Source organism: Manis javanica, chromosome 2 (genome assembly GCF_040802235.1).
Source record: "Manis javanica isolate MJ-LG chromosome 2, MJ_LKY, whole genome shotgun sequence".
Classification (NCBI taxonomy): domain Eukaryota; kingdom Metazoa; phylum Chordata; class Mammalia; order Pholidota; family Manidae; genus Manis; species Manis javanica.
The window spans coordinates 11,838,058-11,963,755 of NC_133157.1; the positions used below are offsets into that span (position 1 = coordinate 11,838,058).

The 125,698-nt window shown below is 41.9% G+C and overlaps 4 protein-coding genes and 3 pseudogenes across 4 annotated transcripts; all 7 read right to left on the reverse strand.

The window, feature by feature from the left end:
- Positions 1 to 422: 422 nt before the first annotated feature.
- Positions 423 to 2,237, reverse strand: LOC140846864 (olfactory receptor 1J4-like; annotated as a pseudogene).
- A 9,203-nt stretch (positions 2,238 to 11,440) lies between these two features.
- Positions 11,441 to 12,385, reverse strand: LOC140848083 (olfactory receptor 1J4-like). The gene has a single exon (XM_073230368.1). It carries the CDS (start codon positions 12,383 to 12,385, stop codon positions 11,441 to 11,443), a length of 945 nt encoding a protein of 314 aa, XP_073086469.1.
- A 24,532-nt stretch (positions 12,386 to 36,917) lies between these two features.
- On the reverse strand, positions 36,918 to 37,757 carry LOC140848084 (olfactory receptor 1N1-like; annotated as a pseudogene).
- A 7,246-nt stretch (positions 37,758 to 45,003) lies between these two features.
- LOC140844946 (olfactory receptor 1L6-like) lies at positions 45,004 to 51,391 on the reverse strand. Its single transcript, XM_073218112.1, has 2 exons — positions 50,481 to 51,391; positions 45,004 to 45,037 (listed from the first exon to the last, which is right to left on the reverse strand). Exons 1-2 carry the CDS (start codon positions 51,389 to 51,391, stop codon positions 45,004 to 45,006), a joined length of 945 nt encoding a protein of 314 aa, XP_073074213.1.
- Positions 51,392 to 74,366: 22,975 nt separating this feature from the next.
- LOC108384018 (olfactory receptor 1L3-like) lies at positions 74,367 to 75,225 on the reverse strand (the record flags this gene model as incomplete). Its single annotated transcript, XM_037022629.2, is given in 2 exon segments — positions 74,367 to 74,960; positions 74,962 to 75,225. Coding segments are annotated over 2 exon segments (858 nt in total), but the record flags the coding sequence as incomplete, so codon positions are not given.
- A 9,019-nt stretch (positions 75,226 to 84,244) lies between these two features.
- Positions 84,245 to 87,919, reverse strand: LOC108384017 (olfactory receptor 1L1-like; annotated as a pseudogene).
- A 22,241-nt stretch (positions 87,920 to 110,160) lies between these two features.
- LOC140846869 (olfactory receptor 1B1-like) lies at positions 110,161 to 115,247 on the reverse strand. Its single transcript, XM_073225009.1, has one exon. The coding sequence runs from the start codon at positions 111,791 to 111,793 to the stop codon at positions 110,786 to 110,788; it is 1,008 nt and encodes a 335-aa protein (XP_073081110.1). The 5' UTR covers positions 111,794 to 115,247; the 3' UTR covers positions 110,161 to 110,785.
- Positions 115,248 to 125,698: the final 10,451 nt, after the last annotated feature.

Consider the following 125,698-nt stretch of genomic DNA (forward strand, 5'->3'; position numbering starts at 1 on the left):
GTGTGGGGGGGACTTGGTGAAGGGGGGAGGCTAGTAAACATAATGTTCTTGAAGTAATTGTAGATTAATGATAAGAAAATTAAAAAAATACAGTAATACTAGATTTATATTTACCTGTGTAGCAGTGTTTGCCCTTGATCTTCATGATGTCATCTGACTTAGTGTTACCAAATAGTGTCTTTTCATTTCAGCCTGTGGACTCCCTGGATGAATATTTGATTGCATATACACACTTTTGAGAACAATAGACACTGAGAATGGGTTAGCTATCATAATAATCTTAAAAGGGGGAACAGAAAAGATTACTTGTCGCATGCTTTGTGTAAGGATCAAGGACACCGACAGTGGTCAGTGGGGTTGGAGACCATGTAATGACAAGAAAGTAATCTGATTAACATGTTTTCCTATTGTCTCATAGATCTGAGATCCAGTCTTACAAAGCCTACTTACTTCATTTCTCTTGGCTTTCATTTGCTGTGCTGCAAATTTGGAAAATATTATCACCTTACAATTAACTAATCATGATGATGAAACAAAATATGCATTTTAGTGATTAGTTAAAACCAGTCGTGATTGACACCACTCCACAGATGAAAGAGTTTCATAACTTCCTGTGAAATCATCACATAAGAAATAAGTGAAGCTTGGTTGTATTAAGAAAATCCTTGTAAGCTTGTGCTGCTGAAAGAACTATGCACAGAACATCATGGTAGAAAAAGATGGAGATAAGAACACTTCTTAATACCAGAAACATGGGCAGACAGACTTCCAAGCTGCAGTGAACATCACAGGAGGACTTGGAATTTCACTGTAGTAACACTAAAACACAGGATTCAGAGAGCAGGTAGGGAAAAACACAATCAGGTGAAGAAAAAGACTCGAGAAAACAGAAAATGAGACTGGGAGAAGATTGGTATCAGTGATGAGATATCCAAATTAGAACTTTTAAGGACACCTATTTTATAGTCCCCGTGAATGCCTATTACAATGGGATTGAATTAATGGCAACAAGGGCTGCCCTTGGCTCTGAATGTTTTCTGAAGAGCACGTTTCACATCATTGTTCCTCAGGCTGTAGATGAAGGGGTTCAGCATGGGGGTGACAACCGTGTACATCACAGAGGCAATGATGTCCTTACCCATTGAGTTAGCTGATGAGGGGAAGTAGTAAACACCTGCAATTGTCCCATAGTATAAAAGCACTACAGAGAGGTGGGAGCCACAGGTAGACAAGGCTTTGGAGATTCTTTTGAGGGAGGGGACCTTCAGGATGATGACTGCCATGCGGGTATATGAGCCCAGGATCATACTTAATGGCAGGATGAAGACCAATCCTCCTACAATGAGTATGAGCAGCTCATTGAGGGAGGTGTCTGAGCAGGAGGACTTGAGCACAACAGCAAGATCACAAAAGAAGTGGGGAATGGTCGTCCCTGCACAGAAGGACAGCTGGTTCACATGAAGAGTGTGCAACAAAGCCAGGGCACAGGAGGAGAGCCAGCACCCAACCACAAGGAGGATACACACCTCGTCCCTCATGATGCTGGTTTAGTGAAGAGGGTGACAGATGGCCACATGCCTGTCATACGCCATCACTGCAAGGAGAAAGCTGTCAAGGGAACCAAACAATACAAAGAAATACACCTGAGAAATGCATCCAGAATATGTGATAGATCGGCACTGACTCTGCATGTTTGTCAGCATCTTTGGGATAGTGATGGATGCAAAGGAGACGTCAGAGAGGGCCAGGTGGCTGAGGAAGAAGTACATGGGAGTGTGGAGGCGCGAGTCCAGCCTGACGAGCAGGACGATGAGCAGGTTCCCCAGCACCGTGGTCAGGTACATGCCCAGGAACAGGGCGAAGAACATGCCCTGCTGCTCTGGGGGGACAGGGAGCCCCAGGAGGAGGAACTCGGACATGCTGCTCTGGTTCTCAGGCCTCATGCTGGGCTGTTACCTGCTGGGGATAAGGGACGGAGAGGAATAAGAGAAAAAACAATGGAGATACATTCCAAGTTACAACTTTTGTGAAATCAACAACTTTTAAACTACATTCCTCTTAATTTTCCCTGCCTGTGGTTGGTGCCTCATCATGTATCCCAGTCCCTCCAGGAGTCTATGTATACATGGGAATATTAAATATGCCAAATATATGGAGCACACATGTGTGATATGTTATATGTATGTATATATCCCCATATATATACATAAATATTGAAATTTGACTACAGTGCTAAATAAAATATCTGTTTGTGTCTATGTCACTCTCTCCATGCAATTTTCTGTAAGTTAAAAGTGACCAAATATTGGTTATTTCATATAGTTTCATCTAATTTATTGAACAATTAATATTTATCTGGTAAATTACTATGACAAAGGAGTCAAGAATACACACTGGGAAAAAGGCAGTCTCTTCATAAGTGGTGTTGGGAAAACTGTACAGCTATGTACAAAAGAATAAAACTGGACCAGTTCCTTACATTATACACACGAAAATAAACTGGAAATGGTTAAAGACTTTGTACAAGATGTAAAACCAGAAAACTCTTAGCAGAAAACACAAGCAGTAAACTCTTGGGTATGTGCCACCTGGATACGTCTCCTAGAGAAGGGAAGCGAAAGGATAAACAAGTGGGACTTCATCTAACTAGCAAACTTCTGCACAGCACGAAGCCTAACTTTCTTTGCCTGGGATGGTAAGTGCACATGAAGGGTCAGGAAATCGAGGGCCTCAATCACACGCAGGTGTGTGACAGTGACAAGAGCTCCTCTTCAGGACAGATTGCTGGGGCACCGGTTGTCTCAGCTGGTGGTGCCCCACAGGGAGGGCGGATAGGACATACGGGAGATCATGGTTGCAAGTTAGAAGCGTCCAACCATGCATGCACACACACACATTGGTGACTTGAGGATCCATTCACCTGTGTCCAATGTGTCCAATTCCCTTCTAAGGGGAGGAACGTCAGTATGTGTCTCATTCGTAAACACTCACATGCATACAAGTCATAAATTACACACAAGCTAACACATGCACAATATGGAATAATGTGTCACCCACAAAAACACTCACTGCACCACTAACACACAAGCACCACACATCAGCTAAAACCCAACTCACACACCACAAATACCTAATTTATCACTATACATGCACGTCAGGGAAAACACACAAGGCCACACACAATAGAAAACACTCACAAGAAACCCAGTCCAACTCTCATGCACACCCACCACACACTCACTACAACAAGTGGCGCACACACTCCCCTCACTGAGAGGCGAGCTGTGGCCACTTATGACCCATGCCCTTCCCAGGGAGGCCATCAGTGTGGGACAGTTAAGCCTCTTCGGTCATAGTCACCATCATTAAACTACTGCCAGCATCCATGTACATGGTAACACACTCATGGTGCAGACACACAGAGGGCAGCACACAGGACATGTCCTGCTCTCACACCCGGAATCATCCCCACACAGTTGCACAGCAGTAGCACGCACTGCGAGCAGAGGGGTGAGCCCTCTGACCCTGTTCCTCAGCAGGTCAGGAGGCTTCTTCCCCCACAGCAGAGACAACAGTCTTACCCCCACTGCTGGGCCCTGACTCAGCTGTGACTTGCCCAGTGGGGAAATGTGCCAGTCCTGACAACAGGAGGCAAATATTGAAGATCACAGGTCTGAAGCAGGAGTCAATAGTCGCATGCTGGGAGGCAGATCACTTGGTGTGCATGTGCTAAAGAGAGCCCAGATTGAATCTAACTCGGGAAAAGAATCAGCCTGTAGTCAAATAGTAAACACACAGAAACACCCAGACATACATGCGTGCACATGCTACTGTTCAAACATACACAGTAATGCATGCACACACTCACACTCATACACACAGATATTCATACGCACACCCTCAAGCACAAACCCAGATCCACCGTGAAGCGTACATTTCCAGCACCTGTGACCTGTTCCACTCATCTTTGTGTGTAGATACCTCTTCCAAAAGTGACGCAAATCCTCATTTTCTCATCATGGTAAAGCAGGAGCCATCATGGGTTAATTGGCCAATTTCTTACCTCCAGTTTGGATAAGCTTGTCCAGGGAGAACTGAAGTCACAGGAGACAGTGTCCCTAATAGGGATGTTTTGAATCCATATTTCCTGGGCACGGTTCCAAGCTCAAACTTTTCTTGGCTTGTGGTCCTGCTGTGACTCATATTTATATCTAATTTTTAAATGACTTCATGCTTAGAAAAGCTGTAAAGATGATAGTAGGAATTTCTGAACCGCCCTCACTGACACTCCATGAAGGGTAGTATTTTACTAATTTATGTTTTGTGTATATGGCAGGGGGTCAGGGTTTGAGATTCAGGCTGTAGACCTTTGGTAGGCATGCCCCAGTGTGTTATCAAAAGACACATTTCTTTCAGTTGTGAGAAGCTCTCCACTCTTCACTCAGGAAGAGAATTTAAGAGAAAGTTTGTTATTCATACACAGAACTCCTGGGGAGAGCTGAGTGGGTGCAGGAGATCGAGTAGGTTTGGTGAAGCAGAGGGAATGGTATTGGGAGTTTGTAGTGATTAAGGGAGGTGCTGGGGATATTTTGCTGGAGAAACACATCATGTACTGCGGTAACCGAGCATATTGCCTGTGCTCCTTATACACATATAGGATAAAACACACAAAGGAGACAAATGCCCCTTGACTGGTCAGCAGAACACCTGAGGCCAGGGGTTATCAGCAACCACACCTGCCACAGAACCCTGCCTTTCACTCCGGGCTTTCAGGGCGGTGGCTGCTTGGGTCACATGTTTGGATAATATTTTGCACATTTCCTGACTGGCATCAGTGATTTAATTTTCTTGTGTCATGTTGTGGCCTCCATGGTGGCACCAGGACCCCCAGTCAGTCAGCACAATAAGGGCGATGGAGCTTGAGTTGAATGCGGGCTGGCTGGTGAGCATAAGGCTGATGAGCTTTAAGAAGCTACGTGAGTGCTGGTCACTATCACCACTGCCTAGAACTCCAGAAGGGATGAGGCGTGTTTTGTGAGGCCCCGTGTTGTACCTTGGGCAGTGTCAGGAATGGTGGGGTGGGCACGATGCCAGTGGAGTCACCTGCCAAGGTCAAGGCATTCCTCAGAGGAATGTCAGTTTGGCCTCAATGACCCAGAAACTTTGTCCACATCACTACGGAATCCCCATGATGCCACCCCAGTGATCACACAGCCAGTGCTGTGCCCTCACACACGGGGGCTCAGGCTTGTTCCCGCAGGACCATGGCGGAGGAGAGGGAATGCTGTCTACATGGAGCCCGAGGCCAAAGGATGGAGGCTCCTCCATGACCTGATGTTTCACACGCCTACGGAGCCAAAAGGAACGAAATGGAATATGGACTGTAAGCTTAGGAAGTTTGCGACTGGTGTCTATAACTATATGTTTATGTTAATCGCTTTAAGCATAGATTGGACCTTAGTAGTCTGAATCATTGTGTGGACAGATACATGTGTGATCTTAATCTGTATCTCTGGTATTTGAGAGGAAAGGAATTCTCAGAGTTCTTTAAGAAGAAAAGTAAATCATGAATCAGAAATCTTTGTCATCATTGGTAAGACCTCTTGGTTGCACAGCTGGCAATGGCCAACAGCTAAAGATGTGTAATGGGGCCAGTTTTTTCCAAGGGCATCCTCTAATGTCAAGAGCTTGTCAGAAGATCCCTGGGATTTGGCTAATTGCACTGAGCCTTGGGAATATCGTAGTTGAGGGATGAAAACGAGCATCCCTCCATCAGCCTCCGTCTGTGGGTTGGTGGCACTCTGTTCAGAAAATATCTGAACTCACTTTGAAGTTCATTTCGTTGAACCCAAAGGCTCCCAGGAATCCCAGGGATCAAGGAGAGGGGTGGCCTCCTGCAGCACTGTGACATCAGAAGTGATTTTTGGCCAGGGAGGCGGCCTCCTACAGGGGGAATATGTCCAAGGCTCAGGTTTGCTCTGTCCTGTGGTTGCTGTGTCCATCTAACTGGGCGCACCCCACGTCTGTGCTGAGCTTGCCAGGTGCTGCCTCCATGACCAGGTTTCAGTGGCCAAAGGTGTGCAGAGCATCACATGTTCAGGACTGGTGAGAATCTCAGTCTCAGTGAGGGTCCCATTTGCAGCCAGCAATGGTTGCTCTGATAGTGTGCGGAATGGGGCTGTAGGAGACAATCTTCTAGATGAGAACTCCCAGGCAACTCTTAGCCATTATGGGTCATCTTTAGACACTAAAGAATATACTAGGTCATGTCCTGAGCTTTAATTGTAAAGGGGTCTCCAGGAGGCACTATGGGAAGTGTCTATATCATGACCATCTTTCATAACCCCAGTGCCTTCTATTGTAATGGGCCCCATTCCAAGCGGGCTGATTGCTGGTGTTCATGTATATAGGTCTCAGTAGTGTTTGTAAATGGGAAATATGCCACCTGCCGAAGCCAAGTGATCTAACAGGTGTCGGCCTGCTTGAGAGCTGAGACAGGCGTAGGCTTTAAACTCAATGAGGTATGCAGTGTCCCTCAGTGGATCAGATGGTGCTTAAGAATTTAACTGAAGTGGCAGGTCCTTGAAGCTTAGGTGGGGAGTATGCCAGTCCCTTTAGGAAATGCCATGGCAAGTGTTTGAGTAGCTTGTATGTGTCTAGTCAATCTCCTCCTAAGAGGATGTGATCCATGTATTGACACCCCTGGGTGCCTGGGGACAGCTAGATCTCCTCAAAGCCTTGCTAGCAGGAGGCATGTGTCATGACTGGAGTGTGGAGGCTCCCCACAGGCACCCAAGGAAAGGTGTATGGTGTCCCTTCAAGAGTGAATGTAATTGAAGCTGAGAAGCTGTTAAAGTTGGCTCTTTATTTATATGGCCGTATAAGAGGTGCACCTATAACTGCCCAGGACTTGTCAATGAGGACGGAATGGCCTTGGTTATTTCAACCCTGCTAGGTAGAGGAGACTTAGTGAATGCGACCCCAGCATGAAGGTTATTGTATCCACCACAAGTAACCATTCATTCATCTCGGTTTCAGAACAGCCAAATCAGCCTGTAAAATAAAAAATAAAATAAAAACAAACAGTAGGAATAATTACACCTTCCCTTCCAAGATCTTAGCTAATTGTCCAAAATAATTGAGAGTCTTCTTTCAGTTGACACTGAGGAATATTAACAACTTGAAGAGTTGTGGTCAGTGCACGGGATAACATTTGTAGAAGTCAGAAGTTTTGTCCAGTTTTACTTCATTGCAGTGGCCACATAGCCATCAAGAACATCCGTCCTAGTGGCAGAAATCCAAGGCAGCTGGAAATTATGACCACTGAAAAATTAGACAAGGTTATTCTGCCAGTGGTCAGGGTAAGGCAGTCTTGTTTGCGTTCTGTCTGTTTGTAATAACACCTGGAGAACATAGAGAGTTCCTTCCTAAAATTCATTGGGCTCCTAAGATTTCTGTGGTAGATAACCGGGATCAGTCCAGTCCATAAAAGGTTTCTTAGTGTTTGGTGATGAATGGGCCACCTGGGTGGTGTAAGGGTGATGATCCCTATGTGTACCGAGGACCACGGGCATGCCATGTCCCTAATGAGGCTGTGTTAGATCAGGGAATGCACAGTGGGTTCTGCACCAGGGACCTGGGTTCAGGGGAGGAAGAGATTGGATGCACTGTGTAGCTTGTCAGAAGAGCCTGAAGCTCCTTGGTCTTCCTACTGGGAATCATAACTAGGAAGCTGGCACATGAGTCACCAGAGGCAGGTCTTTTGATGAGGGTCCTGCAGTGGGTGAAGCTGGGCCTGGAAATTCAGGGATGGGGGTCTGAGTCCATAGTAGGCTCTGTGACTGTGGTTAAGTGTTGGCCTGGGGATCAGGTGCTCCTCAGAGCAGCCAATAATCTTAGGCCATCAAGTGATTCTTTGATAGTAGTCACTTGACTAATTAAAGGGGGCAGGGAAGCCTTAGAATTTGCTGGTGTTCCCTGAGGAATAGCTACTGGCTGTAAGCATCAGCGGTCATCTCCTCAGGACTGGATAGAACTTCCTGTCCATTGGAGCGCTCAGCAGAGGGATACACCCCGTGACCATATCAACGTTCCTTAATACTCGGTGTCCCTCTTCTGAAGTTGCCATTTGGTGAGGACATGTGCTTTACTGAGTACGGGAGGAGGGTGGGCTGTTTTCCATGCCATGGATCCCAGTGCAGCAGAGGAAAGTCTGCAGATGGGCGCGGGTGTTGGAGCGGGAGGTGCTCCCATTTCCAGAAGCCTATTGGATCCTGCTGTTCCTTGAGAATCTGATGGGATCCCGTATTAAGTGTGGAAGATGAGATATGCCCACCCATTGTCACACCTTGTCAGAAGGTAATGATGATATGAGCCAGCACGGTGTAAGCACAAGAGCCATTTAGCATCTTTTCCATATGCTAATTGCATAAAATAATTAATAAATTTTCATTTCCAATTGAGTGATATCTTAGGACCCTGCTTTGGTTTCTTCCTCTTAGTGTTGTTTTGAGTGGTTATAGGATATACTTTAATGGGTCTTCTCTACCCAGAACCTCGTGGTAGGCTTCCTCCTGCAGGCAGGCCCAATCATTATCATCACACTTAGGGAACCCCCTCTGTTGCTACCTCACTGGCTTTTTATAATTGTCTGTGGCCCAGGACAGCTCAGGACCAGTGTCTTTGCTACAACTGTGTCACAGAAAGGAGCAGTAGCTGTGGATTTTCAGGACCTGGAGAGGCTTCCTTTTGGCTCTTGGGAGTGTGGACCTCAGAGGCCATGGAGTGCCTGCTGTTCCCCTCTGTCTCTCTCCTCTTTGTGTTTATTAAATGACAGTTAATTCATGAGTGTCCATTAGATGGGCTTGCTTTTTGATTACTTTTCTTCCTTATTCTCCCTTTCAGTCTAATTATATCACTTGAAATTTTTAAAATATACTTTGTTTTCATTCTACTTTTTTCATTCCTTCCCTTTTTATTTGAAATATTGAGGGATAACATGATCAAACTATACAAACAGGTGTGCTCATCACCTCAAACTGTCCACCCCATTCCCACCCACCCTCACAGTGACCAAACTCAGCACCTCATTGTTAAATAAACTTGTAATTGTGGTTACTATAACATTCATTGAAAACTTACAAAAATAGTTCAGAGACTTGCTATACCTTCACCAGGTTTCCCTTGTTAACATCTTACCTAATAAGGTACTTTCAGCACCAATGAGGCATACATATTTTCAGGGTTCATCCATGTTATAGCACCTATCAATATTCATTCCTTTATATGGCTGAACACTATTCCACAGTACATATATACCGCCTTTTGTTTGCATTTCTGTGTTCACAGACATTGGGATTGTATCTACCTATGACCACCGTGAAGAGAGCTGCTACAGTCATGTGCCAGGGTTTGCTCTATTACCTCTTTTCACTTCTGTTGCTATCTAGCCAGGAGTGGAGCTGCTGGATCATACGTTATTCTGTTTAACTATTGGAGGCCGAGACAAACGACTTTCAAAGTGTCTGCATCAGTTGCATTCACACCATCAATGTATGGGGGCTTTAAGTTCTACACATCCCTGCAAACTATGATTTCCCACTGAAAAAGAAGTGTGGCCATCCTCATGGGTGTGGAATGGCAGTTCTGACTTACATTTTCCTAATGACTAATTACGTAGGCCGCCTTTTCATGTATTAGCTGACCTTCTGACTATCTGTTTTGGAAAATGTCTATTTAACTCTTTTGCCCATTTTTTACTAGGGAGTTTGTCTTGTATTTTTATTAGATGTGTCTGTATATAATTGTCACTTCTTCTTCTTCACAAATTGAAACTTTAGTCAATATAAAATATTCTTCTTGGACTCTTGTTTATAGTTTTTGGATGTAAAGTCCATTTTGGCTGGTAGTAGTATAGCTCCACTAGTTCTTTTCTTGGTTACCATTTATATGGAGTGTATCTTTGCATCCTTTCATTTTCAGCTGTTTGTGCCACTGCATTTAAAATGTGTTTTGAATAAACACTATATACATAGATCAAACTTTTTAAAAACTCCTTTCTGCTAATATCTGAATTAAAACTCATTATAATCTAGTTTCCCTTAAGGTAATTACTAGTAAGGAAGTTCTCACCTCTGCCATTTGGCAATGGTATTTCCACATGCTTTATAAATTCTTATTGCCTAAATTTTCCAACACTGCTTTTTTGTATTGACTTTTCAGTGTACCCTTTTGATTGTCATTTAATTTCCTTTTCAGCATGTATTTTCATTTCTCTAAGTGTTTACCTCAGAGATTATGATTATCATCTTATACTTAAAACAACCTATTTGTAATAAGTACCACTTAAGATTCAACAGCGTGCAAAAACTCTGATCCTATACGTCTCCATGCCCGCACCCCCATATTGTTGTCATATGGGACATCTTTATACATCGTGCACCTGTTGGCATAGTTTTCAAGTTACTGTTTATGAATTTGTTTTTTAATCATATTGGAAACAGAAGGAGAACTTACAAACAAAAATACAGTAATACTGGATTTATATCTACCTGTGCAGCAGTGTTTGCCCTTTATCTTCATGATGTCATCTGGCTTAGTGTTAAAATAGTGTCTTTTCATTCAGCCTGAGGACTCCCTGGAAGTCCTTCTTGAAATGGAAGAATATTGAACACATATACACACATTTTAAAACAATAAACACTGAGAATGGGTTAGCTATTATGACAGTCTTAAAAGGGGGAACACAAAAGAGTACTTGTATGCTTTATGTAAGGATCAAGAACACCGACACTGGTCAGTTGGAGACCATGTAATGACAATAATGTAATCTGATTAACACTTGGTCCTAATGTCTCACAGATCTGAGATCCAGTCTTACAAAGCCTACTTACTTCATTTCTCTGGGCTTTCATTTCCTGTGCTGCAAATTTGGAAAATTTTATCACCTTACAATCGACTTATCCTGACAATTAAACCAAATAAGCATTTCAGTGATTAGTTGTAGCCACTCATGATTGGCACCACTACACAGATGAAAGAGTTTGATAATGTCATGCAAATTCTTCACATAAGAAATAAATGAAGCCTGGTTGTATTAAGAAAATATTTGTGAGTATCTGCTGCTAAGAGAACCACACACAGAACATCATGGTAGAAAAACATGAAGATAAGAACACTTCTTAACGACAGGGACATGGCCAGACAGGCTCACAAGCTGCAGTGAACATCACAGGAGGACTTGGAATTTCACTGTAGCAACACTAATACACAGAATTCAGAGAGCAGGTAGGGAAAAACAAAATCAGGCATAGAAAAAGACTCGAGGAAACAGAAAAGGAGACTGGGAGAAGATTGGTATCAGTGATGAGATATCCAAATTAGAACTTTTAAGGACACCTATTTTACAGATCCCGTGAATGCCCATTACAATGGGATTGAATTAATGGCACCAAGGGCTGCCCCTGGCTCTGAATATTTTCTGAAGAGCACATTTCACATCATTGTTCCTCAGGCTGTAGATGAAGGGGTTCAGCATGGGGGTGACAACCGTGTACATCACAGAGGCAATGATGTCCTTGCCCATTGAGTCAGCTGATGAGGGGAAGTAGTAAACACCTGCAATTGTCCCATAGTATAAAAGCACTACAGAGAGGTGGGAGCCACAGGTAGACAAGGCTTTAGAAATTCTTTTGAGGGAGGGGACCTTCAGGATGATGATTGCCATGCGGATATATGAGCCTAGGATCCCACTCAATGGCAGTGGGAAGACCAGTCCTCCTGCAATGAGGATGAGCAGCTCATTGAGGGAGGTGTCGGAGCAGGAGGACTTGAGCACAACAGCAAGATCACAAAAGAAGTGGGGAATGATCGTCCCTGCACAGAAGGACAGCTGGTTCACAAGGAGGGTGTGCAGGAGAGCCTGGGCACAGGAGGAGAGCCAGCACCCAACCACAAGGAGGATACACACCTCGTCCCTCATGATGCTGGTGTAGTGGAGAGGGTGACAGATGGCCACATGCCTGTCATACGCCATCACAGCGAGGAGAAAGCTGTCAAGGCAACCAAACAATACAATGAAATACACCTGAGAAATGCACCCGGAATATGTGATAGATCGGCACTGACTCTGCATATTCATCAGCATCTTTGGGACAGTGATGGATGCAAAGGAGACGTCAGAGAGGGCCAGGTGGCTGAGGAAGAAGTACATGGGGGTGTGGAGGCGCGAGTCCAGCCTGACGAGCAGGACGATGAGCAGGTTCCCCAGCACCGTGGTCAGGTACATGCCCAGGAACAGGGCGAAGAACATGCCCTGCTGCTCCGGGGGGACGGGGAGCCCCAGGAGGAGGAACTCGGACACGCTGCTCTGGTTGCCAGGCCTCATGCTGGGCTGTTACCTGCTGGGGATAAGGGAGGAGAGGAATATCAGGTAAAACAATGGAGATACATTCCAAGTTACAACTTTTGTGAAATCAACAACTTTTAAACTACATTCCTCTTAATTTGTCCTGCCTGTGGGTGGTGCCTCATCATGTATCCCAGGCTGGCTCCAGGAATATATGTATACATGGGAATATTACATATGCCATATATATGGAACACACATATGTGTGATATGTTATATGTATACATATATATCACACGTATATATACAAATTGAACTACAGTGATAGATACATGTGTGTTTTGTCTATGTGACTCTCTATGTGCCGTTTTCTGTAAGTAAATATGATCAAATATTGGTTATTTCATGTAGCTCAACCTAATATATTAAACAATTAATATTTATCTCATAAATTACTGTGACAAAGGAGGCAACAATACACACTGGAAAAAACGCAGTCTCTTCATAAATGGTGTTGGAAAAACTGTACAACTATGTGCAAAAGAATAAAACTGGACCAGTACCATACACCATACACACAAAAATAAAGTGGAAATGTTTCAAGACTTTATGTAACATGTGAAACTAGAAAACTCTTAGTAGAAAACATAGACAGTAAACTCTTGGATATTGGCCATCTGGATATGTCTCCCAGACAAGGGAAACGAAAGAATAAACAAGTGGGACTTCATCTAACTAGCAAACTTCTGCACAGCATGGGGACTTTCTTTGCTTGCAATGGTAAGTGCACATGAAGGGTCAGGAACCTGAGGGCCTCAGTCACACGTAGGTGTGTGACAGTGACAGGAACTCCTCTTCAGGACAGAGTGCTGGGGCACTGGTTATCTTAGCTGGTGGGGGCCCACGGGAAGGGCACGTAGGACATACTGGAGATCATGGTTGCAAGACAGAATCCTTCAACCATGTGTGTGCATGCACACACACCACACACACACACACACATACACACACACATACGTTGCTGAGTTGAGGTTCCATTCACTTGTGTCCAGTTCCCTTCTAAGGTGAGAAACGCCAGTATGTGCCTCATTCCTGAACACTCATATGCATACACGTCATAAATGACACATGTACAATATGCAATAATGTGTCACCCACAAATACACTCGTAATGCACCAGTGACAGACAAGCACCACACATCAGCTAAGGCACACAACTCACACACCACAAATATATAATTCACCACTATACAGGCATGTCACCAAAAACACACAAGGCCACACACAATAGAAAAATCTCACAAGAAATCTGCTCCAACAACACCCATGCACATCCACTACACACTCACTACAAGCGGCGCACACACTCCCATCAATGACAGTCGATCTTTGGCCTCTTATGACCCACACTGTTCCAGGGGAGGCCATCAGTGGGGGGCAGTTAAGCCTCTTTGGTCGCAGGCACCATCATTAAACCATGGCCAGCATCCATATACATCGTGACAGACTCATGGTACAGACACACAGAGGCCAGCACACAGGACATGTCCTACCCTCACCCCCGATTTGTCCCCACACAGTCACACAGCACTAGCACCCGCTGCGAGCAGAGGTGTGAGCCCTCTGACCCTGTTCCTCAGCAGGTCGGAAGGCTTCTTCTGTCACAGAAGAGACAACAGTCTTACCCCCACTGCCGCTCAGCTGTGACCCATCCAGTGAGGAAATGTGCCTTTCCTGACAACAGGAAGCAAATATTGAGGCTCACAGGCATGAAGCAGTAGTCAATAGTCACATGCTGGGAGGCTGATCACTTGGTGTGCATGTGCTAAAGAGAGCTCAGATTGAATCTAACTCAGGAAAAGAATCACCTTGTAGTCAAATAGTAAACACACAGAAACACCCAGACATACATGCGTGCACATGCTACTGTTCAAACATACACAGTAATGCATGCACACACCCACACTCATACACACAGATATTCATATGCACACCCTCAAGCACAAACCCAGATCCACAGCGAAGTGTACACTTCCAGCGCCTCTGACCTGTTCCACTCATTTTTGCGTTTAGACACCTCTTCCAGACTGTCGCCCAAATCCTCATTTTCTCTTCACAGGAAAGCAGAAGCCATCGTGGGTTAATTGGCCAATTTCTAACCTCCAGTCTGGATGAGCGTATCCAGGGAGAACTGAAGTCACAAGAGATGGTGTCCTAATAGGGATGTTCCGAATCCATATTTCCTGGGCACAGTTCCAAACTCAAACTTTTCTTGGCTAGGGTCCTGCTGAGATTTGTATTTACATTTAATTTCTAAATGATTTCATGCTTAGAAAAGCTGTAAAGATGATAGTAGGAATTTCTGTACCACCCTCACTGACACTGCATGAAGGGTGACATTTTACTAATTTATATTTTGTATATATGGTAGAGGGTCGGGGTTAGAGATTGAGGCTGTAGACCTTTGGTAGGCATACCCCAGTGTGTATTATCAAAAGGCACATTTGGTTCAGTTGTCAGAAGCTCTCTCTTCACTCAGGAAGAGAATTTAAGAGAAAGTTTGTTATTAATACACAGAACTCCTGGGGAGAGCTGAGTGGGTGCAGGAGGTCGAGTAGGTTTGGTGAAGCAGAGGGAATGGTATTGGGAGTTTGTAGTGGTTAAGGGAGGTGCTGGGGAAATTTTGCTGGAGAAACACATCATGTACAGCGGCAACCGAGCATATTGCCTGTGTTCCTTATCCACATATAGGATAAAACACACAAAGGAGACAAATGCCCCTTGACTGGCCAGCAGAACACCTGAGGCCATGGGTTATCAGCAACAACACCTGCCACAGAGCCCTGCCTCTCACTCCAGGCTTTCAGGGCAGTGGCTGCTTGGATCACATGTTTGCATAATATTTTGCACGTTTCCTGACTGGCATCAGTGATTTCATTTTCTTGTGTCATGTTGTGGCCTCTGTGGTGGCACCGGGACCCCCAGTCAGTCAGCACAATAAGGGTGATGGAGCTTGAATTGAATGCAGGCTGGCTGGTGAGCATAAGGCTGATGAGCTTTAAGAAGCAACGTGAGTGCTGGTCACTATCACCACTGCCTAGAACTCCAGAAGGGATGAGGCGTGTTTTGTGAGGCGTGTTTTGTGAGGCCCCGTGTTGTACCTTGGGCAGTGTCAGGAATGGTGGGGTGGGCATGATGCCAGTGTAGACACCTGCCAAGTTCAAGGCATTCCTCAGAGGTATTTCAGTTTGGCCTCAATGACCCAGAAACTGTCCACATCACTACGGAATCCCCATGATGCCACCCCAGTGATCACACACCCAGTGCTGTGCCCTCGCACATGGGGGCTCAGTCTTGTTGCCAGGAGGACCATGGCGGGGGAGAGTGAGTGCTGTCTGCACACAGTCTGGGGCCGAAGGGCAGAGGCTCCTCCAGGACCTGATGTTTCACAAGCCTATTGAGGCAAAAGGAATGAAATGGAATATGGAGTGTGATCTTAGGAAGTTTGGGACTCGTGTATACAACATATGTATGTATTTATGACTTTAAGCATAGATTTTGTCTTAGTAGTCCGAATCATTGTGTACACAGAGACATGTGCTCTAAATCTTTATCTCTGGTATTTGAGAAGCAAGGACTTTTCAGAGTTCTTTACCAAGAAAAGTAAATCATGAATGAGAAATCATTGTGACCATTGGTAAGGACACATGGCTACACCACTGGCAATGGCCAACAGCTGAACACGTGAAATGGGGTCAGTTGTTGGCGAGGGCATCTTCTGATGTCAGCATATTTGCCTGGGTTTGGGCAACTGCACTGAGCCTTGGAAGTATCCTAGTTGAGGGATGAAAACGAGCTTCGTCCACCAGCCTCCATCAGGTTGCTGGTGGCACTCTGTTCAGAAAATATCTGAACTCATTTTGAAGTTCATTTCATTGAACCCAAAGGCTCCCAGGAATCCCAGGGATCAAGGAGAGGGGTGGCCTCCTGTGGCACTGTAACATTAGAAGTGATTTTTGGCCAAGGAGGTGGCCTCCTGCAGGGGGGATATGCCCGAGGCTCAGGTTTGCTCCTTCCTGTGGTTGCCGTCTCCATCTAACTGGGTGCACCCCACGTCTGTGCTGAGCTTGCCAGGTACTGTCTCCATGACCAGGACACAGAGGTCAAAGGTGTGCAGAGCATCGCTGGTTTAGATCTTTTGAGAAGCTCAGTTTCAATGAGATCCCAGTTTACAGCCAGCAATGGTTGCTCTAACGGTGTGTGGCATGGGGACGAAGTGGGAAATATTCTAAACGTGAACTCCACAGTTAACTCTTAGCCATTATAGGTCATCTTTAGACACTAAAGAACATACTAGGTCATGTCCTGAGCTTTAATTGTAAAGGGGTCTCCGGAGGCACTAAGGGAAGTGTCTGTATCATGACCATCTTTCATAACCCCAGTGCCTTCTACTATAATGGGCCCCATTCCAAGCTGGCTGATTGCTGGTGGTCATGTAAATAGGTCTCAGTACTAATTGTAAATGGAAAATATGCCACCTGCCAAAGCCTAAGTGATCTAACAGGTGTCAGCCTGCTTGAGAGCTGACAAAGATGAGAGTAGACTTTAAACTCTATCAGATATGCAGTGTCCCTCAGTGGATCAGATGGTGCTTAAGAATTTAACTGGAGTGGCAGGTCCTTGAGCCTTAGGTGGGGAGTAGGCCAGTCCCTTTGGGAAAGGCCATAGCAGGTGTTTGAGTAGCTTGTATGTGTCTAGTCAATCTCCTCCTAAGAGGATGTGATCCATGTATTGACACCCCTGGGTGCCTGGACACAGCTAGATCTGCTCAAGCCTTGCCAGCAGGAGGCGTGTTGTGGTGACTGGAGTGCAGAGGCTTCCCACAGGCACCCAAGTACAGGTGTATCATGTCTCTTCAAAAATGAATGTAATTGAAGCTGAGAGGCTGTTAAAGTTGGCTCTTAATATGTGTGGCCGTGTAAGAGGTGCAACTTTAACTGCCCAGGAATTGTCAGTGAGGACGGAATGGCCTTGGTCATTTCAACCCTGTTACGTAGAGGAGACTTAGTGGATGGGACCCCAGCATGAAGGTTATTGTATCCAACACAAGTGACCATTCGTACATCCAGGTTTCAGAACAGGGTAATTTGGGCTGTTAAGTCAAAAAACAACAGAAATAATTATCCCTTCTCTTAAAAGATCTTGGCTAATTTCTCTCAAGCCTGGAGAGTTTTGTTTCAGTTTATACGGAGCCATACTAACAACTTGAAGAGTTGCGGCAGGAAAATGGCATCCCATTTGGTGAAGGAAGCAGTTTTGGTCTATTTTTACTTAATTGCAGGGTGCACGTAGCCATCTAGAACATGCATCCCAGCGATGGAAATCAGAGAACGATGGGAACTATGACATCTGAAAAATTAGACAAGGTTATTCGGCCAGTGGTCAGGGTAAGGCAGGCTTGTTTTCCTTCCATCTGTGTGTAATAGCACCTGGAGACCATGGAGAGCTCCTTCCTGAAATTCAGTGGGCTCCTGAGATTGCTGTGGTTGATACTGGGATCAGTCAAGTCCATAAAATGTTGGTTACTGTGAGGTAATGAACGGGCCACTTGGGTGGCATAAGGGTGATGGTCCCTAGGTGGCACCCAGGACCAGGAGCATGCCATGTCCCTAATGAGGCTGTTAGATCAGGGAATGCACAGTGGGTTCTGCACCAGGAACGTGGTTTTAGAGGAGGAAGAGATTGGATGCACTGCATAGCTTGTCAGAAGCGCCTGAAGCTCCTTGGGTTTCCTACTGGGAATCATAACTAGGAAGCCAACACCAGCGTCACCAGAGGCAGGTCTTTTGATGAGGGTCCTGCAGTGGGTGAAGCTGGGCCTGGAAATTCAGGGATGGGGGTCTGAGTCCATAGTAGGCTCTGTGACTGTGGTTAGTTTGACCTGGGTGTCAGGTGCTCCTCAGAGCAGCGAATAATCTTAGGCCATCAAGTGACTCTCTAAGATTAGTCATGTAACTAATTAAAGGGGGCAGGGAAGCCTTAGAATTTGCTTGTGTTCCCTGAGGAATAGCTGCTGGCTGTAAGCATCAGCGGTCATCTCCTCAGGACTGGATAGAACTTCCTGTCCATTGGAGCGCTCAGCAGAGGGATGCACCCCGTGACCATATCAACGTTCCTTAATACTCGGTGTCCCTCTTCTGAAGTTGCCATTTGGTGAGGACATGTGCTTTAATGAGTGTGGCAAGTGGGTGGGCTGTTTTCCATGCCATGGACCCCAGTGCAGTGGAGGAAAGTCTGCGGATGGGCACGGGTGTGGGAGTGGGAGGTGCTCCCATTTCCAGAAGTCTATTGTTTCCTGCTGTTCCTTGAGAATCTGATGGGATCCCATATTGATTGTGGAAGGCCAGATATGCCCGCCAATTGTCACACCTTGTCAGGAGTTAATGATAACATGAGCCAGCACTGTGTATGCACAAAAGCCATTGAGCATCTTTTCCATATGCTAATTGCATGAAATAATTAATAAATTTATATTTCCAGTTGAGTGGTATCTTAGGCATCTGCTTTGGTTTCTTCCCCTTATTGTTGTGTGAGTGGTTAGAGGATATACATTCATGGGTCTTCTCTACCCAGAACCTGGTTGTTAGCTTCCTCCTCCAGGCAGGCCCCATCAGTACCGTCACACTTAGGGAACCACCACAGTAGGTACTTCATTGGCTTTAGGGGAACCCTTTTAATAATTGTCTGTGGCCCAGGACAGCTCAGGACCACGGTCCTTGTTGCAACAGAGGCACAGAAAGCAGGAGCAGCCGTGGCTTTTCAGGACCTGGTGAGCCTTCCTCTTGGCTCACAAGTCACACAGACGTTGCTGTTTCTCTCTTGCTCTGTCTTTCTCTCTCTCTCTCTCCCTTTCCCCTTCTTTCCCCTTTTGTCTCTCTTTTTCACAAACACTGGCTCATTCATGAACGTTTATCCAAAGGGCATGTAAGTAGATTTACTAGGGTTACTTTTTCCCCTTTCAAGAATCAAGTTATCTGAAATGCCGGGAGGGTTAATAAGTTTGTTTCCATTCTACTCTTCTTGGTTCATTTCTTCTTTGTTTGAAAAGTTGAAAGATAACATCATCCAAATTATCCAGACAGGTGTGCTCGTCTCCCAACTTTTCTACCCCATTTGTACCCACACTTGTAATAATCAAAGTCAGTGGTTTATTTTTAAATAAACTTTTTGTTTTCTATAATTTTTGTTTCAGAGAAAGATTATAAAAATAGTACAGAGACTTCCTATACCCTTCACAAGGTTTCTGCTATTGTTAATATCTTACATAACCTGGTCACTCAGCACAATCAAGACATTAGCACTGGTAGATTACCACTAAGTAAACTACAATCTTTCTTTGGATTTTTACTACTTTTCCCATTCATGTCCTTTTTGTGTTCTAGGATCCATTTCAGGAAAGACATTGCATTTAGACCCACTTTTATGTAGTCTTTTAATTTGAGGAGCTACGCATGTCAGTAAGAATCAGCTGATAGATAAGGTAGGATACAGCAGACCCAGGGAAGCTGTTTCTAAAGCCTTCTTTTCAAGAAATGAGGTAGCCTTCTCGAATGAATTGGCTGTGGAATCCATTTCAGATTCATTATTTTCTGGTACATTATTCTTGTTACCTTTACTCAAGTGAACAGGTACTAAGTGTATTATTTCCTCTGTATTTTATTTTATTTTATTGCAGTAATGTGTATATTACATGAAATTGATCATTTTAGCCATTTATAGTTCATTCATTTAGCCATCTAATTCAGTGGCATGATGTACATTCACCATGTTGTGCAACCACCACCAATATTCAGTTCCAGAATTTTGCATTCCTTCAAACAAAAACCACGTGCTCTTTAAGAAGTCATTCCCCATTCCTTCCTCCCCACAGTCCATGCCAACCAGTAGTCTTCTTTCTGCCTCTATGGATTTGCCTGTTCTGGCAAATTATTTCCTTTAGGCTTTAATTATTGCTTCCTCAGGTGGGGAAAGGCTTGTCTACAACGAATGAAAGTGGAAGCAGTCTGGCGTGTAGTAAGAGCAGGGGCTCCAGCGTCAGGTAACTCAGGGTCTGGATCCCAGCGGGGGTATTTAATCCTCATATTGTTGCCGGCTTGTCACTTAAATGCCTTGTGTGCCTGAGGCTATACAATAGGGCACAATATACTTTCCTTTCAATATTGTTGCATGGGTTAAATAAAAATACAAAGGACCAGCAAAATGATTGATTTAGCACAATGCTTAATCAATAATTAATTAATTACAATATCAGAATTAAATTAAGTTCCCTATACTCACCTAATGCTCTTAAACATTACTGTCAACTGACAGTACCAGCAACAGGAGCCCAACTGGAAATACAAAATGTCAGTCTGCCAACCAACCTGTCTATGGTTCTGATGGGAAGACCTATGGTAACCACTGCCTCTTTAATGAAGCAAAAACTTAAGAGGACGTTATGTTTCATTGTATCAGTAAGTGCTATTCTTATCCAGAGGGAGTAATAGAGCATAATTCTCTGTGTCTCTAGTTTTCTTTCAAATGTGCCTTTGGTGTTTGTCCAAAGGAAACATAACAGGATATTTAGCACTTGAATAGTAAACTCATTTTCTGAGAAAATGTGATACATTCAGCTTTTAAGTAGGAATAAATGTATTATTGAGTAATTCATCTGCCAGCATTTATTAAACACCCACTATGTGCCAGGAATTGCTCTAAACACAAGAGGTAAGGTAGTGAGCAGAGTGTATCGAATCTCCTGCCTGCTGCTTCCACTGAGCTGTCATTTTGCAGAAGACAGCCAACAACCAAAATATATCAAAGAATGAAGAGCATTATGAATCCCATGGATTACTTAGTGTTGACCACTAAAATATATTTTAAACTTGAATAACAATATTAAAGGTTGGATCTGATGAGCCATTCAAACAACTCTATATATAAATAATAAGATGATCAGAAGGCTTTTAAAAATTAGATCACATGGCAAAAAAAGAGATATCTCAGCTTTCAAAATTAATAAATGTCTATCTATGAAGATAGGAATAAAGTAAAAATTATACCTTTCTCATTTTTAATAGTTCCAAAAGTTATTGAGTGCTTGGTGCATCATTACTGCAGAAATAAATGTTAAGGTAAGTGTCCCCTATAGTCTAAAAGTTAGACTTGGAAGGGACACTGGACACCCATTCTCTCATTTTATAGATAAGGTGCAAGGGCAAGAAAGGTCTGTGTAATGTGCACGAATTCTCAGAGTAGTCAGGGTGACCCCGGTGTGCCAGAGCTGAGGCCTGCCTTTTCTCATGTGATTGTTAAATAATCACATTGTCTCTCTATGGTGGTGATACAGTTACTTGACCCTTGACTTTTCTTATTATCTTCTTTTCAGATTGAGTAATGGAAAACTGAATCTGAACCATAAAGGGAAATGCTAAGTATTTAGAGGAACCAAATTACTTGGAACCTCAAAATCTACTTTCAAGTCTTTTTATTTATTTATTTATTTATTTATTTATTTATTTATTTATTTATTTATTTATTAATAATTTTTACACAGTTATTTTTTTTTTGAGAGGGCATCTCTCATATTTATTGATCAAGTGGTTGTTAACAACAATAAAATTCTGTATAGGGGAGTCAATGCTCAATGCACAATCATCAATCCACCCCAAGTCTAATTCTCATCAGTCGCGGATCTTCTGAAGCACCACATACAAGTTCTTACATGGTGAACAAATTCTTACATAATGAATAAGTTCTTACATGGTGAACAGTGCAAGGGCAGTCATCACAGAAACTTTCGGTTTTGATCATGCATTATGAACTATAAACAATCAGGTCAAATATGAATATTCGTTTGATTTTTATACTTGATTTATATGTGAATCCCACATTTCTCCCTTATTATTATTATTGTTATTATTATTATTTTTAATAAAATTCTGAAGTGGTAGGTAGATGCAAGATAAAGGTAGAAAACATAGTTTAGTGCTGTAAGAGGGCAAATGTAGATGATCAGGTGTGTGCCTATGGACTAAGTATTAATCCAAGCTAGACAAGGGCAACAAAACATCCACTGATGCAGAAGATTTCTCTCAAAACAGGGTGGGTGAGGTTTTAAGCCTCACCTCTGTTGATCCCCAATTTCTCACCTGATGGCCCCCCTGCAACTGTGCCTGTCTTAGGTTGTTCCTCCCTTGAGGAATCTTACCCATCTCTGGCTAACCAGTCATCTTCCGGGGCCATACAGGGAAATGTAAAGTTGGTAAGTGAGAGAGAAGCAATATTGTTTGAAAAGGTTAGCTTTTTACTTCTTTTCAGATTTATGCCCTGTGGCTTCTATGCCTAGCATTTGTCTTGAGGTATCTTTACCACTTGGAAGAATTATGATACTTGGTAATTTCGATATGAGGCACGAATTCTACTTAAGGGTTGTAATTAGGAAGGAAGAAGAAAAGCTATAGAGGTAGCAGACGCAAGAAAACATGGGAAGATTGATTATTTCTTTGACATAACTTCTTGTAGAGTAACATAAGCATGTATAGGTTTTAAACTACTAATTAACTTACTTTCAAGTCTTTTTAACAATGGATTTCCCTGGGAGTTTCACCGAGGTCAGCATGAGTTCTGTAGATATGATGGACCCTGCATTATTTTCAAGTTTGTTCCACTGCTGATAAAATCAGTTCTAGACTTGCTTCTGATTTCTGGGAGATTTATTTTCTACATTTTTCCAAACCTTGTGTCTGTGATCCACCTGTGCCCAACATGCCAACATGGTTACTACTTCAGGACCTACAACAGCAATTTGTAAACCCTAATAGATGTATGAGTGTCAGGATTGCTTATCAAACATAAAGATTTCCCACTTTAGAAACATTTAAATTGTAGGTTTCTGATAGAGTTAAAGAAACTGCAGTTTAAACCACATTTCAGGTGTCTCTAATGAAGGTGGTCTCTGGACATTTGACATAAAACTGATTTATGATTTCTTAAGGATGTATTGATGGGCTTCAGAGGATCCGTGTGTTAAGCAGAAAGACAGGGATGAAAAGGATAGAGGGCCCCCCAAAGATGACTCAGGGCGTTGATCAAATAGAACCAGAAAGCCAGAAATGACTCAGAGTTAATCAGATGAAGCCACAGGGTCCAAGAATGACTCAGGAAATGTCCAGGGTCCCCCCAGATAAGAACCATGAGAGGCACAGGCAGAGCACAGCCCCTGTCCCCATTTCACCAATCAGAACAAGCCTAGAGAGCTGACAGCTGTCCATCAAGGACCTGCCAAAACTGCCTAAAAGAAGCCTCAGAATGAGCATCCATGCCTTCCTGTCTTATCTTAGGCAGACCTGCTCTGCTGCTCTGTGCTGAGTGCATTAAAACTGACGCTGCTTTCTTGACTTTGGTCTCTCGTCTCACTGTATCTGACTTCCGTGCAGCACCAAGCAGTCCTTTCCCTTCTAACACAGGGAACCAAATGCAAAATGAATTCTCCATGTACTTTTTTCTTAAGAGTGTCCAAAATTCTCATTAGATTCTTGAAGGGATACATAACCCTATATGAGCACAGATAGATTTAAAAACAACTAATGTACAAGATACTGAAATGTGGAAATTTAATGTATTTATCTGAGTTGTATTTTAAGTCTGTGTGGGTAGAATTGCAATATTTCCAGAATCTCCATGTGCAATATTTCCACATTCTCTCGCCTGCCCTTAGTGCATCTCCAAAACAATAGGTGTTTCCAAGGTGTGGAGAGAAGTAGTCCATCTCCACATCAATAAGTGATTACAAGGGGGAGCAAAGGCAGATCTGGACCGGAGAGGTTTGGTGGGGCCCCTTTGGCAGCCGGGTTGCAAGAGAGAGACATGGGCAAGCAGAAGTATATAACTGCTTGTAAGCAATAAATGGGTTTCTCCCACTTTATTTTTCCCATTGGCTGATTTTGGCTTTAAAGGTTATTTGCCCCAGGCTGGGAACATATTTTCCCATTGTAGATACAGTCTGGCAAAGTGTAAAACTCAGGTGGTTAGAAGGATTTCACCAGGACATTATCATATTGGTTAGCAACATGGGGCTCAGGAAAGCGAACAAGGCCCAACATGATGACAGGAGCAGAGCCCGTGAAAAGAATGGTTTAATGAAAATGACTTCAGAGAGGTGGAGCAAGAGCTGGAGGTCAGTGACAAATGCAAGTTCTTTTATATCCAAGGGAGCTCTATTTAGCAGTAGGCAAGTCAGACAGCAACTTACACTTGGACTGTATGGATCCAACACAACAAATGTAGCAGAAAAGCAGACCATGGAACAGGACACATGGTCCAGATAAAGTGCAGAGGCTGTAGGATCAGACAGGATAAGTGGTTACATCTAAGGAAAAGGAAACATAACAGCAGCCCCAAGTGTTATGGAGAGCTATGGTCTAGAAAAGCGAGAAGAAAAGATGCCGAATGCTATAGCTGAAGAAAACGTAGGTAGGTCCTTAAAAATGTGCATTGTGAAGGGCATTCAATCCTACATCTAACTAGCAATGAATGAAACTCAGAGATCAAATGTGGAATCCCTTCATACGTTTGGCTTGGAGAAGATGAAGATATGAAGATTCAGCTGGAAATTCAATCCCAAATTCAGTCAATAGACACTAGATAAACTATGCTCTGTGTTGGTCTAGTCCCAGTACCCCAACATGTTTCCTTATGATATGATTTAGTGGAAGATTAAACAGAGTTTAAATGAGCTCTGAGCAAAACGCCTCATATAGTAGGAAGTAAATAAGTATTTTGAAATTAATATATGTTCATAGGAAGAAAAGAATTTAATGCTGCAAAATACCTCACAACTTAATTAATTTCATTCAACGTATTAGCAAGCAAAACAATTTAGACTAAACATAGACCTCAGCCTTCAGAGGTCACAGATTCCACTGCAGAGACAGAATTTGTAACTTTTCCTTAAATACATGAGGATAAAAGATGAAGTTCTATGTTTAACCCAGAGGGGTTTTTTTGCATACACACAACAAAAATAGCTATTTCTGTATGTTTCGCACGGAAGGGCCTGCCGTACGGGGGCGTGGCCACGCAGCGGCCGTCCAGCTGGCGCGGTTCACGAGCCGGCGGCGCCGTCGGTAACAGCGGCTCCTGGACTCGTCGTGGCCGGCCGGGGACTCCAAGCCTCAGCAGCGAGGTAAGTGCCGCGGTCCGGCGGCCTTTTCGGGCCTCGGAACGGCCGCTCTGCGTCCCTCGGGCGGGCGCGCGGTCCGTCGCGGAGCGAGGCGGGGAGCGCGGCTGCGGGCGGGTGTCCCGGGGCGCGCAGGGCGGCGGCTGGAACGCCCCCCTCGGGCCACAGGCGGCCGCAGCGAGGGGCGTGGGTCTGGCCCCGCGGCCCCGTGGGTTTCTGTGTGTGGGGGGCTTTGGGGAGATGATTCAGTCTCCGTATCCGGTGCCCGTGTCTGTACCCGAAGCTCGTGGTGCTCTCCTCCCAAGGTCGTGAGAGCTGTGCTGCCTGGGGTCCGTGCAGCGCGCGGTGCGAACAGTTACTCAGCTGCCACCTCGCGTTACCTGCCTTTCCTGGCCGCCGGAGGGGAGGGCGGGATCGAGACCGTGGGGTATTGCCGACACACGGCTGCTCCTGCCCGGGACCGTATCATTTAGAACTGTGTGTGTTCGTTGCCGCATGTCCTCTCTCCATTCACACCGAAATTTTAAGAGAAAGCTGTTGATGCGTGCTGTATCCAGTTCTCTTTCTCTGGTAAACCCAGCCCTAAATCAGGCATTTGCTCTCATCACCTCCGCCCTAACGGGTCAGTATCGGTAGGCTACCCTTTCTGCGCCTGTCATCTTTCCAGTTTGCGCTTCACTTCAAGGGAGTCATAAGTCATCTGAAGACCTAAAGGAATCTGGGAGAGCAAGGGTCCAATCAGGATCTCCTAGCTACAGCAAAGGAAGTTTTTTGTTATCTTTATTCAGTGGGTATGAAGGTGTCTGCCCGTGAGAAAGTCACTGTTCATACGTTATGTAGTTGTGCCTGACACGCTTTCAGTAGTCAGGCAAGCCACACTCAGACAGGAAAGGAGAAGAAACACCCACCTATGATACAGGATAATGCTCAGAGGAAAATGAAGTGAGTGATATTTGTTCTTGTTTTTTAAGGATCTTACACAGGAATCGCAGTTGGTGATTAGGGAAGGGGAAGAGGGCATTCCGGGAAGAGGGCATTCCAGGCAGAGGGACTGGAATAAGCAGAGAGAAGAGGTGGCAGTAGGAAGCCTCTTGGAAGGTACAGGGATAGATAACTCTCCATTGATGGGAACTTGTGGGGTGAAGTAGGAAATACAACTGAAATGTTATTGCCTTGCTGCTAGGTTTTAAGCCTAGATTTCATTTTAAATATATTGAAAAGGAAAACTGTGAGGGCATTTAGTATATATTCATAAGCATACATTAAGCTTGTGCTGGTTCCAGAAAACATTTGGTGGGCTTTTACTGTTAGATTACCTCTGAGGTAGTCTGAGACCTTACCTGGAATGATATCCCTGGGAATTCATGGAAAATACTGGTGAGCTTCCCTTTCAATTCTGAAATTACTCCGAGAGTAGGAGTGATAGTCATTTACCGGTCTTCATTGAAGGCTCTTTCTTCTTGCACTTAGTTTCCAGGCCCCTTCAGAACAGTTAAAATTTTACCTTCAGGGAGTCTTGACTAATTCTCCTCAGTCTGGGCGAGGTGTCTGCTTTGTGTGCAGCCAGAGTGCTTTCTGCTTTGGAAGCACTTGTACCTGTTTCTCTGTTTTGTGTATATGTCTCTCCCCTACAACGTAGGTGCTCTATAAATGTTTCCTGGATGTCTGAATGAATTGTACACATCCTACATTAAAGTAAATTTTTTATGTTCTAGACTGTTTTATTGCAGAACTTAAACACAACATTTGGTACCAACAATTATCTTAATTGTAGGGTCATTTTGCATGTATATTTGACTAGTACATTTTGGTATTCTAAGTTTTAAGATAGATAAGAAAGCAAGATAATTCTCCAAAAATATTTTATTTGAGTTAGATTATCAAAGTTCTTGCCATGTTTTCCTTTTGAAGAGATGATTAAGTGTTTTATAGGACAAAATTACCACAGTTAATCTGAGTGGAAGTTGTAGGACATGGTTTTTCTTCGGTGTGAGGTGTGTTTTTTGTGAGGTGTTTTCATTTGCTTTATTTTGCCAATACTGCCAAATTCATGGAATCCATTTGATGCATCATTCTCAAAGCTCCAACCCCCTTCTTATCCAGTCATTCAGTAACAATACCCTATCTTTGACCTCTGATGATTATGTCAATTTGGGTTACACATTATTTAGGCTTTTTCGTATACTGTGTTTTTCCCTATGAAATTCCTATAGAAATAAAGGCCTCAGAGACCTTTGTTCTGAGGACGACACTGAGACAGGAATCACGATTCATCCTTTTACCTCTTACACTTTCTCTTAGCCGAGGCCCTCACTAAATTACATTCCTTTACCTAGATTTTTCCATATAATTTCTTCTGGATAGTTTATAGTCATAGTCCTAAGTTATCCAGAGGCTTTGAACTACCATACAGTTGCTGATTTTATTTTATCATGGAAGGATGCTTTATATACAATAAGGCTGTGTGCAGTGTGTGAAGAGTTTGAGAACAGAAGATTCATTACTCTTTAGAATACTTTCCTTCTGTAACTCTCAGTAGTTGCTTTAATTTAATTAATTAAAAAAGGAAATCCTATTTGATCTATATGTGGAAGTTGTTTTTTCTTATCCTTAAATTTCATCAGCAGTAAGAAATCAGGCTCAGTCATAGAGTTCATAGTTTTATAAGACCTTTATGGAAAGGTTTTTGTGTTGTTGCCTCATAGAAAGCTAAAATTCATAGCCTGTATGTTCCTTGATTTCATAAAATTAGTAGTGTATATATTTTTTGAATTCGTGGTAGTGGTTAGGGTAGTCTAGATGGGTTGCTGTGACTTCAACACTTTTTGTAATATTATTTGAAAATTGCAGTAAGTTTAAATGTAGAAACCAGAATAAAAAGAATATGAGGAAAACTGTTTCCTCTCGTTACGTGTCAGATTTCATTTCCTATTCATGGTTCTTTTACAGAGTTGGTCTTCCTTTCTAAGAGAGGCAAATAGAGCATTTTTAAAAATTGAAAGTTCATTTGTAATTTCTTAAGGAAGTGTTTATCATGTACATGGGAATATCAAAGAAGTGGTCACAGGACAGAAAACTCACAGTTTCAATGAAATTTGGAGAAAAACCTCCACTTACCTGTTTTACCCAGATGGATTTTTTTCCTTGGCTCATATACCACTATGTTTTGTTTTATTAAGGTAAAAACAATGTGGTTACTACTTTACCCATTTTATCAAGTCCCCACCCGTACCCCAATGCAGTCACTGTCCATCAGTGTAGATGCCACAGATTCACTGTTTGCCTTCTCCATTGGTCTATGGGTCTGTTCTTGTGCCAGTACCAAATTATCTTGATTACTATGGCATTGTAGTAGAGCTTGAAGTTGGGGAGCATAATCTCCGCAGCTTTATTCTTCCTTCTCCAGATTGCTTTGGCTATTCGGGGTCTTTTGTGGTTCCATATGAATTTTAGAATGATTTTCTCTAGTTGGTTGAAGAATGCTTTGGTATTTTGATAGGAATTGCATTGAATCTGTCGATTGCTTTAGGCAGGATGGTCATTTTGACAGTATTCTTCCTATCCATGAGAACGGGATGTGTTTCCATTTATTGGTGTCTTCTTTAATTTCTCTCTTGAGTGTCTTGTAGTTTTCAGAGTATAGGTCTTTCACTTCCTTGGTTAGGTTTATTCCTAGGTATTTTATTCTTTTTGATGCAACTGTGAATGGAATTGTTTTCCCGATTTTGCATTTGCTTAGTAATTAGCAGTTGTACTTTCTTTACTGTGGTTTTATTACCTCTGGTGACAGGTATTAAACCTTAGGTACACTTCCATCTTTAGCAGTCCCTCCAAAATACACTCTAGAGATGGTTTGTGGGAGGTAAATTCTCTCAGGTTTTGCTTATCTGGAAATTGTTTAATCCCTCCTTCAAATTTAAATGATAATCCTGCCAGATAAATTAATCTTGGTTCAAGGCCCTTCTGCTTCATTGCATTAAATAGATCATGCCACTCCCTTCTGGCCTCTAAGGCTTCTGCTGAGAAGTCTGATGATAGCCTGATGGGCTTTCCTTTGTATGTGGTCTTATTTCTCTCTCAGGCTGCTCTTAATAGTCTGTCCTTATCCTTGATCTTTGCCATTTTAATGACTATGTGTCTTGGTGCTGTCTTCCTTGGGTCCCTTGTGTTTGGAGATCTGTGCACCTCCATGGCCTGAGAGACTATAGCCTTCCCCAGATTGGGGAAGTTTTCAGCAATTACCTCCTCAAAAACACTTTCTCTCCCTTTCGCTCTCTCTTCTTCTTCTGGTACCCCTTCAATGCGAATATTGTTCCATTTGGATTGGTCACACAGTTCTCTCAATATTCTATCATTCTTAGAGATCCTTTTTTCTCTCTGTGCCTCAGCTTCTTTGTATTTCTCTTCTCTAATTTCTATTCCATTTATCATCTCTTTGACCATATCTAATCTGCTTTTAATGCCCTCCATTGTGCTGTTCAATGATTGGATCTCTGACTGTAATTCATTCCTGAGTTCTTGAATATATTTCAGTACCTCCATGAGCATGTTAATGATTTTTATTTTAAACTCCCTTTCAGAAAGATTCATAATGTCAGTGTCCTTTAAGTCTTTCTCAGGAATTGTATTCATAATTCTACTCTGAACCAGGTTCCTTTGGCATTTCATATTTGTATATGGCACTCTCTAGTGTCCAGAAGCTGTACTCTCTGGAGCTGCTCAGCACTGAAGTAATGTCAGGGGTCACAGGGGAATGGTGTTGGTGCCTGGAGGGAGGAAAGAGGTGTTTCTTGCTTCCCGGCCACTATGCCTGTCTCCACTGCCTGAACCAGTGGGCCGACCACACAGGTATAAACCTCTATGCTCTGCATTTGTAGTTGCTGTAGACAGATCTTCCCTCTGGCTGGCCTAACACCAGGGTAGGGTTTGCCAGTTTGCGAACCAGGTGGGTCTGGCTGGGAGAAGGGTGCAGTAGGCTGTGTATCATAGAGGGGGTCCTTGCAGCTGTGTAGGCAGCCAGGGAGCTGGAGCCCCTGAAGATCGTGAAAGCTCCCAACTTTCTGGGCAGAGTGCACCTGGACAATTTTGTCTACCCATGCTCTCTCCTGAGCAGTAAGCTCTGTGCAATAATTGCCCCTTTAGCAGCCCTCTTGCTAAGGGCTTCCTTGTTAGGACGTCTCTCAGCCTGCCCGCCTTGCTTTTGTTCCAGAGCAGCCAGATATGGGTCCCTGCTTTCCACAAGTGGCTGGAATCTCAGTCCCTCCAGGAATTCTGCCTGTCTTAGCTTTCCAATCCCCTAATGACGAGAGTGTCATGAAAGCACCATGCACTGTAGGTTTGTGCTCCCAGAGGGAGTTAGGTATTCAGCAGTCCCAGGCCTCCCTCCCTCCCTGCTCCATTTGTCTTCCTCCCTCCAGTGAGCTGGGGTGCGGAAAGGACTTGGGTCCCATCGGGCCATGGCTCTGGTATGTTACCCTGTTCCGTGAGGTCTGATGCCGTCCAGGTGTGTGCAGTCTGATGCCATCCTCTTTTCTGTTGCTCTCTCAGAATTAGTTGTATCAATGATATATTCGTATTATATGCAGTTTTAGGAGGGAGCCTCTGTCTCACCTCTCATGTGGCCACCTTTAATCTCCTCCACTTCCACTTTTCTGGGGCCTGAAAAAGTCTGCATACTCGCAGGAGGATGTCTTCCTGCCACAGTGTTTTTTGGTCTAGTGTTTAGTCTCTTCTTGATCCACCTCCAGCTCCAGCTCCAGCTCCACCTTGCCTCCTCCCCCAGATCTGCTGCCTCCTCCTCCTCGTCCTCTTGCTCCTCCTCCTCCACATCCGCGTCCTCCTCCACATTGTCCTCTTCCTCTTCTTCCACGTCCTCCTCCTCCTCCTCCACGTCCTCTTCTTCCTCTTCTTGCTCCTCCACATTCTCCTCCTGCACATCTGCCTCCTGTTTCTCTTCTTGCTCCTCCATATCCGCCTCCTCCTGGGAGCTGAAGCCCCTGTCCATGCTCACCACCTTCTCAGGCGTCTCGGCCCTGGAGCCCTCCTCCCGGGCGGGGGGCTCCCCGGCACTACCAGCCTGCTCCATCCCCTGCGGGGCTTTGCTCTCCAGGCTGGACTCACTGTCAGGCAGGCGATCCTGTGCACACAAGGGGCTGGATGTTTTAGGGGCCTCTTCAGGCAAAGCAAATTCTTCTCCTCTGGTCTTCTTTGAGGTGGGCTCCAAGACTTCCACCCTATCCCATGAGACAGCCACACCTCTTTTCATCTTTTCACGCTGGTCGACACATGCTGTTCCCAGGTGTGGTGGAAAGGAGTCTTGGGTAGAGAGGGAGGAAGCTTCCCATTCCTCCAAGACCTGAGGTTTCGTCATCTTATGAGGCCCAATACTAACAGTATCCAGAGGTAACTGAGGGATTCCTGGGAAAAGAAATTTCAGACATGAGAAAACTAGAATAAGTGTGTGATGTCTGTAGGAATTGAGATGATCATGAGACTATTCCTATGTGGGCACATGTCCTGGAAGTACATACATATGTGAAATCACAGAATGCCACGAGACGAACATTTTATCTGAGGTATGTGTGTGGTGTGATTATGTGGGATTGAGGGTGTAGAGGTCTGTGTATGTTCTGGGACCCACCTGGTGAGAGTTTCTGACATTGGTATGGGGGTGGTGAATGATGGTGTACATGTGTGTGTGGTACGACAATACACATGAACAGGGTTGGTACATGTTCTTATTGTGAAACAGTTAAAGATGGAGCATGTTGCGGGAAGTGTGCTTGAGCTTCCCAGAAGCGCAGCTCCCTGAAGGACTTAAGGCTTTCGGCTGAAAGTTTTGTGGGTGAAATGGTAAGTGGAACAGAAAGACTGTATATGAAAGTGCATTCATTTCAGGGCATCTGAGTTTTTGAGTGCTTAGGCTACCTCTAATGAGGGAGGTAAAACAAGTTACCTGTGTGAACGGGTGTATATTATTTATGGGTTAGTGTGTAGACAGCTGAGTCTGAGAATGATTGCGTGAGGAGGGAAGGTGGAAGTGTGTATCTGTGTAACGCTCGTAGAGAATGGGAAGGATGCGTCTGGAATGAAGGCATGTGTATATAAGAGAAAAAGTGAAAGGAAGGAATAATGGGGCTGCATCTGGTATGAAGGAGTATAGGGTGTGTGTGTATGTGTGTGTGTGTGAGTGAGTTTGTGCTGATCTGAGGAAAGAGGTTGTAATTGAATTCCCACACTATTATCAGCACAGCCCACTACCTCACTCAGTCCCAGTGTTCACATGGGGAACCCTCCTATCCTTGAAAGCACACCCCCTATTTGTCCCTCTGCAGAGGCTTCAGTCTTAGTTCCTCTGCCCTGAAGCCCTTTCCTGATTTTGAAGGGAAAGTGAAATAAGTAGGGATTGGGCTGAGCAGCCCAGCTATTCATCCTGCCTACCCTTTGTGATCTGATCTCCCTTACCATCCTTAGCAGCAGCGCGAAGCTTTCCTGGAGAGGACACGCAGGAGAAACACGCAGAGGCCGAGGACTCTTCTCCTGGCGTCTGATTGCTGTCTCTGACCACCACATGTGCCTCAGGCTCAGGAGAGTCCTCTGGGGTCTTCTCGAATTCAGAGGAATTAATACAAAAAAATAGATGTGGCATTTTCTGGGATCTGTATCCATTTAAAAAAAGACATGTTGAGTGGACAGTCATGTTAGGCATTGAACCCCCCCTCCCGTGAAATTAAGCATTTGAAAATTCACTTGCTCCAAAATGTAAGGAAACAACAATTATGAAAATTGTGTGTAGTAGATGTCAGTGATATTGGATATCTTGTATGTGGTATTTCTAAAGATGTATACAGAATATCAAAAACTAGTGACTAAAATTAGATATTAGCTCCTTTTACCTCATGAGAAATTATATAATTATAGGACATGGGGGTACAAGGTTTAAAAGAATTCTGCATGTCTACCTGCCTGCCTATATATATTAGTATCTATATTGATGTAGATACATAGAAAGATAGAGATATCTATATAAATATAGAGAGGTGTAGAGATACAGCATTTTCGCAGCAAATTCCTGGGCAGTAGCCATGGTGCTGGAGATGTTCAAAGGAAGACTTTACAGACCTGCCCCGGACTCCTCTTCTGGGAATGTATTTCTGTATTTCTCCAAGACTCAACCTCCCTATTCAGATCTTTTGAAAACCTCTTTCAAAGGAGGCAGAGACACCCACATGATACATTTCTGCCCATGGACTGGAAACAGATACCCTGGGCGCATGCATGAGCCGCTAGTGACTGTAAGGAAGAAAAGCCTTTCTCCCAACCTGCGCTTTTCCTGGGCTTATCTTCATTTCACTGGTTCCAGAGAGGGACTTGGCCCTGGGCCTGGAATGCCCTTCCTCCAGGAGCTACAGTAGTTCTGACTGTGTGACTAAGTTTTCTGCAGTGGGAAATGAGTGACGAGGACACGTGCCCCAAGCAGGCATAGGCATGAAGTCCTCCTCTGTGCCCTGCCGTGTTATTCCCTTTTCTAGCTAACTGGGATGTTGATAGCCTGGGGTCTGTTTGAAAGCTGAGTGTTAATGATACAAAGTTTCTATCAGCAGGGAGACTTGCCCTATTCCTTCACATACACTAATTGTTATATAAGAGATACATTCCTTCGTGTATTAGTTACTAAGGCCTAATCTACTCCAACTAATGAATCTACTCTGTTAGTGATATAATGAGTTTTGGGAAGCAAATAATTGGACCTGTTACATATTAAGCAAGCCATTAACTTAGAAACTACTGTGTGTCTTCCCTTGGCTTATTTATGCTATATAAGCCAAGGGAAGACAGAGAGTCACCTCACAGTCAGCACAACTATTTCAGTTTCCCGTTTTTCCAGAAAGAACCAAACTTTCTTGATTCAACTATCGTGCTTAAATGGTATTGGGGTGTGTGTGTGTGTGTGTGTATCGTGTTGGTGTTTTTATTTCATAAAGGAGCCTCACATTTACATGTCTATACTCTTGAGATAGTGAAAGAAAGGTCTCAATGTCTAAGACAGTCTAAGAAATCAATTCATTTTCTGTATGACTTTACACTCTCATCCCTGCACCTGCAATTTTAGGTAGTCAAACTTTTTTCCTAATTTTTCATTTACCTCTTTGAGTCACACTTTCTTCATTAACTGGAAAAAGTATTATTGGAAAACTTGTAACATTGTAAAAAAGGAAATAAAGGGAAATACATTCTATAAGAAATTTTATACCAATCAGTCACTCCATCTGTGGTGCAGGAACCCAGAGCGGCATGATGTGGGGAGCACAGGTCCTGAGCCACAGAGACAAGGACCTGGTCATGGGAACCTCCTCTTGGCCCTCAGGTGATCTGGTCCCTGAGAATGAGCGGCGCACCCACACCTTCTCCTCCCTCCCACCTTCCTGCCCTTTCTCTCCCATAAGTAGGAATCCTCGCTCCTTTTTTCTATAGAAGACGATTTCTAGCTCCCCAGTGCTCAGAGAATATGGCTGACACAAACCTCCTGACATCCTGGCTGCTTTGGGGGCACATGTGGTTTCAAGGTGTTTTCTTTTTTGTTTGCGCTTCATGGCTCAGCACCTCAGAGACTGACCGAAATGAGGTGCCTTCCTCCCTGGAACTCTGCTGCCAGAGGTTCAAGTGGTGACAGCCAAGAATCAAGTCAGTATGTCCAAGAACAACAAGCGACTGGAGAGGCTCTCTCCTCACTCAGTCACTCACTGGCTTGGCCGGTGCTTAAGCACACCAGTAGGGCCATTATGATCTAAGTGAGACAGGGTTCTGTAGCATTCTGACACGTGCATCAGAGCAGACCACTGATGGGGGGGGGCCCTTTTACCCAACAAACTCTACCATCAACTTGAATTTTTATCTTGCTCTTCATATGAAAACTTGAGAACCAATGATGTGGATTAAACAAAAGACAATTACTGTATGTATCTAAGGGAACCACATTACTATGTCTCCCCAAGGGTGTGGATAAGGCACCACCTGAGAGAAACAGGCCTTGACCCATGCCTCACATTATTTATAATATAGCATCGGCTTCTGCTATAACACTGATTTTGAAAATGTTTATGAAGATTTAATAGTAATAGCATGGAAAATATCATATTATATGATTATGTGAAAATCAGCATCTTAACAATATAAAATAAATATATAGAGAAAAGGACCATAAAAATTTGTGTATTCAGAGTAGTTTCTTTTTTAAAAAGGGTTTAAATTTTTTCTTTATAGTTTAGACATTTATTGTAATGACATGAGTGGTTTTTCGGTTGGAGGAGAAATAACCCAGGGTTTAAAAAGTGAAGAATAAAATGGTCACAAGTAGCAAATAAAAAAAAAAACAAATAATCTTCCAGAGTCAAGATCTAATTCCAGATGTTTCATGCTGCACAAATATCTTACTCTTTCTGAGCCTAGGTTTCTTTTCTAGAATATTTTCTCCTTTTCAGGCCACACACACATTCTGTCATGTCATATTCTTGTTGCAGAAAATACTGAAAAAAAAAAAAGCCTGGACTGGATCACCGATGGAAAAAACCAAGCGGCACTCGGAGGTCTTGTAGTGTTGAGGCTTTATTTCACACTGGCGGGCTCAGAGGGGAGTAATCTCCCAAAAGTCTGAGCCCCAAACAAAGGAAAAGGGAGCAATTTATACCTTTCTGCTTCCTTATCTGTAACATTCCTTCGTGCACAGCAAGCGAGCAGGCAAGAGGGAGGGAGTTTAGGGAGTGAACCTTGGGACCCGGTGCTGGGCACCACGGGGAAACCAAGAGAGTGATTTTTTTTTGGGGGGTTGAGGAGGGGGACGAGGCAGAGGGGAGCCACATGCTAGTTTGCTGTTCTTGTAAATTTTCCCTATCATTCTCAATGTTGAGGCCAATGGCTACAATTAAGTTTCTTCCAAGGCCTGGTCAGAATTGATGCCTGAAGCCCAGTGATTGACTTAGATCCGCACCTGCCTAGTCTTGCCAGCATTTCTGCTGTTGGGGAGACTTGAGTCCTACCTGTGCTCCTACTGAGCTTCCTCCTGGAATCCAAGGAGGATGTTTTTGCTGATGTTTCTGGTGTTCCCAGCTCTGGACTGCATGTGCTTGGATTTATTACTCAGTCCTCAAGTCACCGTTTAGGGTCTACTGATGACACACCCTTTCCAGGCTGTCCTATACCTGCCCTGTAAAATCAGAATCTTCATTTTGTGCATCTGCTTGTAAGGCTAAGCATCCATCCTGTCTTGAATGTGAGTCATTCAAATTTATAATAGACAAGTCCAGGGAGGAGGCATGTTGAAAAGCCTGGTCGTCTACTCTGGGGAAGGTCTCCTTACTGGGCAGACCATCTTCCCCAGCCGAGGAGTCTCCTCAAAGCCCCCTTCATGTCCCTGTTCCTGAGGCTGTAGATAAAGGGGTTCAGCAGGGGGTGACCATCGTGTATGCCACAGATGCCACCATTCCGGTGTCTGCTGAGTAGGAGGAGGAGGGCTGGAAATACACTAGAAGGAGTGTCCCATAAAAGAGAGTGACCACTGTCAGGTGGGAGCCACAGGTAGAGAAGACTCTGTGCTTCCCCCCAGCAGAGGGGATCCTGAGGATGGTGCGCATGATGTGCACATAGGAGACCAGGATGCAGCTGAGGGCACCACGCCCAACGGGGCCGCTTCAGCAAGCATCATGATCTGAAAGATGTGAGTGTCTGAGCAGGTCAGTGTGAGGGGCGGGAGGAGGTCACAGAAGAAGTGTGGGATGGAATGGGAGGCACAGAAGGAGACTGAGACATCAGGAGAGTGAGTGGGAAGGCCAGGAGGTGGGAGCAGAGCCAGCACACAGTGACCAGCAGCAGGCAGCGCTCGGGGCTCACGATCGTGGTGTAGTGGAGGGAAAGGCCAATGGCCACGTAGCGGTCATATGCCATCACCGCCAGTAGGAAGTCATCCAGCAGGGCCAGCGCCATGAAGAAGTACATCTGCAGGAGGCACCCGGTGCGGGAGATGGTGTGGTGCTGGGTCTGGATGTTCACCAGCACCTTGGGGACGATGGTGCAGGAGAAGCAGGTGTCGATGAAGGACAGGTTGGCCAGGAAGAAGTACATAGGGGTGTGGAGGTGAGGGTCAGAGTCAATGGCCAGGATGGTGAGCAGGTTCCCCAACACAGTGACCAGGTACATTCCCAGGAAGATCCCAAACAGGAGAGGAAGCTGTTCTGGATGCTCAGAGAGGCCCAGGAGCAGGAGGTCAGGGATGCCGGTTTGGTTTCTGATTTTCATTTAAAGTAGAACAATTGGAGGAAAATCTTACCTAAATATACATAGACTCCACAAAGTTATGGTATTCAAAGCCTTTTTTTCTCCATGTTCCTTTTAAATGTCAAAGAAATATACTGTAAACATGTACAGAGGTAAGAACTATGGACAGTGATGGGAGATTTTTTGGGGGGTGAACTTTGCATATTCGTACATTGTCCTGTAGACCTCCTGGATGAGGCTGAACTGGAGATTACCTGGGAAGAAACTTCCTAATTCATAGTTCACCCCAACCACCCATTATGGGAAAGCTATCAATTTCATTGTCACGAGAGGTTTGAATAAGACATTGTGGGGAATATGTATTTACTAAGAAATTATTAAGAAGAGTTCTCTTTCTGTCTCTGTCTCTCAATTGACGGGTAGAGAAGCCTTAATCAGCATTCCTGTCAGCAGCATCAGGTCCTTAGGAGTTTGGCCTGGGGTCCTATAGACCAGGTGGGAAACCTTTCTCTGCCCTTTCTGAATGTGTTATTCTTTGCAACTTATACACCCTCTTTGAGACTCAGTTTCCTAGACTGTTAATTTGACTGTTAATGCAGACTTTGTAAACTTATGGATAAGGAATGAGATGACATATTCAAAATGCTAGCACAGAGTAGACCTTCAATAAATTGTGATAACAGTTATTAATATTGCTAATAATTGTAGATAAAATGGAACCTCGGGTTCCTGATGCACCAGAAAAATGTTCATGGACATGCCTCTCATCTCTAAATCCCCACTGCTTTTTATATTTTGGGTGAATTATTTACATCCCCTGAGCCTCATTTTTCCTTCATCTGTAGAATGTGGACGTAAGCCTACCATATAGGACTGTTGAAAGCATCAACATGCCAGAATCCATTAAAGGGGTTTTCAGGACCTGTGATATAAAAACCCAAATGAGAGATTCTGTCTTATGCATTTGGCTGGTGTGGAAGGATGAACACACCAACAGGCAACACCAGTGTGTGCTAATATCATGCTCTTTGATGTGGGCCTGCAACCCAGTCCCTCTGGGTTTGACAAGCTTTCCTTGGCCACTGGCTCTTTTGTGCGCTAAAATGTTGAGTAAGTTTGCTTCATCTTTCTGGCCTCAGTTTCTGCATCTGCTTGAAGCAGATAACTGTAAGGTTGGAGGCATCGGAGGGAGGGCTGAGCACTTCCGACACTGATGATGTGCCAAAGTCCCCAACTGCTGCCCCCTATCAACCTGAAAAATGTGCCTTAGGCTAGCCAATCCTCATGCCCCTGTAAATCTAAGCTCTGCCTTCCCCTACATTCTTTAAAAACTTGCTGCCTGCCCTGCTGAGCGTGACTTGCCCGGCCTATGACTAGCCAGACCAGGGAATATTGCCAAGGAATTGCACTCAAATAAACTGCCAGGCCCTTTGTTGCCTCTCGTCGCCTGCTTATTTCAGCTAGAATTTATCTTACAATAATTGCCTAATGCATAGCATTATCATGAGGATTAAATTAGTAAAGGATTGTGCAGAACTAGAATGATGATGGGCTTATATCAAATGCTCTTTATGTTTGCTTTTCCTGATATCATTGTCTTCTCTTGAAGGAGTTTCTGGAGTGACCAACTAGTCGTCTGTGTTTGCCCAACACTTTTCTGCTTTCACAACTGGACATCCTACTTCCCCCAGTCCTGGCACACAGGGAGTTTTCTTGGTCACCGTCTTTGGAAAGTTGGGCTCTGAAAACTGTAGTTTCATATGTACAGTTGTAAGCGCCATTGTCATCAGTACCATCATCATGACCCTCGGTGGCAATGGCTCTGACCTAGTAGTACTATGACAAAGCGTCCACTTGGACAGGTCATGCGTGTAGACCCAGGTTCGAATCCCAGCAGTACGTCTTGTAAATCATTTAGTGTTTCAGAGCCTCAGTTGTAAAATGAGCCTAAATAAACCTATCTCACATAATTCTGAGACGCTAGGTAGAAAAATGAAGTAGATCTTGCTAAACTGCCAGTTGTGGAGATTGTTACTCTCCTAGGCTGATTGTGAGAGCCACTCACGATTGAGTGGACTGACAGTGAATTCTATGCATCCAGGGGTCCTGAGCACTGTTGATGTCCACTTACAGTGTCTCAGCCACTGCCAAGGGCCTGGAGCCTGCTGATCTGGATTGACTTTGGGCTACACTCTCAGGGAGTTCATGAGTATTAAATCAAGATCCTTGTCATGGTGTTAAGAAAGCCAAGTTGTATTCAGCTGAGAGTGAGGAAGGGCCAGGAAAGAAGTAATAGGGGAGGAGGCAGGTGTGTGGGGTGGGGAGGGGGTATGTGGCAAGTGTCTCCCATCACTGGGCCCCAGGCCTTACCTGGCAATTCCGACCATCCCCACATCCTGTCACCAGCACCAGGTGCGGGGTCTGTCTCACCTGTTTGGTTGGCCTTCCCTTCTTCTCCTCGAGAGGGCTTGCTAGAACCACCCTTTCCTTCCTTTCCTGTAACAGCAACACAGACAAAAGGCTCATGGCTGTAGCAACCTGTCCTCAGGAACAGAAACCAGGAGGAGTTGTGGGCTTTTCACACAGAGGGTCTCCTGGGACCTGCTTCCAGATCTCCTAGTTAGAAACGAGATGGGGCAACTGTCTCACCTCCTAGTTGCCCCTTCTGGGCCCTGGGTTTTTGAGTCTCAGCACGGTCAGGAATACCTTTTTTAGGAGTGAACGGATCTGTGGCCCTGGAGAGCCCTGCTCCTCGTCCCCCTCCCTGGGCACGTCTGTTGGGGGGTCCCCTTTCCTCCTGCCCTACCCTGCCATGGAGTCTCTGCACACAGATGCCTATCCTTGTAAAGAGAAACTATCATTTCTCAGAAAATAAATAATAAATACATCAAATAGATCTGGGGTAGGGTGGGCCGCACAGCTGTTGTTTTCACATTCCTATAGTTCTGCACACAGACTTCTTCCCTGGCTTTTCATCAGAAGAACTCTAACACAGCACTGGTCGTGTATGTGACACCCATGAGCCAGAGACTGCAAAGGAGAAAGAAGGAAGCAGTGTAAATACAGTAAACTATCAGTATCTATGTCTCATTTATTACCAAAATGTACAACTGCAGTTGTCTCACACCCACTCACTGCACTGTAATTAATTTTGAATACAGGAGCTGTGACTGATATATCTTTGCAATATTTTCATTGCGGGCTGTAGTTCCTGGTGCGTAGCAGGAACTGGGTCCGTGTTGAGTGAACGAATGCTGAGAAGTATGCTATTCTGCCTTCCTAATCAGCTTTTTCAAGGCCCGATTCATGTCCTTGTTCCTAAGGCTCCAGATAAAAGGCTTCAGCATGGGGGTAGCTGTCTGCATGAGGCACTGTGAAAGGGGATCTTCTTGCTCTTGCTCAGCATGTTTGCCAGCATCCTTGGCACAATGACATGTGTAAAGCAGATGTCCACAAAAGACAGGTCAGAGAGGAAGAAGCACATGGGGGTGTGGAGGCGGGCATCCCCCTTGGATGGCTGTGATGATCAACGAGTTGCCAGCCACATTGACCAGATACGTGGCCAGGAAGCTGGCAGAGCTGCACCTGCTATTTGGGGTCACTGCTCAGTCCCAGAAGGAGGAAGTCATTGATGTGACTGGTTTCCCCTTGACGTTGCTGTCCGGCAAATAGAACATCGGAAGGGATGTTGGGTGTGTGTCCTGGCTGGGGTCTCCAGTTGTTGTAACTTCCTGTACGTGGATGGCATAGTTGACAGGAGTAAGCACTTTAGTGTCACACAGGTCTGGCTTTGTCACTGATTTACACTGAGCATGAAGTAATTTCCTTCCTGAACTTTCACTTCCTTCATCTATAGAGACAGAAGTTATTAAATTTACCTCCTCAGACCATTTTGTTTGGCTGGGATTTCTTTCTTACTGGCTTCCCCAAAGTAGTTATCAGAAAATCTTAACGTTTCCCTGAAGAAAACACATATACTGTAGAGATGGTATTCCTAGCTCCAACCTCTTTGAGAAGAGCTTGTGGAATGGGTTTGGGAGTTTGAATAACAATCTGATCAGGAGTACCATGAAACTAGAGTCTATGATCCCTCAGGAGGTGAAACTATTATGGGGGGGCAGCACCACTTTCTGGAACTCTGTGGCAAAGAAGGCAGATCACTTCCTGGCAGCAGAAGGGCATCCGTCTGGTTTGGCTAAACTTTTTATTTCATGCAAGTGGGTGGCATTAAGAAAGCCATAACGAAAGTAATAGTTGCATGTCTTAACAGTAGATTAGAGTTTAATTGAGTCATGGGTGGTCGTCTGAGCATGAGAACCTCATACAAGGTGCAGACGTGCTGGCCAATAACACCGAGGGGATTGGATAGCAGAGTTCTGGGCTTCAGGAGCTGGATACCTATCCTTGAGATGGGCAAGAGGAGCAAGATCCAGACAACAAAGCAAGATTCCAGTTTGGGAGGAATTGTGGCTCTGCCCAGCAATTGAAAAAGGCAGAGAGTCAGCTGCCATGCACATGATCAGAAATCAATTACCTGACCTCATGCTCAAGATCAGATCCTGGCTGTCAGGCAGATTGACATGATTCTGGGTCACTCAATGTGTTCCTTGACTTGAGCTCCTAATGTCCACCTTGCTTAGGGTCAGGGTTAGTTCTAGAGGAGAACACAGGGAACAATCTGCAGATGTCTGCCAGTGACCCTGTCAGATAAAGGGAGAAAGGGGATATAAAGTGAATGAGAAAAAGTCAACCCAAGGACACTGAGTACCAATGATTTTTTTTTTGGTGTTCAAAATACTCAAGTGAAATCCTTTGCATTGCTGGAAAGATTCCATACTGCCTTGATCTCTCAGTCACTTGCCTAAGATGCAGCAGCACATGTTCATGAAGCTTATTTCTTCTCCCCAAAGTGCTTGGAACTTTGGACTGAAGTGGTTTCTCCTACAAGGAGAGGCACAATGAGACACGATTGACACGGAGAGGCCCAGGACATCACATCTGCCAGGGCAGGAACCGGTCTGGCTGTTCAACACTGCTTCCCCAGTTCAGCATTGTGTACTTGTAGCAGGTGACCAATAAAAATGCTAAACACCTTGTGAGTATATACCATGTCCTAGGCAGTGTATGATGATTTAATCCACATAAGAACTCTGGCAGCATACAGATGAGGAAATTGAATTGCAAACTTATTATAGAGTGTTCACTAACTTTCTCAAGATTATATTACTAGGAAGTGAATGTAATTCCAACCCAAGTAGTTTGGCTTCAAAGTACACTTCTTAGCCATATACCACATACCTCTCTGCCTTTTAAATATTTGTTAGTAGGATAAACTCAGATCGGACAAGTTTAAAGCACCTTCAATAACTGGGGTATGTTACATGAGACCAGAGTCGGATTCTTTGGATCAGGAGAATTAGTGGAAATAGTCCAGGATTTGGATTTTAGTCCTAATTTAGTTACTTACCAGTTATTCCACTTGGAAAACCTTTCTGTCTCATTTATTTTTCTCAAAGAAAAATGAGAGACGTATAATACCATTTCCATCAATACCATTTCATTTTGGGCATTAAATGAATGAAACTGTCTGAAAAGTGCTTTGCAAATGAGTAGGTGCTGGATAAGTATTAGGTGTATATGTCATATATAACATGAGTGGTATACAATAAAATAATCCTTATTTAATATATACTTCCTGGCTTAGCTGGTTAGGAGAAGAAAGTGAGGAAGAGAGACAGAGATAAAGTGTGTGTGTGTGTGTGTGTGAGAGAGAGAGAGAGAGAGAGAGAGAGAGAGAGAGAGAGAGAGAGAAGTAGTTCAATAGTCACTGAAAGGAGAGCAAGGTCAAAGCTGGAGAGGTGCAGAACCAGAGGGAGTAGAATTCCCTGGTCAGAGAAGGGGAGGGAACAGAGATTCCAGTGAGCTTCCTGCAGTAGTGATGGGTAAATTAAGGGGCCCCATATGCTGACAGCCTGCCCACAACCGGGTCACGAAGAATGGTATCAGATAGGCCAGCAAAGCCCGATGACCTTCCTTCACCCAGTGTTTTTCACTTTCTCTAAAGTCTGTTCATGTGGGACAATAGCTCCCCAGTTCCTGTCATTACTTCTGTGCATCCTCTTTGGTTGTGAGGCAGGCTGTTTGTGAGCTGAGACAGTGGGAGAAATGGAGAAGAGCACAGGCGAGGCAAGAGGGCAGGAGGAGTGTGTGTGTGTGTCGGTGTGGGGGGTTCAGGTAGTCCAGAGGGTTTTGCGCAAGAAGTTTTAAGCTAAGAAGCAAATGATGGAGTTTCTACTCAATAGTAAAAAAGCCCAATTAGAAAATGGGGTAAGGTCTTGGGTAGACATTTCTCCAAGAAAGATATACAAATGGCCAACAGGTATATGAAAAGATCCTCCAAATCACTAATCATCAAGGAAATGCAAAGCCACAATGAGACGTCCCCTCACACCTGTTGGGATGGCTGCTATCAAAGAACCAAAGGACAAGAGTTGCACACTGCCGGTGGGAATGTAAATTGGTGCAGCCATTATGGAAAACAGAATGGAGGTTCATCCAGAAATCAAAAACAGAATTACCGTATGATCCAGCAATTCCATTTCTGGGAATATAGCTGAAGGAAATGAATTCACTATCTTGAAGAGGTATTCGCACCTTTCTGTTCAGTGCAGCTTTATTCATAACAGCTAAGATGTGGAAACACTTAATGTTCACTGACAGATGAGTGGTTAAAGAAAATGTGGCATATATCTGCAGTGGAATATGATTCAACTTCAGAATAGAAGAAAATACTGCTGTGGACCATGTGGATATACCTTAATGACATTATACTAAGTGAAATAAACCAGCCACAATAGGACAAATACTTGATGATTCCACTTATATGAGATAACTAAGACAGTCAGATTCATAGGACGAAAGAGTGGAATGGTGGTTGCCAGAGTCTGAGGGGAGGGGGAAATGAGGGGTTACTTCCCAGTGGGTATAAAGTTTCGGTTAAGCAAGACGAGTAAACTCTATAGAGTTCTGTTGTTCAACCTGTGCCTAGAATCAACAGAGATGGGCTGTGTGCTGAAAGATGCAAAATGGTGACAGCACAGAGGAGGCTGAGGACAGTATTAAAGGACTTCAGGCTTGGATGGGGCGTGACTGGGTGGAGCTCAGTTTCCTACTCTTTGGAGTGCAGCCTCATTGCTAGGACTGAGGGCCCTGAGTCCCTAGTCCTGGGTTCAAGTCTCAGCCTCACCAAGTTTGGGCACACTAGCTTGAGTGAGCTGCTTAACCTATAAACGTTAGTTTTTTCATCTTTACAAATAAATTATAATAGGATCTGCCTCCAGGAACTTACAGGCATTCTCACAATATGCATGTAAATCAGTAATTTAGCTAGACAGACTCCTGATAAGCATCAGCTGTAATTATCTCTGCTCTTTAACAACATTTAAAGGATTGGTGTATATAAGACTTAGGAAACTGGCACATCATAGATGTTCAAGAAGTGCCTGAAGAAATACATACAGACCTAAGTAATCTCAGAGCCAGAAAAAACTCAGAGACCATCCCTTTCACCCCACCACCCAGAGCAGGAAACCTCTAGTAGCCCTGACAGTGGTCATCCAGCTTGAATACATCTAGTGACAGGGAACTCACTGCCTTTTAATTTTTACCACAAAATAAGCCACATCTACATTTTTGGCATTAAAGTCAAGAGCCAAGAATTTAAAGCCCACAATAGTGATAGCTGAAGTCAGTTAGGACAGTATCCTAACTTCTAATACCCTGTCTTAAGTGACTTCAGTTATCACCAGTGGCCACATGGCTCTTCTCTCACTTGTGGAATTGTTGATTTGTTAGGTTTCCACAAGCCCTTCCTGGGTGCCAGCAGTCATGCCAGTTCTGGGGACACAGAGCTGAGGATATACCAAGTTACCCTGCAGATATTTGCTGACAGTGACCATGTCTCCCTGAGTGTGTGCATTTCCAGCTACCTCCTGCCTTCTGTGGCCCTCCCCCAGGACGCAGCTGCAAACCCTGTCACATCTTTCAGATTTCCAGCCACCCTCTTCTTCTGTCCCACGACTGCCACTCCTGCAGGACAGACATGTCACGAGTGAGATGGAGTGCGACTAGGGAGACTCGGGAGCACCAGGAGTTTTCTTCTTCACCCAGAAAAATCTGCTTTCATGTGTTCTAAGGATTGAAAAAAAGGATAGTTTTGGAGATAAGCTTCGAGTGTGAAAAAAGTTTCAAAACCTCAATTGTAATCTATGCCATCAGTTTGCAGAGAGGCGTAAGTGGGCAGTTGGTCATGGAATATCGCACCATGAGTTAATAGCAGAACTGCTCTGGCAGACCAGGCCTTAGGGCTTTTCTCCTCCCTCACCTTTCTCATGTTTCTGCCTTCCCCACCCAAGCTGCTCTGAAGCTGGGCAAGGCTGTGGACATGGATTCTCTTCAGTGCGAGAGGTTCTTCTAGAGCCTCAGACAATTAGTCACTTGTTATTCTAGTCATTTCTGAAGAAAGCCTAGGACTTCGTTCTCCCAAGACGTGGGGGAGAATGTATAGAGTCAAGGGAAGGGTTCAGGTCTTCTTTGTTGATTAGTCGGTCCTGATACACCAGTCAAGTTGCCACATCATTTTGAGTCCAGTTGTTCAGAGTTTAAAGAAAAAGAAGTAAATATTTCAAATATGGACATTAGTCAAAATTTGTGTTATATGTATTTCACTACAATAAGAAAGCCAAAAATAGTTTTTACCAGTCCTTCAGACTGGAAATGAGAGAAGAAAGCCATTAAGGCATCTTCCAGGCTAATCATACTGCAGTATATATATATATATGTATATTGTAGAACAAGAAACCAGAGAATACTTACTTCATACTAATTTTCCATGCAAGTATAAGAAAATTACCATATTTCAACATAACAATTCATTAGATGATGATGAGGTTACAGAGATTATAGTGGGTATAAACAAAGTTAATACAATCACAGTAGAAGTACAGAAAACAAACTGAGTTAATCTCTGTAAATGTACATATTTATGTCTTAAGACCACTATTTTGACATCTCCATATTACTATTTTGAGGTCATGAATTCCCTGCTCTGGTCTTCTGGGTTGCTCAGGGGTCTGTAGGCCACAGTTGGAGAACCTCTGATGTAGAGAAAGGCTCTCCTCTTCGACTGATGCATTATTGATGTGCTCAGCCTGAAATGACCTCTTATCTGAATTCATTTGGGTTTGAATTGTCCATATTCACATGGTACCTCTCCATATGCACTGGGATGCAAGGTAGGTAAAGATGGGACAGGTCACCTTTTAGAGAGAGATACTGGGGCTTAGGGAAGCAGTTATAATAAGATTCCTTTCTGAATTATCTGTAAAAGTCCCTGGATTATTTGCAAAATCAATTGTATGAGTAGTGTTTCAAACATGCTGTTTTACTATATACTGATGCATAGTACTGTGAGGGTCAGTATATCCTGTCACCCCTATTAGGGTGTAACTTTCAGAAAGCTGAGCCTGTCTCCCTTCTGTCTCCTTATCCTCTATTGTTTCTATAAGAGTTTATCTCTGCGTATATTGACTAATCTGTTATCAGCTCCTTCCTAGGCTAAGTGGAAAATAAAATAAAATGAAAAATGTGCTTCCCAGGTTTCTAGTAGGTGTACAGTGTTCAGACAGGTTTAGTACCATAATATTCCAGGGTTGTTCCTATGTTATCTGTGCCTATATAATATAAAACAATATTGCATGGTGGTCACAAATCAAACACCTCTGGGCCTGCATGTGAGATATTCCACTGGTGTTTTGGGAGAGATTCTCTGACACTCAGTCGCATCTGTGGAGCAATGTGCTTGTGTGTCAGTGGGTTTAAAATATCTTGAAATAGTAGAATCACATGGGTAGGATTCTACAAAAACTATTCTTGTATGGTGAAGTGAATTAGAACCCACCCAAAGGGGCCAGAGGGGAAAACTGTATCCATAGTCCTTGGAAGAGACCTTGACAGTCTCTCTCCTGCCATATAGATAGCTGGGACACTGGTTGAATATAATACTCCTTAGTTTTTAATTAACTAAAAGGTATCAGCAAGCTTATTCTATTTCTCATTATCTTCTCCCTTTTTTTCCCACAGCTTATTGTTGTGGTGTCTACATTATCAGAACATTTACCAAAGCATAGCACACTCTTTCCCTTATAATCATGGGTTAGGGTGAGTTCATTTTTCCTCAGCTTTATTGAGGTACAATAGACATGTAACATTGTAAGTTTAAGGTGAACGATGTAATGATTTGATACACCACTGATTGTATCTAATTTCTGAAAGGCCTTATTTTATTGTTACCGATGCTTTCCAGCAATTTCCAAGTTAGCTTCTGGGCTCCCTTGTTTGGATAGCAGAAATTTTGTTGAAGTCTCCAGATCCTGCTTGCCTACATCAACTCACTCCTTCTGGAAGGTGAAAATTGCCTCATATTGCGGCAAAGGCAACAGTCTAGACTGAGAAGGCTTGAGCTGCCTGAGGGCCTGACGAATAACTCTTTCAGGGCAACATGTGACCTCACGGTCCTTTGTTATCTAGAATTCCCTTTGGTGTGAATTTGTTGGCATATCTGTGGGGTTATAGATAAAAGATATTGATTTCTAAATGACTAATGTTGCAAAAAAAGTTTGAGACTGAGGGAAGAGTGAGATCAGAACTAAGAACGTATATTAGATTTCCTGGGACCGAAGGACTTAATTAGCTTTATAAGTTACTGGAGGGCATAATAAATAACCTCATTTATTTATATATGTCAGGCATTCATTGCAGTCTAGAGTGGTTTATTGTACTTGGTTAAACATGAGGAAACTATGGCATGTAAACAGGAATTGCAAAGTGCATAGACCTTCTAGGCCAGTGTCCCCAAAGCTGAGTGATTGGTGGGGGACGGTGCCCAAAGTCAGGTGTGCCAGTACAAATAACGAAGGCTACTGGAAATTGAGTTCGTTTCCTGAATTGCTGGTTGTTTCCTGATAACTGAAAAAGAACATAGTGACGGCAGTAGCAGGCATTTGATGTTGGGCCCTAGGTTTCCCTGTGTCCCATTAAGCCTCTGTGTAGCTCTTGTTACGTTGTTAATTCCAAAAGATTTGTATTCATCTTAAGCTCCTGCCATCAACAAGCTTATGATGCAAAAAAGTTGATGGTTGATAAAACCTGATGAAATAACAAAAGGAGACAAAAGCATTCAAAAGGGAGTATATTTCTTACCTAAGTATTGTTATTGACAACATTATAATCTGGGAAGGTTCGACTAGCAGTACATTCACACTTAAGTATTTGTGTGTCATTGGAGCTGTGTAGTTGTCATTAGATCTGTTCATCCTGTAATGCTGGCTCCCCTGTCACAGAGACCCTGCTAGATTGTATCTCCTGGCTCCCTTGTGTTCGGTGCAGTCATGCGATGAGTTGTGGACAATGAGTTGTGGCCAGAATGGTGTGAGTCACTTCTGGACGGAGCATTTAATTGCCAGTGCAAAATAGTCCTTGAGTTTTTCTCCGCTTCTGAGAGAGTGATTAATGATTCAAGAAGCGACTGTTCCATCACTCTGCTTCCTGAGTGTTTCAAGTGAGTAGCACCTTTAGACTTTTCAGTGGTGGACATGCAGTGGGAATAAGAAAAAAAACTTTTGGGTTCAAGATCCAAAGATTTTGAGATTGTTTGTTACCTAGCACAACACACAGCCAACTTATCCTGACTAATACTCATCGCACTTTTCATCATATGAAAGGCATTTCAGTGAGGATTATGTCCACATGCAGAAAAGAAGAATTAAGAGGGAAGGGAAAAGGGGTCCATTGTACCTACAGTTCACACTGTGATGACACTGCTGTTGGTGTGGATGTAAATCTGTTTTGTAGATTCTTTTATCTTTTCAGGTTTGTTCTCCCTGCTCTCAAGTTGAACAAGTCACACAGGGTTTTTCAATGTCCCTCAAACATATTCCCGTGTTCATTGCCTCTTCCTGCCTGGACACTTTCTGCTATTTGAAATGCTGTGCCATTTCCTTATCCTTTGAACTTTCGTCTTTCCAGATTCAACTCAGCCCTCCTGTAACATCTTTATGTTGACAGGTAGTAACTGCACTCATTGTGGTGAGGGCTTAGTAACATGTGTAACTGTTGAACCACTGTGTTGTATACTTGAAACGAATATAATATTGTATATGAACTATATTTCAATTTAAAAAATTCAACTCATCCTTAAGGACATCTTAGGTCATTCATTAAAGTGTCTTCCCAATTCCCTATCAAATCCCTATGAGTTCTTATTCTAAAAACTATAGGTCTTTATAATTCTTTGAGTACTAACCAATGTTAAGCTTACAAAAGAGTTATGAAGCAAACATTTTTCCTAAAATCCGGATTCCCAGTAGTACCAGACCTGGTATTAAACATTTACTTGGTCAGGTTACTGATAGAAACCAACTGTTGTAGCTTCCAGGCAATGCTCTTACTGCTGTTCACACTACCTCTCGTGACTTCTTTGGGTGCCATCTGAAAAATGGGTAGGCAGCAAAAATAACCAGGTCATCTCTTAGCCCATCTCCCAATTATGACATTCTATTGTGTTCTAAGTGAATTCGGTCCCTTAATTTCCTCAAAGCCCTCTTCATATCTTTGTTCCTCAAGCTGTAAATGAAAGGGTTCAACATGGGTGTAACTAATGTGTACATGAGTGCAGCTACCCGGTCCTTCACCCCTGAGTACATGGACAGGGGCCTAAAATAGACATAGATGACACTCCCGTAGAACAAAGCCACTATGGTGAGGTGAGAGCCACAGGTAGAGAAGGCCTTCCACTTCCCAGCTCTAGAGGGAATTCTGAGCACAGTGACAGTAATTCGCAGGTAGGAGAAGACAATGCATAGGAAGGGGGTCATGATGACAGCCAGCGTCTCGGTCATGACCACAGTCTGGCTGGAGGATGTGTCAGAGCAGGAGAGCTTTAGCACAGGCTGGGTATCACAAAAAAAGTGCTTAATAACATGGGAGGCACAGAAAGACAGGCGGGACATGAGTAGCACACGGAGCAGGGAGTGCATGTGGGAGATGGAACATGAACCCAGAAGCATGAGGAGGCAACGCCTTGGGCTCATTACCACACCGTACTGGAAAGGGTTGCAGATGGCTACCAGCCGGTCTATGGCCATCGAGGCTAGTAGGTAACTGTCAGTGTTCCCGAAGGCCATGAAGAAGTACATCTGGGCCAGGCAGCCCACATAGGAGATAGATTTTGTCTCTGATAGTAAATTCACCAGCATCTTTGGCACAATGACTGTTGTGAAGCAGGTATCCATGAAGGATAAGTTGCTGAGAAAAAAGTACATGGGGGTGTGGAGTCTGGAGTCAGAGTGCGTGGCCAGGATGATGAGCACATTCCCCACTATGGTGACCAGGTACATGGCGAGGAAGGTGGCAAAGAGGGGTTTCTGCAGCTGAGGGTCGGGAGAGATGCCCAGGAGGATAAAGCCCGAGGTTCTGCTGCTGTGGTTCTTTGTCTCCATGCGTGTGACTTTCTGGACAGGGTTTGGAGAAGCAGTGGGAGAGATGTGAGGGGCAATTCATCAAGATAACTTCTTCCCTAACCTCCAGCCTATAAAAAAAGCCCACTGGTACTTGTTAGCATCTTAAAGAATATTTAGTTTGAGAGACTACAGAGAACAGGGAGGATAGTCCAACAAGAGGAGAAACTGAACATTCCAAGCTGCTTCCTAAATGAGAAGTTTATGGTCCCGTATGTATTTAGGAACTTCCTTGTAGCCTAATATGTCTGAGTTTTTGTCAGTTTCTCTCTCTAAAGGCTCTTCTTGGTTTTTTTTTTCTTGACCAATCCTTAATCTCTTTTTTCCCCTGTCTGAGGCGATGTAGCATATGGCTCCCCATTTGAGTTAGAGTGCTGTCATACAGGGGGTCCCCATGAATGAGGTCCTGTTATCACGATTCTCTCCTACGTTAGGTCTAGAGGTTGTGATAGTGGCAGAGGTGATAAGACAAAAGTGGACAATTAATGCAGAATTCAAATGAAATTTCCTTAAGCCTCTGGATAAGACCTACATAATGTTTATTTAGGCATCTCTCCTTGGCTAATATGATCTGGATACTTCAATTGTAAGTTTCTTGTTCCGGGATGCCCTAAAATAGGAATTCTACTAGGAGTAGCCTGTGTCATTGACATTAATTCCTTAAATATATTAATTTTTTGCTTTTAAAAACTATGAAGTGTTCATTGTAAAATTCATCTATTACTGGAATATAATACTTTGATTTAAAGAGTCCCATTTCCAGCAACACCATGGAAAAGCAAGGCAAGGATGTCCTCTGTACCACTGTTAAGCTGCATTGCCTGCCTTGAAGTTAGCCTAAGTCAGTGACACAGCAAAATGAAAGAAATCGGAGACAAAAACATTAGAAAACTTGAAATTGTCACTTTTTTAAGTGGCTTGTCTATGTAGAAGAATCAAAGATAATCATTTGAAAACTTTAATCCTATGAAGATTTCACCAAAGTGTCCAGATGCAAGATAAATATACAAATACTAATACTTTTCCTCTATTAGAAAAATATAATGGAGAAAAATATTTTCAATTGACAATGGCAAAGACAGTCTAAAAGTACTTAGGAATAAAGCTTAGAGGGGAAATCAAAGAAATGAGAAAAACCTAAGAACCTATAACAGCAAAAAGGACAAGCTGAATAAATGGAGATACTGTCCTCCTGAAAAAAGGAAGATTTTGTATTTAGTAGGGTCAGTTATTAGGTGACACATATAAGTGATGTTATATAGCAGTTGTCTTTCTCTGCCTCTTTCACTTAGCACAATGACTTCAAGATCCATCCACGTTATTGCAAATGGCAGGATTTCCTTCTTTTTCATTGCTGAACCTAAAAAAATCCCCATAGAAAGGAAACAGAGTAGATTGATAATTGCTAGGGGCTAGAACGTGGGAGAAATGGGAGATGTCAGTCAAGAGGTACACACTTGCAGTTTTAAGATGAGTAAGTTCCAGGGATCTAATGTATACCATAGTAACTAAGGTTAACAGTACTGCCCTATATACTTGACATTTGCCTATTTATATATGTGTTATTGAGGTATAATTGATATAGCATTGTGTAATTTTAAGGTGTTGATTTGATACATTTATATATTGCATATGAATATGGGCATAGTATTAACTAAGACCTTTTTTGTGGTGGCAACTATTTAGATCTGGTCTCTTAGCACCTTTGAATTTAGTGTTTTCTATAATCACTAGGTTGTCCATTAAATCTGTAGGATTTATTTATCTACTAGTTGTGAGTTTATACCCTTCAACAACGTCTCCTCAATTCCCCCACCCTCCAGCCCCTAGTAACACCATTCTACTTAAGAAAGTAGTTCTTAAATGTTCTCATCAGAAGGAAGAAATGGTAATCATGGGAAGTGATGGAGGTGATAACTGACCTATATGGTAATCATTTAATAATATATGTCTATCACATCATCATGCTGTGTACCTTAAACTTATAAAATGTTATATGTCAGTTATATCTTGTGGTTCAATAAAAACATCAGTTCTTCTAAAATTAATAAAATTCAATGCACTGTGATAACAATCCAGGGGAATTTTTAGTGGACGTGGTAAAGTCATTCTAAAATTTATCTAGTTCTTCCTCTTATTCCATAAAACCAATGGCTAAGGAAAGGTAAGATCATTTTGAAAATATTAGAATGATAGATAACTTTTCTAACTAAGAACCAAAGCACATTGTAACATTAAAATAATGTTACACACAGGAAGACAAATGAGTGGACTAATGTAAAGAAGATTGTACACCTGTAGTTGTACATGTGTGTGATCTTAATCTGTATAGAATTTAATATATAATAAACATTAATTTCATAGGAATGGAGAAAGGAGGGACTATTAAATAAGTAGATACTTGATATTTATGACATTGACTGAACCTTAGGAAAAAATACTAGATTTCTATCTAATCCAAGCATAGTAACACAATCCATTAGAATGAACAATCTAAATGGAAGACATCCAAACCCTGAAGTAAGTTTTAGCTAAAAATAAAGGGGCCTAGTTTTAAGGTCTCAGGATGGTGATACCACTCCAACTAAGAAAAAGTAGAGGCAAGAGTGACAAAATACTGTACTCAAAAATGTGAAAATTATACCAAAGGAGACCATAAATAAAGCTAAAATAGAAACTATTGCCTAAAAAAAAATATCTGCAACACATTTACCAACTAAGACTATGAGAAGATGTTTAACCTCCTTGGTAATCATAAAATATAAATTACTACATTTTCATTTATCAAATTACTACATTTTCATTTATCAAATTGTCACCACATTTTTGGGGGACACTACCCAAAGGGGAAAAGACCCTCACATACATAGTAATGAGAGGGTAATCAATATAGGCTTTTGGGTCACCTCTATCGGAATTGAAAATGTCTCTTTTTTTATACAATAACTCCACTTATCGAAATCTATCTTTTAAAAATAGTCATGTATGTGTAACAAAGATACACAGATTTTTCTTGTAGCCTTGCTTATAATACCCAATAAACCATGTAAAGAAACAGCCTCATATCCACTTATAAACATTCTAAATATCCACAAATAGATGAATTATTAAGCAATTTATAGTGCATTCACATTACTCAGTATCACACAGTCTGTACAGAAATAAGATGGCTAATGTTAGCCAACATTTATTAGCACTAAGTAGGTGCCACACACTGAGCTAAGTGCATTGCATATCTTTTATTGTTTTATTTTGTCCAAATCCAAAGAGATAGGCACTATTACTATTCTTATTTAAGAGGTAAGAAAATAGAATTCATCAAAGTTAAATAACTTACCAAATCCCACAATTAGTAAGTAGTAGAACTGGGAGTTTAATCCACACAGTCTGATAGCAGAGTGGAAGCTGTTTGTTTCTGAGCTATGTCATCGCTGTTACACCAGTGTCTTTGATATTTCGTTAAGTGGCCAAAGCAAGCTGCAGAGAGAAAAACCTTTACATGGTTGTGTTTGTTGTGGTGTGTGTATTTATGTGTGTGGGGCTTCCTTCTGGATTTAAGAGATTTAAGAGATGGAATGAGTGAGGCATTCCCTCCTTACTTAATGTTTTCCATTATTTTGTGTTTAAAAATAATGGACACCTGTCTTTATATTAATTTTCTAATTAAAAAGATTAAAGTTCCCTCTACATAATTACCCTTCCCAGAGAACTACAGTTGTGAGCATATTTTAAAGTTATTTTTTCCTCTGCATAGATCTATCTATACTCATATACAATGGGGTCATAGCATCCATAATGCCTTTACCCCAAAGACAGTGTTAGAGTGTGTGTGTGTGTGTGTGTGTGTGTATAAATAAAACATATAATTTTTTTTTGCCCTCCTGAGAGAGTTGCTGTGGTATAGAATACGTTCTGAGATATGGAATGCAGAGGTGGAGTTTATGAACACTGAATATTTTAACAGATACTCCCAGTCCGAGGTAACTATCCTTCATCCCACTCCTGGGCAATGTGTTCACTTGCCTCTGTGGGCACGTTCCCCATTTCCTTCACTGTGTCTTTCAGCCTCACTCCTGGGACATTGTTTTCCCTGGTAGGAAGGTCCTGATCCTCTTTGGACCTGAGCCTGAAAGTCCCCCAAATTGGGCTGATATTGCTTAGGGCTGCGCAGTCATTCTCCCCCTTCCCATTTTGCTGGTTCAGATGACACTGTGTACTTCCTCCTGTCCTTGGCCAGTTCTCCCATCTCGGGATACCCGTCAATAAGATGGGGGTGGTCCTTTCTGCCCTGCCTCCTCCTGTCATTTGGAGACTCAAATGGTGGCTGACCTATATATAAAACACTGTGATAGCATCACCACATCAAATGTATGCAATAAGTACATGCAGTATTTTTGAGTATCAATTATACCTCAATCAAGGTGTTTTGTTTTTTTTTAAAGAAGCATTGCAGAGCCTGGCACATCTGCAGACTTAACCTACATGGTGAACAAAGCTCACTCCTTTGGCTGGCTCTGAATATTTCACAAAAGTAGACCTGAAAGGAATTCAATGACTTTGCCTGTATTTGTCAACAGGTCTCATAGGTGAAAGTCAATTCCACTTATTCACAATACTTGTTTGTTGCCCCCAGAGCACAGTTAGAGGAGGTACACACATGTTATCTGATGCCGGATGATTACTTATCTTGCTTATCCAGAGATTTTGATGTGAAATGCAATGTTAATAGACTAGAGTGCTAGAATTCAGAAGTGCCTATGCCCCCTCTCCAAAAGCTTAGCCTCTCTTTCTTCATTTACAGAACAATTGTTAGAGCACAGAATGCCCTTCCTCAACAGGATACCAAAGTGCTTGCCAGGTAATACACTGGTGGAAAGCTATCCATCATCCATGCACCTGCTCCTTTGAATGAGCAAGGGCAATTGGAAGGGACTGAACTGGGAAAAAATTGAACTAACATTTATTGGGTGGGTTCTGTGTTTGGCATTTGTCTCATTTAATCCCACAATAACACTAGAATGTTAGTAACATTATATTCCCCCTTTTATAGATAAAGGGACTGATGTTCAGAGAGTTACACAGTGGTAAGTGGTATGTCTGAGACTGAAACCCAGTCATGTATGATTTCAGAGTGTGTGTGTTCAGATACTGGATCAACCTTTTTCCCAAACCACACACGTGGTAGAGAACTAAGCTGGCATGTCCTTTGCAAGCACAAGTCCTCTTACTGCCTCCTTGCTGACCCACTCCTGCTTCATGCTTTGCTCCCACTCAGTGGGATCTTTTCCATTTCCTTCCTTCCTACTCCTGTTTCTTCCTCTCATTCCATAAAGCCAAGGTTCTCTACCTTTCCCTGACTTCAGAGAGGAAAGGTTGGAGGGGACTTTGGACCTCAGCTGTCAGCTTCTGAGAATCAGCAGCTCTCTGCTTTTGCTGCATCAGTACCTGGCCTTAGACTCTCCTGGGCCTGGGTTTTTGGAAACCCACCCTCTTCCTATTGCCAGCATTGAGACAAATAGGTAGATGGCCCCTTCAACAGGTATGTCCTGCTGAGGGGCTCTGCAGACCCTTTCTAGGCTGGGACCTTCTCTTTGCAACTCTCTGAAATCTCTCCTTTCTGCCTAGTTTTCACTCCTATGTCAGATTAGACCTTTGCCTGGCCCTTTCAGTTGCTTCATTCTAGATTCCAAGGTGAATGAACATTTAAGCTATGCCTGATGGAATTGTTTTTGTGAATAACTGGCTTTGTTCTGTCTCAACATAACTTCGGTGTCCATCTGACCAGAGGTGTTATACTTTTGCTGAAAAGCAATCTGTTGCCTTACTCTGCTGAGCTGGCAATGCCCCACGCAGATGTCTACTACCTGGAGACACCCACTTCCCTTCCCAGCAGCCCCTTCCCAGATATTCTCAGTCATGGCAGCATAGTAGCTGGCAATCACGCAGTGCTTACGTGTGCCATACACTGCCCTAGGAACTTATGTACATTAAGACATTCCATCTCTATGACAGCCTGTTTTATAGGTAGTGAAAGTGGAGTTCAGAGAACGGAAGTGACTTGCCTGTGACCACACAGCCTGAATGTGGTGGAGTCTGGCTCCAGAATGTGTGCTCCTAATCCTGCATTATCCTTTTTTGTTCATTTGTTTCCTGGCCTTTGAGATAGAGGAGAGAAGAAGGCAGGATTAGGGAAAGGGGGGAGGATCACATGAAGATGCTGGCCCCACAGTCTCTGCTCCCAAAGACCCCTGAGCCTGCCTTACCTGTGGGGCTTGGCAGAGGAGATTCAGGGTCCTGATCAGGCTTGGGAGTTCAGATCAGGTTCTGAATGTCTGAACAGGAGGCTGCACAAAGCTTCCGGTGTGCTGGCTCTTCTTTCCACTTCTGTGGGAGTTGAGAGAAAAGGGGAAAGGGAGACGATGCAGGGGCCTGTCCTCTCTGCGTGTCAGAGCCCTGGGGAATTGGCCCTGTGGTCCTCCCAGGAGAGGAGAGGAGCACATTACTGATGCCCTCACTGAGCATTGTGTCCAGAAGCCTGCGGAGAACCTGGCCCCAGAGGTGCAGCCTCTTACACCCAGCAAGGGGTTTAGGGCCATGCAGCCGCAGGGCTGGAGGTGTACTCATGCACAGGCCTTGGAACCATGTGCAGGAATGTGTGTATTCACACGCAGGGTGCTCTCTGTACATGCATGTGCTTCTGTGCATGTCTGTGTGTAGGCTTATTCCAGGTAAGATATATATATCTTACCTGGAAGAGGAAGGGGATGTCCTCTGTTATCTGAGGTCTCCTCCTGCATGTATGCCGGTGTCTAGGTGCAGGTGTAGTGTTGTGGGGAAGGGATTAAGGTACAGGCTCTGCAGCCACATGAAATAGGTTCAGTTTACGAGCCCCCGGGAGCCTTTGTAATTCTTAACGTTTCTGAACCTGAATTTTTTGTTTGCCTTTCTTAAACATTTTATTGTTTCGATTTCTTAAGCCAGACTATGTGCTTCTGAGTCCCAGTTCCTCTAGTCACTGCATGGGTGAATTGGGGCAAGTTATTGAGCTTCACTAACCCACATGTCTTTGTCTATAAATGTCATAGTCATAACAAGAATTGGATATTTTCTTTTTTTTCTATTTTTCCCTTTAAATAAACTTCATTTGTTAGATCAACAGCAAGACTGATCACAAGTACAGAGACTTCACATGCTGCCTACATGCACAACCTCTCCCATATTCAACAGCTCCCTCCAGAGAGGTGGGTTTGTGGCACTGATGATCCTACAGTGACACATTATCACCCAAGGTGCATAGTTTGCATTCGGGTTACCTTAGTGTTGTATACCCCCTGTGGATTTTGACAAATGTATATTGACATCATGATAGCATCACAGAAGTTAGTTTCACTGACCTGAATCTCCTCTGTACTTTGCCTCTTCTTGCTTCCTTCTACCTTAACCCCTCCATCCACTGATATTTTTAGTATCTCTATAGTTTTGCCCTTTCCAAAGTGTTTTATAGTTCAAATCATATGCCCTGTGGCTTTTTCAGATTGGATTCTTTAATTTAACAGCATGCATTCAGTTTTCTACATGTGTTTTCTGGGCATGGTAGCTCGTTTATTTTTAGCACCGCGCAAAATGCCGTTGTCTGGATTTGCCACAGTGTGTTTACCCATTCACCTACTGAAAGACATCTTTGTTGCTTCCAGGTTTTAGCAATTATGAATAAAGCTGCAATCAACATCAGTGTGCAGCCGTTTGTGTGTACATAAATTTTCAACTCCTTTGGGTAAAGACCAAGGAGTATGACTGCTCAATTGTACGTTAACAGTAGATTTAGTTTTGTAAGAAACTGCCACATTATACCATGTTTCATTCCCACCAGCAATGAATGAGAGTTCCTGTTGCTTCACATCTCAGTCAGCACTTAGTGTTGTCAGTGTTCTGGATTTTGACCATTCTAGTATGTGCACAGTGGTTTCTCATTATGGTCTTATTTTACATTTCCCTGATATATGTGATGTGAATCACTTCATGTTTGTTTTCTATCTGTATATCTTCTGTATCATGTCTTTAAGATCTCTGGTCTATTTTCAAATCAGGTTGTTTTCTTATTGTTTAATTTCAAAAAGGGAACCTTGTGATACATATCTCAAGGCCATGTAGCCCAGAGCAGGGTGGACAAGCATGGACAGAAGGGCATGTGGAGAAATGGGAGCTATATCCCTACAACCCCATCCATCTTCTAGCTGGTGACCAGAGTGGTCTTTATAAATCATACATAACTTTGTAATTATTTGATCACTTCTCTGCTCTGTATCCTCCAAAGGCCTCCCTTGTTGACAGCCTGTGTTGCAAAGTGGTTTGTCATGGTACATGATTATGTGGTATTAACATGGAGGAATGTCAATTTTATTGTTTTTTAAGAGGGAGAGGGAAGCATTTTATATATGTTTATCTGTTTTATATTTAGGGCATGGAATGTGAGAGTGTTGCATGAATTTTAGTGATAGGGCATATATAACCCAAATGTTTACAAGTTTTTTGTCCTTCAGGAGTGTTGCTTCCCTCCTGACGAGGCTGCTATCATGGGCCATGGCCCACCACTCTGGTCTCCTTGCTGTTCTCCCCATGAACTGGCCTCTCTGCTGTTGCAGTTCTCACTGGCTTGTTTCACTGCCAAGTGTGATTGAGGTCCTCTCCCCTTATTTCTCAAAACACATGATACTCAAAGTTGTGTATGAACAGACTCTACAAAGTCTTGGAGGTGACACAAAGAGGTAACTATGTAGCAAAAGCAGATGGCTGCTGTCACTGTCCCTACATGCCCATGACTGTGCACTCTTTATTGAGGGGATCCCATTCTGATCCTTCCTTTCTGTATCCTGGCAGCATGATCTAAAGCACATTTATCTCTTCCAGAGGACAGTTCCCGTTCTATGTTCTTATTTTCCCAAGTTCAAGTTCAACCCATTTCTAGACACACCAGAGGACTGTAGAGTTGGCAGACTTAGCAATCCTACGAAGGACCTAATGTCAATTACCTCCCCAGAGTCTGAGGGAGACAGTGATTTACATTATTAAACAAAACTGATACTATCTTATACTGCAATTATAATTACCCTGGTTCAGGGCCTTTTCCAGAACAATTTACAATTTGGTGATATAAAAAGTCCCACTAAAATACTCTCTCCCAGAAGACAACTGACAGCAAAGCCCCATAAGTAGTAGGTGGTCGTAGTAGTAGAGGGTGACCAGTTGTTCATAGGACTCATATTCCTAGATGGGAAGGAATATATTAAAAATGTCAGTTTCTCCATATTAATACATATATTCAACCATGACATTCCACTAGGATTGTTTATAAAATATGTCAGGTTTTGTCAAGGAGAGAAAACATGCAGAATTTACAAAACAGTTTTGAAAAACAAGGCAAAACAATGAAGGTAGTTTTCTCTTCCCATTAAGAAAAACATACAACAAAGCTTTGTTAATTCAAACAGCATAATATTGGTATAGGGAGATACAAGCCAACTGATGCAGCAGAGTAGCATCCAGAAACAGATCCATATAAAAAGACATTTCATCTTTTTGAATGTGTCAGGAATGAAAATTATGGGGCAATTGTATATTCAACTGGAAGAAAACAATTTAGATCTCTACCCTTTACTATGTCTAAAAGTAAGTTCCAGATGGCTTTGGAGATCAAAAGGGCAAAATTTATAGAACTATAACCAGGAAATATAGAAGGATGTTTTTATAACCTTGAGGGTGGAATAACCCCCAGCAAAATATAAACCCTGAGGCTCTAAAGGAAAAGACTGACAGATTTGACTACATTAAAGTGATAAATGTGTGAGTGACAAATGATGCCATGAGCTAAGTTAAAAGAGAAACAAAGGATTTGGAGAAAATATTGATTATATATATATAATGTATAAATAATATAAAATCAGCATATCAGACAAGATTAGTATGCATCTAATACAAAGGATTCCAATAAATCAATAAGCAAACAACAAATATTCCAACTGTGGCAGGGACAGTGATGTTTACTAAATATTCCATGTGAAAACTTGTATTTCCCACCCTCTACAGTATGGTATGAACACATGACAATTTCTATCCAAAAAACGAGTTTAAGTGACATGTGCTATTTCTGAGTTAAGGTAATGGAAAATTTCATGAAATTCTCCTGTCTTTCCCTGCCAACAAGGCTGTAGGTTTTGGATAAGCTATTAGTGTGGTTTTCTGAGTCACTGTCCATAGAATACCCCTGGTAACCCACAATGAACCTATAGTGTGAGTGAGAAATAAAGTTTTACTGTGTTAAGCTATTAGGATTTGGGGATTAATTTACTGTTGCAGCATATATAGTCTATTCTGGCTAGTAGGTCAATAGAAAAATGGGAAAAGACTATGAAACAGGGAATTCACAGTGGAAGAAACATAAATGACCAATTAACATTTAAAAGAACAATAAGATTATTAATTTGAGGAACAGAAGATGGTGCTCCTCTGTGGTGTTGCATATGTAAAGAAATAGGTACTGTGACATACTACAGATTGGCCCAGAAATGCACATGGTCTTTTTGAAGAACAACTTGACAGTATCCAATTCCACTTTGACATGTATAAGGCATAGTACACAATTGAACATGATATATATACAAGGTGTTCACAGAAGTATTGTCTGCAATTGAGACAAGAGAAAATCAAAGCTATCTAAATGTCCAGGAATAAAGAACTGGAAGTAAATTCATTACAGTAGATTCATATTCTAAAATACTGTTAAAATACTATGATACAATTAGAAACAACAGTGTAGCTTATAGATAGTAGTGACTTGGAACCATGTCCAAGATATTTTGTTAGATGAGAATTCTACTTCAAAGGTAATATATTTATATAGTGTGATTTCAGTCCTGTAAGTCTTTGTATTTGAATATGTAAAGATATATTTCTATATACAAAAGGCTTGTGGATGGGACTCAGGAGGGACTTTCAGTTTTTACCATATAACTTCTGTTTGAATTTCACAGTTAGACTGTATCCATGTGATCTGTGTACTTAGGAAATAAAAAAATGGAAAATAGTAATGTGGAAGATAAGAAAAATAGAATAAAGAGGTTTTTAGCATACTGCTTTCTTTGTGTCCTCTCTTAGCATCAAATACTGACATACAGAAACTTAAAAAAGACCTTATGATATGTAAAACATACCTAGGAGACAGGGGAAGAAGGTCATTAATTCTTAAAGAATCCTAAAATCACAATAGTGGCTCTAACAAATTGCACAAGCCAACCGGGGTCCTCTAAAGAGATCAGTGGTTCTCAGCCTTAGCTGTTCACTGGCATCACTTGAGAGTTTTAAAACTACTGATATATGGGGTGCATCTCAGAGATTCTAATTTAATTGGCCTGGGTGTGGTCCTGGGCAGCAGTCTTTTAAAAAGTTCCCCAGGTGACGTTAAAAGTGCAAAGGAGGTAGAAAACCACTGGTTTAGATAGCAGACACTATCACTAAGGTTTTTAATTATACCAACAGGAATAGAGGAATTGATTTTTATGCCTAATTGTAACACTATTCAAAGAATACAAGGGAAAAAGGCTCTGGCTATATCTGGTTTAAAAATTGTTTCCCTCTAAAATCCGTTAATCGGTAGCTCCCTCCAATGCTGCCCTTGGAAAATTAGCCTCAGGTAAGAGGAGGCAAAGCCTCTGAGTTATGGCATTCTCCCTCCCCTTGCTAGAATTAACATATAATGTGGCCTCTTGAGCATAGCCTAGTGGGAACACCAGGACACCTCACTCATGACATCGTGTCAGAAAAGTTTTTGGGCCACTGTCACTGCAGAAGCTCCTTAGAGGGATGAGGTTCAATCTCAGCTTTCTTAACTAGGCTCTGGGGAGGTCCTGCTGGTGAATCTACTGGCTCCTGTACTTGATGCTAATTAACCACTCAGAGCCTCTCCTTACAACCTAGTTAAATAGAGTTCAGGGGAAAAATTTGATTTCTTGCAAACAGACGATTAGGAATTAAGTCTGGAGCCTCTTAGCACATTAATTCCATCTCAGTGTAACCATGGCCACAGTTGATCCAAAACAGTCCCTAGTCAAAGAGACAGATTCCCCAGGCAGAACAACCCTACTGTCAAATCTGAGAAACATGTCCTCCCACCCGCTTGAGAGCAAGTGTTGCTCTCCTGATCAGCACATTAGCTCACCTGTTTCTTCTAGAACAGGAGCCAAGACGGGACTCCACGGAAGGTCTTGGCTGTCCTTGGTGATATCTTCATGCAGGTTAATGTGTGACAGTGATCTGTGCCATGTCAGCCTCCACGGTGAACCTGCTCACCTTGAGTATGAGGGATAGGGACATGGAGTGGGATATGGAGAAGCCGATGGGCAGGAGAAACCCCATTAAGAAAGACTCTATTCTGGTTGTCAAGGGAACCCTCCAACAGCGCTGGGCCCCAAGCCCCTCGGTGGCTGATGTTCATACCCAGGTGCTGATGACCTGTATTCCATGTGGCCAGATATTCCACAGATGATGGAGAAGCGCTCGCTGCCTTAATTAGGCTGCTAGGTTGTCGCAGCCCCTGAGAGTCTGTTTCTTTGGGCCTTGTGGTCTCTCTATCATGTGGTAGGAGCAAGTATTTTCCAAGTCTTGTCGATGCACCAGTCATAGGCCCGCTCCCCCACACCACTGCTTTACGGGAAGTCACATCTCTTCTGTTTCATAAAAATTCCCCTGAAAGTCTCCTAGGTGCACACATGTGCAGGGACTTTGTGATTCTGGTCACTTGAGTTTCCTTTTCAGACTAGGAGCTCACCACCAGCAGTGATTCTGTTTTAACAGTTTCTCTCCCTCTTGTGCACAGCCTATATTATACGTGAGAAGTGATCATAAGCATATGATGTCAACCGGCTGAGATACTGCAGATTAGGACTTCTATTTATGACTTTTGGGGATGACACAATCCAGTCTACCACCAGTGTGTTAGGCACCAAACTCTGCGCTCTTAAGAGTCACCACTTGGGATCCACATACAACCAGGAAAGAGTTGAAAGAGAAAACAAAGTGAAGGAACAAATTTAGATACTATGAGACAGGCTCTTGGAAGGTCCTATAAGTCTGGAAATTTGGGAGTAGATTGGATGTGTACCCTGCTCACAATATGAGCACTATACTCATGCTCCTTATGATCTTGGGATTAGAAAGAGCAACAAAAAGTGATACATTGGACTTGTAGACACCGGAGGACTGAATATGTCACTCAGTATTTTCCTGGAGGTAATCCAAGGGGTATCCATGAACCTAGACTGACTCACTGAAATTAGATAAATGAGAGAGACAACAGCCAGGGTGGTGGCGGCGGGGAGAGAAGAGCCTAACATCAAAGAACCACCCCATGATGGTGAAGGATGATGTCTCCATTGGATGGTCATTACAGTGCAGGATTAAGGGGTAATGAAAGCCAGCCACCTATCTGAGAAGCCAGCCCTGGTCACATGTCAGCAACAGATTCCAGCATAGGACCAAAAGATAGAATAGTCTAAAAAGAACTGCTGTGTCTTTGAAGATGTGAGGGGGAGGTTGCACAAGTCCTGAGAGTTGAGGAAGAGGATTTGGAAGGAGCAGGGATAGTCATGCGAGGTGGGAAATGAATGAAAGAGACTAAATTATAGATCAAAATTAATTGAGAAATTATTGAAATGGGTTGAGAAAAGTCAAAATTGACTGAGGCCTCAAAACCAAAAATAAAATTGAGCTATAGAGATGAAGCTACAGAAATAAAGTTCCATTTTTGCATGCCCAAGTCTTGAGGATTATGGTGACTGAAAATTCACTCGTTTTGTGTACCCACACCTCTTTCTCCCATGCCATAGCAGACATAATCAATCGTAATGCATCCTTCTTTATTCACCACAGGTAGGCATGCATTTTTTCACTAGAGCAAGGTAGGAAGTCCTTATCAATTGATCATACGTCAAAACCAATTTGCCATACATGTAGTAAAGAAATGAAATTGGGCAATATATCCTCACCCAGATCTGCCTTGCCCAAGGTCTGAGGCAAAATCAATGGGATTTAAAGACTCTTTATTCCATCATTAAAAATCTGAAGATCAAGGCGGAGCCAACATGGCGGCATGAGTAGGACAGTGGGAATCTCCTCCCAAAAACATATATGTTTTTGAAAATACAACAAATACAACTAATCCTAAAAGAGAGACTAGAAGACACAGGACAACAAGCAGACTACATCCACTCATGCGAGAGCCCAGCGCTTGGTGAAAGGGCTAAGATACAAGCCCGGCCCGGTGGGACCCGAGCACACCTCCCCACAGCTCCTGGGGGGAGGGAGAGGAAGCCCAGGACTGCTAAACACCCAGCCCCAGCCACCCGCACCAGAGCGCAGACACAGTGCATGCATGGAGGGCTGGAAACTAGGGAAATAGGGCAGCAAGACCTCTGAGCGGGTTCCAAAGCTGATGCCCCTGTGACAAAGAAAAGCGAGTGCTTTTTGAAAGTCTTAAAGGGACAGAGACATAACAGCTGGACGGAAACAACACACAGTCCAGTGGCTGGAAATTACAGGGAAAACCGGGCGCACTAACCCCCTGGGCAACAGCTCTGAGACTCCTCACGGAGGTAAACAGCCAAACAACCCCCCCTCCACCCCCCGTCCATTACCCCTCCAGGCGCTGCAAAAGCAGAGAAGCAGCCTAAGGCAAGCCCCGCCCTCAGAAAGGGAGTTTTCTCCATATGGTCTGGGCAAGACACAAAGACCCAGTCTACACGCAATTACCCAACACAAGCCACTAGGGGTCGCAGTTGTCCCAGTAAAGAAAGGCCAGTAGCAAGTGAAAAGTTTGGCCCTCCCAACTGACAGTCAATAGCACCTGTCAACACGAAAAGGCAAAAAAATATGATCCAGACAAGACTAACCCAGACAGCTTCGACATCTGCTACATCTTCCCCTGAGAAGGAACCTGGGGAGATAGATTTAACCAATCTTCCTGAAAAAGAATTCAAAACAAAAGTCATAACCATGCTGATGGACTTGCAGAGAAATATGCAAGAACTAAGGAAGGAGAATACAGAAATAAAACAAGCTCTGGAAGGACTTCAAAACAGAATGGGCGAGATGCAAGAGACCATTAATGGACTAGAAAACAGAGAACAGGAACGCAGAAAAGCTGATGCAGAGAGAGCTAAAAGAATCTCCGGGAATGAAAGAATTCTAAGAGAGCTGCGTGACCAATCAAAAAGGAACAATATATGCATTATAGGGGTACCAGAAGAAGAAGAGAGAGAAAAAGGGATAGAAAGTGTCTTTGAAGAAATAATTGCTGAAAACTTCCCCAAACTAGGGGAACAAATGGCCTCTCAGACCACAGAGGTACACAGAACTCCCATGACAAGGGATCCAAGGAGGGCAACACCAAGACACATAATAATTAAAATGGCAAAGATCAAAGACAAGGACAAAGTATTAAAGGCAGCCACAGAGAAAAAAAAGGTTACCTACAAAGGAAAACCCATCAGGATATCATCAGACTTCTGAACAGAAACCCTACAGGCCAGAAGAGAATGGCATGATATATTTAATGCAATGAAACAGAAGGGCCTTGAACCAAGACTACTGTATCCAGCATGATTATCATTTAAATATGAAGGAGGGATTAAACAATTCCCAGACAAGCAAAAGTTGAGGGAATTTGCCTCCCACAAACCACCTGTACAGGGCATCCTACAGGGACTGTTCTAGATAGGAGCACTCCTAAAAAGAGCACAGAACAGAACACCCAACATATGAAGAAGGGAGGAGGAGGAATAAGAAGGGAGAGAAATAAAGAATCATCAGACTGTGTTCATAATAGCTCAACAAGCTTGTTCAGTTAGACAGTAAGACAGTAAAGAAGCTAACCCTGAACCTTTGGTAACCACAGACTTAAAGCCTGCAATAGCAATAAGTTCATACCTCTCAATAATCACCCTAAATGTAAATGGACTGAATGCACCAATCAAAAGACACAGAGTAATAGAATGGATAAAAAAGCAAGATCCATCCATATGCTGCTTACAAGAGACTCACCTCAAACCCAAAGACATGCACAGACTTAAAGTCAAGGGATGGAAAAAGATATTTCATGCAAACAACAGAGAGAAGAAAGCAGGTGTTGTAATTCTGGTATCAGAAAAAACAGACTTCAAAATAAAGAAAGTAACAAAAGACAAAGAAGGACATTACATAATGATAAAGGGCTCAGTCCAACAAGAGGATATAACCATTATAAATATATATGCACCCAGTACAGGAGCACCAACATACCTGAAACAAATACTAACAGAACTAAAGGAGGAAATAGAATGCAATGCATTCATTCTAGGAGACTTCAACACAACACTGACTCCAAAGGACAGATCCACCAGACAGAAAATAAGTAAGGACACAGAGGCACTGAACAACACACTAGAACAGATGAGCCTAATAGACATCTATAGAACTCTACATCCAAAAGCAACAGGATACACATTCTTCTCAAGTGCACATGGAACATTCTCCAGAATAGACCACATACTAGGCCACAAAAAGAGCCTCAGTAAATTCAAAAAGATTGAAATCCTACCAACCAGATTTTCAGACCACAAAGGCATAAAACTAGAAATAAACTGTACAAAGAAAGCAAAAAGGCTCATAAACACATGGAGGCTTAACAACACGCTCCTAAATAATCCATGGATCAATGACCAAATCAAAATGGAGATCCAGCAATATATGGAAACAAACAACAAGAACAACAACACTAAGCCCCAACTACTGTAGGACACAGCAAAATCAGTCTTAAGAGGAAAGTATATAGCAATCCAGGCATAGTTAAAGAAGGAAGAACAATCCCAAATAAATGGTCTAACATCACAATTATTGAAATTGGAAAAAGAAGAACAAATGAGGCCTAGTCAGCAGAAGGAGGGACATAATAAAGATCAGAGAAGAAATAAATAAAATTGAGAAAAATAAAACAATAGCAAAAATCAATGAAACCAAGAGCTGGTTCTTCGAGAAAATAAACAAAATAGATAAGCCTCTAGCCAGACTTATTAAGAGGAAAATAGAGTCAACACAAATCAACAGTATCAGAAACAAGAAAGGAAAAATCATGACGTACCCCACAGAAATAAAAAGAATTATTAGTGAGTACTATGAAAACCTATATGCTAACAAGCTTGGAAACCTAGGAGAAATGGACAACTTCCTAGAAAAATACAACCTTCCAAGACTGACCCAGAAAGAAACAGAAAATATAAACAGATCAATTACCAGCAACGAAATTGAACTGATAGTCAAAAAACTACCAAAGAACAAAATCCCCGGGCTAGATGGATTTACCTCAGAATTTTATCAGACATACAGGGAAGACATAATACCCATTCTCCTTAAAGTTTTCCAAAAAATAGAAGAGGAGGGGATACTCCCAAACTCATTCTATGAAGCTAACATCACCCTAATACCAAAAGCAGGCAAAGACCCCACCAAAAAAGAAAACTACAGACCAATATCCCTGATGAATGTAGATGCAAAAATACTCAACAAAATATTAGCAAACCAAATTCAAAAATACATCCAAAGGATCATACACCATGACCAAGTGGGATTCATCCCAGGGATGCAAGGATGGCACAACATTCGAAAGTCCATCAACAGCATCCACCACATCAACAAAAAGAAAGACAAAAACCACATGATCATCTCCATAGGTGCTGAAAAAGCATTTGACAAAGTTCAGCATCCATTCATGATAAAACCTCTCAGCAAAATGGGAATAGAGGGCAAGTACCTCAACATAATAAATGCCATCTATGATAAACCCACAGCCAACATATTGAACAGCGAGAAGCTGAAAGCTTTTCCTCTGAGATCGGGAGCTAGACAGGGATGCCCACTCTCTCCACTGTTATTTAACATAGTACTGGAGGTCCTAGCCACGGCAATCAGACAAAACAAAGAAATACAAGGAATCCAGATTGGTAAAGAAGAAGTTAAACTGTCACTATTTGCAGATGATATGATATTGTACATAAAAAACACTAAAGACTCCACTCCAAAACTACTAGAACTGATATCGGAATACAGCAAAGTTGCAGGATACAAAATCAATACACAGAAATCTGTGGCTTTCCTATATACTAACAATGAACCAACAGAAAGAGAAATCAGGAAAACAACTCCATTCACAATTGCATCAAAAAAAAATACCTAGGAATAAACCTAACCAAAGAAGTGAAAGACTTATACTCTGAAAACTACAAGTCACTCTTAAGAGAAATTAAAGGGGACACTAACAGATGGAAACGCATCCCATGCTTGTGGCTAGGAAGAATTAATATCATCAAAATGGCCATCCTGCCCAAAGCAATATACAGATTTGATGCAATCCCTATGAAACTACCAGCAACATTCTTCAATGAATTGGAACAAATAATTCAAAAATTCATATGGAAACACCAAAGACCCCGAATAGCCAAAGCAATTCTGAGAAAGAAGAATAAAGTAGGGGGGATCTCACTCCCCAACTTCAAGCTCTACTATAAAGCCATAGTAATCAAGACAATTTGGTACTGGCACAAGAACAGAGCCACAGACCGATGGAACAGACTAGAGAATCCAGACATTAACCCAGACATATATAGTCAATTAATATTTGATAAAGGAGCCATGGACATACAATGGCGAAATGACAGTCTCTTCAACAGATGGTGCTGGCAAAACTGGACAGCTACATGTAGGAGAATGAAACTGGGCCATTGCCTAACCCCATACACAAAAGTAAACTCAAAATGGATCAAAGACCTGAATGTAAGTCATGAAACCATTAAACTCTTGGAAAAAAACATAGGCAAAAACCTCTTAGACATAAACATGAGTGACCTCTTCTTGAACATATCTCCCCGGGAAAGGAAAACAACAGCAAAAATGAACAAGTGGGACTATATTAAGCTGAAAAGCTTCTGTACAGCAAAAGACACCATCAATAGAACAAAAAGGAACCCTACAGTATGGGAGAATATATTTGAAAATGACAGATCCAATAAAGGCTTGATGTCCAGAATATATACAGAGCTCACACGCCTCAACAAACAAAAAAACAAATAACCCAATTAAAAAATGGGCAGAGAAACTGAACAGACAGTTCTCTCAAAAAGAAATACAGATGGCCAACAGACACATGAAAAGATGCTCCACATCACTAATTATCAGATAAATGCAAATTAAAACTACAATGAGGTATCACCTCACACCAGTAAGGATGGCTGCCATCCAAAAGACAGACAACAACAAATGTTGGCGAGGCTGTGGAGAAAGGGGAACCCTCCTACACTGCTGGTGGGGATGTAAATTAGTTCAACCATTGTGGAAAGCAGTGTGGAGGTACATCAAAATGCTCAAAACAGACTTACCATTTGACCCAGGAATTCCACTACTAGGAATTTACCCTAAGAATGCAGCAATCAAGTTTGAGAAAGACAGATGCACCCCTATGTTTATCGCAGCACTATTTACAATAGCCAGGAGTTGGAAGCAACCTAAATGTCCATCAATAGATGAATGGATAAAGAAGATGTGGTACATATAGACAATGGAATACTACTCAGCCATAAGAAAAGGGCAAATTCTACCATTTGCAGCAACATGGATGGAGCTGGAGGGTATTATGCTCAGTGAAACAAGCCAAGTGGAGAAAGAGAAATACCAAATGATTTCACTCATCTGTGGAGTATAAGAACAAAGGAAAAACTGAAGGAACAAAACAGCAGAATCACAGAACTCAAGAGTGGACTAACAGGTACCAAAGGGAAAGGGACTGCGGAGGACGGGTGGGTAGGGAGGGATAAGGGGGGGGGAAGAATGGGGGTATTAAGATTAGCATGCATGGGGGGGTGGGACAAAGGGGAGGGCTGTACAACAGAGAAGACAAGTAGTGATTCTACAACACTTTGCTATGCTAATGGACAGTGACTGTAAAGGGGTTTATAGGGGAGACCTGGTATAGGGGAGAGCCTAGTAAACATAATATTCATCATGTAAGTATAGATTAATGATAACAACAACAACAAAAAGCAGTTCCTGTGTGGTGACCTCCAGTGAGTTCTTCACAATGGTATAAAGGGCATATAAAAGTGTAGGCAAAGGGTTTGTTTGTGCTTATACAGAGGATCAAAGCCTAATTTGGCTACCCCGAAAATGAACTAAGATACAATATGAAAAAGAACTTCCAACATCAGCACTCTCTGGAAGACTCATGCCAGAAGATGATCATCAAAAAACCCCAACAGAGATCCACACGCTGCTATAGGTGTAGGTGCACTCATCCCACTGGTTCCTGGACTTGCCATTGGAATGAAGAAGGAGATATCTAAGCTGGCCTGTGCATACAGTAAAACAACAAATTTGACTGGATCTACACTGTTGGAACTCGGCCAAGACTTAGGAGAAGGGCAAATTGTAGCGCTCCAAAATCTTACAACTACAGACTATTTACTGTTAAAAGAACATATGAGATGTGAACAGTCCCCAGGAATGGGTTGTTTTAATTTGTCTGATTTCTCTCAGACTGTTTAAGTTCAGTTGGACAATATCCACCATATCATAGATAAGTTTTCACAAATGCCTAAGGTGCGTAACTGTTTTTCTTGGTTTCACTGGAGATGGCTGGTAATTATAGGTATGCTTTGGTTATGTAACTGTATTCCTACTATGTTAATGTGTGTGCACAATTAAATTAGTAGTTTAAAACCTATACATGCTGAAGTTACTCTACAAGAAGATATGTCAAAGAAATAATCAATCTTCCCATGTTTTCTTCTGCCTGCTACTTCTATAGCTTTTCTTCTTCCTTCCTTATTACAACCCATAAATAGAATTCGTGCCTCATATCAAATTTACCATGTATCACAATTCTTCCAAGTGGTAAAGATACCTCAAGACAAATGCTGGGCATAGAAGCCACAGGGCATAAATCTGCAAAGAAGTAAAAAAACTAACCTTTTCAAACAATAAGGCTTCTCTCTCACTTACCAACTTTACATTTCCCTTTATGGCCCCGGAAGATGACTGGTTAGCCAGAGACGGGTAAGATTCCTCAAGGGAGGAACAACCTAAGACAGGCACGGTCACAGGGGGGCCATCAGGTGAGAAATTGGGGATCAACAGAGGTGAGGCTTTGAACCTCCCCCCCTCACCCTGTTCTGAGAGAAATCTTCTGCATCCGTGGATGTTTTATTGCCCTTGTCTAGCTTGGATTAACACATAGTCTACAGGCACACACCTGATCATCTACATTTGCTCTCTTACAACACTAAACTATGTTTTCTACCTTTATCTTGCATCTACCTACCACTTCAGCATTTTATTAAAAATAATAATAATAAAGAGAGAAATGTGGTATCCACATATAAATCAAGTATAAAAATCAAACAAATATTCATATTTGAATTGTTTATAGTTCATAATGCATGATCAAAACCGAAAGTTTCTGTGATGACTGCCCTTGTACTATTCACCATGTAACTTATTCACTATGTAAGAATTTGTTCTCCATGTAAGAACTTGTTCATTATACTTCAGAAGATTGGAGACTGACGAAAATTAGGCTTGGGGTGGATTAATGATTATACATTGAGCATTGAGTTCCCTTTACAGAATTTTATTGTTGTTGACAACCATTTGATTAATAAATAGGAGAGATGCCCTCACAAAAAAAAAAGTGCACACTTCCAATTGTAAAATAAATAAGTAACCGGTATGTAATGTATAGCATAAGGAATATAGTCAAAATATTGTAACATCTTGGTATGGTGATAGCTGGTACCTAGAATTATCATGTATATCAATGTTCAATCACTGTGTTGTACACCTGAAACTAATGTAATACTGTGTGTCAACTACCCTTAAATAAAAAATAATTATCTAAAAAAAAAAATCTGAAGATCATCTCTCTACCCCTTATCTAAAAGGCCATGAGAGATTACTTGAAGAGTCTCCACCTACTAAAATTAAACTCAACAAGAGAAGGAGAGAGAATCACACTAAACTGCTGTTTTTCTGAACACACTGTGAAGGAGTTCATTGGACTGCTTCCCTAGATAATTCATTCTCCAGCTACATTGAGAGCCTCTCTCTTGTCAGGTTTCTTACCGGTACTTTACATCCATTGATTTTTTACTCTGGTGATCATAGGGAGTGTTTCTGATTACATAGAGTAAATCCTCCTTCGTTTGAGAAAAACAGGAGATAGAAGACACCTGGAACTACAGCCCATCTCTAGAGGGAAGAGCACACAGGCAGGGAGCCCCCAGAAGGCTCATGGGATGAAATCAACCTGAGCGTATGAAGGGGAGGGAGAGCAGACCCAAAACGTGTGTAGAGGCACAGAGGTAACTTACTAATAGTCAGGGGACTGATGGCGGTTGTCGGGAATCTTAATGACTCCAGAGCTGTCATCTAGCTGTCAGGAGAATTGAAAAAAGGGACCACAGTACTATCATGGCATGACCAGGGACTACGGAACTCTCCTGATCTATTAGCGGGGGCGGGGGGGTCTCTCTCACACATTCATCCCTGCAAAAAAATTTCTAAGGGTTTTAGATGAAGTGAAGTGGTTATGTATGTATAAACATCCTTGCATATTTATACATTTCCATATAGATGCGTGCAAAATTCTCTGGTAATTCAAGTGAGCAAATGGAGTTGAAAAGGAAATGTGATTTTCTGTAAAGGAGAGATATCCTGGGATGAGTCTACAATTGTAGCCTAAGTACCAAGACTGCCCAACCATGGCAGGGACCACAGGGTGGAAAATTACAGGGTGCAGCTACAATTGAACAAAAAGCATTTCTCCAAAAAGACTTGCCTCAGGAGCTGGTGTGTGCGCGTGTGCGCACGTGTGCGCACACCCAACACCTCACAACCAGGTTTCAGGCATTTTGTTGGCTTTTGTAGTGGAAAGCCTCTCCACCCACGATGTAATCCTGCTTGTCAGTTTCTCTAAGCACCGTTTCATGTGTTTATTTCTTAAACTGTAGATAAATGGGTTCAACATTGATATCAATACAGTGTTGACTACCATTGCTATTCAGTCCTTGACAGGATAGCGGGACAAGGGCTGGAAATAGACATAGCTAATGCTCCCATAAAGCAGGGTCACCCTAGTGAGATGTGAGCTGCAGGGGGAGAAGGCCTTGTGTTTTCCCGCGGCTGAGTGAATGTTGAGGACAGCAGTGAGGATTCTTAGGTAAGAGGTGATGATGCAGACAAACAGGGCCACCACAGAGGCCAGCCCTTCTGTTATGGCCACAATTTCATTGACAGAGGTAGGAGAGCAGGCCAGTTTCAGAACAGGGTTGACATCGCAGAAAAAGTGTTGGATAACCTTTGATGCACAAAAGGTGAGCCAATTCACCAGGAGGACATGTAGGAGGGAGTGGAGGTGGGAGACAGCTATGGAGAAGGCTAGAAGCAACCTACAGGATCTGTGGTTCATAACAGTGACATAGTTAGTGGAAGGGGTTACAGATGGCTACATAGCAGTCAGTGGCCATAGCTGCCAGGAGATGCCAACTGTCTATGTTTCCAAAGACCAGGAAGAAATACATCTGTGCCAGACATTCAGCATAGGAGATGGTCTTTGCCTTGGACAGGAAGTTCACTAACATCTTGGGAACGATGACTGTTGGGTAGCAAACATCAGCCAAGGACAAGGTGCTCAGGAAGAAATACATGGGGTTTTGGAGTTGAGGATCAGAGCAGAGAGCCAAGCGATGAAAGTTATTTCATCCATTTTTATTCAGTTCATTCCCATCCTGAAGTGTCAATACTTATTTTGATGATAGCAAAATACATAGAAAAATAAAATATCCATTTCATCATACTATTGTGTCAAAGAGGAGATCCACTAAATAACAACCAAAGATTCATTGTAATGAGCACTCATTCTCCTAGTCACTGCTGCTTCTGAGAACTCTGCTATAATTAGAAGGTATAATTTGTTAGGTTTTAATTGTAAAGAAAATATTTTGTTATTCTAGAGACGAAGAAACCAACTACAATGGAGGAAGTAGGCTTAATTATTATTATCGAAATGATGTGCCTTTATCTAATTACTGTTGTGATTAAATCATTCTAAATACTGGAACACTGGTATTAATTCAAAGTAGATTGTAATAAATATGTTAACAGTAATCCCCAGGATAACCACTAAGAAAATAGTATATATATATTTCCGTGTACACATATATGCCTATCACATATATACATATATATGTGTACATGCTGTACACACACACACACATATATATATATGAAGGGAATCAAAATAGTATGATAGAAAAACTAAGTGCAAATGAACAAAGTAAAAAATGATGTAAGACATATGGAAAACAACGGTAGTCCCTACTCATTTACAGGGGATACCATACAGTTAAAGACCCCTAGGATGCCTAGAACTATGGATAGTCTTGATCCCTGTATATACTATTTTCCCCTCTATCCAGGCCTTTCTGTTCCTTCCTTAGATGCTGACCACAGAGCATTCCACAGTGGACCTCCTGACTCACATCTCCAGCTCAGATTTTCCCTCCTGGAGTACTTGGCCTGCAACAGTGCCTATCAAACTGCAGTCCCCATACCAGCTTTATTGAGATATAATTGGCAAATAACATTATGTAAATTTAAAGCATAGAGTGGGATGATTTGAAATACATTGTAAAATGATCACCACAGAAAGTTTAGTTTATTCATCCATCAGATAGTTGCCATTTGTTTGTGTAATAACATTTACAGTTCACTTTTATAGCCAACTTCAAGTGTACAATACAGTGTTGTTAACTACTGTCACCATGCTGTACCTTAGATCCTCTGAATTTATTCATCTTGTAACTGAAAGTTTATATTTGATCAACATCTACCCATTTCCTCTGTTCCCCAGTCTACTCTGCTTCTGTGAGTTTCACTTTTTTAGATTCTACATGTAAGTGACATTGTATAGTAGTTGTGCTTCTCTCTGACTTATTTCATGTAGTGTAATGTGCTCAGGTTTCATCCATGTTATTGCAAATGGCAGGATTTCCTCCTTTTTAGGACTGAATAGTATTCCACTGGGTATATATGTATGTCACGTTTCCTTTATCCATTCATCCATTGGTGGACATTTAGGTTGTTTCGGCTATTGTGAATAATGCTGCTGTACACCTGAGGTCTTAGTATCTCACTGTACTCAGCACACAAACACGAGCTTTCCGTCTCTTCTTCCATAGCAGTGGACTGATCACTGAGATCGGTAGATATGTTCCTTTATTCCTACTAACTTATGCACATTAGCTAGAGAAATGCTTCCTACAGCAATGATCCAAGGCAAAATTGTTAAGTTGGGAAAATGAAACAGTTTTACAAGTTAAATATAAGCAAAACTACAACATCCAGTGAAATTCAAATGAACAATATTAAAGTGGTGTGATGGATCATGTGTTTTTGAAATAAATTGGCAGTATTGATATGATAGAGAAAGATATAGCCTCGGATCTGGTTATATTTTAATCTGTTTTATATTTTTCTTTTGACAATATTGATATGCAGAATGGCCATTTACAGAATTAGATACAAATGACATTAATAATAGCAGGAGTATATTCAGTAATTCAGGAAAATTGGGTCTCATACTGAGCCCAAATTGCCAGTGACAGATGTTCAAATGCCAGATTATTAAAATGTCACTTCAAATCTCTTTAAATCACTCTTATTCACTTGAAAAAAATATTTAGTATTTTGATTTCATTTAAATGTGCATTAAATGAGCATCTAGAGAGCTAAGGGGGTCTAATTAATAAAAATAGTCATAATAATAACTAATAACCATTTTTCACTTTATAACATATTTTTCTTTTTTGTTTGAGCATAATTGGGATATGGTATCTTATTAGTTTCAGGTATACATCATAACAAATTGATATTTGTATATATTATAAAATGATCCCATGGTAAGACTAAGTACCATGACCATCATGTAAAGTTATTACAATATTATCAACTGTATTCCTTATGCTGTACATGACATCCCCATGACTTACTTATTTTATAATGGTAAGCTTTTACCTCTTAATCCCCTTCACTTATTTCATTCACTGGCCAATCCCTGTCCTCTCTGATAATCAACAGTTTGTTTACTGTTCTTTGTTTATTGTTTTGTTTTTTAGATGCCATTATAAGTGAAATCCTATGGTGTTTGCATTTTTCTGCCTGATTTATTTCACTTAGCATAATACCCTCTAGGACCATGTTGTCAGAATGTTAGGATTTCATTGTTCTAAGGCTGAATAATATTCCATTACATACACAAATACACACATGCACACATCTTTATCCATTCATGTATCCTTTCACAAGCCTGGGTTGGGGAAAATTTCATGGCTGCCTATTCTCTACCTAGTTCCAATTCACCCTAGTTGGTTAACTCCTCTCTCCTATGTATGTTCCTAAGAGATCAATGGAGAAAAGCCTTTTATCTTGCATATGCTTCCCATGACTACTGCCCCCTTACTGACTGTGTGGGTGGGGAGGGGAATTCCAGAGAAATTAGCTTCTGATTAAAACTTTTTAGCAGTTATTTCATGGCAGGATGATCAGTAGTTTGATGTCCCATGTAATTGTTGGTTGAAGGAATGATGATTTCCTTTCATTCAGATATTCGGGAGGCAGAAAATCATCTGGAAAAAAAAATTAAAACATGAGATCACCCACCTGTACTGCATGCCCCTCACTTTCAGGACAACCTTACTGGGGTGAAAGCATAAGTATGAGGAGAAAAAGACAGGCAGGCAGAGAACAGAGGCAGTAAAAGCTTTTTATTTTTAATGACAGTGTCGACCCCAGCCTTGGCACCCAATCCGAGTCTGAAATTGTAACTGGTGGAACGTGCTTATTTGCAGACAGGCTGCCCAGGAAAGGCACCTGGCCCTAGACAAGCTCTCGACACTCAGGAATCGGAAGGTGTTCTTCCCTGTCTCCTGTGGCCCTTCACATGCTAAGGGGACTGTAGATACTCACAGACTCCACCCTCTCTCCAGGGAGCATCCCTGGAAACTGTCAAGAAGTCCCTGAAGTTCCGATGGAGGGGACATTAGGAAACAAACCAACAATTTGTGACGTTTTGGACTTTCTTCCCCAAAAAGCCTGGGGAATGTTGATGCTTTCTTTTTCTCCGGGTAAGCACCCTCTTGGCCCAACTCATTTAGACCAAAAAGAACACCTCTCTGAGACTGGCCCAGGTGACAGAGATGCCCAGTGACCGGCTCTCCTAAACGTCCTCAGCAATTTTCTTATACCTGTGTTATTTATTCTAGGTGACAGTGTCTAGGATTGGAGGACATTCTTCCAGAGTTCACATAGCTTTGGACTAAAAAGGCTAGAAAACCTGGCACCACCAGTCACTTTCCCATCTCCTGGGCTTTGAAGCAGCCCCTGGTGGACAATGTTCTTAAACCTTCAGAATATAAAAATTAATAGGTCTAAGATTTTAGACCACAGATTTTACCCTGCACTCTTCTGTCCTAAGTTTCCCTAGGTCTAGTTGTAAAATATTGATGTATGACCCTTGTTTTTCCCCTCAGGAAAACCAATGAATATATTTTATGTTTTATGGAAGCTGAGTTCCTGGTCATTTGGGGTACCTCACTTTGTGTGTACTGCAGAATTCCCAATTTGGGGCTCAAATTCCCCCCTCTTTCAGTACAACTATCACCAAAGAGTATCCTATTATGACTCATTGTCCCCTCACCCATTTATAGTATCATGTCTTTGTTTATACTTTCTTTCATCTACTACACCTAACTTGCTGGGGCTTGAATTCAGCACCTTCCAGGATACTTTGCTTGATGACCACCACCTGCAGTGGATCTGTTTTCTGTCCTCTTTGAATGCTTTGGATTTCCATGCTAAAGGATAGCTCAATGTCTTTGTTTCATTGCGTATACATTAATAAAAGACAGAAATCAGTAATTTAGTGTGTGCTTACTGTGTGCTACGCACTCAGTTAAGTGAAGCAAATATAGCATCTCATTTAATTATTGTGTCACCTTCATGAGGTAGGTGGTCTTATTATCGTTCGAGATGAGGAGTCTGACATCAGGGGTGTGAGTGGGTTGTCCACTGTAACACAACCAGTAAGTGACAGAGTCAGTTTTTGAAACATTTTATGAGGTTTCTTAACTCCTGTTTGACTCCATGCTTTAAATCTGTCACTCTACTGTTTTTTTTCCTGATGCCAGTAAAGAAGATTTGGGAATTACATGATGAATAATAATTTTTGAATGTCATATTTCCAAAAACATGAACAGTATCTTATTAAAGTTTTAAAAGTACATCATTAGTTTAAGTTTCCTTCATGGAAGGTAGCCATATAAATCTGCTCGATTAAGGTGAACTGCTCTGAAATCAGTCACATTGGGAAAGCCAAGGTAGTTAAGTAGCTATTTTAAATGTTTAAATACATATCTTCAAAAATATATATGATTAAAAATTCAAATGTTGCATAAGACTAGAGAATGAAAGTTTTGGTCATCTCTCCACCACCCAAGGGCAGTTGACCAGATGGCAATTTCTACAGTATGCAGCCAACCAATAGTCTGTGCACACACAGTCATTCTCATCCACTCATCAGTGTATCATACAGTGTGTACAGTTTTACCCCTAGATTTTTCTCAGTTAACAAGATATACTGACCATGGTTATATATCAGTAAACAGAGAGCTTAAGTAATACATGGCAGTATTACTCCACGTTGATGTTCTGTTACTCATTGTTGTATTCCCAGCATCTTGGGCAGTGCTTGAACATAATAAGCACTTACAGTTATTTCTTGAATGAATGAATATATAGATAGACTCTTTTTAACAACTTGTCAGTGTTCAATTGTATATGTACATAATAAGAAACAAGTAGATGCACATTCACCTACTATTGTTTGCCTTCTACTATTGTAGGATAAAATTCTAGAACTGGAATTTCTGGTCAAAGTGTTTAGATACTTTATGTGTATTTATAAATTTCATTTCAAAGGCAATGTGCCAATTTACACAATCGTAAACAAGGCATGTATTTATTTCTCCACTTCTTGAACAGTTCAGAATATTATTCAATATTTTGATGTTTGTCAATGTAATGATCTAAGATAGCTAGACACTGGAGATATTTTAAACATTTTAATTGTCTAAAAGTGATTTTAATTTCCTTGTGAATTATTTGCTCATAATTTTGCCCTTGTTTTATTAAATTATAAATCTTACATTTAGCACTTCATATATAAAAAATATATGCCTTGCCATATGCCATTGCAACTATTTCCTTTGGTTTATTTTTTCTCAATTACTAAAACATATTTTTTTCAGCATTTGAGAACATTAAATTGTTAGGTAATGAACATTAAGTTTATTTATTTGGTTTCTGAGTTTCTATTTGTGCTTATAGAGTTTGCACCTAAGTTGTATTTAAAACTGCTTGTTTTCTTTTAAAGCTGTTATGGTTTCTCATTTCTTACATGTTAATCTCTGATCTCTTCAATATTAATTTTGGTGCCAGGAGTGAGGTTGAGGTTGAACTTTAAAAAAATATCTGTTGAGTTGTATAATTCATCTTTTCCTAACTGATTTGAAATGCATGTTATTATATGTCAAGTTTTCACATTCTACACACTACATCTAGACTTTCTATTTTTTGCATTTTACATTTCTTTATTCATTAACCAGTAAGAAACTTTTAACTAATGAATGTGGGATTTGTCTGGGCTATTCACAAACACTTCAGTTCTCACTCCTTCCAGGCACATGGTAGGACTGTATTTTTTCATCCTTTTGAAATCGAATGTAGCCATTAGACTTTCTTGGGTGATGAAGTGAGAGTAGAAGTTCCGTGTGTCACTCATGGGTGGGGGTTTACGATCCAGGATGCAATGTGCCTCCTCCTCCTTTCCCGTCCTGGTGACTGGTGACCAGCAGCCCTGCCCTGGGGAGGCATTGTCAGCCTGTATCACCAATCCAGGGTGATACAACCCCGAGTCCCACTACCAACCTGCTTTCGTGAGAAACTAACTTTATAGTTTTGATTCACTGATATTTTGTGTGTGTTTGTTGTTACAGAGTGTTCTAGTCTATCTTTATTGGCATGGAACTTGTGTCTAGAATGGGAGTGTTTCATATGACTAAAGCCTAAGAAGTGTGTCTTAGGAGCAGGTTGGAGATGTAAGGAAGATGTGATTGGAGATTGGAGATTGCATTTATAGTCCATATGATGGTGAAATATTTGGTGAGACTTTTGCCTGGGCCAACTTGGGAGGCAGGTCATATTACTAATGAACTTGAAGCTCTAGAGGAAAAGGCCAGAAATCCAAATGTTAGTAGCCTATGTTGGAGGATATTTATTGGCTGCTTTTAGAAAAGTATTATAAGAATGAGGTGAACTCAGAAAAGATTTGGCCAATTTGCAAATAGGTCTAAAAACTCTGTGGTGTCTGATAAAGTCCTACAACTGACTAAATGGCTCAAAGAAAAGAGACTAAAAACAGATTCTCTCACCTATAACCTGTTCATTCAATACACATGTGATATAAATTAAATAAGGGATGAGAAAGTAAAGAAACATAGCAATTCTGGGAGCTTTGTCTCCAAAAGCCCCACAGAAACTGAGTGCATAGTTACTGGCACATGGCAAATAAAGAAAAAGATGACCAAGTTTCTGAAGGATTTATTCTTCTAAAAGTACCACCATCTGGACGAGGAGGACTTTGGCTGCTACTTTCGTCTTTAAATAACCTTTGAGCTCTCAATTGTGTTCAGATGGGAAATGGTTTGAAACCACTTCCCAGCCACCAACTTGGACATTTTCCTTGATGTTCACTTTAGATGTAACCAAAACGGATAATGGAAAGGGAATAAAAGCCTTAGAACGATGGTCAAAGAGGGCCCCTTTCAGTGACCTACATCAGGTCTAATCAGTGAACATTCCCTACCTCGAGTAGGGGTCCTCACAAACATCTCCCTAGTGGGGTTTGAGAATTACCCGCTGCTCAGGGTCTTCTGCATGCCTTCCATGATTCCAGTGTCTGAATGAGAGTGGGTTTGTTTCTGGTTATTGTCTAACAATTCTACACTTATTGAGTATGAGAGAGGCAGATAACTCATCTTTATAATGTAAACTTTTCTCTATCAAGAAAAACCACATCCAGATGGCTGTAGAGACTACCATGATTTCACTCAGATTTCCTAGGTTCTTTTTACATCCATACAATGATTTTCAAACTTCTGAGCTCTCACAAATTAAACCCTGGGGCCAGGCATCATCTGGAAACATGTTAGAGACTCTTTGAATTTATGCACAGGTCATCTACAAAGAGAAGCATCTACATCAAACATACTGGAAACTGGTGTATGAATGAATGTGTATGTGACATATATATTCAAATCCCAACTCGTGCCCACAGCAGACCTTAGCAAGACAGAGATTTTTTTCCCCCTTTGGTGTCTCAAGAATGTTATTCAAGTCCCTTTTAGTGTTGTATCCCTCTGGTAGTCAGGACCAATTGGTCAGAGTTGGCATGAATGTGCAATCCATTCAACATCCCCACAGCTAAAGAATATAGTTTATACTATATTTTTCACAGTTGACTGTTGACTACAGGTAGCTATGGTCAGCAGCAACTATACCAGTAGGCAGAGTATGGGGTCTCTGAATCTATGTATCATATGTCCCTATTTTGAAATTTGGTGGCTAGATCTTTATTTCTTTATTAAAGGAACTTGGCCCAAAATAAGATATGGTTGTTGCAAGAAATTCACTGGAAAAAATAAAAACACTACTTGGTATTATTTCATTAATATCCTGGTGGGAATTGTTGATTCAGTGTGATAACATAAGATAAATATTCTTATATCACTCTGAATGATAGATAGGTGGAGGAGATGTTGGAAATCAAGGCACCTTTGAGGAGAGGTATGAAGAAAACAAAGCTCAGGAGGAGTAAAGGGATGAGAGCTATCCGAGGGATAAGCTAAAGGGAAGAAATACCGAGACACAGTATGGGATTTATTTTCCACTGGAAGTAGACCTAGGGCTGATTCACTAACAGTAACATATTGGGTGGATACCACATATGAAGAGACCTCTGTCTATAGAAGGCTAAACATTGTGATGTGGTGGTTAGGTGCTGAGAAAAAGAATATGGCTCTAATGTGTTTGATGGAAGATTCACTCTCTAGATGAGACTTTTCAAACTAATATTGATGGTGGGACTTACACACTCACACACATAATTTATAAAGAATTTCCACAAATTAAGAAAAATGACTCTAAGAAAGTATGCACCTACCTGCAGAGATTTGTGGCAGACACATATGAATATTTTCAGCCAATTACTCTTTCCCAACTTATAAAAATTACCTCAGGAAAGATGCAGAGATTAGCAGCATTTTCAGTTGAATTTGGAGGAAATAGAGGGAGTGTGTTTCTTGGAAAGGTGGGATATGATGGAGTAAGGGTAAAAGTAGGCAGAAAGATTCAGATAGTACTCATTCCTTCAACAAGCTAATGATGTCACCGGATAGATTTAAGATGTGAGAGAAAACCTAATATTCAATTAATAGTTGCCTGTCACCCATGAAGCAGCATAAACACCAAGAACTTGTAGTCAGGAATTACAGAATCTGCCTAATTTCCCAAGATTTAGCATAAAAATCCAAATCATTGTAGCTTTGTCTTAAACATCAGCTTTCCCTAAGCCCTGTTTCATGTCTCTGTTTCTCAGACTAAGATAGAAGCATTCAACATGGAAGTCAACATAGTGTAGATGATTGCTGCTGTCTGGTCCTTGACACACCGCTGGTCAGAAGGGGGAAATAGACATAGCTAATACTTGCCTATAGTAGGGTGTCCAGGTTGAGATGGGAACCACAGGTAGAGAAGGCCTTGTACTTCCCAGCAGATGAAGGAATCTCCACAACAGTGGTAAGGATTCTCAGGTAAGAGATGGTGATACATGGAAAGGTGTTCATTGCAGCAGGTCATCCTTCTGTCTTGGTCACTGTCTCTTTGACAGCTGCAGATGAGCAGGACAACTTCAACACTGGGTTGAGATGACGGAAGTAATGTGTAATGTTGGAGGCATGGAACGTGAGTTGATTCACCAAGTGGACATGGAGGAGTGAGTGAAGAAATGGGATAAAGAAGGAAATCATCAGCAGGTGGACATAGCATTTATAGCTCATGATGGTAATGTAAGTGATTGCATACAGCCACATAGAGGTCAAGGGCCACAGCCCCCAGGAGATGACAATCTAACATTACCAAAAGATATGAAGAAATAGACTTGGGTCAGGCAGTCACTATGGTGGATGGTCTTTGCCTCTGATAAGAAGTTCATCAACATCTTTGGCATAACTGTTGTGTAGCAAATCAGTAAAGGACAGATGCTGAGAAAGAAATACACAGGGGTCTGTAGGTGACAATCTGAATAGATGGCCAGGGATAATGATCAGGTTGCCCATCAGAGTGACCACACAGATAGTTAAAAATAAGACAAAGTGGGTCTTCTAGTCCTCAGGCCTAGAGGAGAGCCTCAACAGGCTGAATTCAGAAGGTCTTGTTAGGTAGTTTCATCTCATGGTTTTGATTGAGCTTAAGGATAAATGAAATATAGACTCTTTTATCATTTGAAGCATGCATTTTCCAAGCATCTTTCAACCAACCTTATTTTTCTCCTACTGTGATACTGTAAATATTTATCTGTACTGCTGCTGTCTTCCATTAATGTGGATAATTCAGGGTTCAATGTATTTTTCCATCACCCTTTTGTTTCTGAGCTACTTAGGGTCATTGAGAAATAGAATATAGAAGGGGCAGTGATAGCAGAGAAAAAAGTAAACATAGAGGCTTCCCTTTTCTATCATCTTGAATTAGATATCATCATCTATTAGATTATCATATTATGACTTATGTTCATGGTAATTTGGCTTGGGCACAGACTGGGGCATGGAAAAAGGTTTTGTGTGTTTATTTTAATGGATATATTTGCCTGGATAATTACTTCCAGCTTTGGAATCATCTGCTTCTTGAGTTCATACGTTTCCCCCCATGACAGTTATCCTGAACTCTGCACAGTGAATTCTGTGATACATATGTCCTCCGAGCCCTAGCAACTTTTATTTGAGAAAGGAAGGAAAGACGCAGAGACATGGATTCAGTGTGACATGGATGGAACCTTTCATATTTTTGTTTTTACTTTATTTTTGATGTATTTTTTATTGAAGTATAGTTGATATACAATATTATATTCATTTCAAGTATACAACAAAGTGATTGGACATTTATCTACATTATTAAATACTCTGTATATCTTCTTTGAAAAAATGTCTATTCAGGTCCTCTGCCCATTTTTCAATTGGGCTATTGGTTCTTTTTGGTGTTTAGGTGTATGATTTCTTTATGCATTTTGGATGCTAATCCCTTCCTTATCAGATATATCATTTACAAATATATTCTCCCATGTGTAGGTTGCCTTTTTGTGTTGTTGATGATTTACTCTGTTGTACAGAACTTTTTAGTTTAGTATAGTCCCACTTGTTCATTTTTGCTTTTGTTCCCCTTGCTGGAGGGGACATGTCTAAAAAAAATTATTCACGCTTATGTTCAAGAAATTCTGGGCTATGTTTTCCTCTAAGAGTTTTATGGTTTTGAGTCTTATATTTAGGTCTCTAATCCATTTTGGGGTTACTTTTGTGTATGGTGTTAGGGAATAATCCAGTTTCATTCTCTTGCATGCTGCTATCTAGTTTCTCCAACACCATTTACTGAAGAGACTGTCATTTCCCCATTGTATATTCTTGCTTCCCCCATCAAAATCATACTTTTTCACATTTCTAACAGTGATAGTTCTGTGTGCTTTCGGTTGACGAATCAAAAAAAAAAAGCATTGGTCTTCAAACAGTGCACGGCCTTCTGATGATATTGGATGTTTTAGGCCTGTTTGTTGACTTTTGGGTTATCTGTCAGCCAGCTTCATAGTAGGTGCAAATGCATTGTCAACCTTTTAAATCCTAACTGAAAGGCTATTGGTAGCTATCTAGCTGTCAGTGGAACAAAAATGTAAATGCTCGGAAAAAACTAAGTGCTTGAGGTGAGTAGGTGGGAGAAAAATAAAAGTAACTCCATTTTTACATAAAGTGAATATACTTATGTTTTTTAATATACTGAGCTTTTCAAATTTTCTTACTGCCTACACACTGGTACTGTAACCAGTATGCTGAAGGAAAAGCACTAAAGTCAGTATACATACTGAAAAAAAAGGCTAGGAAAGCATTTTTTGGCATCAGCATGAAACTAAGTGCATGAAACACTCCCTTTGCCTTTAAGAACTCCCTGATGCAGTATTGGCAACCATAGACTTCTTACATTGGAATTTCAGAATTGGAGTCTAGTTGTACCATGATTGGAATGCAGTGCAACTGAGGACCAACTCTGCGATTTATTAGTTAAGTTTGTTTTACAGTGGTTAGCAAATGCTGTATAGTCACGTCATGCACCAGCAGGGTATAGCACTTAGAAACATTTCTTAATAAATTTTAATGCATAATTTATCACTTATTAATTATTGTATGAATGATGGAATTTTCAAAAAATGTGTCATAAATCCCTATTATGTTGCTTATAAAATGTAGCAACTCATTTTTACTTAAACCTAGTCTAAATGACTTTTCATTGATACACCTAGTTTATTAATTGAGATACCTACAATAAAATGCACAGATCTTAATGTACAACTTGAGGAATTTTGACAAGTGTATATATTCATGTCACTGTCACTGAGATCAAGATATCAGACATTCTAACTAAATTTTTCCCCTTTTGTCTATTTCACCCATCCCCCATCTCCTTCCCCGTGGCAACCATTAGTCTCTTCTCTGTGTTTATGGATCTGTTTCTGTTTTGTTTGTTCATTTGTTTTGGTTTTAGGTTCCACATACAGTATTTGTCTTAGTCTTATTTCACTTGGCTTAATATCCTCTAGGTCCATCTATGTTGCGAATGGTGAGATTTCATTCATTTTTATGACTGAGTAATACTCCATTATGTACGTATGTACCTCGTATTCCTTATCCGTTTGTCTGGTGAAGGACACTTACAATGCTTTCATATTTTGGCTATTGTAAACGATACTGCAGTGAACATAGGCGTGCATATATCTTTTTGAATTAGTGATTTTGTTTTCTTCAGGTTAAATTCCCAGAAGTGGAATTACTAGATTGTATGGTATTTTTCATTCTTTGAGAAATCTCCATACTGCTTTCCATAGTGGCTGCACCAACTTACATTCTCATCAACAATTTCGGAGAGTTCCCTTTCTCCACATCCTCTCCAATTCTTGTTCTTTCTTGTGTTCTTGATATTAGTAGCCAGTCTGACTGGTGTGAAGTATCTCATTGTGATTTTGATATGCATTTTCTTGATGATTAGCGATGTTGAGTATCTTTTCATGTCTGTTGGCCATCTATGTGCCTTCTTAGGAAAAATGTCTATTTGGGTACTGTGCACACTTTTTAATTAGATTACTTGTTATTTTTCTGGAGTTGAGTTGCACGAGTTTTTTAATACTTTTTGTTTATTAGCCCCGTATTGGATATGTAATTTGCAGATATATTCTCCCATACAGTAGGCTGCCTTTGCATTTTGTTGGTAGTTTCCTTTGCTGTGCAGAAGCTTTTTAGTTTGAAGTAGTCCCACTTGTTTATTTTTGCTTTTGGTTTCCTTGCCTGGGGAGACACATGCCCCCAAAAATTACTAATGTGAATGTTCAAGAGCTTTCTGCCTGTGTTTTCTTCTAGTTCTATAAAAGCTATGTTTTATAGCTTCAGATTTTATATTTAGGTGTCTAATCCACTTTGAGTTTAATTTTGGATGTGGTGTATGAAAAGAAGGAGCGACACACAGCAGCAGTTCACTGGAGAATTCCGCTTTATTAGAGAAAGGTGCTGGGTTATATAGGAAGGGGCATGGGGTGATTGTGGTGTTACTTCTATGGGGCTGGTGGCTATTGGCTAGGTGCTGGGATTGGGAGGGGGGAGAGAGGTGATTGGGCTTCAGGTGGTGCCAGCGGGAACCAAGGACCCAGAAGAGAAGCAGGAAGTTGGCCATCTTATGGGTGGGGGCCCTTCATTCCCCCCTTTCTTCTCTATGGGGTTGTGGATGTTTCTTTCTCTCTGCTTCCTGCTGAATGGGGGCGGAGAAGGAAGTGAGTGCTACTGGGAGGAAAGAGTTGATAGGACTCCCCACAGTAAGGATGAGTAGGTGTGGACTTCTTCAGGTTGGAAATCAATGAAGGCTCCCTGTAACCATAGGTCGAGGACTTGTTGATTCCAATGGTGCCAAGAGGATACAGGTGCCAGAAGCCAGGCGTCTGCAGCCATTGTTTCCAGGAACAGTTTCTAGTGGAGAGAGGGGTCCATCTCAGCGTGTGGTGAGGAGGTCACCTGAGGGTGAGGGATCTTCTGTGGCCAGAAGCTGATAGTTCCTGAGTAAAAGCTGGTTGAAAGTTTGATTAGAGATTTTTCTGACTTGGGATTTGATGAACTTTATTATACAGGGTAAGAAGAGACAGGCAAGAAGAATGATTATTATGGGGCCTGCAATGGGCCAGAGCCAGGTAAGGAGGGGGTTTGTTAGTATTGAAGAGAATGGGTTAGAATTGGAAGCAGAGTGGAGGCTGGAGGCAAGGTTGGTGAGTTTGGTGATGTCAGTTTCTACAATGCCGGATTCGTTGATGTAATAGCAGCACTCTTCCCAAAGGAAGATGCAGGTGTGCCCTTTTCGGCTGTAAGCAGATCTAAGGCCCGCCAGTTTTGAAGGGTAACCTTAGCTAGCGAAGTGACCTGTCTTTGGAGAGAGGCCAGGGAATTGGCAGTGGATGTCAGGGCCCCCTCCAGTTTGGTGTTGAGATCTCTAATTGCCCATAGAGAGTGACCCAAGGCTCCCCCTGAAAATCCTGCCCCAATGGTTGAGGTAGCTAGGGAAATACCAACCATAATGGGAAGGAAAGCAGCCCTTCTTGTGCACAAGGGCAAAGGAGGTTGAAGCTCAAGGAATTCTGCCATGCTGTAAAGTGTAAGCTGTGGGATTAGGGTGACGAGAATGCAGGGTGTGCTGGAGTTGGGAGGCAGTGAGTTAAAAAGACTGCCATTACACCAAAAGAAGTGTCCCGGCTGCGTAAAAGTCTTAGAGCCGGAGGGAGGGGTGTGGATAGAGAGACAGTGAAGTGCGCTGGAGGGGGGAGGGGTTGGGCCTACACAGTGGTGGATAGTGAGATTGTTTGCGTATTCTGGTTCCCATAGGGGTATGTCTGCCAGGGGGTGGAAGGGTTCTGCGTGAAAGGAGTAATTGGAAATGTTAAGGGGCACGGCGGCCAGCAGTGGGCGCTGTAGTGATGCACACAAGAAACAATTGGCGGTGTTAAGGGTGTGGTTGAGAAAGATGGTGGTGTCCTGAATGAATGAGCTGTAACCAAGAGTAGGAGGAATTGGAAGAGGGGCGGGAGTGAGAAGATGAAGAGTTTGGATAATGACTTTTTCGGAATGTTCGATATCGGATGCAACTTGAGAGATCTGGGAATGAGAGGGAACATACTCTCGAGAGATATGAAGGGTATCGTGGGGGGGTCGAGGACCCCTTGTAGTAAACTGAGGCTGTGACTCCATCGGCCCATCGAGAGTCCCAGGGATCTGGGATTGATAAGGAGAATGAGCCGTTGGGATATTTCATGAAACGATTAGAGGAGTAATACTGTGGGTACCGGGAGTTACCCATGTAGTGAATGGCGCAAGACCAGTAGGGACATCCCCCGTAGGTGTCTTGCCATCACCTGCACTAGGCTTGTCTTTGGTCATAGAGGAAGCAGAGGTAGGGAGAATAAAGGTAGCTGCTAGTGAACACTTCAGTGGAGGGAGAAAAGTGGAGGTATAAAGGCCTGGAGCAGCCTTTTAGAGGGCGGTCTAATGTGGCAATGAGGGCAGTAACTTTTGTTCGATGCTGTGTGTAAGTCTGTCTGACTTTGAACCGCCATACAAAGGAGGCTGGGGTGGCAGGGAAGACAATAGGAATGAGGAAAAGAAGCGAGAGAGCAGTAAAGAAGGAAAAAATCATGATTCGGGTATGGATGGCAAAGGGGGTGAATGGGAGATGCGGAGTTTCAAGGGATCAGAGGGATGAGGCGTGGTAGAGTAGACAGCATCTTGGGCTGTATCCGAAGGACTCTGGACTGTGACTGATGGGTCTTGGGTGTCCAGAGAAGGTGGGTCCTGGGTGTTTGGTTTCAACCTGGAGATATGAATCCAAGGGGTGACAGAGTTATCAGGCAGTAAGAGCTTGGCAGCTGAGGGGGTGCAGAGAATAACTGGGTGTGGACCTTCCCATTTTGGGGTGAGAGAGGGCCGATCCTCTGGTGGCTTATAAAACACTAGTTGGCTGGGCTGTAAGACAGGAGGATTTTGGGAGGCAGATGGATCAGGAAGGAGCCAATCCTGATATTTCCACAATTCAGTGCAGAGGAGTGAGAGTAGCGGAAGGGCCATATTGGGAGGAATTGGTCCTTTGTGGGAAGGGAGCCCCGGGGGTAGAATCAGGTGGCCGTACATGATCTCAAAGGGCGACAAGAAGGAAGGTTTCTTTGGGAGGGCTCGAATGCGGAGTAGAGCTAAGGGAAGTAAGCGAACCCAGTCAAGGCGTAGTTCTAGAGGTAGTTTGGTCAGGATGTCCTTTAGAGTCCTATTGGTTCTTTCTACTTATCCCGAAGCCTGTGGTCGATGAGGACAATGTAAATGCCAGGGGAGTGAGAGCGACTTGGAGAGGTTCTGGATAATTTGGGCAGTGAACTCAGGGCCGTTAGTCTGATTGGAGGGAAGTGGGCATCCCGAACCTAGGAAAGATCTGGGTGAGGAGGATAGAGGCAACCGTGGACGCTCATTCGTTAGTGGTGGGGAAAGCTTCGACCCATCCTGAAAATGTATCTACTAACACGAGTAGGTATCTGGTACGCCATACAGGGGGCATGTTAGTGAAGTCTATTTGCCAATCTGCAGCGGGGACATTACCCCTTGCTTGATGAGCCGGGAAGGGTCGGGCCTTGAGGGGGGTATTAGGGTTAGTGCGTTGGCAGATGGTGCACCTGCGGGTGATTTGGTTAAGTAGGGTTTTGTCTTCAGGAGAGAAAGAAAAAAAGAATTATAAAAAATTGATCAAGGATTGGGGGCTGGGATGGAACAGATCATGTAAGAAGTGGAAGAGAGACTCTTTGTCCTGGGAACAGAGGGTGTCTTGTGATAAGGCTAAAACCGCAAGGGCAGACTGATTGTTGTCTGGTGTGTCTTCTGATAGGGCAACTGACCGGGCTACTCTGTCAGCTTTGTTGTTACCTCTTGCTATGGGGGAGTCATCCTTTTGATGTGATTTGCAGTGGACTATGCCTAGTCGGTGTGGGAGTTGTGAAGCCTCTAGAAGTTTAGTAATTAAGGCTGAATTAGTGATGGAATTTCCTTTTGTGGTGAGGAGGTCTCATTATTTCTCCATACTGCCATGTGAGACAAGAGAATGTGGAATACGTATTTGGAGTCAGTGTACAGTGTGAGAGACGTGTCCTGGGCCAGAGTGCAAGCTCTGGTGGCTACAATGAGTTCGGCCTGTTGATTGGTTGTACCAAGGGGTAGGGCTCGTGCCTCGATGATGTCTTCGAGGGAGACTACTGCGTATCCTGCGTAGTGGGTGCCCTCATGTTTAAAGGAGGACCCATCAGTAAACCAGATGAGGTCAGAGTGTGAGAGGGCTCCTTCGGAGATCGTGGAGTGGTACGGAAGGAAGTTGTGAAGGGCTTCCAGGCAATCATGTGAGGGAGTATGAGGAGAGTAGGGTAGAGGAAGAAGAGTGGCCAGATTCAGGGGCTGGCAGGGGAGGAAAGAAATGTCTGGATTTTGGAGGAAAGAGGACAGTAAGGTCAGGAGTCTGGAGGGAGAGAGAGTCTGTAAACTTTTGTAGGTTAAGAGGTCTTTTAGGTGATGTGGGGACAGAATGGTAAGGGGTGCCCCGAATGTTAGTTTATGAGCTTCTTTCTGCAAGAGCTGCCCAGCGGCTAATGCCTGTAGGCAGGGGACCCATTCCCGAACTATGGGGTCCAATTGCTTGGAGAGATAAGCTACTGGGGCAAAGGATGGGCCATAATATTGGCCTAGGACTCCTAGTGCTTGACTGGACCTTTCATGGATGTATCATGAGAAGGGCTTCGACAAATCAGGAAGGTGGAGAGCTGGGGCTTCCACAAGGGCTTGATGGAACTTAATGAAGGAGTGTCGGGGTGAGGATGATAATGGTTCTTCAGGGGGGCTCTTGCTGAGGTCGTATAGGGGTCTTGCCAACAGGGAGAAGTTAGGGATCCATGCTCTAAAATACCCAGCCAGGCCTAGAAAGGAAAGGATTTCTGTTTTGGTTTTGGGAATGGGCAGGTCAGAGAGGAGTCATTTTCTGTCTAAGGTAATGGACTTTCTTTGTTGAGACAGAAGGAATCCGAGGTAAGTGACAGAAGGGGAAGAGATTTGAGCTTTGACGGGGGATACCTGGTAACCTCTGGAAGCTAGAAGGTTAAGTAGGGAGGCAGTGTCAAGTTGGGACTGCAGAGTAGAAGATCATCTACATATTGTAATAAGGTGGTCTCGGAGTGATCATGATGAAACTGTTTGAGGTCCTGAGCTAGGACCTGTCCAAAAATATGGGGACTATCTCGGAAGCCTTGCGGCAAAACTGTCCAACTGAGTTGTTCAGAATGTCTTGTGTATGGGTCCGTCCAGGTGAAGGTGAAAAAATCTTGGGAGGAGGGGTCCAGAGGGATAGAAAAAAATGTGTCCTTGAGATCTAGGACTGAGAAGTGGGATGCCAAGGCAGGGATCTGTGATAAAAGGGTGTATGGATTTGGAACTAAGGGATGGATAGGGACAACGGCCATGTTGATGAGGCGAAGGTCTTGGACAAGGCAGAAAATCCGTTGGTTTTTTTAACAGCTAATATGGGGGTATTAAACGGGGAGTGAGTGGGTCTGAGGTAATTTTTGTTTAAGAGATCTTGAATGATGGGTTGGAGGCCTATGAGGTCTGAAGTGGTTAGGGGGTATTGGGCCTGACAGATATACTGTGAGGGGTCATGTAATTTGATAGAGGCAGGAGGACATAGAGCCATGGAGGGGCTTGTAATGTCCCAAACTTTGGGATTTATAGGGTGTATGAGGGCAGAACCGGAGCTTTCATTGGGTAGAGGGGGGTTGTCGGCTATGAGGGCCATCAGAAAGGGAGTACTGGGGGCTTTGGGAGTGGATATAGTTATGGAAACATGGAGGAGAGAAAGGATGTCCCATCCTAGTAAAGCGATGGGACACTGGGGCATAACCAGGAAGGAGTGGGAGAAAGGTATGGGATTGTCTTGGATTGTGCATAAAAGTGGGGGGTTTAATGGGAAAATCTGTTTACCTCCTACCCCGACTATAGGAGTAATGGCAGGCATGGTAGGGCCCCGGTATTCTCGCAAGACTGAGAAGGTGGCTCCTGTACCTAGGAGGAAGGAGATGGGGTGACCGTCTACTGTTAAAGTAACCCTGGGCTCCTGTTTGGTGATGGAAATGGTTGGGCGAGAAGCCCCTGGGCCCCGTCAATCTTCTTCTGCCAGCCCCACTATGGCGGGCTTAGGATGGGGGTTGTTCGTCCAGCCTCCCCTTCAGGTGGTTGGGCAATCAGACCCCCAGTGGCCATTTTTGTGGCATCTGGGGCATGGGGTGGTAGGAGATCTGGGGGAGGGGCATGCCCTTGACCAATGTCCTTCTTTTCCACACTTGAAACAAGCTCCTGGGGGGGGGGGCTTGTTTGTAGAGGGGCACCCAGGTTGTGGTTTTATCAGCTGGCCCAACATTTGGAAAATGGCCTGATCAGCCTTTTGTTTACGGCATTCCCAGTTATGGAAGACTTTAAAGGCCACTGTTAGGATATCAGTCTGTGGGGTAGCGGGGCCCTGTTCTAACTTCTTGAGTTTAGCTTTAATGTCAGGGTAGCTTTGAGCTAGGAAGTATGTCATAAGGACATGTCTTCTGTCAGGCGTTTCTGGGTCTATGCTGGTATACTGTAATAGGGCTTGAGTGAGTCTGTCTAAGAACTCGGAGGGAGTTTCCTCCCTCCTTTGAATTATGTCTTAGAGCTTTTGAAAATTGACTACTTTACGAGCTGCCTTTTTCAGACCTGCTATTAAGCAGCAGGCGAAGATATCTTGAGAGTGGAGACCCACGGCGGTGTTATAATCCAAGTGTGGGTCTTGCTCGGGGACAGCGGTGGGGCCAGGGCGATAGGTGGGGTCAGTCCTGTGGGTTTCGGTAGCATGCATTTGAGCAAAGTCCCAAAATCGTCTACACTCTTCAGGGAGTAGGGCATTGGTCAGGAGCATGAAAATGTCATGATGTGTGAGGCTCTAAGACTGGAGGGTCCATTGAAACTCCCTGATGTATGTCGTGGGATCAGTGGAAAAGGAACCTAGGCATTTCTCAAGTTGGGCTAAATCTCCTGAGGAGAAAGGGACGTGAACGCGCACGATGCCTTCGGATCCTGCTACCTCCTGGAGGGGGGCAATAATTTTGGGAGGCCCTCGGGACTGAGTCTGAGGGGGACTGAAGGGTTCTGGCTCAGTCTGTGTGTGGGGAAACGGGTGATGGGAGCAAGATGCGATAATTTGGGGGGCCCTCGGGACCGAGTCTGAGGGGGCAAAGACAGAGGAGGCTCCTGGGACTTAGGGGGGATGAAAGGCCCAGGCTTAATCTGTGGTGGGGGCAAGGGGGACGAAGGCAGAGGGGTGAGGTTGGGGAGGAGCTTGTGGTGGAGGAAGGAGAGGAGGGGGAAGGGAGAGGACGGGAGGCTTCTGCGGGGGAGGAGGTGGAGGCGGCTGTGACAGCGGTGGTGGAGGAAGGGGGAGGGGCTCTTGTAGGAGAGGAGGGGGAAGGGAGAGGACGGGAGGCTTCTGCGGGGGAGGAGGTGGAGGCGGCAGGCAATGGCGGTAGATGGCGGAGTGGTTGTAGGAGTGGGAGGGGCCGAAGGGGGAAGCCTGTATGGTGGAGGCTCATTGGCTGGGTCAAAGGTAATCAACAAGGGACTGGGAGTGTGTGGAGCGGAGGGAGATGGCTTTCAGGCTAGGAGAACTTGGGGTGGGGAACAGGTGGTGCAGAGGCTGGGATTTTGAGCTAGGAGGCGAAAAGCTTCGATATAGGGAATCTCCTTCCATTTTTTCAGGCACTGGCAGTAGTTAAAAAGATTGCAAGTGATGTTAGGATCAAGAGTTCCCCCTGCCTGGGCCATTGGTTGCTATTGTCTAGGGTGTATGTCAGCCAATCTTGGGAGCAGTATTTACGGAGAAGCTTTGGTTTTATATCAGGTGTCAGGGAGAGGATAGCTAGATGCTTGAGCAGGCACTCAAGAGGTGAACTTTCAGGGAGGGATGAGGAGGCTCCCATGACTAAAGGACAGAGGAGGAGACAAACAGGGTAAGATGAAAGGAGATCCTCGGACTGGGAGCAGACCGCAAGGAGACAATGGGCGTCCCCGATGATCCTTGGTGGACTGCGGAAACTCGTATATGAGTCGGAATTTCTTAGGAAGTGTGGGTCATCACCCAGACTTCTCTAAGAAGGCAGAGTGCCGGAGTCACGAGGAACCTAGTACTAGGAATTTTCAGTGGATGGCTTCATATATACTAACTAACTAAAGGGAGCGTTCTCATCCACAAAGGAGTCACCTCATTTATGGCTGTTGGAGGAGGGGCCTGAGGGTCCACCGCAGCCATGAAGGCCTGAGGTGGGGAGACTTCCCTCCTTGTCCCCAAGCGTCAGAGCCTTGCTGGACGATCACGGTCAGTGGTGCTGCGATAGCTCGGGGAAGAGTGGCCCACCCCGGGGGAAAACTTACCCAAAGGCCAGAGAGGAGTGGTGAGTGTGATGAGCCAGTGCCGGAAAAAGAGGACGAGGGCAAGCTGCTGCTGGTGTTGGGGGGGAAGACGTGTCCCAGTTGGGGTGTCCCATCTCCTAGGTTTCAGCACCAATGAAAGGAAGGAGCGACACACAGCAGCAATTCACCGGAGAATTCTGCTTTATTAGGGAAAGGTGCTGGGTTATATAGGAAGGGGCATGGGGTGATTGTGGTGTTACTTCTATGGGGCTGGTGGCTATTGGCTAGGTGCTGGGAATGGGAGGGCGGAGAGAGGTGATTGGGCTTCAGGTGGCACCGGTGGGAACCGAGGACCCGGAAGAGAAGCAGGAAGTTCGCCATCTTATGGGTGGGGGCCCTTCAGTATAAGACAGTGGTCCGGTTTCATTCTTTTGCATGTAGCTATCCAATTTTCCCAACAACATTTACTGAAGAGACTCTTTACAGTGTGATTTTTTTTCTAAATGGATCTAACTTTGAAACAAATTCTAAAGAGGTTAACATATCTAGTGGGAAAGAAACCTGATTACTCTGCATTCTGTTAGTATATACTCTGCACTTGAAACAGTGAATGAACACATGAGTATTGCAAACTTTCTGGTTGTTGATTTAACAAATATTTATTGAACAACTGCTATGTCATCCACTGTGTTAGGTGGTAAGATTCAGTGTTGAGTAAAACCAGATACTTGACCTTCATGGAATTTATAACCTACTGGAAGGAAGACACATTAAACATAATTAGAGTAAAAGTAAAATTAAACTAAATTAAACTAAAACTAACAGTCATGATAAGTTCTAGCAGCACTCTAAGTGCTCATAGATGGAATGTTTTACGTTCTCCAGGAGGCCAGAAAATATTTCCCTGAGAAAGGGCAGTTGAGCCAACATCAGAGGGATCAGATGTTTACAAACTAACTTGGGGAGAAAGAGCATTCATACCAGAGAATATTGCAAGTGTAAAGACTTGGAGGTAGATGTGATCATGGTGAGTATGAAGGAATAAAAAAGGCCTATGTAACCATCCTGAGAGCAATTGGATACCACTGGGGAGAGTTAAGTAGAACTGTGACATCAGATCTGCATGTTAAATCATGTATTATGACTGAATTGTGGATAACTCGGGAGGGACAGTGTGAGTTGGAAATAATTTTCAACACATTCAAGAGGAAATACCAGGTAGGCAGTTGCAGTTGTATATTTAGATCTGGACTAAAAGAGAGATCTCAGATAAAGGTAGAAATTTTTTAGTCATTTTTGGTTAGGTGGCAAATTAAAACAATATATACATATACATCTTTAGGGTTCGAAAGTATATTGTGAAAAGAAGAGTTGGCCTTGAACTCATGACTGATTAGAGGTCTGTGAGTCTTCAAAAACCAAGATAGAGTGTGTAGAAAGGAAGGAGAAAAACCAGGGGAGTGATCTGTCCTGGAAGCCAAAGACAGAGTATTTCAAGGAGGAGGAGGCAGTCAGCAGTGTCAAATGCTGCTGAGATGTCAAGTAAATGAAGTCTGAAAAATTCCTGTTGAATTTTGTGATAGCTTTAAGTGGACCATTGGGAAGGGAAACTGGAATTATGTGGAATGCATGGAATAGTTTGAACTCTTTAAAAGCTTAGCTCTGAGGCAGTTGAAGAGAGAGGGTGCTCCCAGTAAACTTTGTAGTGTGGATGTTTTGTTGTGTCTTTAGTGAAAATGATCCTGGCATGATTAAAAGTCACTGGGAAACATCCATTTACAGAGATTGACTAGAGGAATGCTAGAGAAAAGGAATAATCTATAGAAAGGGGTCTAGGAAGGCAGAAAAGGATGGGCTCCCAAAACACAATTAGGAGACTAACCTGACATATGTGTAGGCGTATTTCTTATAACTTTATTAATAGAGGATAAGGAAGCAAGTAAATTTGTATTTGTGGTAATAAAAATGATGGTTCCCATCTAATATTTATTTTCTCCATGAAATTGTAAAAATAGGAAGAAGGTCAGATGTTTTAGGAAAGCACGTGAAGGTTTAAAATAGTTGTAGAGTGTATTGACCAAGAAAGTACAGTAGAGTTGCCAGGAAGTGTAGAGGCCAGCCAAGGTTAGCACGGGGGGATTTATCATAGAATCTCAAGTATTTCCTGCCTACTGGAGTGCTGTAAAAAAAGACTCAGAATGCTGCTTTCATCCAGGATTAACTATAGGGAGTTTAAGGTATTGGCAAGTGTTGATCATGTGCCCAAACTGGATAAAAGGAAAACTAAAAGGCCTAACCATTTGAGAGAAGGTGAAAGGGATCAGTGAACTGGTGGTTTCAGTGAAGTCAAGGAGTGTTGTGGTGGATGAAGTTGAATAAGCAAGCTGATGGAAGTTGTGATCTCATTGTGGAGTATTTGAATTCATGATTTTAGAAATGGAGTAGTTATTAGTGATGACAAGGGCTACAGTGTGACCATGGAATTGTGGGTGGCTGAGATGGAAAAGATTAGGTCATTAGAAAAGAGGAAATCGAGAAGTGAGGATGTAATATCAGATGGGTTATTCAAGTGGACATCTACCTAACCCAGAATGATGGCAAAACTTAGGATGGAGAGAAATTGTGAATTGGTTGCCAGTATCTTCAGTGGATAGGGGATGAATGATACTAATAGGAGATAAGAGAAGCTGTTAAGGCTAAATCCAGGAGCCTTGAAGAAACAGGATGAGGTTGATAATACTATTTTGGTGAGATGAATTTGAGGGCTCTTCAAAGCACAGAAAACACTGTGTAAATATTGCCAAGGCCCTGTCCTCTGAGAGGAGGTCAGACTATAGAAGAAGGCAGCCACATGTGCAGTTAGTGACAGTACAGTGAGATCCTGCCTTCAAAGTATAGTGGGAACCTCAAGGAAGAACAGGTTATGTTTAGCTGAAGAAATCATTGAAGGTTTCACAGGAGAGATTATATCTGAACTGAAGTTTATGAAGTTCCTCAAGTGGAGAAGGAGAAGGACATTATAGGAAGAATTATAAGATGTATGGCTCCTAACAATGACAGACAAACACAAACTCAAAATGATAGCATCCCTTCTTGTAGTAAGCACTATCATAATATGGAGTTCTTTATCATTATAATGTCGCCATCTCTTTGGCAATAGTTCTATTTTTTTGTTCTGGAGTTCAACATTGTTTTCTAATGGGATGATTGAAAGCATGTATCTGGTGTGTGTATGTCCTTGTATTTTTGGTGTTTCTTTTAAAGTTATGCTTGAAATACTATATCACCAAAAATAAGTGCAGAGGTGCTCTATAAATAAATACAGTACAATTCTTTGACATATTTGCTATTGTTGTTCCAAACGCCCCTTCAGGAAATTAAATGTCTCCCATTATGGGTGAATTTCTGTTTTAAACCACAAGGACACAAAGATGAACATGATGGTCTCAGACCTCAGGGAACTCATCGTTTATTATGATCCAGGAACAGGATGGACAGGTGATATCAATATACTGACCACAGGGAATGCTATGACCTTTTTAAAACTCACAACTTATTTCTCTTAAATCCTCAGACATGTTTTTAGAATGTTGATTTATTCCCTTGCTGTTTATGGAAGAGGTTGGATTTCATCAAACTGAATATAGTTATTTTATTTATTTATTTATTATTATTATTTTTTGCTATCATTAATCTGCAATTACATGAAGAACACTTTGTTTACCAGGCTACCCCCCTCACCAAGTCCCCCCCAACACCCCACTGCAGTCACTGTCGATCAGCATGCCAAGATGCTCTATAATCACCACCTGTCTTCTCTGTGCTGCACAGCCCTCCCCATACACCCCCGACAACACTATACATGCTAATCGTAATACCCCCTTTCTTTTTCCCTGCCCTTATCCCTCCCTTCCCACCCATCATCCCCAGTCCCTTTCCCTTTGGTAACTGTTAGTCAATTCCTGGGTTCTGTGATTCTGCTGCTGTTTTGTTCCTTCAGTTTTTCTTTGTTTTTTTTTTTATTTTGGTATAATTAATCTACAATTACATAAAGGACATTATGTTTACTAGGCTCTCCCCTTCACCACGTCCCCCCCCCCACATCCCTGTTCACAGTCACTGTCCATCAAAATAGTAAGATGCTGTAAAATCACTACTTGTCACCAAGTTCACAGTCACTGTCCTTCAATATAGTAAGATGCTGTAAAATCACTACTTGTCCTCTCTGTGTTGCACAGCCCTCCCCGTGCCCCCCACACTATACATGCTAATCGTAATGCCCCCTTTCTTTTCTTCCCGCCCTTATCCCTCCCTTCCCACCCATCCTCCCCTGTCCCTTTCCCTTTGGTAACTATAGTCCATTCCTGGGTTCTGTGCTTCTGCTGCTGTTTTGTTCCTTCAGTTTTCTTCACATATGAGTGAAATCATTTGGTACTTGTCTTTCTCTGCCTGGCTTATTTCACTGAGCATAATACCCTCTAGCTCCATCCATGTTATTGTAAATCGTAGGGTTTGCTTTCTTCTTATGGCTGAATAATATTCCATTGGCTATATGTACCACATCTTCTTTATCCATTCATCTACTGATGGACACTTAGGTTGCTTCCATTTCTCGGCTATTGTAAATAGTGCTGTGATAAACATAGGGGTGCATCTGTATTTTTCAAACTGGGATGCTGCATTCTTAGGGTAAATTCCTAGAAGTGGTATTCCTGGGTCAAATGGTAATTCTATTTTGAGCATTTTGATGAACCTCCATACTGCTTTCCACAGTGGTTGAAGTAATTTACATTCCCACCAGCAGTGTAGAAGGGTTCCCTTTTCTCCACAACCTCGCCAACATTTGTTGTTGTTTGTCTTTTGGATGGTAGCCATCCTTACTGGTATGAGATGATATCTCACTGTGGTTTTAATTTGCATTGCTCTGATAACTAGCGATGAGGAGCATCTTTTCATGTGACTGTTGGCCATATAAATTTCTTCTTTGGAGAACAAAAATCCATTTTTAATTGGATTATTTGCTTTTTGTTTGTAGAGGTGCATGAGCTCTTTACGTATTTTGGATATCAAGCCTTTATCGGATCTGTCATTTATGAATATATTCTCCCATACTGTACAGTACCTTTTTGTTCTAATGATGGTGTCCTTTGCTGTACAGAAGCTTTTCAGCTTGATATAGTCCCACTTGTTCATTTTTGCTTTTGTTTTCCTTGCATGGGGAGATAAGTTCATTTAGAAGTCGCTCATGTTTATGTCCAAGAGATTTTTGCCTATGTTTTTTTCTAAGAGTTTTATGGTTTCATAACTTACATTCAGGTATTTGATCCATTTCGAATTTACCTTTGTGTATGGGGTTAGACATTGGTCCAGTTTCATTCTCTTACATGTAGCTGTCCAGTTTTGCCAGCACCATCTGTTGAAGAGACTGTCATTTCCCCATTGTATGTCCATGGCTCCTTTATCAAATATTAATTGACCATATATGTTTGGGTTAATGTCTAATCTGTTCCACTGGGCTGTGGCTCTCTTCTTGTACCAGTACCAAATTGTCTTGATTACTATGGCTTTGTAGTAGAGCTTGACATTGGGGAGTGAGATCCCTTCACTTTATTCTTCCTTCTCAGTATTGCTTTGGCTATTTGGGGTCTTTGGTGTTTCCATATGAATTTTGGAACTATTTGTTCCAGTTCATTGAAGAATGTTGTTGGTAATTTGATAGGGATTGCATTAAATCTGTATATTGCTTTGGGCAGGATTGCCATTTTGACGATATTAATTCTTCCTAGCCATGAGCATGGGATGAGTTTCCATTTTTTAGTGTCCTCTTTAATTTCTCTTAAGAGTGTCTTATAGTTTTCAATGGTATAGGTCTTTCACTTCTTTGGTTAGGTTTATTCCTAGGTATTTTATTCTTTTTGATGCAATTGTGAATGGAATTGTTTTCCTTATTTCTCTTTCAATTGGTTCATTGTTAGTGTAGAGGAAAGCCACAGTTTTCTGTGTGTTAATTTTGTATCCTGATACTTTGCTGTATTCCGATATCAGTTCTAGTAGTTTTGGAGTGAAGTCTTTATGATTTTTATGTACAATATCATTTCATCTGCAAATAGTGACAGTTTAACTTCTTCTTTACCAATCTGGATTCCTTGTATTTCTTTGTTTTGTCTAATTGCCATGGCTAGGACCTCCAGTACGATGTTAAATAACAGTGGGGAGAGTGGGCATCCCTGTCTTGTTCCTGATCTCAGAGGAAAAGCTCTCAGCTTCTCACTGTTCAGTATGATGTTGGCTGTGGGTTTATCATAGATGGCCTTTATTATGTTGAGGTACTTGCCCTGTATACCCATTTTCCTGAGAGTTTTTATCATGAATGGATGTTGAATTTTGTTGAATGCTTTTTTCAGCATGTATGGAGATGATCATGTGGTTTTTCTCCTTCTTTTTGTTGATGTGGTGGATGCTGTTGATGAATTTTCGAACGTTGTACCATCCTTGCATCCCTGGGATGAATCCCACTTGGTCATGGTGTATGATCCTATTGATATATTTTTGAATTCAGTTTGCTAATATTTTGTTGAGTATTTTTGCATCTACATTCATCAGGGATATTGGTCTGTAATTTTCATTTTTGGTGGGGTCTTTGCCTGGTTTTGGTATTAGGGTGATGTTGGTTTCACAGAATGAGTTTGGGAGTATTTCCTCCTCTTCTATTTTTTGGAAAACTTTGAGGAGAATGGGTATTATATCTTCTCTCTATGTCTGATAAAATTCCGAGGTAAATCCATCTAGCCTGGGGTTTTTTTTGGGGGGTAGTTTTCTGAATACCACTTCAATTTCTTTGCTTGTAATTGGTTTGTTTAACTTGTGTGTTTCTTCCTTGGTCAGTCTTGGAAGTTTGTATTTTTCTAAGAAGTTGTCCATTTCTTGTAGGTTTTCCAGCTTCTTAGCATATAGGTTTTCATAGTAGTCTTTAATAATTCTTTGTATTTCTGTGGAGTCTGTCCTGATTTTTCCATTCTCATTTCTGATTCTGTTGATGTGTGTTGATTCTCTTTTTCTTTTAATAAGTTTGACTACAGGCTTATCTATTTTGTTTATTTTCTCAAAGAACCAGCTCGTGGTTTCATTGATTTTTGCTATTGTTTTATTCTTCTCAATTTTGTTTATTTCTTCTCTGATCTTTATTATGTCCCTCCTTCTGCTGACTTTAGGCCTCATTTGTTCTTCTTTTTCCAGTTTTGATAATTGTGATGTTAGACTATTCATTTGGGATTGTTCTTCCTTCTTCAAGTGTGCCTGGATTGCTATATACTTTCCTCTTAAGACTGCTTTCGCTGCGTCCCACAGAAGTTGGGGCTTAGTGTTGTTGTCATTTGTTTCTATATATTCCTTGATCTCTATTTTGATTTGTTCATTGATCCATTGATTATTTAGTAGCATGTTGTTAAGTCTCCATGTGTTTGTGAGCCTTTTTGTTTTCTTTGTAGAATTTATTTCTACTTTTATACCTTTGTGCTCTGAAAAATTGGTTGGTAGAATTTCAATATTTTGTAGTTTACTGAGGCTCTTTTTGTGAGCTAGTATGTGGTCTATTCTGGAGAATGTTCCATGTGCACTTGAGAAGAATGTATATCCTGTTGCTTTTGGATGTAGAGTTCTATAGATGTCTATTAGGTCCATCTGTTCTAGGGTGTTGTTCAGTGCCTGTGTGTCCTTCCTTATTTTCTGCCCGGTGGATCTATCCTTTGGGGTGAGTGGTGTGTTGAAGTCTCCTAAAATGAATGCATTGCAGTCTATTTCCCTCTTTAGTTCTGTTAGTATTTGCTTCACATATGCTGGTGCTCCTGTATTTTGTGCATATATATTTAGAATGGTTATATCCTCTTGTTGGACAGAGCCCTTTATCATTATGTAGTGTCCTTCTTTATCTCTTGTTACTTTCTTTGTTTTGAAGTCTATTTTGTCTGATATTAGTACTGCAACCCCTGCTTTCTTCTCACTGTTGTTTGCCTGAAATATGTTTTTCCATCCCTTGACTTTTAGTCTATGCTTATCTTTGGGTTTAGGGTGAGTTTCTTGTAAGCAGCATATAGATGGGTCTTGCTTTTTTATCCATTCTATTACTCTGTGTCTTTTGATTGGTGCATTCAGTCCATTTACATTTAGGGTGACTATTGAGAGATATGTACTTATTACCATTGCAGGCTTTAGATTCGTGGTTACCAAAGGTTCAAGGTTAGCTTCTTTAGTATCTTACTGCCTAATTTAGCTTGCTTATTGAGCTGTTATATACACTGTCTGGAGATTCTTTTCTTCTCTCCCTTCTTATTCCTCCTCCTTCATTCTTCATATGTTGTTTGTTTTGTTCTGTGCTCTTTTTAGGGGTGCTCCCATTTAGAGCAGTCCCTGTAGGATGCCCTGTAGAGGTGGTTTGTGGGAAGCAAATTCCCTCAGCTTTTGCTTGTCTGGGAATTGTTTAATCCTGCCATCATATTTAAATGATAGTCGTGCTGGATACAGTATCCTTGGTTCAAGGCCCTTCTGTTTCATTGCATTAAGTATATCATGCCATTCTCTTCTGGCCTGTAGGGTTTCTGTCGAGAAGTCTGATGTTAGTCTGATGGGTTTTCCTTTATAGGTGACCTTTTTCTTTCTAGCTGCCTTTAAAACTCTTTCCTTGTCCTTGATCCTTGCCATTTTAATTACTATGTGTCTTGGTGTTGTCCTCCCTGGATCCTTTGTGTTGGGGGTTCTGTGTAATTCCATTGTCTGTTCAATAATTTCCTCCCCCATTTTGGGGAAGTTTTCAGCAATTATTTCTTCAAAGAGACTTTCTGTCCCTTTTCCTCTTTCTTCTTCTGGTATCCCTATAATGCGAATATTATTCCTTTTGGATTGGTCACATAGTTCTCTTAGTGTTGTTTCATTCATGGAGATCCTTTTATCTCTCTCTATGTCAGCTTCTATACGTTCCTGTTCTCTGGCTTCTATTCCTTCAATGGCCTCTTGCATCTTATTCATTCTGGTTATAAATCCTTCCAGGGATTGTTTCACTTCTGTGATCTCCTTCCTGACATCTGTGATCTCCCTCCAGACTTCATCCCACTGCTCTTGTATTTTTCTCTGCATCTCATCCCATTGCTCTTGCATTTTTCTCTGCATCTCTGTCAGCATGTTCATGATTTTTATTTTGAATTCTTTTTCAGGAAGACTGGTTAGGTCTGTCTCCTTCTCAGGTGTTGTCTCTGTAATCTTTGTCTGCCTGTAGTTTTGCCTTTTCATGGTGATAGAGATAGTTTGCAGAGCTGGTACGAGTGACCGCTGGAAGAGCTTCCCTTCTTGTTGGTTTGTGGCCTTCCTCTCCTGGGAGAATAGCGACCTCTAGTGGCTTGTGCTGGGCAGCTGTGTGCAGACAGGGCTTCTGCTTCCTGCCTGGTTGCTATGGGGTTTATCTCCACTGGTTCTGTGGGCGTGGCCTGGCTGGGGCTGCTCCTCCAAAATGGTGGAGCCCCGTTGGAGGGGGAGTGGCTGGGAGGCTATTTATCTCCGTAAGGGGCCTCTGTGCTTCCTGCTGCCCAGCGGGTTAGAGTGCCCAGAGATCCCCAGATTCCCTGCCTCTGGTCTAAGTGACCTGTCCTGCCCCTTTAAGACTTCCAAAAAGCACTCCCCTTCGCAAGGCGCTGGGTTCTTGCAGGTGTGTATGTGGTCTGGATGTTGTCCTGTGTCCTGTGGTCTCTATTTTAGGAAGATTTTTCTTTGTTATATTTTCATAGTTCTATGTGTTTTGGGGAGGAGATTTCCACTGCTCTACTCATGCCGCCACCTTGGCTACACCCTTGCTTTTCTGCTTTTAATGGGTATATTTAAATCTCTATTTCTTAATCCATCAACTTCAGACTCTACTTATCTGCCCCTGCACTCTTCCAAACCCTGGAAGGTGTGCCTCAATTTGCATACTGTCAAGATTCAAAATATACAAATTACAAATTGTAACCACAGTAAAGTCTTCCAGGTAAAAACTAAAAATCAGCAGGTTAACACTTACATTAGTGCAACTCTGTAAATATTTGTCACTGCAGAGCCAAATGATGTGCTATGGTTGTGTTTATTCCTTCATGAGGCCAGTGTCCCACCCCAATGAAGGAGAATATTCCTGACATTCAGACAAAGCATCAAAACTATTTTAGGAATATCTCCTCTTGGTGATTTCCTTACTCTGAGGATCATACATGGAGCAGGGGCTTAAAAGATAAGGAATACTTACATTTTCCAGTATCTGTTATTTTGTCCTTATTGCTTCATGTATCTTTCTCTGTGTCCAGGAATATAGTTCAATCTATATGCCCTTGTGAAACTATTACTCATTCAAGGCACTGGCCATACAGAGATGTCTACGGGAAGGTAGAGATGAAGGAGGTAGAGAAGAAGAGATAGGAAAGAAGAGAGATGGAAAGGGTGGGAGAAAATGTTCTTTAAGAAGGAAAAAGTGGCAAAGGGTAGAGATTTATCTATCATGCAGATAAGAATGTAATAACACAGAAAGTCCATTCTCTGCAGAGCAAAGAAAAACTGTATTTTAAAATAAATCATATGCAAAAAAAAAGCAACAAACAGTGGTAGTATTCTCTTTGGCTGACTTCTTCAAGACTCCCCTCTCTATCTTTCCTATTTTCCAGTATCTCAACATCACTCCCATCAGAGCCTGAGCTCCATGGATCCTGTTCAGACAACTCTGAAGGATCAAGAATGCTCCTGTTATGGGAGACAGAGAGAGGAGCATTTCCTTTGCAAGAGATTGGAAGATATACATATGTATGCATCTTTACACCTCAAGAGAGAACACTAAACAGAAATCCAGGAGAAGAAACAAACAAACAAAAAAAAAAAAAAAACAATGCCTGGAATGAGACAGAAGAGCATCTCAGTGCACCAGGACCACTGGGAGCTTCAGGGGCATCTTGAGTTGCGGAGAAGGGCAAGAACTGGAGTGTCAAGTCCTAATCCTGCTTATTCTTGTCTTTTTTCTTTGACAAAAGACCCAAGGCTTATATGAGTCTTCACCACTGTGTTGATACCTAAATGTTAGGAATATGCTCTACTTAATGCCTTCTTGATCTGCATTTTATTTCCTGTCTGTCCCTGTTGATGAACCACAACAGTTGAATATGAAAGGTATAAATCAGAACCTCTTAGTCTCTGTCTAAAGAGCATATCTTCCAAAGTCTCACAAAACAAATTAGGTCTTCTGTCGCATTTCTTATACCTAGAACTGTGAAATGTCTTTCCAGACCCTTTCTGGTTGCATGACTACATTCCCCACCTAAGCCGTATTTTTACTCAAAAACCGGTTTTTCCATGTTAAAATTGATCATTGCTCCCTCCCATTGTTTCCCTTGACTACAACGTTTGTACCTCATTCTATTTTTTGGTCTTCTTGGTACCAATATCACACCATTTTTTTACAAGAGGATTGTGATTTATTATTTTCTACTCTTCTTTCTATTGACTATTAGGGCAGTGTGTAACCTTATTCTCACCTTCTCCCTGTATCTGACATCATATGGTCAAGTTAGAACATCTGGGTACACTTGTGCTCCCTCTTTGCCACATTTTCACAAAATTAAGGAGCCCCTTTTGGTCATTTTCCATGAAAACATTTCTATAGGGAAGCTCATTCCAATGAAGCAGCATCACTTATTGTATACTCATTCTGGGACTCTTCCAGCTCCAGGGGACTCCCATTGAGTGCAGATAAATTGTTACTTGGAATGGGCTGAGCCCTTCTACCTTCCTTTAGTAACTGGGACTATAGCTTAGGAGTCTGCTTCTTCCCCTTACTTTACTAAGATCCCACTGAGGCTAAAACCATAAAGCTTCTGAAAATAATTGTCTGTAGGGAAGGTGTACTCTTGAGGGGGGACACCATAGTTTTGCACAATGTCAACAGTTGGACAAGAAGAAACCCCAAGAGGAAATCAATTCTGATTTCATCATCTCAAGAAGACATCTTTCCTATCATCTTTTCTGCAATTTTTGAGTGTTAGCTATTAATGTAAATATCTTAACTCAGTGGAATTAGTTGTCATGCATGGGCTTTACTAAATAGCAGTGAGACAGCTTGACCACTAGTATGTTTCCATTCTAATCTCCAATTCAGGTCCTCAATGGATTGGACAATGCCCAGCAATATTGTAGAAGGTTACTGAGTCTGCAGATTCGAATGGTAATCTCATCCAGAAACACCTGCACAGACACACCCAAAACTAATGTTTGATCTGGACACCCACTGGTCAGTCAAGTTGACACACAAAATTAACCATCACAGCTGAGAAAAATGTTTTTAGAAATGTATCTTTCAATATCCATTAAGAGCAAAACACGTACTCAGAAAAGAAATCTAGCTCAATTAAATAATGGTCAAAGTTAAATAACTCAGTTGGAAAAGGATCAGGTTGTGGTGAAAGATCAACAGTTCAGACAGAAATGCCCTGAATGCCAACAGAGCCATTTGGAGGGAAAAGGACCCTTGAGGGATGTCAGAAAAAAAATGGCAGTGTAGGCTTCTCCGGGGGCAGTCTTTCCCTAGACACACCAAAGAATTTGGCAAACAATATCAGAATCTACCTTTTCAGAATCCTGGAAGTTAAGTAAAGGTCTACAGCAACAATGAGAACACAGAGCCAGGAAAAGTCATGAAACAGGACAGAAGATCTTCGTGGAATTTTAAATTACCCAGCACGCACCACACCCACACCCAGCTCGATCTCAGGCATGATAGCCCGCATTCCCATGGCAGGGACCGGGTTCTGGAGGGAGCAGAGGGACCCTGTTCTCAAGGAAGTCTGTCTGTTCTGGCTTGAGGGGGTCCCAAGTGACCACCACAGGGATGTCTCTTTGCTTTGCCTGATGTGGATCTCTATCAAGGCAGGACCACTACAAGGTCCTTGAAAAAAAATGAAAGCCAGTGACAAAGCTCTCCCAACTGGGATAAAAAAATAACAGTTGGGGCAAACAATATACACAAGGAATGGCTTGGATTAAAAGCCAAGGAGTGAGGTGGGTGAGCAGTCAGGAAAGTACTTGTATACATTGGAATATTATTCAGCCATGAGAAAGAAGGAAATCCAGTCATTTGTGACAATGCATGAGGGCATTATGTGATATGAGATAAGTCAGATAAAGAAAGACAAATACTGTGTGAGCTCACCTATATGTGGAAATTTCAAAAGCTGATCTTGGGAAAACAGAGAGTTGACTGGTGGTTACCAGGAGCTGGGTGGTGGGGAAATTGGAAGATATTGCTTAAGGCTACAAACCTGCATCTAGTAGATAGCTAAATGCTGGAGATCTTATGCACAGCATAGTGATTATAGACAACAATGCTGTATTACAAACTTTAAAGTTGTAAGACACTAGATCTTAATTGTTCCCAGCACAGAAAAGATAGTTATATGGCATGGTAGAGGTGTTAATGCTTCCACAGTAATCATACTTCATTTTATAAATGTATCAAACACATTGTACATCTTAAACTTAAACAATGTTTATGTCAATTATATCTCGATAAAAAAGTTTAAAAACTATTACTGTAAGTTCTCTTAAGAGCTAACCAAATAGAGAACAATGTCCAGATCCCAAAATGCTAGACACAGTCTATTGGTTTTCTCCCTTGTTGAAATAGTTCAATGTTACTTGTTTTCCACAGAAAAATATTAGCTGTAATTTTCTCTATATATCTTACTTGCAGATGTAAATTAAAACTAATTTGAAATATATACAATACAGTTCACATACATCAGAATGAGATGCTCACACCACAAGAGGTCCAGGTGAGTTATAGCAGAATCATGGCCACAATTCCACACTCACTGCTAGGCTTTGCACACTGAACAGAGAAGCTACAAAATGACCATCCCTATTTACCTAACTCATTCTCTTCCACTACCTTTGTGATTTACACCAACACACATCCCATAAGCAGACATCTCACATTAAATGTGACTGTAATTAACTTTACTGTCTCTGCCTTAGTTCCAGATTTCACAATAATATTCTCACATTTCTTCAGAACCCTGGAATTAAACAACCCAGGTCTAGTGACCCGTTTGTACCCACTCTTATCCCTGAAGATAAATGGCCTGAGAGAGGAACCCAGAGGCATGCAGATGAGGAAGCCTAGCACATGTGGCATGCACAAGGAATGTTCACAGTGCTGTGGGGGCCCTGCAGCAACACGAGCCAAATCTGGAGCTCTGAGACTTTCTGGCCATTCCTCCTCTCATCTCTCCAAAACCTGTTGTGCCCAAATCTGCCCACTTCTTTCACCATTGAACCAATAGGCTACTCAGGAGTCCACTGCCCCACATCCAATCAGCCTGCGGAGTGCACGCTTGACATCCTTGTTGCGGAGGCTGTACACCAAAGGGTTGGCCAAAGGGGTAATGGCAGTGTACATCACGGCAGCCACCATGTCCTGATCCTGAGAGTTCTGGGAAGGAGGCTGGAAGTAGACCCAAATGATGGTGCCGTAGAGGAAGCCAACCATGGTGAGGTGGGATCCGCAGGTGGAGACTGCTCGGCGGCGACCAGCAGCTGAAGGCAAGCGAGCGATGGTGGCCCCAATGCGGATGTAGGAGAGTACAATGAGGGTGCAGGGGCCTAGCATGAGGAAGCCGCCCTCCATGAATATGGCCAACTCATTGGAACGTATGTCAGAGCAAGAGGCTCGCAGAAGTGGTCGGTGGTCACAGAAGAAGTGGGGGAGGTTAACGTTGCCTTCAGCATCCCCAGCCCAGTTCAGAGGCAAGAGGAGGCCCACATGCAGCATGGTGTGCACTACGGACACTGACCAGCTCATGGCCAGCAAGCGGGCACAGACTTGGCGACTCATCACCGAAGGGTAATGCAGAGGGTCACAGATGGCCACGTAGCGATCCACGGCCATGACAGAGACAACAAGTGTATCCGTGACTCCGAATGCATAGAAGAAAAAGAACTGGGCCAAGCAGCGGGAAGCAGGAATGGCTGGGGAATTAGAGAGCAGATGGGCCAGCAGCTGGGGCAGGATGACTGTGGACACCCCCATGTCTATCACGGAGAGACCGCGGAGCAGATAGTACATAGGCGTGTGGAGCCTGGGGTCCCGGGAGATGAGCAGCACTAGGGTCATGTTCCCCACCACGGTCATCAGGTAGACAGCCAGGAACAGGACAAAAAGGAGACTCGGGGAGACGCTAGCTCCTGAGAAGCCACGGAGCAAGAAGACTGGAGAGTGTGAAGCATTAGGGGTACAGCCCATGATGAGTGACAGGGAGCCTGCCTGAAAGACAGTTGGGATCAAAAAGCAAGTCATGGGTCATATGTTAGAGGTCATGACAACTCCAGATAATTTATTTGTGTTCTTCAAACTCCTGGAAAACTCAAATTCAGCTGATCACTAGTGCTCCTCCGCTAGGACTATGACTTCACTCCTTTAACTTATTAGAGCATATTCTCCCTTATTTATTCCTGTTCATCCATTCTAGTGACTCCCTTTCGGTCAGCCACAAACCCTGATAAAGTCCCTCAAACAGTCATAAACCCTCCATTCAGTATTATCTTTCAACCAACTCCTACTTATCTCCTGCCAGTGGCAAAGCCCATGAAAAAATTGCTGTATTTAATGTCTCTAGCTCCTCATCTTTTATTCATGCCTAATCCTTCAAATTATCTCAAACTTCAAATTAGGAAATAATTTAGTCATAGGGAGGGAAGTATAGCACAGTGAATACAGCTCATATTATTGTAATATCTTTATATGGTGACATCCAGTAACCACACTTATCATGGTGAACATTTGGTAATGTAGGCAACTGATGAATCACCAAGTTGTTCATCTGAAACCAATATAACATAAATGGTATTTCAATAAATAAAAACCAAGAAGATGAGCTCACTATTCAAAATTACAGTGCACACCCAAAACCTATTCATTATGAAGACAATCAGCAATCAAATAATAGGATTATCTTCCTCTGATCATCATAAAATAAATCTGTTAGAAATTAAAAATTTTGTTTAAAATACTGTGTGTCTAAAACAAGGAGTTAAAGATGATCAGAAACAAAATATTATAAAAAATAAAACAAGAGGTCTGGAAAAGACCCAAAAAGAATGACCAGAACATAAAAATATTCACATTCAAATTTCAAATTCAATGGTTGGGTTGGACAGTGGCTGAAAAGTGAAGCTAGTTCTGAGAAAAATATCCAGGCAACAGTGCAAGGTGACGAGGATATGGAGAGGGGAGGTAAGATTTGGGGAAGAAAAAGTGGGATCCACCATAACATCTAAGTAGTCAAGAAGAAGAATCTTAAGAGAAAGGAGGAGAGGCAAGATTGAAGAGACACAGACTGAGAATTTTCCAAACTCATTAAATGTATCCTCTGACTGAAGAACCACAAGAACTCCCAAACAAAACACATTTTAAAAAATCCATACATAGACACTATGTTAGGCATACTGCTAAACAGCAAATAAAGAGGGAAATGAAAATCAGAGAAAAAGGAAAGATTATGAGTTTTTCTGATAGATTTCTCAGCAGCAAGAGACACTAGAAAATAAAGAAACAATATCTTCAAAGAACTGAGAGAAAATAAATATCAAGCTCAAATTCTATATCCCTTTAAATTATCCAAAAATAGAAACATTTTTACATACCCTGTTACCTCCTCCATGGAAAGTCATCCCACCCCTCCAGAGCCAAACTTCAACCCCACTTTCAAACTAATTGGTGAAAGGCTCCACGTCTTGAGGACTCAGGTTTCATTTCTACTTGATGTCTTCATTGAGTCCCTCCACAGTGTTTCTCTAAAGCACTTTTCACTCTTCAATTCATTTTGTAACTACTGTTTCTGCCTGCTGCTCAATGTAGACTGTTAGGCACTTGAATACGTATGTTTCTGTGCATACACACACATACACATATGCACCTTGCACATATATACACATATGAACATATATTTGTCACTGACTTCTGAATACTTAGCACAGAGCCTACCAATTAGGGGATGATTATTACATATTTGTTAAATAAATGAAACAGAGTCTCTATTAAAGGGCAACAGTCTGTAAGTTAATAGCAAAGGTTTTAGAGTCAGGCTTACACAGAATCTAACTGCATCTTCCACTTACTAGCTATGTGCTGTTGAGCAAGTTATGTTTTCTCATCTGTCAAATAGTAGTAAGATGTTCTCCATCTCATAAGACAGAGAAGATCAAAGGGGAAAATCATCAGTGAAGCCTTTGGAAGAAACAACATTGTGAAGGAAAAGGAGGAAGCAACTTCTTCCCATTGCTGCTTCTGAAAAATACCTAGTTTTTAAGTACTCCAAGTCCAACCCAAATGAAAATCAAAACTTTAAATCCCAAGCAATTTAAACTTTTCTTCCTTCTCCAGGAGGAGTTATATTCTCACTCAGAAACCTGCATTAGGGAAAGAGGGACGTGGTAGACTTCATTACTGCACCATCTCATCCATTCTTTCCTGTCAGTTGTCTGGCTATTAAGGTGTCAGAGTAGAAGGAAAGGTAAGATTTCATTGAGTGGTGCCCTTGGTACACACTGTAAAGATAGAATCTTTCCCTTGTGGCATCACAGGAGCCCATTTGAGACCACCCTCTTGTAACGGTTACTGCATTCTTCCCACGCAAGGGCAATTCAAATCTTCCTTTAGGACTGACATCTGACTGTACCACTCTAGGTTTGATCTTCTAAGATTGCCTCACCCTAGCAGGAGGCCCTCTTGGGTGGAAAACACAGCTTATCTAGCTTATACACCTTCCTTGGATCCAGTAGCCCAAAGAAAATTCATGTATCTTCATCCCAACAAATTCTCTCAATGCAGCCTTCTCTAACTTTTTCCATGCACTTAGTCCCTTTCTCAAATTCTCCTTAAGACTTTGAAAACATTTGGGGATGCATTTTAGTTTAAGACATGTTTTCTTAAGCTACCTTTCATCATTGATTTCTAATTTAATAACATTGTGGTGAGATAATTAAATCTCTATGAGAGTGGTTCTCAAGCTTTTTGAGAATCATTCTCAACTAAATGGACCTGTGAAATAGAGAAAATGACAGCCCTGAAACAAATCTCAGTTTCTAGAAATTGTGATTTATAACAGAGATGGTATTCTTCCTGGAAGAAGGATGTTATTCAGTTAGATTACTGAACCACAACTACATATACATATTTTAATTTGTGGTTTACTCTTTCTAAGCAGCAGTGAATATCAGAGCCACAGGCATTAACAAGCTTAAGTTTCCAAGTGATAATGCTAACCAAAAAATGCCAGTTCTGAATGATAGCAAAGTACAACAGATAAGAAGTTTTAAAATGTAAAACTATTATTACTTTTGTAAAACAGGTATTTATATATAGGTATAAAAACATATGACATATATATATGTATTCTAAAATCATGCAAGAGAATAACAAAGTTTTTGTAGGATAGAGGATATCTTGGGGGAGGCAGGAGGATAGAGAATAGGATGGAGTAGTTTGGGTTTTAATTGTATCTGTAACGGTCTAGTTTTTCAAAATGAAAATCTAAATCAAAAGAAGGTAAATGTTTTTTTAAAGTTGGATGTTGATAAGAAAGAAACAAATCCTACCATTTGCAACAACATGGATGGAGCTGGAGGGTATTATGCTCAGTGAAATAAGTCAGGCGGAGAAAGACAAGTCCCAAATGATTTCCCTCATTTGTGGAGTATAAAAATGAAGCAAAACTGAAGGAACAAAACAGCAGCAGACTCACAGACTCCAAGAAGGGACTAGTGATTACCAAAGGGGAGGGGCAGGGGAGGGAGTGAGTAGGGGATTGAGGGGTATTATGATTGGCACACATGGTGTGGGGGGAATCATGGGGAAGAGTGTAGCACAGAGAAGGCAAATAGTGACTGTGGCATCTTACTATACTGATGGACAATGACTGCAATAGGATGGGGGGAACTCGATAATATGGGTGAATGTAGTAACACATTGTTCTTAATGTGAACCCTTCATAAGAGTGTATATCAATTATACCTTAATAATAAAAAAAAGTCTCAAACCAAGTAACTCAGAAAAAAAAGTTGGATGTTGAGTTTATGTATTTCATTGTCTCAGTCTCTATACATTTTTCACATTTTGAAATTTTATGAAAAATATAAACATTAAAGTGAAGGATAGCAACTGAGTTGGAACCACTTTCATTCCTTCATAAGTAAGACAAAACACACATTTCCAGCTCAGAATAGCATCCAACTCAGTTAATTCAATCACATACTCAGTATTGGGACACTCAAGCCGGTACGTCATGGAGAACCCAGAATTAGGTAGTATCTCATTAAACTGGGAGAACCAGAGATTTACCTCCGAAACAATCTTTGAAGACCTTATGGATAAATGTAAGATGTCACAGCACATGGGAATTTAACTATGAGATCTACATGAGCCAAGAAGCCTAGAAGTTGCCCTCGGTTGTCTTTCCCTAATCCCAGGTATGTCCCATGTTCTCAACTACCTTCCTATTTCTCTGGCTTCCACTAGCAAATACTATGGTGAGTTTCTGATGGGGGCTTTTACATTTGGGACTGACTTTGGAGATCTAGAACCAGGGGGAAATTTAGACAGGAATCTAGAATAAGAGGGAGAAACTTTCAGCACGGCTGTAAGAGACACAGGTGGAAGACTCGTAACTGCCTCTATTTCTCCAGCTTCAGGAGCCCAGGACTGGAGTAATCATAATCCTTGGTTCATGCTGCACTCTGTTCCTTGGTCCAAGTATCATCACTTGCTTGTTTCCTTGGTTTTGAATATTATTATCACACACACCCATTTTTTACTGTCAAACACAGAAACCAGAACATTAATTCTAATTCTTGTCCACTTACATGAGCCTTCTCCATCACCTTTTCCGTCACTCTCTGGCTAAGGTAACCAACTTCCTGACCTTGGGTTACTTACTCCGTTTTTTCACTAATACATGTTTATATATTATATATATCTACTAGAATGATTCCAAGAAGAAGAATATTAAGTTTGAGATTATCTGAAATGTATAAAGGGGTAACAAAATGTAACTAATTTGGAGTGACTTGATTTTGTGCCTCAATATTATATTACTTGGATTCACTGACATTATTGTATATAACTGTTGCTCATTCATTTTTCATTGCTACATAACAGTCCTTTGTGTGACTATACCACAATATACCTATCAATTCTCTACCATGTGTATTTGGGTTGTTTTGTTACTTCTGCTACAGAGTTTGGAGCACATATTTCTATGCTCCAAGTGAGACTCCCTTTCATGCACAAATTCCTTCACTTGTCTACAAGTTTTGAATTCCTCAACCAAAATGGACATAGAAATGACTTCTGCAAAGTTTTTAGAATTAAACAAATTGCTTATTAGTGCTTAATAATTGTAATTTATATCTTAAGATGTAGCAACTATTTGCTCCACATCATATATTTAGTATGATTAAGTATAGTTTACTTATAAAGTAACATACAAATTTTTGCTTTCAAGGTTATCAATGGACTGTCCTCACCATATTCAATGATCTATAATAATAGTAGCAGTAATAATAGTAGATGACATTTTGTGCCAAACACATTACAAAGCACTCTACATGTAGGATTTTGTTAAACCCGTACTCTGGAAAGCAAATACTAGTTTATTCTCATTTTAAACATAGGGAAACTGAGGCACAGATAAATTAAGCAGCTTGCTCAATATTGTCAGCTAGTCAATGGCAGAACTGGAATTTTAACACAGAGAATTCGATCTCCTGCTCATTACTTCTACCAGCCCTGCTTCATTTTCCTTCTCTATTGCTGGCATTATTAACTATTCTCCCCCCCAATCTTGACACTTGTTTTTTTCCTAGTCTCCTTACTATAATATTATAAATTTCACCCTCCTTTGCCCAATGGTTATCTCTTTTCTGTATCTACTTCTCACTTCCATTCCCATTCCCTCCACTGTGGAGGCTCCCCAAGATAAATCTAAAGAACAACGTATCCAGTCCTAGAGCCTCCCTGACCTATTTAAGGCTGATTATTCATAAATCTACATATCCAACCTGGCCAGCCTCACTGCCATAGTAAAGGGCAGGAGTATCCAGCCTATAGCTGTGGTAAAAAATGAAGCACATGCATGTATAATGTGGGGGGAGGCACTAGGAGGGCTGTGCAACACAGAGAAGACAAGTAGTGACTCTACAGCATCTTACTATGCTGAGGGACAGTGACTGTAATGGGTTTGTTGGGGGGACTTGGTGAAGGGGGGACCCTAGTAAACATAATGTTGCTCATGTAATTGTAGATTAATGATACCAAAATAAAAAAATGAAGCACATACAATCAGCATAGAGAAGGGAGGGACAGTGCTATAAATGAAGGATCCAGACGAATCATAAGGTCTGGGAGAGAAAAGGAAACAGGACAGCCAAAGAAAAGCCAGAAAGGAGGTGGAGGAGTGTGGGGCAGGAGACAAACTGTAGATCGAGCACCAAGAGTCATTCACACTGGGGATTGTTAATAATTTATAAGAGCAATTGTCAAAGAATATTTTTCTCACAAAGTACAATTGTTACTCTAAATAGGGATTAGCAAGAGGAAATCTGTGCCTCTAGAAATATCTAAGAAGAGAACAGAACAGATTGAGTCTCTGAAAACTGATCTGGATACCTGAATTTGTCTACAGTCCCCTGAAAACAATTTCCCCTAGAACAAGTGCAGAAGGTAATTGTGTAATTAGAAGATCATTCATTTATTTATCCATCTGTTCCTTGATTAATTCATCTGTCCTACAAATATTGATTTCTTACCTGTGATGGGACATTAAGACAAACCACACAACTCTGTGAGGAAGCCATAGGGTGGAAAGAAAGAAATATGAACATTGTATGAAAAACAGTGGGATAAGTAGTGTGATCAATATACTCAAAGGGGCTTGTGGAGCTTACTTGTACGATGTCCCATCTCAGCCTTAGGTGAGTTCAGGGATGCACTGAGGTCATGATGATTCCTAAGAGATAACAAAATCACAACAGGTGTAACACAGAAAAGCTCTTCTAGTTGACACCAAATATGCCCTCCATTTTCTCATAGAAGAGCTGGCATCTGAGTGAATAGTGTGAATGTGGTATAAATGGGTGAATGATTTGTGCATTCACGTGTGCATATGTAGTGTATAAATGGTAAGTATATGCCAAAAATTCAGAAAACAATTACTGAAGAGCAGAATTTACTTTTAATTGGGAGTTTCTTCTAAACTTTCTTCCTAAAATTTAAAGTCTCTAAGAGTAATTGTGTGTTGCCATGGGGAGTTGACTGAGAAGAAAGGTGAATGTCAGAGACATAGAAATGCAGGCACAATGTAGGAAAGGACAATGAAAAGAAAAAATGGAGAAAAAATGCGGAGTGGTGGGAAAAGAGAGAATGCAAATGCATGATGGAAAAAGAGTACAGAGAGACCGGAAGAATGAAAAGAACAAGGAAAGTAAGAGGAAAAACTGTTGATATGATAACAGAGAGGAGCAGAATTAAGGGTGGGAATTGTTTTTAATGATGAGGGCAGAGATAATGAGAAGGGAAGATATTTTTTAGGGGGAAAGGAGAAAAACTAACAGATGATGAGTGAGAGGAGGTGGTGATGCAGACAGGGTGGTATTGTGGACAGGGCAGAAGGAGAGAGGAACTTGAAATTGCGGATTTGAAGGAGAGATAAAGGCAGGTAGGAGACTTGAACATCAAGCACGGCACCACAAAGGAGGGCTCGTGAGAGCTCGTCTGGGTGAGGAGAGAGGGGAAGGCTGGGAGGACATGAAGAAGAAAGGAGGATGTTAAACAGGATGGCTTCAGAGTAAGAGACCGGTTACTGATCAGCAAATACAGGAATGGGTCACAGGGAGACAAGCCGTAGAATGATGGTAGTCCGCACCCACATGCCCACCTGGCAAGAGGGGACTGCCCTGACCCAGGGCTTCGCGGCTCCAGTGCACTGCCCGGCTGCAGGGATCTGGCCATGGTGCTGAAGGACAGATCCACACCTGGGACTGGAAGTCAGGGCCAGGTGAGATTTAGAGGCTGAGGGGCCCCAGAGACCTTTCCGGTAGAGTCTCCGGAGGGACGTCAAGGGCAACATCTGCCGTCTAGAGCAGGGGAGTACGGACACGATCTCAGGGGAAGGGTAAAAGCACTGGAAGCCCCACCCTAACACTCCACTTCTCTTAATGGGGTAGATGAGGTCACTCAATCTATGCCCAGACCACCCCAAATGGCAGACACTTGTCTACTATTATCCCAGTCATTCACATCCTCATCGTCTTATTATTTCCTTAGAATAACTAAAATGTGATGTAATTCCTGAGACCAAAATGTGGGATCCAAGTAACCCTCAGTATAATTCTGGGACACGTCACTTGCAAGCTCTGTGCATTTCGCAAATTACTTAGCCTTTCTGAGGCCTCATCTCTGTATCTATTAAATCACAGTAATATCTAGTTTTTTAATGACTACTGTAAGGGTGAGAATATTACATATAAAGCACTGTATATAGGGCCTGGCAGGTTGTAAAAGGCTCGACTGGTAATTGCTATTGTTGCTACTTCCACTGCTACCACTGTGATCATTGCAGTTATGAGAACCAACGTAAATTCTTTTTTACTTTGCACCTGGAGGGAAGGGGCTGTGATAAACTCCCCTCTGTATCCACTGTCCTAGCACATTGCCTGGCAGAAAGCTAGCACTCAGGAAAACAACAGCTGGATGAATGGGCAGAGAGTATCCACCCTTCTCTCATGACCCCTAATTCCCTGACCCCACTGATAGGCCATATCTTGTCTGTCATTGTCCGACACAGCACTCTAATATGCCAAGAGTAAAACTTATGGAATTATGTATTATTTCTCCTTATTTCCTCTCTTTTCATAGTCAATTTGCTAATCAATTTTCCCATCTCTTTACTAGGCTAATTAAACAGCCCTAATCTGGGGATCAATTTAGTATTGATTTTTTATAATAATAAAATGTCCTCGTACAAACCTATATGGTGCTTTAGTCCTAGGAATACACGTGAGACAGACAGATGTATTTCTTAGCCAGTGCAGACAGGGTGTGGCAGGGATGCAGGCCCATGTGTGACCTCTGCCAGCAAGATAGCATCACATTCTTGAGACTCATCTATGTTTAGGAACCTAATTAACGGGAATTCCAAAGACTCATCATTTTCATAATTAGCAAGGGGAATCTCAGGAAAAAAAGATGAAGTAAATGGCGTTTAAACTGCTCACCAGCCAGTGGGAGAAATGCCTTTCTTTACAATAAGACTCATTCAAAGAGTCTGATTTGGACAGCTGTTAGGTTGAGAACTTGCACAAGAACATCAAATTTGGAGACTTGTCTAAATATTCATCACTGTTACCAACTTGTTCTGTTCTCTTGTCATAATTAATTTATCCTGGGAGATAAAATATGAACAAAGCGATCTTTAAAATTCCAAAGACTTTAGAAAGTGTTGCCACATTCTGAGAACAGAGGCTTTTAAGAGAAACCCAGATCACTGATTGGGTGTCTTGATAATTTCTTGGCTTAATAATAATACTAAAATTGAAATCTTGTTATTCCTAAATTATATAAATGCTTTAAAAATTACTGTTAAGTGAGATGAGGACTATCAGAACTTTCTCTTTTTCCTTATGTGTATCACAAAAATGAAAGCCTTCAACACTGTTTAATTTCTTATTTTGACAGACTTTGAGAGACTCCTCATTGAAATTAACAAGCGTTTGGGGTTTTACTTTGCTGTACTTGGTTTGATTTGTTCTGACAATTTCATTTTGCTAAAAATAATAATATAAACATGAGTCTACAATCCTTGATTGTATGTTAGTTTATAGAATTGCTTAGAAAATAAGGAAGCCAGTGTGATAGAGGGAAAACTATTTGAGAACTTTTTGTTGACCAGTATTTTACAAATTGAGATGTGTCGACCCCTGGGGAACTGTGAACATATCCTCAGAGATTCTGAATCATCTCCATTAGAATTTAAAAATGAAATTCCATTCTAGGATTAATCTAAGAATTTATATAAGCACATTCTGACTTACCCAGATGAGCATATTATGATTAAGAACTACCCCTCACATTTAATGGCAGCATTTGTGTGTCTCACTTACTAGGTTAATTACAATAAAGAATAACATAAAAATGATAGCCCCTAGTTTTTAATGTATATTTAAGGAAATCTAATTGTTTTAAATGACTTGTCCTAAACATAAACATGAGAACAATTCTCCAGCATCCTTCCTTGTATGACTGTTGAATTGTTTCACTTTAAAATCAAAATTGTTAGAACTGAAACACATTTTTTTACCACTTATTAGTGAAAATTTAATTTAAGATAGTAAAATTATGCAATGTGAGGGAATTTATTACAGTAAATATTTTTTTTGAGATCGTGTATTTTTATTTTTATTTATTAATTTTTTTGAAGAACATTATGTTTACTAGGCTCTCCCCTACCCCATGTTCCCCCCACAAACCCCATTACAGTCACTGTCCATCAGCATAGTAGGATGTTGTAGAATCACTACTTGTTTTCTCTGTGTTGCAAAGCCCTACCCTTTCCCCCAACCCCCACATTATACATGCTAATCATAATACCCCCTTTCTTCTTCCCCACCCTTATCCCTCCCTATCCTCCCATTCTCCCCAGTCTCTTTCCCTTTGGTAACTTTTAGTCCATTCTTGGGTTCTGTGATTCTGCTGCTGTTTTGTTCCTTCAGTTATTCTTTTGTTCTTATACTCCACAGATGAGTGAAATCATTTGGTATATGTTTTTCTCCACTTGGCTTATCTCACTGAGCATAATACCCTCTAGCTCCATCCATGTTGTTGCAAATGGTAGGATTTGTTTTCTTCTTATGTCTGAAAATATTCCATTGTGTATATGTACCACGTCTTCTTTATCCATTCATCTACTGATGGACACTTAGGTTGATTCCATTTCTTGGCTATTGTAAATAGTGCTGTGATAAACATAGGGGTGAATCTGTCTTTTTCAAACTGGGCTGCTGCATTCTCAGGGTAAATTCCTAGAAGTGGAATTCCTGGGTCAAATGGTAAGTCTATTTTGAGCATTTTGAGGAACCTCCATATTGCTTTCCACTATGGTTGAACTAATTTACATTCCTACCAGCAGTGTAGGAGGGTTCCCCTTTCTCCACAACCTCGCCAACATTTGTTGTTGTTTGTCTTCTGGATGGTGGCCATCCTTACTGGTGTGAGGTGATATCTCATTGTGGTTTTAATTTGCATTTCTCTGATAACTAGCGATGTGGAGCATCTTTTCATGTGTCTGTTGGCCATCTGAATTTCGTCTTTGGAGAACTGTTCAGCTCCTCTGCCCATTTTTTAATTGGATTATTTGCTTTTTGTTTGTTGAGGAGTGTGAGCTCTTTATATATTTTGGATGTCAAGCCTTTATCGGATCTGTCATTTATGAATATATTCGCCCGTGCTGTAGGATGCCTTTTTGTTCTATTGATGGTGTCCTTTTCTGTACAGAAGCTTTTCAGCTTGATATAGTCCCACTTGTTTATTTTTGCTTTTGTTTCCCTTCCCTGGGGAGATATATTTATGAAGAAGTCACTCATGTTTTTGTCCAAGAAATTTTTGCCTGTGTTTTTTTCTAAAAGTTTTATAGTTTCATGACTTACATTCAGGTCTTTGATCTATTTCGAATTTACTTTTGTGTATGGGGTTAGACAGTGAACCAGTTTCATTCTCTTACATGTAGCTGTCCAGTTTTGCCAGCACCATCTGTTGAAGAGACTGTCATTTCCCCATTGTATGTCCATCGCTCCTTTATCATATATTAATTGACTATATATGTTTGTGTTAATGTATGGAGTCTCTATTCTGTTCCACTGGACCATGACTCTGTTCCTGTGCCAGTACCAAATTGTCTTGATTGCTGTGGCTTTTACTAGAGCTTAAAGTTAGGTTGCGAGATCCCTCCTGACTTTATTCTTCCTTTCTCGATTGCTTTGACTATTCGGGGTCTTTGGTGTTTCCATATGAATTTTTGAACGATTTCTTGTAGTTCATTGAAGAATGTTGTTGGTAATTTGATAGGTATTGCATCAAAAGTGTATATTGCTTTGGGCAGGGTGGCCATTTTGATGATATTAATTCTCCCTAGCCAGGAGCATCGATTGAGTTTCCATTTGTTAGTGTCCTCTTTAATTTCTCCTAAGACTGTCTTAAAGTTTTCAGGGTATAGGTCTTTCACTTCCTTGGTTAGGTTTATTCCTAAGTATTTTGTTCTTTTTGATGCAATTGTGAATGGAATTGTTTTCCTGATTTCTCTTCCTGTTAGTTCATTGTTAGTGTGTAGGAAAGACATGGATTTCTGTGTGTTAATTTTGTATCTTGCAACTTTTCTGAATTCCAATATTAGTTCTAGTAGCTTTGGAGTGGAGTTTTTAGGGTTTTTTATGTACAATATCATGTCATCTGGAAATAGTAACAGTTTAACTTCTTCTTTACTGATGTGGATTCCTTGTATTTCTTTGTTTTCTCTAATTGCCATGGCTAGGACCTCCAGTACTATGTTAAATAACAGTGGGGAGAGTGGGCATCCCTGTGTTGTTCCTGATCTCAGAGGAACAGCTTTCAGCTTCTTGCTGTTCAGTATGATATTGGCTGTGGGTTTATAGTATATGGCCTGTATTATGTTGAGGTACTTGCCCTATATACCCATTTTGCTGAGAGTTTTTATCATGAATGGATGTTGACTTTTGTTGAATGCGTTGTCAGCATGTATGGAGATGATCATGTGGTTTTTGTCCTTCTTTTTGTTTATGTGGTAGATGCTGTTGATGGATTTTCAAATGTTGTACCATCCTTGCATCCCTGGGTGAATCCCACTTGGTCATGGTGTATGATCCTTTTGCTGTATTTTTGAATTTGGTTTGCTAATATTTTGTTGAGTATTTTTGCATCTATGTTCATCAGGGATATTGGTCTGTAATTTTCTTTTTTGGTGGGGTCTTTGACTGGTTTTGGTACTAGGGTAATGTTGGGTTTATAGAATGAGTTTGGGAGTATTCCCTCCTCTTCTCTTTTTTGGAAAACGTTAAGGAGAATGGGTATTATGTCTTCTCTGTAGGTCTGATAAAATTCTGAGGTAAATCCATCTGGCCTGGGGTTTTGTTCCTGTGTAGTTTTTTGATTACCACTTCAATTTTTTTGCTGGTAATTGGTTTGTTTAGATTTTGTGTTTGTTCCTTGGTCAGTCTTGGAAGGTTGTATTTTTCTAGGAAGTTGTCCATTTTTTTCTAGATTTTCCAGCTTGTTAGCATATAGGTTTTCATAGTATTCTCTAATAATTCTTTGTATTTCTGTGGGTTCTGTCATAATGTTTCCTTTCTCGTTTCTGATTCTGTTGATGTGTGTTGATTCTCTTTTTCTCTTAATAAGTCTGGCTAGGCTTATTTATTTTGTTTATTTTCTCAAATAACCAGCTCTTGGTTTCATTGATTTTTTGTATTGTTTTATTCTTCTCAATTTTATTTATTTCTCCTCTGATCTTTATTACTGAACCTCCTTCTTCTGACTTTAAGCCTCAGTTGTTCTTCTTTTTCCAATTTCAGTAATTGTGACATTAGACTCTTCATTTGGGATTTTTCTTCCTTCTTTAAATATGCCTGGATTGCTATATACTTTCCTCTTAAGACTTCTTTTGCAGTGTCCCACAGAAGTTGTGACTTTGTGTTGTTGTTGTCATTTGTTTCCATATATTGCTGTATCTCCATTTTAATTTTGGTCGTTGATCCGTTGATCATGTAGGAGCATGCTGTTAAGCCTCCATGTGTTTGTGAGCCTTTTTGTTTTCTTTCTACATTTTATTTCTGGTTTTATACCTTTGTGGTCTGAATAGTTGGTTGGTAGGATTTCAATCTTTTTTAATTTACTGAGACTCTTTTTGTGTCCTAGTATATGGTCTATTCTGGAGAATATTCCATGTGCACTTGGGAAGAATGTGTATCCTGTTGCTTTTGTATGCAGAGTTCTGTATATGTCTATTAGGTCCATCTCTTCTAGTGTGTTGTACAGTGCCTCCATGTCCTTGCTTATTTTCTGTCCACTGGATCTATCCTTTGGAGTGAGTGGCGTGTTGAAGTCTCCTGAAATGAATGCATTGCATTCTATTTCCTACTT

Excerpts from the sequence above, each read along its gene's own strand:
- LOC140848083 (XM_073230368.1), bottom strand. The coding sequence starts at position 12,385 with ATGAGGCCTGGCAACCAGAGCAGCGTGTCCGAGTTCCTCCTCCTGGGG.
- LOC140844946 (XM_073218112.1), bottom strand. The coding sequence starts at position 51,391 with ATGGAGACAAAGAACCACAGCAGCAGAACCTCGGGCTTTATCCTCCTG. Across the intron at positions 45,038-50,480 it reads ATGAAGAGGGCTTTGAGGAA|AGTCCTAGCAATGAGGCTGC; the intron begins ATTAAGGGACCG and ends CTCAGGGCCCTC.
- LOC140846869 (XM_073225009.1), bottom strand. The coding sequence starts at position 111,793 with ATGACTTGCTTTTTGATCCCAACTGTCTTTCAGGCAGGCTCCCTGTCA.